Source organism: Gavia stellata, chromosome 12 (genome assembly GCF_030936135.1).
Source record: "Gavia stellata isolate bGavSte3 chromosome 12, bGavSte3.hap2, whole genome shotgun sequence".
In the NCBI taxonomy this organism is placed as follows: domain Eukaryota; kingdom Metazoa; phylum Chordata; class Aves; order Gaviiformes; family Gaviidae; genus Gavia; species Gavia stellata.
In genome coordinates, this window is record NC_082605.1 from 20772739 (window position 1) to 20916917 (window position 144179).

The 144179-nt window shown below is 48.0% G+C and overlaps 1 protein-coding gene across 3 annotated transcripts; it reads right to left on the minus strand.

The window, feature by feature from the left end:
• Positions 1–58441: 58441 nt before the first annotated feature.
• Positions 58442–100241, minus strand: RYBP (RING1 and YY1 binding protein). Of its 3 annotated transcripts, XM_059823312.1 has the most exons (6): positions 100191–100241; positions 99137–99266; positions 91900–91919; positions 85417–85439; positions 63293–63494; positions 58442–58871 (listed from the first exon to the last, which is right to left on the minus strand). In XM_059823312.1, exons 1-6 carry the CDS (start codon positions 100220–100222, stop codon positions 58619–58621), a joined length of 660 nt encoding a protein of 219 aa, XP_059679295.1. In that variant the 5' UTR covers positions 100223–100241; the 3' UTR covers positions 58442–58618. The 3 variants fall into 3 exon arrangements, with proteins under 3 accessions (XP_059679295.1, XP_059679294.1, XP_059679296.1); XM_059823311.1 differs by lacking the exons at positions 85417–85439; positions 91900–91919 and adding an exon at positions 63080–63178 and having other exon boundaries at positions 63293–63469; positions 99141–99266; XM_059823313.1 differs by lacking the exons at positions 85417–85439; positions 91900–91919 and having other exon boundaries at positions 63293–63469; positions 99141–99266.
• Positions 100242–144179: the final 43938 nt, after the last annotated feature.

A 144179-nucleotide genomic window follows, 5' to 3' on the forward strand; every position in this document is an offset into this window, starting at 1 on the left:
TAAGTTCAAAATAACTACAAATAAGATAATCATTATATAGCTACAAGGAATAAAAGGATCTGTAACTTCACCTCTCTAACCTGTAATTTATTATCCAACCATAGCCTTTCTCCAAGTTCCCCCTTTAGATCTGCCAGGTGTAAGGGATGGCATGAGCCATGTATCTTCTGTTGAAAGAAGGCAATCAGGAGGGGTTAATGGAAGTTTTTGCATTCATGCAGAGCAGCTGCAGGTCGGTGTCTGCACAAGCTTGTCTCAGCCACGCTGTCCCTATCGCTCATGGCACAAAACATGCTCAGAGTGAAGGGGAAAATTAGGCAAGGCTGGGACTTTTCCCCCTGCTGTATGTTATGCTATGCACGATCAGAAAATGTACCAAAGTACACGCCTGAGCAGCCCGTTTCAGCTTTTAATGTTGCTTAATATAGACTTCTAGGGAGTATCTTCAGTTCAGACACGGCTAACTTGAGAGCACAGCATGAACACTAAACACAGACAGCTTTGAAAGCCGGCGGTACACGCAGCGAAGTGGCAGAGCCCAGACCAGCATCGGTCCCTGTCAAGCTGGAATGCTCTGCCAAGCAAATCCCTTGCCAGCCACCTCCCTCCATCCCCAAAGGGCTCCTTCCCCCTGCAAGGGGCAGGAACACACCGGGAATTACACAACATGTCCTTGCACCCGCTACACACCATACGCCCCTTTCTGCTGATTTTTCCCCCCCTCTAATCACTCAGCCAAGCACATTCTTAGGTGAGCTGTGTCCAGAAAGCAGCCAGAGGCAGCAGCAGCAGGTACACCCCTTACAGCACACCGATGGCAAATTCGGTAACGGGTGAAGGCACTAGATGTGCCCTGCATGCTGCTCTTCATACAACCAAAACACATCCTCCTGAAGAGACACCAGGAACCATCCTTTCCCAGATAGACACTAGGGCCAGAACAGATACAGATTCCTGAGATGATATCCTTGTAGATAACGGCACAGACCATACACCAAATTTCGCCTTCTTTCCTTCAGCTCAGCATAAAGAGGACCCATACAAGACACCCCACACATCCTTCCTCCCCAACAGCAGCAAGCCCACAGGGCTTCTGCCAGATTTCAGATGAAAAAGCACGTGAGCAGCATCCGTGTTTCTCACCGATAGAGCTGCGCACCCCGTCCAGGCTGACACTGGCATTGGACGTGGCTGCCGGCGAGCAGAAAGGACGCTGAGGAAGGGGGGGACTGCAAAGGGAACAGGGTACACCTGACCCTCGCGGCACAACCCAGGTGGAAATGGGCTGTTACTGTCTGTCCCAGCACACGGCAAGGATTCTCGGGGCTTTGTGAAATACAGTAACACGGGTTGTGTTGGTTACAAGTAGAGAGATGAGAAGACACTCCCAACGTGAAAGGGATGCTCAAACCAAACCTTTCCAATTTTCTTGCACAGATCAGAACCTTACCGAGCAGCAAAAAGGCAGGCAGTTTACACCAGTTTGGCCCAGCATTTTAGTTGGAGCCCCACTGGAGCTGGTATTGTTTGCTCTGTCCTGGCGCACGTTCAGACCATCCATTCACCGTCCGGCCGTGACTCACCTCCCCGGTTCTTCTCTTCCTGGAGAGTTCAAAGGAAGTTGCATCTTCCCAGGCGAATAGCACATCAAGCAGTCATTTCTATCCAGGCTTCTACTCTTATCAGTAGCCCGTTTCCTAAAAAACAAGAGAGGAGGGGAAAAAAAGGAAAAAACATCAGCAAACTACAATCTGGTTGTTCTCTGTTCGCCTTAAAATATTAACTAGACATTGACATACTGTAGTACTTGCTGCATGAAACCTGCTGCGATTGGGGATAACCGGGACATTACAAAGGGCTATGAATCAACTCAACTGCAGAGGCTTCAAGTCCTTTTCCCAGGCAAAAGTGAAATATGCCCCCTTACAACCAAGTGACAATTTCAGTATTTTTTCCAGTTATCTCCAGAACATTTATTAGATTAGGAGATTTTATTTATGGACTCTGAAACTTTGCTGTTTCCCAGTGGTGAGAGTATTATCTATTTAATGTTCCTTTTGTTCTTCTGGACATTAGCATTTATTTATTTTGATTCATTGCTGCACAGGTACCAGGCTCCAAGTATCTACAGTTTTAAATACACTCACAACACACACATCTTAGACATTTAAATTATCTTTCTTCTAGCAGCCTCCCTAGACCCTGAATACCTCCATTCCCAGGTGAAACCCAAGCATCCTAGGATCAGAACTGCTTACACATGACCACTAACACTAACCTTTCAAAAGCACTCATGCAACCCTACACAAGCATGCTTTGTAGTTCGGCGCATTGATGGGAAAAAATCAGAGCTTGTTACAACTGATTTATTTAATATAAGGCTTCATAGATAGGGCTTGTTTCTCCAGTGCCTTACACTAGGATGCTATTCACCCCCCAAATAAGCCCAGCCCATTCAAAGCTGGCCTTGCTAGCAGGGAAACTTCACCTGCTTCTCTGCCTCAGCCCATTGGCAAGGTTAAAATGTTGCCTGTGTGCCTCCAAGTGATTTAGGACTGAAAGCAGCAAATTTTTGCCTATACCCAAACCCTCCAGTTTGCATGCAAGTTTTAGATTAAATGATCTGTTTAACACTGATGCAAACCAAAACTCAAGCTGCAGGCTGGGGATCTGAACCGTACCACAGGACCCGAGCAAACAGAAAACCCACTGTGCTTCTGCCAGAAACAAAACGAGCATGGAGCAAGCTTCCAATGGAAACTGGGCATGAAGAGTGTCTCCACCCCAAAATACCAGATTTCGGCTTTTGCTGGGCTCAGATGAATGTGCAACGTAACTCTGAGCATAAGTCGCCAATCCTACAGCGCTCGGTAGCAACTTTCCTTTGAACGGGTGTGATGGGTGAACGTGCATGCCTATGTCTTATGTTTAGACTTTCTTAGGTGCCATACGTGCTACACCTCTTGTAATGTATATTTTAATTTTATGGATATTTTTAATGCCTCTCTCAATTAGAAAAAATCTGGAACCAAATAATACATGGGTAAAGGCAACATATGACATGGGATTTGCAAGTTTTGGTGGAATTTGGGTGTAAACTTTGGGGACCCTTAAAATCAAAGTTGGTTTAATTGATTAATGCAACCCATAGATTTGGAGCAGCCCTGTAAAACAGTTGGAAAAATCAATATATCAGGCTGGGTTTGAGGGTTCTTTTCCCAGCATGACTACCTGTGGTTCAACAGACGGCCATTTAGAGAAACAAGCAGGAAAATAAAGACAAGAAGAACATTTCCCCCTTCCCTCAGGCCCTGACAGCAGGGGAAAGACAATGCAAGGACAAGGATTTCCAGGAGATCAGGATGTGCTGGAGGCCCCTGGTCACCACCCACACATGGGAAGGGCGCCTTGGGAAGGCACCAGGGCACAAAAGGGCTCCCAGTGGGATGAGCCAGGAAAGGGACCCGCTGGGAAAGCACGCCGAGGGATGGCAACAAGAGCTAAGGCTGCGACAGCAGCCTCTGCCTTACACTAACAGCCTGAAGCTGTATTATCTACCAAGAATGCCACCTGGAAAACCACTAATAAGGAAATTCAGGCTATTCCCCAGCAGGGGAATTAGAGCTAATCACTGAAAGGATGCCTTCCCTGCCTGTTTCAGATTGTGAGAGCAGGCAGAAGCTACTCACTGGAAGTTTTATGTTTACCCCTGTGTTTGTCTCTGAACAGAACCTGCAGTTGCTCTGATTTCACAGAATCATTAAGGTTGGAAAAGACCTGTAAGATCATCAAGTCCAACCGTCATCCCAACACCAAGCATCACCCCACTGCACGAGGAGCTGCCGCCTTGATATCAGCCGGCAATGCCACCAGGACTGCAGTCGCAAGGAACTAACCACGAGCAATCAGGACACTAAAGGAGCTGAGTATTACAGCAGAGGCACATTAAACCTTAGCACTTGGTAGCCATCATCCTGCTTCACAGACAAAACACATCTCCTGCTTTTCAGGCTTTCTGTAAGAGCTCTTGCTATCGCCGCCAGCACACCGGGCACGCAGCAGGGCATCCACTATAAACAAAATCATCCTTAGCTGTGATGATACCAGCTCTGCCTTTGTTGACTCCAAATTCTGCTTTTGAAGCCAGTAAGGAAAGAAAACATGAAGATACAATCCCTGGCTGCTGCTCTACAACCATCCTTTTTTCCCCAGCTTATCTCATTTCCCATATGTAAAGAACTACAGGCAAAACATCTCTGAAAGCAAACAGACATGAGAACATGCTGCATCCCCTCAAAATCAGTGGCCAGCGCAGGCAGTTTTTGTTCAGGCAGCAGCAAGTTTTTAATCTGTGCAAAACCTAGAGCAGGAGGGCTGGGGACCACTTCTAGTACTAAGGATCAGGAGGATCTGCTGAGAAGCTTTAGCTCTGCCATGACTGGTGATGGCTTTGAGATAGGTGCACAGACCAAGTCCAGTCCTGGAAAGCACTGATGGTCCTTAAGCATCTCCTGAGCAGGAACCTCACCACCATCTTTCTAACAAAGCCACAGAATGGGCATAAAATCCTTCACTTGGAAAAGGAGGAAAAAAGATCCCCCAATACAAACACAAAAGATCTGCTTTTGAACCTGTTTAAAAGAGGAGTAGCTTCTACAACATAAATAACATGGCTTTAGATGGAGAGTGAGTATGGAAGGATGGGACTGAGGTTGTCGGAGATGCAGGTGGTGAAGGAGAGTGACTGGCAATGAGCTATTCTCCATGTTCAACATTTCTCCAATCATTTTCATATTAGCATATCTCTAAGTGCATATAATTTTCACATCAAAGAGTAATTTTTTAGGTATTTAAAAAAACAACAAAAAACTCTAGGAATGAAGTCGAGAATAATTTCTTTGCTGAAGTCTTTCAAGCAGCTCCTCTCTATGGCATGACAGAAAAATTACAGAGGAGACAAGCGTTTAGAAAACTCTTCCCTGGAATTCAGATTATTCTTCAAGCCTACGGTAAAAAACAGTTCAGCCAAACGATGACAGAAAATGTAAAGAAAGCCCAGGGAGCACCAACCTCCCAGTGTCTTAACTGAGGAGCAACCCACATCCTCTGCCCCTTGCTTAGGGGCTGAAGTAATCAGTGCTTAGGAGCTTGTGGTGGGGAGGGAAAACTGGCAACAAGTCTGAGCCCTTCTCGTCTCCCACCAGTCCTTCCCAGCCAGGGTAGTCCCTGTGCAACAGCCGGGAGCATCTCTCGCCCTTTCCCTCTACACTGCCCATCCTCTGCTCTGCTTTCTACAAAGCCCTTTTACCCCTCTGGGTCTGGATGAGAGCAGCATGGACAAGTGCCAGGCACTTCTCTCCAGCCCTAACCGGGTCCTTGCAGGGGCCCATTTACTCCTCCCCTGCCTCTTGAAGCAGCTCTTGAGGCTGGACGTTGGTGCTCTGTTCCAGCAATCGCAGGAACCAGGCTCAGGCAGGAGCTCTCCTTTAATGAGATTTTATTAAAAGACTCTGTTACAAATAGCCACTTAAGCAAGTGAACCTTTGGAGCCTTTAGTCCATGATGTCAGTACTGTGGCTGGATGTTTCCCGGGAGTATTAAACCTGATGGTAATGTAGGGCTGTTCTATATGACAGCTATAAAACTGCTAAGCATACCAGGCAGGAGGCCAGCGGGGCTTTTTGTTGCCTATCAGGGCTTGGCTAAAGGTCTCCTGCAACAAGGCAGCAGGAAACAGGGTGCTAGGCAGGGATTCAGCTCTCCCTCACCTCCCTTGCAAGGCTGGAAAATCCCCCGAGGCTGGAAAAATCCACACAGCAAAGGCTAAGCAGCAAAGCCTTCACATCCGTACCACGTCTCCTTTGCTTAGGGAAATTATCCATTGTGGTACCCAGAGTGTGGGGCTCCAGCTGGAACAAGGAGAGGCCCCCAAAGCAGCACTGCATCACCACCCACAAGCTACACCCCACCCCACCTCTCCCTCCACATCCTGACTTGCAGCCGCAGTCAATGCTACAGGAATACCCAACATCCATCCTAAACTGAGTGGGTTTATTGACACATCCAGTCGCAGCGTTTACACAAGCCTGACTTTTGGGTCTGCCCTCCCCTGCTCTCGGGGAGCAGGTCTGCCTCCCTGCCCTCTCCGCACACACAATCCCGGGGTTACACGTGTCCGCCGGCAGCTGCCTGCCCGCAGAGAACCTGCTTGTTTGCAAATCACACCCAAGATACACGAGGAATGCAAACCATGTTTGCCAAAGGTAACTGATACCAAAACTAACAGTAAAACTGGTTCAACCCACCTGTCAGCTGGGGAGTGATACACAGAGGGCATAATAATACGCATTAATCACCTTATAATCCGCAGCTTTCCACCAATAGGTGGCACCAGCAATTTTTGGATACGCTACAACATGGTACTTCTGTTCCCCTGCCACAAGGCATCCAGCCCATCAGCGTTGCGCAAAAGATGGATGGACCATCTATGGCAAGGGCAGCATCCAGCCCCTCTCTTTTTTGTTTGAGTTAAGGAAAGGTTAAAACTCCTGCAAGCCAATTCTTCCTTCCCCAAACTTATTTTCAGGGGTCAATCTAACTTAAGCGAGTCTTTCAGGGAACATGAGTCTGGAAGTTAGGTGCAAATAGATCAGAAAAATTTGTTTAAAATGGAAGCACAGACTGAGCCTCCATAGAAGGCAAACAGCTAGTGTACAATTTAACACAGCAAAAGCCAAAGCTTCTTGTAACTGCATCTGGCCACTCATGTGAAAACATCTAAGGTACAGTCCACCACAGTTTAAATACATGTGGTATAAATATGTTACCTTGACTAGAGCATCCTACAGAAGAAGACATCAAACCACACACGCGCCCGAGACACACATGCTCAATCCCCGTGCGCGCAATAAGGGAGAAGCAACCCCAGCCAGGTCGAACCGAGCCTGCGGCCGGCACAGCTCCACAGGGAAAGCCTCCCGGAGCCGAGGCAAGGCTGGAAATAGCCTGACAAGCAAACTCCCATCAGTTGTCCCACACCCACTACAGGTGCATGGCACTAAGGGCTTCAGCTTCAACTCCATGCAGCTGAATTGAGCCTGTATAAATTATTAAAGAATCTGCAGAACATTACACAGTTCATGTAGTTAATGATTATAGTTCAGCGTCTAGGTCAGATATAATTAGATGTTACATTAAAATAGCTTCACAGAGCCATTTATTCTGATTTAATTACTTAAAATGATAGTATAATGAGCAGTGCTTTCAAAGAAAAAAAGAAGTCTTTTAATGAGCTCATTTTAAGTTAATATAAGGCAAATTAATCATTTAACAAAATGCGGTAAAAAGACAAGTTCATATTTTAAAGTGTGTTGTGCATGTGTCAAGGGGGTTAGTTTATAGCCATGCTGGGAGAGATACACAAATGAGTGGCTCTTGAAACAACACCACATCCCAAATACTATACATCTGGAACATCTTTAAACCATGTTTCTTTCCTTCCCCAGATATACCTGCTATGTTAAAGCCTTTTGAAATACAACCTGAGCAGCAGATTTATGACCATCAAACTGTATCTTTATTCCAATGCAAAACAGAGCACTAGCTGTGCAAAGCAGTTACCCAGAGTAGGTGAGCTTGTGACAAAGGGTTAATTGTGAGTTGGTTCATTAATTTGCTGGCTCAGAAAATTAGCTTTCACTTGTTTGTTTGCTCAAGGAGTGATAAGCCCATTCCCTCGCTAGCTCATCTATTTTCTTCCCTTTGCATTGTTTTAGAGATTTTAATCCTTTCCAATTTTTGTAATCAGTCATTTTGGTCTTTTAGCAGGAGCATTTCCAAGCAAGCAGCAATTACTGGAGTGAATGCAAGCAACCCTCTGCAGGGAAGGCAGCAGGCTCTGGTTCATAACCCTGCCAGGAACCACGTCCCTCCTCTCGCAGCCCAGCACAGCAGCTTTCACAGGAGCCAAGCAGGGGTGTCCCTTTCAGAGCCAGAGCCACCCCATTTCTGCTGCAAACAGGACACCCTACACTTGCACAGGCATTGGAATAAACATCTATATCAGGTTAAAAAGCAAGTCAAAATATACTGAGCTGCTCCCAGGTCATCTCCCAGCCACCGCTGCTCACCATCTTCTAACCTCACCAAGCTAGAAATGAAAAGCTTAGAGGTATTTGTGAAGGGGGTAAAGGGAATCCTACTCCCAACCCATATTTTTTTCTCTGTATAAAGGAGGAAAGAGCAACTACACAAACCTCTCTCAATAAAAGACTTGCAAACATTTCCCTAGCGTTACCTGCAATATGAGGGGTCTTTCAGCTCAGGCATCACCCAGATACCTTGAGGAGAGAGTAGAGGCTGACTACAGAGCAGCAACCACACTGCTCCCACTAGCAGCATAAATAGGGGCTACATATTTCTTTCTTAACGCGTGGTCTCTGTTCCCAATTAGGTCAAGCCAATGGCTTTCAGCTGCCGCGCTTCCTCGGCAGCAGATACAGGAGCAGGAGTTTGGTGCTATGACAACACTGTGGGTGTCATCCATCTCACAGGTGGTACGGGCAGCCTTCGGGTGCACCCACCGTGACCTTCCCATCCCCTCCCTCCCAATTACTTGGGTTTAGGTAGATGGGGACTGGGATATTGCTCTCCCTTGTCTTTTTTTCTTTTTTCTTTTTTTTTTCTTCTTTTTCACTGCCCTACCCACTGAGCTTTACAAAAGCAAAGCCACCCTGGCCATTTGCCCGCATACGTTCAGCAGCAGCGGACCAAAGCAGGATGCACGCAGCCGAACGCAGCCTCAAACACCACTCACTGCCGCTAACCTTTTCTCATCTGAAACCTGGATTTCGGAGAAAAACACAACATCTCTGAGCCTCAAGGCCCCAGCGCAAGGCTCGTGTCATGCAGTCATTAATAAGGCTTTCCAGACAAATCTGACTGGAGAGATAATAGACTTAAACAATTAGGGGAAAAAAAAAAATTCTGTGATGGAATATTTTTCTCGGCTTATTTGAATTATTTTCTAAATGTAGATCATTTTATATGATGCAGGCAGCAGTGTTCCACAGCTAATCAGGCCATATGTTTTCACATTTCAAAAAGAAAACTAATTAAAAAGAAATGAAAAAGAAAAAAAAAAAGAAGGTTTGTAAGGAGGACTGGTAGGTTTGGGTCAGAGAGGAGCGGTGAAGGAATCCTTCAGGAATGTATACATTCGCTCGGCTCGGCTCTGCATTTTGTTTTCAGAATTGTTTCTGGCAGAAACCTAAAGAAAAATATGAACCAGATGTACAAGGAAATAGTTTCTTCATCAGAAAGAGAAGAATAGCTCTCTGTCTGCCAAGAGATTTTTAGCTTTTACGTTTTACCAAGGTGATGTTAAAATACCCTCCAATGCTGGCTTCTCCTCCAGCAGCGCTGGGGGCAGCCCGGCCACGGGGAGAGCATCTCGGGGCAGGGGGATGCCCAAGGAGAGCGATCGCTCATGAGGGACCTCTGCATCACCCGGGTGCCTTCAGGTCTGGAGCGAGCGATGGCAGGCCCTTGCCGTGCCAGCACAGCCCATCTGCCGGCAGAGACCCCGCGGTCCTGGCGCTGCCGAGCCTGTGCTGCCGGGCGGGCAGCCAGGGTGCCGGGCAGGGTACCTGGCAGGCAGCTGCAGCGGTTGCGTTAGGGTTTTTCCAACTGCTCCCTATGATTTAACACGCCGGGGGCTCAATCCTGAGCCATGGCCTCACGGCGCTGGGTGCTGTGCAGAGCCCAGTTTCCCTAAAGGCTTTAGGGACCGACCAGCCGGGGACGCCCCACGGGTCCGGCGGGCAGAGGGACCCCCAGCCCGGCGCTGCCCACACGCTGCAGCGATGGGTCTGTTGGGGAGAGGGTAGGCGGCTTGGCAGGGGACTACGGCAAGCTCTCCCCTGCCTAGGGCAGCCCGGCGGGACGCAGGGAAGAGCAGGTTGGAAAGTCTCATTCGAGAGCAGCCCTTGGCAGAAGGGAGGTGGGAAGAGCCCAGGAGCACCCTATCCGCTCCTCTGCAGAAGGGATGGGTGCTTTAACCGATTTCTCCTTCATTGCCCCTTTCTCTTTAATTTGCCACATGAAGCAAATCCCCTCCAACGAGAGGGCACCCCTCCTTTCTCCTCTGCTCCAGGGCTGCCGGCGCTGCCCGTGCTGGCATCAGGCGGGGTGACAGCTGCTCCCCCAGCCCTGCCACGGCCCCGCAGGGGGAATCGCCCCACTCTGCTGGGGCTCCCCAAGCCCACCTCCCTGGGCGTCCACGCCACGTAGGGTGGAAACATGAACAGCATCTCTGCTGACAGAGATCTTCCCCCATAGCTATGCTGGAAGACACGGGAAAGTACACGGAAACGAGCCAGCGGCTTCATCACAGCATCTTAACGGAGAATGAGGAGGGCAGGAACAAGAGAGCAAGTGGTGGGGAGAAAGAAAAAAAAAAAATTATTCCCTCTGCTCCAAAATACTGACTTCTGACAAAACTAGCCACAGGTAAGAGAGCAGGTACTTCAGTGCTGAAGTGCCTCTGTGCCTCATCCCGGGGCTGTGGCTGTGCCCGAATCCCTGCTGCCCTCCCAGGCTGGGTGCTCGGTGTCCCTGGGGCGCCGCGGCGTTCCGCTGGGAGAAAGGGGCCGCAGCAGGTCACCTGCCTGTGGACACCCCGCGGTCCCACACTGTCACCCATGGGTGCTGCAGGGGCGCAGCCACCTCTCCACCCTGGCAGGGCTCCCAGGGGCATTCCCAGCACAGCCAGCGAGGTCAGCGGCTTGGGAGGGGAGTTCAAGTGGAAGTTAATTAGGACGGGAAGAGAGCAAGAGAGAGCGACCAGGGAACTTTAATCTCATTAAACACACCTTGAGGCTTAAATAGTCCTACCTGCTTATTAGTGATTTTGCCAAGAGGAGTCTCTTTCTCACCCTTAGCCTCGCTCCAGCCTCCCTGCACTGCGAATGGACTTCACGGGGGCTTGTCCTTCTCTGCTTCAGGCAGGTCAGAAACCTCTCTGATCCCTCCTATGGGCTGGATTTGAAAGGGAAAAAAAAAAGTTGTCATGAGCACTGTTCTATTGAAACCAGCTTGTTTTTGTGGAACCGCATCAGCTCCGATGAGTAGGCTTTCTGATGAGGATCTCCAGCGGCAGCGGTGGGTGGTGGGTGTTCCATAGGTGTTTGTTATCCTGAGTGGATGAATTTCTGTCTCTCAACAGTTTTTAATTCAAAAAAAAAAAGTTTCCCAAGGTTTCGTAATTAAAGGTAAGGAAACCCAAGGCCTCACTACAGTAGTATTACAGTATCTTTGTTTTCTGGCCAGCTCTACTTAAAAACAAACAAATGCTGCAAGCTCTGAAGTTGGCTCAGCAAATTGGCTTAGTCCTCACAAGTCGAAGCACTAGCTAATGCTAAAAGCAAGAAGTTCAATTTTCTGCACTGAAAAAAGACAGTTTCATCTGTTTGAATGCCAGCAGCATCAGCTTCCCAGGTCTATCACAACTCCCCATAAATTTAAAAAGCTCAGCTGTATTTCATGAAGCATCTAAAGCAGCCGAGATTTCACATGGGACACCCAGAAGAGAAGTTTAACAGCGCATGTTTCATGGTGATTGGCAAATTATCAGGTCATTGCTCCAACTTCCACAAACATCATCAGCCAACAGCAATAAAAATACAGGTTTTGGTCTCAGGAGCCTTCAAACTATTTTCCAGAGTTCGACTTCATGACAAGATGCTCACTACGACACTACAGAAGCACTGAGCTGCTTAATTAGAATAACACAGATGCAGTTGAGCTTTTAAGTCAATCAGAACAATAAATATAGAACCACCAGATTTTTGCAAGAATTACTCAAACTTTTTGCTTTCTTTGTGTTTTGAGTGCAATTTTTCTCTTTTGTCAGTAAGTAACCCTGAAGAATCACATTTCTTCTTAGGCAGAGTGGCATCGCTATAGATGGCCGCTCTTCGACTTACCTGGGATTTGTTTTATTCAGCTGTCTCAGTACTAGGAAAAAACTCCAGCATACACACTTCTTTGAGCTCCCCCATCTGATAAGGGAGCCGGCATACCTACAGGGTGGATATCTCCAACCTCAACATTTCCCTGACAACGATATCAAGAAAAAAACTCCAGGGGTTTTGTTAATAGAGAGGAACTTCAAACATCCTTTATTGCCGGATTTAAGCAGGCTGTAATACTATAGGGTTGATTTTTCTCTTGCTGGCAAGAACAGATACCAACGAGTTGTTTCCTGAAACACTCACAACTGCTGCTGATGCTTTTTTTTTTTTTCCTTCCTCGCTTGAAAAACTTCAAGTTTCTCAGAATAACCAGGCACCAGGCACTCCCACCCATCTCTCCCCCAGCTTTGGCGAGGCTGCTGCCTGCACTGGAGGCGATGGGGCACACACCTGGTCCTGGGGATGCTGGGGCTCACCCTGCCCTGCCCGTCTGCACCCGCCCAGCCAGCGACGGGCGGTGTTTTGCCCCAAAAGGTACAGCTTGGTGGAGCCCATCTGCTAGAGGAGCCTTCGGATGGAGAGCATCCTCCTTTCCCCACTCAGAGGTTTGTACCCGTCTCATGCACTCCCGGCCTTAACCAGGGCTCTGCCCTGCCTGCTCCTGCCCTGCTGCCCGCGCTGCCTTGCCCTCCTGGGGCCGAGCGGTGCTGCCAAGGGGATAAGGGCTTGCCATTAGGCACTGCAATTCCCCGCTCGCACGGGCTGGCAGGAAATCACCGCTTAGCCAGGGAGGAAAATAACATCTTATTTACTGTCTCTCCCGGGACTTGTCTGAGGTCTGAGCAAGTGCTGGCTCACAGGCTGCGGAGGGAGAGGTGCCGAGATGCAAAACCCAGCCACGAGCATCATCACGCGCTCCTCACCTCGGCTTTGCCAGAGCCAGGCTCTGGTATCCGTACCAGCACCGGTACCTGCACCAGCACCCGTACCCACACCAGCATCAGCCGTCCCTCCTGGCTGTCCCCAAGGGCAGGCTGGTAGGGACCTCCTGCCTCTGGTCACTGCAGGCAGACGACGGCAGTTTGCTGCGAGCAGCGGGTGACTGTCCCTCCGCGGGCAGCAAGCATGGGGCTGGCGTAGCGAACGCGCTTGGGGAGCTGGGGCACGCTGGCCGGGGGTGGCGGGGGCAGGCGAGGCACCTCCACAGGCTTCTGCCCCGCGGTGCTGGTGAGAGAGCCAGGAGTTTTAAAAAAGGACCCTGCCTCCCCATTTCACTTTCCTGCTGAAAACATCTGGTCTACTTGGCACCTATGCTGCAGCAAATATAGCAGAGCATCTTGCTCACGGGCACAGTGCCACCGCGACAGATGGGTACGAGCACAGGCAGCCAAGAGACCTTGTATCAGCATCAAGTGTGTTTGCTAAGGGCAGGATTCGCAGCCAGAAATGTCAAAATGGCTGAGTTCCCATGCCTATAGATACCAGGGAGGCGAGACTGTGCTGAACCAGCTCTGGGCAGGATTAACTTTGAAATGGGGCTAAAAAAGCTAATTTCTGCGGCAACGGAGCATAAGTTTCTGGTCGCGTGGAGCTGGATTAGCTTCTGGCTCGGGCATGCTCCTGCTGCCTCATCCCGCTTCCAGGCGAGAGAGCCCACAGATCATCCTGGAGCTGGCAGGGCACCAGCAAGGCGAGAAACCCATAATCCCACAGCCAGGAGGGACACGGGCAACAAATCTATCTTTGCAAAATGGGTTAGGAGACCTGCTCTCGCTTAATCTCAGGTCAGATCGACTGGCACGGGGACGTGCCAGCACGTCTCTGCCGCACACACTCTGGCAGCCCCAGGCAGAGCTACGGCTGCCTTCAGCGGGACGACCACTGCCTTCGTTTTCCATCAGGGAGAGGGCAAAGGACTAATTGCGCTAATTAACGTTGCCCTGATTTTGCAGCCATTTCAGGGGCTAGGCAGAGCGCTGAGCCTCGTGGCAGGTCGGGAAGCGGGGAGGGAGCGGGGAGGAGCAGATCTGCAGCAGGTGAGGTGTGGGGTGGGCTCCCCAGCCCTGCCCGCGGGTCACCCCGGGTGCCACGCATCCTCGGGGCTGCCACTGGGACCTGGCCACCGCAGTGCCAGCAGCGACGGGCGCGTGGCCGAGCATCCTCCATCCCCGCGGCCACTGCCGCCCAGGGGCTCCCCCTGCACCGCAGGGGCTCGGCCGGGGGCACCCCGCCAGCCGCCGTGACCCGTCCTCCATCGGCATTAGGCGAGGGAATGGAGCAGCGCGGGGGCGAAGAAAGAGCGAGCTGCCCGTGCCACGCACCCCGCCGCGCACAGCCTGCCCTCCGCCGCCCGGCTCCTTGTCTCCGCCGGCTGTAATGAACCCTCTCTGACAAGTGATTGACTCGGCCATTATATTCCTGGGTGATCAGAGAAACAAACACACTCCATATAAAAATCTCAGCTTTCTAATCCCGAAGGCGCTTCCTGTGGGAAAACTTGGCCGGTTGCTTGGAGCGGGACGGAGCGGCATGGGACAAGCTATTCAGAGAGGCTGGGGAGAAATTAGGAACAGGGCAGTGATGTTTTCTCTCCCCAGGCTGTTATAGCCCTCCTTGCTCTTTCTTCAGCTGGTACTTTAAGAAAAAAAAGAAAGACAACACACACCCTGAATGGGAAAGGAAGGAGAGTTGGCAGGAGCCAGCACGTCTGCACTTGTTTTGAATTTTTATAGTTATTAAAATACTCTGGAAGTCTCTTGCATTCCAGCAGCCTTTGGAACAACACTGAAATAAGTTACATACTGGGAAATGCTCAATTTCCAGCAGCTCCGGACAAACGCATCTCCTGAGGGGACCAGCAAGGGTGGGCACAGGAGTAAGTCATCTGTGCTTAACACCAGCTGTGAAATGTCCATATTCTCCAGTCTCAGCCTTTCTTACAGAGGCAGGAGTCAGCCTCAAGCTGGCCTCAAGTCTAAGCACGAGGGTGCTGGGACCAGGATGTTTAAAGATAATTTTTTTATTTTTTTTTTTAAAGATTTAACTTTGCATATGTGCGAAATGTTCCACGTGAACGGCTGCCCTTTCCTCCTCTTCCACAGGCTGGGCAAGTTGCATCTTCCCCGGTGTGAGCAGCTCTTCCAGACACAAACCCCAGTGCCTGTCCCGTGGCAGGAGAGTTCGGGGAGGCACGGCTGCGCCAGGCGGGTGGAGAGGAGGGCGCTTGGAAGAGGAGGGCATTTTGGAAGAGGAGGGCTCTGCTGAGCCTCATCCAGACTCCGCTGGAGTCAGCAGGAGCCTTTCCACGTCATGACAAAGCCCAAACCCCATTGAAGCTGATGGGAGTCTTTCTTTTGGGTTTTATAGGGTCTTTTGGTCCCAGCCAAGCTGTTTCACTAAACCTAAACCAGGCGTGGTACTGGTGCCTATCGCTGCTCTCTGCCAGCCTTCCTAAAACACTTCAGCCTCCACTGCCTCATCGTCCTCTCCCTTTACAACCGGGGGCTGGCAGAATATGAAAAAAAAAAAAAAGCTATTACTTTAATGCAGGATATTAAACCTCCAGGTTCTGAGCTTGCAGTGAGAAGGAGGATTTATGGTCTCTTGCAGTTGCCTTCCTGATTCCTAAGAGGCAGCTACATCTGCAAGGGAGACAGCCCTATTTTAAATGTGGGGTACCCAGCACTGCAGGGACCACCCTGCTACTAGACCCCATTTCTAGCCAGGGGCAAGCAGCCAGCTAATAGGCATTTGGTTCAGACCCACGAAGCATCCACCACCTCCAGTAGCTCTGACAACCTCCAGCAAACAGCTGATCTATGAAAGATCATAAAGAAAGTAGTGAAGTACTAAAAGACCACCAAAAAGAGAAGAGCTGGACACTGCTGGCAGTGCCCTGACCCTCTCAGCTGGTGCCAAGAAATAGCCCAGACCACAGCAAACCTTGGTGAGGAAAGCAAACGCTGCCCAGACGGCCCAGTTTTGGAAAAAAAGTGCCACCAGCTTCCTAATCTGCCTATAAGCCCCTGAGCCCGACACCTCGGAGACACAGGAGACATCTTTAATAGATCAGGAGCAAACACGCTGCCCAGCCCCGGTCTTTAGCTACTGTCAGTCTCCAATGCTTTAGGGAAAAGCAGAGCAAAATCTTTCTAAACTAAAAGCTAAGGGAGGAAAAAATACATCTATCCTTTCTTCAGGTCAGCAGCAAAGGATGCAAACCCCCAAATGCAAACGCAGTGCAAACCGTCAGCCCTCCAACCCCTTTCAAATCCCCCCCAAAGACGTTTCAAAGAACCCGCTGCCCGAGGACTCCCTGTGCCACTGCCGGGGGTGGTGGTGGGCGTCACACGTCCTCAGCCTTCCCCCTCGCAGGAGAGGACCCGGTGGAGCGCAGCCACATCCAGCACCGCTGCCAACGGCACAGCCTCGGGTGGGCTTTGCTCACCGGTCGCAGCAACCCATGCGAGCAAGCGTGGGGTCTTCCTTGGGTGGAAGTAAGGGGACACCCCAGGGCTCCTCGGTTCATCTCCTGTCCTCCAGAAATTCTTTCTACGCTCACCCACTGGTGTTGCCTTTGCACTGAACCCATTTCCAGGTAAGAGAGAGGTTTGGGTATGGATTTGAGAGCTCAGCTAGCAGTATCTCCAGCCACCAGTGCTAGAGGGGCAAAAATTGTACCTCCTCATGCCTCTCTGTGCTGGATGTGGGGATGGTATGTCTACTGTACGTCCATCAAGTACACCAAAGGAAAGCCGTGGAAAGGTCACAGCTTCCTTAGTCCTTTCCACAAAATGCATGGCCTTCTATCAGCATCCCTCTTCGGAGGCTGAACTCTGCATTGGAAGGGGGTAGGGAGAGGAAATCTGCTTGTGTTTTAAATATAGGAGATCTAGAGTGGGGCTTTTAGACAAAAATGCTTTTCTCCTTCCCCTTCCCCATCAGAAAAGGGTTTGGCTAAAAGCCAGCCAGTTCAGGAACAAGGAGAGCTCTGCTAGCTCCCTCCCTGCAGTGATGCTCCCCGAGCCCGTCCTCCCTGCCAGGGTGCAGGCTGCTCCCTTCACCCCCCAAGCACTCAAGCCTCAGACCTCCAAAATATGGTGATGTTTTCACCTCCAGCAGCTTGGAAGCCGCCCGGCCCTGCAGCCAGCGGCACGGATCGCTGCCGGCTGGAGCGGGCAGAGCCAAGGCTGGCATCGGCGCCGGAGGAGTTGGCTCTGGCCGCTGCCTGCAGCAGCACGAGGGGTGAGCAGGGCTGGCTGGGACATAGAAACATTTCTTTTCAGTTATGCTGAATGGGACTGGTGGGTGGCCGAGCTTGACATCAAAGCAATGCAACGATGTGCAATCCACTGTGACAATAACCCCACCCCCCAAAAAAAAAGTTATTTAGGAAGAAATCCAAAGTGGACCCGAGGGAAGGAGTGAAGGCACAAGCGAGAAAAAGGAAATAAAATAGCAGGAACTCGCTTAGGCAGCTGAGGAGAGAACGGGGGGGGAAAGGTCTGTGCCAATACTGAATGAGGAAGGAATATTTTGCACAGGAACAGTGTAAAACTGTCCATACCTGAGCAATACAGTTGCTCAAGACCCTCTGATTTGCCACAGGCACATTTTAAAAAAATGCATCTGCTATCTGGAACGTAAATCCAATGCTGATTTTAAAAGCACCTGGCAGCTTTGGAGAGACGGCTGAGAGCAAACAAAAGAGCCCGGCTGCAGGTACAAGGGGAAATGCACCTTTCGCCTTTGGTATCGGGGAATAATGTAGGCCTGCAGGTCCAGATAACTGAATTTCCTAAATACACACAGCTGGTTTATATACACCCTGCAGCTCCAGCTGACTACCAAAACACACTGTGAATATCATGAAGTGTTATGGAGTACAGAAAGCATGTACCCAATAACCATGTCCTACAACGAGGACACAGACATCCTTTATCCCCCTGCAATTACTTTCACACAGCTCTGTCTTATTCAGCAGCTCTGTAGTCTCCAGACTTTGGAAATTTACCTCTTACATTTACTTTTTTCTTTTTTTCAATTGTGAGTATTACAGCTTCTGAGATAAAAAGAGGCTGGGAAAAAAGAGAACTCTTTACCTGGGAGGAATGAACAAGAGGAATAAGAGGGCACAAAAAACCCAGAGTTTCTCCACATACCTTCTTTGCATCCTTTATTTTCCCTGAGATGCAATGAAAGTGGTAAACCAAAAAAACCTGGTCCAGGACATACTTCCACAAAGCATCAAAAAAAATCTGTGGTGCTCGTGGACCCAGCAAATTAGGAGCATCCAGCAAAGAGCTAGAATCTATTGTTGATTACTAGAATAGACCCAAACATGCTACTGTTGAAAAATTAAAGAGAGAGAGAGACTTGGAAGTGGCTATAATCCCTCCAGCTGGGTGGAGAAAGAATCTAGCTCAGGTTCTTTCTGGTGCTAATAATTAGAAGGACTTTTGAGGCCTGAGGGGGAGATGAGGTTGTTTATAGTTTTGCCTTTATCAAATAAATTAAGGTCTATCTGAAGCCAGCAGAGATTTCTCAGGAGGGGCATGTCTCCTGCTGCACACGTTCTCTGTGCTGTCCGCCACAGCAAGAGTACCCTTAGGTTGGTACAGAAAACGGCTTTGAAAGGATAAAAAATGGGAAACAGACTGATTCAGCCCAAGCAAAAAGATCAATATCTGTATAAGAGCACCCAAAGCCTATACCAAAGCCATGTCTTCAAATGAGAGGGAGACTGGAGCATCGTTCCTGGGTCTGCAATGGGACCTCACCACGGATGGAATAATAGCAGTGTCTCCAGTCTGCTAACAGCCTTTCCAAGCTGGAAAGAGGGAGAGGTGGAAAGTGCATTGCCTATTTTAATTCTTCCCCCCCGGTTATGGAGGTTTGTACTGTTTTGTCCTAAGTGACGCAATATGGGACTTTGATAAGACAGGCCCTAGGTGAGCTGTTCCCTGAAGATGACGGTTAATGCCATTTGAAGGGCTGCCTGAAAAGGGTGCTTCTGGAAAAGCTCTCTCCAGCTAACCTCTCCTCCAATTTAGTACTTTACTTCTGAAATTTTGAAGCCAATTTTCTTTTTACTGAAGCTTTACTGAAAGGAGAAAATTATTTATAATGGCAGTTGTTACTCTGGGAAGAGGCAAGCGAAGCTCTTAGGACTTTTGCCCTGAACCTCGTGTCACTGTTTTGCACTGCAACAGAGACACGCTCACAGTTTTTACTCCAGTGGCCCGTTTATTCCGCCCAAATTAACACAAAACCTTATTACAGCAAGGGTCTTCCCTGCCCATAGCATGGAGACTGGTCACCTTGACAAGCAGGAGGCTCATGGGAGGGTCTCACACAGCTCCGGATGGTCTACAAACATCAGGTCTGTGACCGAGCCCAGGGTGGCCCTTGAGAGCAGGCATCTGTCAGCCCCAATCCCTTTGGGTCTTGCCTTCTTGTTAGCGCAAGACCCTGCTGTAGCTCTGCCACGTTCCCTGAGACGGGGCACTTCTCCTGCTGGGTGCCAGGCAGGGTCCTGCTCCATCCTACAGCCCAGGCACCTAACACAGGCGGTAGCAGAGCGAGTGCCTTTGCGGCTCTGGACCCCAGGCTGTCCAAAGTGACTCATTTAATCCATTATCAGCTTCTGAAATGAAGGCATTTGGGGATGGGAGCAGCTGAGAGCAGGAGAACTCTCATCCCTCGTGTGTGGGGAGGTGGCAAATGCTCCTGGGTTCACCCAGCTGAAGTGCCTGAACCTCTGGAGGTGTAAAGTGAGTGTACAAACATTTCAGCTACTGTACAAAGTCGGATTATTTTTTTTAAATAGCTCTGTCTGAGCACTGCCTGAGTCCCGAGGGGGGTGACCAGGACTTGAGCATCCATCTTCTCTCTCGGTCGTCACACGCAGCTGCACAAGACCCCTAGCAGAGTGCCGACTGTTAGCAAACAGCGGGGCCGGAGCTCTTTGGGAGAGTCTCTAGGGAGAGACGGGAAGCGTGACTCTTACAATGGAAAAATAGACAGTAAGGAACCTGAAACGGTAATATTTTTAACTTCTGACTTTCAAGACAACCTGGTTATTTTATAAGCTGAGAACTGACAGTCAGCTGAATATTATTTGGGTCGACTTAAATATATAGGTGAAAAAAACCCCAGCGACTCAGGAGAGGGGTCTGAGAAGGGAGAGGCACAGAGGTGGGAAACGACTTATTGCTTCGCAATAAAGCTTTTAAAGAAAAGAGAAAGGGGTGGGGGGAGAAGGAAAGAAAAGAGCAGCAGGAGGCCATCTAACAAAGCAGATTCTACCCAAATTGCCAGCGAGAGGCCCACAAGTCAGCGGGGGGCTCACGATGGGGGAAAAAAAGCTCCAGCAGCCCTGAGGACGTTGTGAGAGCTGCAGAAAGACGCTTGCAAAGTGGGAACGGCCTGCCCTACCGCTGGGCTCCTTTCTTCCTTTCCTCAGCTCTGCAAATCACTATCTAGATGGTATTTTGCAAAGGCGGCCCTGGCCCGACGGGTTGGGCTGCCGCTGTCCCGGGCAGCTGGTGTCCTACGGGGTCTGCATCCCCTTCTGCTCCCAAATAACTCCGGGGCAGCTGCACTTCCAGTTGCCCTCTGCGGTTTTCCCTTTGGACCAGGTGATACTGAGCAAATCCTCGGGGCAGAGGCAGTATCTTGTCTGAGCACCACATCCATTTTGTGAATAAGACTTTAACTAAGGCGACGAGCAAGCGCGCCTTGAAAAATCCCACAAGTTGCTCCTCACGCAGCGCAAACCAGCTGTTTGCTCCAAAGCTCACTCCATAACCTGCTGCATCCTCTGCGCTTGCAGACAGCACGCGGCTATTGCTGTAACAGATCTATTACTTTACAAACGTGTCAAAAAAATAACTTGTCCCTTTGTTGAGCAGTGCCTCAATTTACCAGCCCGTCAAAACGGGCAGTAGAAGCTGACCTATAAATTCCTGTTTCTTGTTGGCGGCTGAAAATCACTGTGAAACAACGCCGAGCGCTCGGCGCGATCGGAAGCCGCATCGCCCACAAAAGAGAGCTCCCGGCCAGGACCAGCCTCCACGGGGCAATGCCGCGAGGGGAGACTTTGAAGTCGTGTCCATTCTTCTCTTTCAAGGAGCGATTTATAGCAGGGCTTGCTTCCAGGAGATTGATGGACAAAAGGGCTGGATCAGCTACTGTATAGTCAGGGGGTGAAAGCCTGGATCCATCAAGGTCAGTGGCAAAACTCTCATTGACTTCAATGGGGGCAGGAATTCAGCCCCGCTCTGTGCTTCGCTGGATGCACTTTCACATGAAAATCTTGTATCACAGCGAGACAGCTGTTAACTTCAGCTTCTCCTTCAACACGTACCACGGTGACCCATTAAATGAGGGCTTCAACTAATCTGTGCTTGGAGTCCACGCACACATGTGCACACATAAACACATACGCCCTTTTCCAAAGGATTTTAAATCTTGCGGAGTTGCAGGAAAATGCAGTACATGAAAGGAAAAGAGCATAAATTATCCCAGCCTTGGGGCAGCAGCAACTTGCCTTCCTGCCAACGAGCTCTGTAGGTTTTATGTGTTAGTTTACTCTGGTGATTAATAAAACATTTGGTAATTAATGGGACTTGTCAACCTCTGCATCGAGAAGAGCGCACGTCTCCTGGAAAACAGCGGCAATATTCTCAATTATACGGCTGGTGCTGGAGCGGGAGCTCAGGACTTTGTGCAAGGCGCTGCACACACGTCGCCAAAGGAGGATGACCCTCACGTTTTACGTCACCGATACGAGACATGGAGAGCACCAGACGCTGATGTGAAGCTAAGCCAGGCGAGGTTTAAACAAGCTGCTGTGGCTACTAGAAGCAGTTGGTGACAGGACAGAGGTGGCTCAGCCCAGGCTGGCACGGCGGGACGGCAGCTGTCACCCAGCCCTGGGAGCCGTCCCCGTGCCAAGGGCCGAGCAGTGAAACCCCAAATTAACGGGGACTTTGCTGGAGAAGTACCTGCTTGCAGTGCTATCCGCCTGCACTTTTTTATTGACCATATGTTTTCCAGCTACGCTTCCCCCGTGCAAGCATTCATCAGCCCCGCGCTTATCTGCATCCCGGCCCATGCTGACTTGGCATTTTTAAGATGTCAGTGGAAGAAACATCACACACATGTGCTTTAGCACCATTGTATGACAGAAGCTCGAGGTCCACAAACGCACTCCCTCCTTCCCCTGCTCTTATTATGCATTTTACCGCATAAGCAGTTTTGCACTTAAATTTTCCTTCACGAACGCTTCTTTTTGAGCTAATCTTAATACTCTGGAGAGATGCAAGTCAGGCAGCATGGGAGAATGAAATTTTCTACTTTCAGAGGAGATAGCGTGTTCCACACCAGCAGGCATGCTCGTTAGATGCCCCTGTGATAATTGCCACAGAAAAGCCTCCTGGAGATAGCCTGCAGAGCAGTAAGCACTTTTTTCTCTTGCTGTCCCACTAAGCCCGTGCCGAGGGAGGAGGTAACTCTCCTTCGTGGTTCCCACCCTCTCTGAGCCATCCCTGCGTGGGCAGAAACCTCGAGTTCAGGTTTTACAGGACGCCCAGGGCAGCAGCGAGAGCAGCTCCAGCGCATGGAAGCGGGTCCAGTTCCCCGCCGGCGGGGGGGGGCAAGAAGCCAGTGAAGAAGAAACACATTGAATTTTAAAGACACGCAGGGCTCCCTGGACCCCTCAAGCTGGACCCTGCGGCGGTGCTTTCTGGCCATGCCAAATCAATGGTCTGACCCCCCTCTCCTGCAGGGCACCTGCACCCCCTTGGCACCCCAAAAACTGGTCAAGCTGTGCCCGCTGGCAGCAAAGCCCATTTCAGATGGCTTCAGAGGCTGGAGAGGCTTTGAAAATTAATTTACGGGCTCTGAAGTTTCTCAGCACTTATTGTAGGGCTAAATCAAACAAGGGGACTGGATAACATGGCTATGGCTTTTCAGACAGGGCTTCATCAAATGTGCAGCCTGTAAAAAGGAAAGGTCTGGGCAAATAGTCTTGCTAGTTCTGGAATAAAGCACACTCCATCCAGGTTTGAGTTCAAATTACGTTTTCTAATGTACCACCAGAGATTTTTGCTCTGTTGTTACTGTGCAAAAGGATTTGTAATGGAATGGAGATTTAATCTATTATTGATTATTGCGTTATTAAAAAAATAAAAATAAAATTAAGTCAGTCTCTTTGAAGAACGAGGTAATATATTTTAAGAAACTCTTAAGTTTCATAGGAACTCTTAAAAAAGTCTTTATTGCTGTTCCCTTTCCCCAATACAAATCTCATTGCCAGAGACAAAGTTCTACTCTTGTGCTGTTTTATATCTCATTGCTTTATTGTGTCACTGTCCACTATAGCCACCGCAATCAGACTGTCCCCTGGTCTCACCTACTTTTTCTCCCTTTGTCACTTGTCAGCACTCCCTTGCTCTTGCATCTGTCTGGGGCCACATCTTTCTGTTCATCAATTATACTCTAACTTCAGCTACCACCTGGGGTTCCCTCTATCCTGCTTTCCATCTAAAAAAACCAAATACATACATATATAGATAAATAACTCTGTACTTTTATTATAAACTATCGGATTAAACACTCTAGTTTGGAGACATTTAAAATTCTTCAGGGCAAGGGCTTTATGTCACATACCGCGGTGTTATGTAGCGTTTTAGTGCTTCAGAATTGCAAAATGGTGAAGACAAGAGGTTGGAAAACCAAACCAAGCCAGCTCTGATGCAATTTTGTAGGCAGGCAGAGGGATGGAAAGAAGGCGTCGGAGCAAGATAACATCTGCCCACAGATACCTGCAGAAGGGAATCTGCATGCTGGAAGGAGGGAGCCTCTCTGCGCAGCGGGGGCCAGGGGCTTCCTAAAATGGGCTGTGCGTGGAAAGCGTCAGGTCCACCGTGCGTGGCCGTGCAGGGCCAGGGATGCTCGGCTCAGCTCAGCGCCGCAGCCACCCGCCCAGCGGTCCCCCACCAGCCAGGTTGCGTGTTGCTCACATTTTATGGAATGCATTTTTACAAGCAACCTGATATTAAACCCAGGGTTTTTTGGTAAAATGTGTGTATTAGGGTTCACATCATAAAAAATGCACAGGATATGCAACACAGTCAAGCTAACAGTGTTGGAACCTTACCTTTTGGTATCCTTTATATTTTGTTATTTTAACTGCAAATCTAAGTCTACTTAAAAATCTAAGCGCTACTTTAACAGAGGTTTTAATTTGCATCTTGTACAATTAGGCTGCTCAACAGTTGTTTGGGGTAAGGGTGCATTGGAGATCAAAGCCTTGCAGCTACATTTTCCCTCATCACCTGGAGGACCACAAACAAAACTATGCAGATGTAGATTAGTTTACAGAAACCTCATTTAAGGTGAAAAATCCTGTTAGCTATAATCACTAGATTCTTAACAGATGTCGTGCTGGAGCCAGCAGCTCCACGCTATGGCATCTACTGTGGAAGAACAGTATTTAGTCACCAGATATTTCTTTCATTGCACACTAAGATGCTTGAACCCCAAGGAAAAAAAAAAAAAGAAATAATTTCATTTATAACACATTTAAAAGCAGCCTTGAACCTGGAGCTGTTACAAACAGGCTTGTCACAAAAGCGTCTTAACTACAGAGCTTTCAAACACCTCCCTGTCTCCCCACGGGCTGAGAAGCCCCATCCAGGCTGGGGAAGCTGGAGTGGAACCACTGTCACAGCAATAATGTCACCTCCCTTTGACCACGCAGCCAGAGGGCTGTCCGGAGGAGCGAGCCGCAGAGCAGGGACGGGCAGAAGCACAGGCACAGCTCTCGACAAGGTGCAACTTTTGTATTCCAGTGTGCCGGCTGCGACTGAACGCTGGTTGCAGCTCCTGCAAATGCTGGAAGGGAGCAATGGAGATGCCTGTGATTCCAGAGTAATAATTGGTCTGAAGATGTTGATTAAAAAAAAATAAATTAATTGACCCAGTTTTTGACCAGATTTTAATGTCAAAGGCCAGCTTTGAGAAGGGACGCATTTCAGCCGTTCTGTCAGCTGGAGAAAAGTCAAAACACACCAGAATTACGATTTTTGTGGTGGGGCCACGCTTTCCCCCTCACTCCAAACAACACAGAGACTTTAGAAATAAAGAAACTCCCAAATGCTGCAGATGCAAAAATACTCCTGAGGAGCACGTCCTTAGCTCCGAAACACAGCGTGCTCGAGCTGGGCACCTCTGCAAATCCTTGCCTTATGGATGCACCAGTATGCCATGTGCCATCCATCAGTGGCTGCACCCTTGCCCGCTCCCTCTTGCTCTGCACGGTGCAGCCCCTCGGGTGCCCTGCACCATCCCCACAGCCGAATTCCCAAGCTGCCCTCGCTGCAGAGCCGCGCTCCATCCTGCGGGCACGGCGTTGAGACGCGGGGCCCCTCCTATGCTCGGCGGCCGATAAGCAGCGCTCACTTTTAAGATCTCATAAATCACAGTGTCAGGCAGCTTTTACAGTCTAATTGAGCCCAGAGTCCTTCAATAATAAGCCCTTGAGAAGTGGGGGCAAGAAAGCATTTCATAAACCCGAGCTCAGCAGGATTTTTACCCTTGCCAAATACTGCTACCCCCAAGGCGCTTTTTGTTGAGCACACCCAGCAAAACAGCAACCACGGGCCAGCAGTGATTAAGTGTCAGGTAAGTGTGTCAGGTAACTACATGCAAAGAAAACAATGCTCACCCTTAGTGAGAAAATAAGTCACCCAAAGGCCAGAGAGATTAGGCAAATGCTGCTCTGGATGTCTTCTCAACTCTCATGTCTCCGGTTTGTGGAAATGAAACATTACAGCCTGTTAACTCCCCAAAGCCTGGAACAAGACGGGATCTTATCCCTCGAAAAGGGATTTGACAAGAGGAAGATTACAAGACTAGAGCTACCTGATCTGAGTTTGAACTCTGCCTTGAGGGTGGTTGGACTAGGTGACCTCCAGGAGATCTCCTCCACACTCCGTTCTGGTGAGATTCCATGGGAAGGGAAAAAATCTTCACCTGACCGTGCTCGCCTGCAGCCACATACCCACTCCCAGCCAGACTTGAAGCAATGAGCTCAACAGATAGACTACCCCCTGTGTCCCTGGGCGAGTCAGCCACAGGAATGACTGCTAACATTCAGGGAGAAATGACCTCCTTGTCTTCTCTTCCAGCCAAGCCCAGCTTCACCTCCCATCCGTCAGAAGTCATCACGTTTATCCAGATTACCTTGCTCCCAGGTACGCTCATTAAGCTCGTTACTTAGCCAGATAAGGAAGATTGAACTCCTTCAGTTTTCACAGACTTCAAATCAGCTCTGGTAGTTCTGTACACTTTTAAGCGTAAGTAACTTCCATTTTAAAATCACAAACACTGAAGCTCCACAATTAATAATTGATCGACAAAACCCAGCAGCAATAACCTCTCAGCACCTTCCAAAGAGATCTCAGTACACACTCACACCTTGGCAAAGGCAGATCCCAGCACAGAGACCGCAGTCCTGGATGATCCTGAATTGCTTGCACGGATCAGGATGGGCATCGCTGTAAATTTAAGGACCCTTTATAAGGGCCTTCAAGAACTTATATTTAGAGCAAAAAGAGGTGGGGGAAGAAGACAAGCTGAATGAACAGAGCAATTGTTTGCAAGCACGTAAGTGTTAAAGTAAGTAAGCAATCAGAGGTGCTAGGTGTAAAATGAACCACACCTTTAAATACTCAATCAGTTAATTGTTAACATTTGCTTCAAGCAGTCTGTTAATTAGTCTATGAATGGCTTCTTTCATCATCTTTTTTAAAGGTTTTCTCAATTCCAGCATCGTAATTATTTGCCTTCATATTGAATCATCTCAGCGTAGACAGACTAAAAGCTTTCCTAAGTAGCAAGTTTTTTTCCTTTTCCTCCTCTTCTTCTGCAGCATATAGGCTTTTTGTCCTTCATTGTTCCTTCTCCAAGAGTGAATGCTTACTGGAACTGCGCTGCGAGTTTTAGACAGGAATTTAGGAAATTCAGAATTACTGGGACACTGGTATATAAGCATGGATACATGAAATAGGAAAGGATTTCTTCTATCTCGTGTATACACATTTGGAGGTAAATTTCTTTCATATTTGACAATTTGCCTTTGCAAAGCAGCAGCATTCCTGCAGATGGAGGAGACTGCTGCAAAGATGTACTGAAACCGGACAGTCCAGAAAGCAAGGGCATGGGAATATCTTGGATGCATTGGAAAACGTCACTCATACCCTGATCATTCTTTCCTTGACATCAGCTCAGCACCAGAAGGCAACACAAGCATTCAGGCTCCGCAATTAAATCGCTCTCCCTCCTCTTGCTGAAAGGGCTTACGGGCTGTAACAGGTATGTCAGATTGCCGAGGGCTGAGCTAGCCCCGTGCCAGCGCCCCAAGACGCTTTACACGGGCTTGTGCTAGACTCCCCACAATCACATCCTTCCATTGGCGTCGGTGAACCCAGGACAGCGCGAGTGAGAGGAGCCTCCGGCCAAACCTCTCCAAACCCACCGAGCGCTGGCTGGGAAGGAACGCTCGAGTCAGCAGATCTGCTCCCTTTCCAGGGAGACCAACCTTATAAGTTCGTGCACATCGGGGAGCGATAACATCGATGCCTCTTCTGAGACAGATTTAAGGTTGGCGTTGGGCCCAGGGATTTTGCAATTCACGTCTATTCTGTAAAAAGTACTGCCCTGAAATAAGTTCCCTCAATAGATACTTACATTTTCCTTTTATTCCAGCGTTAGGTACGAATACTTTGCAAGGAATACGTCCCCCTCTCTGCTTCCTACCGTCCCTCCTCCTTCCTGCCTGCTCAGTCCCCACATTACTCAGAGCCCTGGGTAAAGCTCTTTTCCATGCTAAATATGCATCCAACCACTGTTAATGAGCTTTGGCCAGCTCGCAAGGAGTTTTGACAGGCCTGTTGAACCCGTGCCAAGCAGAGATGAATGTTTGGCTTGGACCAGCACAATGCTCTGTTTGTCTCATTGTTGCATTGGAAGTGTTAGCAAACTAATGTGACAGGATGGAGACGCATACAACTGAAAAATGACTGAAAATATAATTCCATGTCAGCAGTGACTCCTGAAGGATTATTTGTCTCCAGTGACTTTCAGGGAACTTTTCTTTACGGGCTCAATATAAAGACAGGTCTGTGTGCCCGGGGAAAGCGATCAATTAGTTTTAAACCCAGATGTAAGGAGCTGCACTCTGCTCTCGCTTCCTAAGATTTACTTCTAAATCAACCAGGCACTCTACCACAATCTTATTTTTTTTTCCTTTCCAAAAACCATGCATTTGGCTGCTTGCACAGGACTGTAAGAGCCTGAAATCTGCTCTGCTCCCTGGTATGTGGATGGGCTCCAGCAAAGCCCGTAACGGGGACCCTCCGAGTCTGCCGGTGCAGGAACTGCCAGACGAGAGCAAATGATGTTCAACCCTGACCAGTACCAGCACTTCAAGAGCAGAGCGATGGACTATGCACCATGGACCGTTCCAGAATTAGGCAGAGTATAAGGAGTGAAGAACGATCTTTACCACATACCTTTTCGCTTTCTGGCACTCTGCTGTGTAGAGACCTGTGGAGCTGGAGACTATCTAAACCATCATGTTTAATAGCCCTTTTGGGATCCAGCTCCTCACGGGTCTTCTGGGGTCTTTTTGCTTGTTTGTTAGTTTTGGATCTGATCTTCATTTTTGTCTCTGCAGCATCATTTTTCCCTTTACATCAGATGATGGATTTTATCTTTAAAAAAGCAGAGTTATAGTCAGCCTCATGTTGTTCTTTCCCAACAGAAAGGCAGGGTCACCCAGGAATCCGTTTAAACTCACCTCCCGATGTTTGTCCTCTCCAGACAGGGAGGAGTGAGCTTCCCAAGCACCTTTGGTGCTGGGCTTGCGTGTTTATTTGCAGGTTGGTCTTTTGGTTAGAGAATAGACATAGGAGTCTGTTGACCGAGATTCAAACATCATCTCAGCTGCATATGTCCAGCAGCTTCACCCACTTACAAGACACACTTTGCTTTTGATATACAATAAAATGAATTTTCTTATGTGCTTGCATTAAGAATATTTGCAGAATTGTTACCTTAGTGACAGGGTCCCAATTCCCCACTTAGAAAACATTTCTCCCATTCTTCGGGCTATCAGGTTTTGATTTATATGATAATAAGGCAACCTGTTAGATTTTCAAAAGGTGTTCAGACCTCTAGATATGAAAGTATTAATTTAGTGAGACTTACAAAAGGTACCCAACTCCTACTGAAAGTCAGGAGGAGCTGAGAATGTCACTTAGGCTTTTCTGCAAACCCTACTAAATGCTTATCTATCACTTTCAAGTCTTATAAACCTTTGTAAATCTGGACCATGACTGTAAACAATATTGTTTATGTGCGATAAAGGTGGATACCACCCCCAGAATTACAAACTGCATACGTACCTACTTACCTAAAGGAATACTCAGCTTCACTATACATTTTATAGTTTGTTTCTTTCATTTTTATAGCTAGCATTGCACTGATAAATATAGCTGTTTAGCCAAAGTCAATGTACTGGAGGCAGAAAGAGATAAACCATGAACATTTATTTGGATTCCTGGTGCAATAGCATATATGCTAAAGTTTGTTACAAAAATCATGTAAAATAGTCTCTGTAGCATAAGGCTGGCTTTGCAAATCCTTTTAATTATATCCATATTTTCATACATTGTTTGTACGTCAGAAAGAGACGAGCTGGTGCTACACATGTCCAGTTTGTTGGGGTTTCATTCAGTTCTTCAAATCACAGAGAGATTTTTCAAAAACTTGAGTCTTCTTATCTTGTCACAAGCTATTATTTTTTTAATGCACATGACAGTTTAGTAGCAACAGAAAGTATAAATATATATTTCACTCTTAGGAGAATTGCTAGGATCCTTGTCTAAAGCTCTCAAAGGGACTGATCGGGTCGGCAAGTTGTCATTCGGAAAATTCCATGCACAGATGTTATCGGGTGCAGCTCTTTGGGGATGATGACTTGGTTGCTGCACGTTCTGCTCATGCAGGGACTAACACAAAGGGGATCTGCTATAACCCCACCAGAAAAGACTGCAAACTTAGAAAAAGATTTCATGAAAAGTCTTGTTTCCATTTTGTAAACCTCTGGTCCACTTCTGTGGAGCTTTTCCGTGCTCTCCTAATGAAAACTGGTTCCCAGGAGCCACGTATTGCTTCTGAAAGCTGGGGCTTTGGTAAGCACAGGAAAAAATTGATATTGCATAAAAAAAGATAGTGATGGAAAATTTTAACAACGCTGATTGTTTAGGCTTTCTTCCCCTTTTCAAAATGAAACACTTTTTAAATCAAACCTTTTTTTCACTGGGAGCTTTGTGAGCACGTTTTTTCACCTGGTTCCAATCTAGACACTGTTGCAACACAAACGAAGAGCGAGAGCATCCAGCGAGGGAGTGGGCGAGAGTGCGCTTCCAGCACAGCAACCTTGTGCTTTCTGAATTCCCCCCCAAATCCTGTGACTTATCACAAAGGAGCACAGAATAAATACAACTCAATACACAACATAAACCCTCCAAGGCACGGAGCAGCTTGGAGGGGTGGTAGCGAAAGACCTTCCCTCCAGACTGGTGGTTTGGTGGCTGGAAGGCACCGAAACCTCTTTCTCCCTGCTGATGGCTTAACAGACTGACACCAAACAAGATGGCAATGGAGGTCCAGCCCCTGCTGAAGAAATGGTTCCTTCAGAAGCAGCCCAGCAAAATGTCATTGAAGCAAAGGACTGGGAGGGCTCAGGAGGGGTGAAGAGCACCACCAATACCCCTGAACCATCAGAGGACTTGTTGAAATGTGCAGGTGATCCAGCAAGAAGGACTGTAGTGAAAGCTCTAGAGAAGAGCAAACCAACCGACCATCCATGGAGCAATGCTGCCCAGCCCGACCCGGGATGGGGATGGGGCTCTCCTTGCCCATCTCGCTGCACCCACAGAGCTCCATGCCCCGATTGCCACGTGCCTGCCTCGCTGCACCCCCTCTGCAGCTCTTCAAAAGGAGGGGGCATGAAAACTAACCCCAAAAGTCAAATACCTATCAATGGTACAAACCCCAACCCCCTCCTGGAACAGCTCATGACCAGGAGAAGCCTGAATCCATGGAGGGAAGGAGCAAAGTTTAGATAAACCAGGTCCCTCTCTCCCTCCAATCCACTCTGAATCCCAGCACTTAGGACACAAGACACCATTCCTGCACGTCTCTGCGGTCTTCTCCACTCCGTCTTGAAACAATTTCAGCCTTGAACAGATTTGTTAAACAGTGCAATATGAAGATCAAGGAATAAAGATGAGGAAAGACGGAATTAGATTAACGCTGTAGATAGCTTTTGACTATAACTAATGCCAAATAGTCAGAGGGCAACATGTCAACAATTTAATAGGGCACAATGTAAAATAATGTTTTCAAAACAAGCACTTCATTGGATGCTTCCCCTTTGAATCAGATAAAGCGTATCACTACACAGAGATTTGCTTTGATCTGTTCTGCAGCAGAAGGTCAAGGGTGTCTAAAGCAGCTATTGAGCTTGTGAGTAATAGAATTAAACGGCTCAGATCACTTGATACGTCTCTGAGCTCTCGGCATCCTCCAGATGTGGGGCCGGCCCCTGGGGTGGGGAGCCGAGCCCCGTGCCCCCAGCTGGCAGCTGAATTGGGTGCTGGCTCTGAGCCCGAGCTGCTCGTGCCACCCCCAGAGCTCCCACGGGAGTAGCCTCTGCTGCCCGTGGAGGCAGAGGTTGGCATCACAGTCACGCGCGAGTGGCAGCTCAGGGACAGTGCTGTCTGGCAGAGAGACCAACCCCAGCTCACCTATACACTCCCATCAGTTTAAGTTAAATAGCAGGGAGGTGTACGAACCCAGGACAAGGTCTCCCGGGGCTGGGGAGGGATCTGAAAGTCAGGATTTCTGCACGTGCATTTGTGCAGAAAGCATCCCTATTTCTAGGAAGCCGAGGCAGCACCTACCTTCGTAAAGGATTTGCCCTGCACAGATTAATTCACAGTAGCTGTAGGCATAACTAGATATTTACGAAACCTGATTATTGTAAGGGTGATTTAAGCCCAAAGCCATTTTCCACCCATGCTAAAGGTAACAAGCCCAAACTCTGCCATGCCTTTTGCTGCTTCTTGCAGACAAGACGGGGGCTGCACACAGGATTTCACATTCGCTGACCTGTCTTTCTGTGGCCAGCAATGGGGAAAACACAGCAGCCCGTGCCGTATGGTATAAGGGGGAGCGTGGTGCCGCGGGGAGGGTGCAGCCGGGAGCCCGACCCTCGCGCACAGCACAGACGGGCAGGGCTGTGGCAGGCAGCGCTCCCGTGGGCTCGCCTGAAAAGAGCCAGGCCACAGCAGATCTCCTGTTCCTATGCCCCTTGCAGAGAGCACGGTGCCAGGAGCCAGTTTTACCTGCTCCCTTATTCCAGTGGGCAAGGAAGGTGCTTGTGGGGTACAGCTCTCCCCCCCGCTGCAAAAGGAAAGACGAGGTGGGGGATGTGGGCAAATAATAGGGGGAAAGATTAAAACAGAGCATCAGATGCGTTTCTTACGGCCGCAGTACACAGCACCGCAGCATGCCATGGTATTTTGCTGCCTGTCTCTGCTCTCCCAACTGTAACATTTAAGTAGAGGATTGGCCCGTCCAGTGCACTCCTGGTAAAAGGAGGTGCCACACAAAACACCTCCAGAAGGTCCAGCCACAGATGATGCCATCTCCCAACCCAGGAGACGATGGCATCAGGCTTGCTCTTGGTAGGGACACTGTGCACTAGTCCCAGCACTCTCCCAAAGCATAGGTACAGATTTTAAGAGCAAGATCAGGTTAAGACCCTTTGCAAGCACCACCTGCATGAGCAGGCAGAGCCACGCAGGAGTGCTGCGAGAAGCCCCGTGCACCTCAGCCTCCGCGCTGCCGGGGCTGCAGCAGCTGCCGGAGCTGCGCGGGGGCCTCGGAGGACTGCCGCGAATGAAGGCAATAATAGGACTCGTTTATCTTCAGGATGTCACCCTGATAGCGCGCTGCTGGCACGACACCAGCACACACTGGGTAGCTGCTGTACTCACTGGCTGGTATCCGATGGGAAAGGGCAGGCAGCACTGGGTCCCTCTGCACATTTCCCTGTGGATCAGATGGCTTTTGAAGAATTATAACCTTACCCCATTTCAAAATGTGGGGAGCTTTTTGTTAGTTTCTTTTTTTATGCTTTTATGCTCCTGAAGGGAGAAGCAAGCTCTATGCAGTGCCAGCACAGCGCAGTTAAGGGGTACACACTTCATCCAGCTCAGCCAGGCATTTCTTAGCGTTCAATTTACCTCGGACATGAGGAGTTCACCATTTCTGCTGGCATTCAGGCTTGCTCTCCCATCACCCACTCGTCTTTCCCTCCCAAATCACCCGACAGTTGTCCTAAATTGTCTGCCCGCTTCAGCCAGTGCCCCTGCAGCCCTTCGGTGCCCAACAGAGGCTTCTCCCAGGAACGAGCTGTCCCACACCTCCCCAGCACCCGGCCACCAAAAACTCCCGGGCTTTGCCAGGCGTTTGCCCAAATTCCCTCTTTGCACGTGGGAGTGCCCGGCCCGTCGGAGCCACGGCTGGGATGAACCTTCGCTCACTTGTGATGCTCCTCTCGAGGCGACAGGTTTTGCGTCTGTTAATCAGCTCCGCTTTCTCCAGCGGGCGCCGAGGAGCAGTTTGCTTTCGCAGGCTGTCACGTCTCAATTAGCTCTGTACCTTTGGCGGGGAAGCGTGTGACAAGGGGCCACGGGGTCTCCACAGCTTTGTAGCTTTAGCATGAAGAGGTAAATACATCTGCAACGCCCAGTGGTGCTTAGAGCTGCCCCTTCCCTGCAGGGGACCAGCCCCAGGCCAAGGAGCAGTGGGTGCCACAAGGACCATCGAGATAAAGGCAGAGGCCTCTCCTCATCCTGACTACCCGAACAGAAAGGCAATTTGACAGAGGCAACGCTCAGCAGAGACCTGCCCAAACCACGTCTAACGATAGTCCTTAATTGCAGCCCTGTTAATAAGCTGAGCACAGGCAGGTCTAAACCTTGCTCCACCACAGATTTTAGTGCTTTCTGCAGAGCTGCCTGACAAAAGAGCCTCTGCCCTGGAGACCAGCGGTTAAAAGAAAAGCAAATACCGAGAGGACCTATAAATTCATCACCTCCCGCTGCTGGAGCGGCCCCGATTGCTCGTCCAGCAGCAGCTTGGTCCAGCTCAGCTCATCCCTCTTGCAGCCCAGCAACCCCAACCTACCTGCCTCTCATACTGCTGAACCCCTCCGTGCCTCCCTCTCCATCACCAGTAACGGGCTCCTACCATGACCCCAAGAGCTCAGACGGCCCCACAGCGCTGACCCTAAAGCCAGGGGCAGAAAACGGGCAGGCAGAGCCAGAGGAAAGCCACGGGCTGCATGCCGCAAGGTGAGCTCAGGGAAGGAGATCAAATTCAGCTCTAACTCATCCGGGATAAATTTGCCATCTTCAGAGTGGGGCTTGTCGGGAGCGTGCCAGCTATATGCAGCTCTGGGTTAATGGGGACGGTTTGATTGCTGTGCCGATCTGCGTTCAGCAGCCCAACGTCTCCCAGGAGGGAGCACCCAAGCTGGGGCTTCACCCTTCACCTGCTTCCAGCATGGTACCCATGGGTTTTGGAGCTGTGGCTGTGAGGGTGGGACTAGGCTGATCACTAATTCATAGAATCATAGCATCGTTTAGGTTGGAAAAGACCTTTAAGATCATCAAGTCCAACCGTAAACCTAACACTGCCAAGTCCACCACTAAACCATGTCCCTAAGTGCCTCATCCACAGGTCTATTATTACTATTACATGGCTATTACTATAGCTTGTAATCAGTGAGAGGCATGGCTAAGGGTTCTCTACTCAGAAAGCTCCAACTAGCTGTCCTGACATTTGATGCCAATTACTGAAACGCATGCGCTAGAAATAGCTATAATTGTTAAGGCAGGTCAGCAAATGTTAACAATGCTGAAATTTGGACAAAAAAGGAAATGAAAGTTGGTGAAAATACAATTTTTCCTCTCACTCTAATAGTTGGATACAACTAGGCGTTATTTATGGCTGTTTTTTTCTATTACAGATGCTGAGGAACAAATGAATTTCCACTCTGACATATGTGCTCTGCAGAGGGGGGAACAAATGGAAGCACTCCGGCTCTGCTTTCCTCTCCGCCACAGCAGCAGGGCTGCTGTGAAAGGCAGTGCTGGGTCTCCTCGCCAGGGCCTCGATGGTCGCTCTCCCATGTGCTCCTTACCTGCTTCTCCTCACTATGGTAATGCCCAAAAATATTGAAAGGAGGTAGGTAAAAAAAGCCATCCAGAGAAACTTCATCTGAGCTGTATAGCAAAATTCCTGAAGTATAGATGTAAACTTTTACCGTTTTACCTCACTGCCTCAATTTCCCCTCTTATACAAGAAGAGGACCATTTTTATCTAGCCCCCAGTTGGGTGCCACCTTCAACAAGGACAACACACCCCATCATTAATTCAGGGAGAATCTAGTTTTCTGGGTGACAGCCCATTGCTTTTACAGAAGGACAGACCGAGAGTCACAAGGGCACGAAACACTCGCGCTCTCTGCTAGCTGTTAATGAGTAAAAGCTATTTTCTTCCTCCATGGCCTTTCCCTCCCAGCAGTTTTGGCTCAGCCATCCCATCGGCGGCACCGCTGGCGGAGGGAGGAGGATGCTTGCTCTGCACGCATGCACCCCTGAGTCCTCGGACATCGAGGTGGGAAGGACCCTGGGTTGGGGGCGAGCTCTGTTGGCACCATTGCTGATTTGCTACTCGTCTTATTTAAATTATTTATTTCAAGAGAATTGCCAGAAGGCACCTGAGCTTGCAACACTGGAAATAACTAAAGACCCAAACATGGGCATACTCGCCTGGCCCCATCGGCTCAGCAGCAAACCCTGGGTAGGGGGGACTGCTCAAACCTTGCCAGACCTGCAACCCCGGCACAGGACTCCCATGGGGTGACCCCCGGTGGGGCACGACCCTGCCCACCACCACCTCCCACGGGGCTTTCGGCAGCAGTGGCTCCCCATCACCCCAGCAAGGGCCACCTCCGGAGCCACCGGCGCAGCCACAGGGCCGTTTCCAGAGCTAAGCCTCATCTCATCCACCTTTGATCAGCCTTGCTCACCGGGGCGGTGCAGGGTCAGTCCCGAGCAGGCAGGTCTGGCTTTTCCCAGCTGCACTGGGGCTCTCGCATCTTGCAGCTTCCCAGGCTCTGGGCTGGCTTCGTACCTTTGTTCTTGCAGCTGAGGTTTCCCTCCCCATCTCCCCTGGCCCGCTGTGCGCAGCGTTTGATTTGTGATGGTTTAATAGGAGATCTCTGAGCACGGCTCGTCCTCCCTCGGCAGCGGTTTCCTCTAGCAATTCACAACTGGAGCCGCACAAACCCTGCGAGTCCGGTTTATTCCAGCATCGGTAAGTCGTTTGGGTCAGTCCCGTCTCATGACCGTTGCGTTTCACCCTAAAAGCCAAATGCAGAGGACACAAGTGAAGGGAAAGGGAGGACAACATGCTGCCCTTCCCCACCCCTCCCCCCCGTCTCCCTGCCCAGCAAAAAGGGAGATTCATCCTACCGACTCCTCAGCATTTGACATGGAAGCGCATGTGTGGTGTAGGGGTCACTTGTAGGGTTTTCAGGAATCGTATAACAGTTAAGCTTTCGACGCGCAGTGTTTGGTGCAGGTGGTTTGGAAAGGTGGAAGTTGGGCAGCTCGACATGCCGAGTGTGCCCACCGGCAGCGTCGGGCTTGGCTCTGCGGCATCGGGGAGGAACCGTCTCCGGTTTTGGCAGGAGCCCGAGCTAGGTGGGTTGCGGGGTGGAGTGGGATGTGTGTGTGTGTGAAGCACCAGGCTGAGCCCGCTTTCTGTGAGGTGTCTGGTGGAGATGCCACATCTTGCATCCCATGTGCTGCCACAGACCAGGTAGGGCAGGACCAAGCCAGCACCCACGGCCAGCCCGAGCCCGCGAGGACGGGACGGGTCCCATCCCCACCCACCTCACCCCGAGGTGCGTGGTGCAAGGGAAAACAGCCAGGGCGGCTTTTTTCCTCCCACAAACCAGCCAAGAAGCAGATGGAGGGGAAAATCCCTCCTCTCAATTCCTGCTAGACTAACATTTTACCTGCAAAATTGAGGTAGGAGGCTTTCAAATGACTTGTAGGTGGATCTGGTTCGAGAAACAGTTCTGTTTTACAACAAGTCTTTGCTGTTTGAAGGAGGTGGGCGTAACAGCAAACAAGGGAACGGTTAACTGCAGCCTTGGGTTTGTGCTTGCTTTCCCCAGGCTGCTGAAATGTAGGGATTCAGGGGTCGCAGTCCCAAATTTGCCATTAAAGCAAATGCCCATTTCATCCATTTCGAGGGTGGGTTTCTCTTTAAAGCTTTCATCCTGGCAGAGATATTTGAAGAGCTAAAAATAGGCAGCAAAGTCACGTGAAAACCTCCGGATGTGAGAAATCACATAAAAGATACGAGCGTGAGTCCCTGTTTCCTTGGAAATAATAGTAGTAGTAATTCTTGAACGTGAGGTTGTAATGGTGAGATCTGAAACCGGCCCGTTGTTCTCTGAAATCCTCTGTGAGCAGCCAGGGCAGGGTAAAACACACGTGCCAAGAGAATAAACTGCCCCGGTGCACAGCACTGCGTGAGAAAAGCCCTCCCTTGCAGAGCTCCGGAGAACAAGCCGGTGCCAGAGGTTTCCACCTGTGCAGGATCGGACCCGGAGCCGCTGCTCGGAGGGGACGGGAGAGCTCAGGCAGAGGGGATGGCACAAAGCTCCCCAAGACCTCCGGCACTGGCTGGTGAAATTTTGGTTGAAGGTTTCAGTTTGGGATGAGCCCAAAGGAAACCCCTCAGTCACTGCACCCCGAAACTTTGGGTCTGGATTTCGATTCAGATCTGCAGCGGGTGCTGGGTGGGAGGGCTGGCTCCAGACCTGGGACTTGGACACCCCCGGGGAGGCTGCAGATTGGGAGCCAAGTCTACGGCACGAGCCCGTCCCTGGTGGGAGTCGGTGAGCTCAATGGCAGCAGTAAAGGACCGTCAGCCACCCACACGGAAATTGCCTGTATTTAAATTTTAACATGCCCAGCCTGAGCACTTGAAGGCACTGAAGACACTTAACTGCAGCCGATCCCCGCGGACCTGGGCAATGCTGAACATCGTTAAGAGCAACACGGTGACCTGCAGGATGAGGCAGCCGCACGGGGTGCGGGCACCGAGCCGCCCTTCAGCCGCAGGAGCTGCCACGCATGGTACGGCAGTGCCACGACAGCGCCACGACAGCAAACTACAGCTCTGGGTCCTGCACCCATCCGTGCATCACGCTCCGTTTTCCATTCCTGCATTGCCAGCTTGAGCTGCACTCTACCTCCTATAAATCCTTTCTAAATGAGCATCAGCATTTAATTTATTTCCAAAAGAATTACTGCTTATTCTGGATAGATTTTGCATGGGAAGCACGGATGAAGACCAGTATACAGATCCTGAAGCCAAATGCTCACCAGTTAGTAAATGCCAGTATTAAGGTTTCATAACCTATCCTGACAAGTCAAAGCTTTGTAGTAAAAGACAGTGGTACTCCAACTTTCCACTGAAACAGTTCCCAATGCCAGGCATGCTCTTGGGCATCACTGTTAGTCACCTAGAGACATAAGAGCAGATATGGCTAAAATCCTTTCACTGCTCTGATTGCAAAAAAGTTTACTGGCAGTGAAAAACTGCCAAATTTTTCAAATTTTTGGGATGGAAATTCCGCTCCCCTAGACTAGAGGAATGTCACCCTTGTCCTTGCTCCTCCTCTCCTTTCCTGTTGCTGCCATCACAACCATCATCACATTTTCCTATCCCTTTTACCAGAAAACAAGGATGCAAGCAAGAGGAGCAGAGGAGGGACCAGCTGTGCGCAGCACTATGGGTTGCATGTGAGGCCCCATATCCTCACGACTGTGGATCCATCATTTCCAAGTTTCAGCTGGGATGCAGGAGACCAGACACCCTCACCTACAGCCCAGGCTATTCCTTTGAACCCTCAGCTGCAGCCTGGGCAAGTGGTACCCAGCACTGAGCAGGGCTGGCAGACAGGGTGCTGCAGAGCCCACTCACCTGAATTTTATACCCAGGCTCATCATAAAGACCTCAAAATCTGCCACAAGCATGGATTTTGCTGAAATAATCATCGTGCCTGATGCTCCGGCAGTCCACCACAGCCTGTCTGTTGCTCCGTTTGCCAGATGCCTACATGAGGTTTTGTTCTGGATGACCAGAAACCGAATTAGGCTGCATCCAAAGAGACGGCGCAACGTTGCTAGGCAATTACGTCTGGCTGAAAGAAGCTGACAGTCACAGCGAGTTACTGATCTGTGCAGGATGCGGCGATAAGGTTATCTAATTCTGCATATGTGGCTTGTACACATTTGTGCTAAATATGACTGCAGCCTCTCAGGTCAAGAGGACTTCAGCTCAACTTTGAAGCTGACCGAGCTCGGGAGCAGGGTGGGATGGACGTGCTGGCAGGGCCATCGAGCAGTGCCTGCAAGGAAAAACAAGTTATGGGACAACAGAGGATCCAAAATCAGATCCCACTCCTAAGTTTAACAAAAAAAAAAAAAAACAATGACCCTCCATCTTTGATGTAAGGTGAGTTGCTTTTCTCGCAGGGAAAATTGCTTTTCCTCCCCCCAAGGCAGTGTTATTTGAACAAAATCTTTGTTTTACCCAACCGCAGATACCGCCCGTGACCCGAGATGGGCTGTTGTGACGCCTTTCCCCAAACGGACGGTCATCCTCACCTGGCCGCACCAGCACTGCATCTCACGGCAGCATGGCAGGACGGTCACCGTCCCTGTCCCCGCACTTACTGGGAGAAGTTAATTAGCACTTACTCATTAGGGCTGGTGCCAGAGGCCTTTGCAGGGAAATGAGAGCAGCTGCCGGAGTGGTCAGGGCTGGAAGGGGAGAAAGCAGGAGGGGACCAAGCCAGGAGGATTCCAGCTGGGGTTCGGGGAGCACTCCTTGGAATTTTACCTTTGGCTAATAAAACGAGACTATCCGAAAAATTGAACTTCGAGGCTTTGACAAACATGTTTGCTTTAGATCAGGCTGGCGGGGGACTGCACGAAATGTCACTTTTGAATCCAGCTGGTACCAGACACAGAAACGAAGCAGAAGTAAGAGGGCTCTTAAGGCAGAGAGGTGGATAAAGGACATTAAAATGAACACCTTGGCAAGCCGCGATGCACCAAAGCCTGAAGCACGTACTTACCTGCAGGCGTGCAAGCTGTCCTGGTGTCGGTACTGGTGTTTTTGATCCCCCCAGGGACTGCGGAGACATTGATTCAACAGGTCCCTCCCGGGCTGGGCTGGGGAAGGCGAGCGGCCGGCGGTGGCCATGGCACTGCAGCCTCAGCTCCGAAACCATGCACCGATCGTTGTGGCAAAGGCAAATCAAGTCCTAATTCATTGCATCTCACTGTACGGGGCACATCCAGTTTCCTCAGAGACCCCAGCTGAGAGGGCAGGAAAATATGTATGTTCACATATATATTTTAAACAACGTACCTCCTTTCATGTACTTTTTGGGTGGAGAAATTTTGACACCAATGCCTGGGAGGAGAGGATGCAAAGCACTGCCTTAACACCATCTGAAAAGCTAAAACGTCTTCCTTTGCCAAGACAGCGTAAGAGCAAGCTCTCAAGCTTCCCACCAGCGAGCAAGCGTGCCCGCGCGGCACTCGAGCGTTGGGGGTTGCTGCTCAGCACCTCGCTTTCTGCTCCAAACCTCAGGCTGAACAACGGGGGCCTCCAACTGCTGAGGAAGCAGGAATGTGCTGCTCGCTGCCTTGCAGGATCTTGGCTTATAATAGCAATTGGCGCAGAGTCATCCTTATCAGCTAGCACATTAATCTTAATTAACAGATCGACAGCAACAGTTCCTCCCTGCAGCTCCCCTGAGCATTCGCAGCCTTTGCTGCGCCACTGCTCCAGCATCAGCGCCGTTCCCGCCGTGGGGAAGGCGGCCAAATCCTGCACAAAACTGGGGCGGCTCCGCTGACTCCCACCCTCCAGCCGCTCTCCCGGGAGGCCCCGCTGTACCCCACCGAGCACCCAGAAGCGTGTCCCCTCGTAGCCAGGACCAAGAACATCCCCTCCATCCCAGGGTCCTGGGTTTGGCTGTGATGTAGCACCCCACCATTCCCAAGCTCCCCATCTCCTTTGTCCAGGGACAGATCCCGGAGAGGAAGGGTTTCCTTCCTGCATGTTTGCATGTTTCTAGAAAGGAGAATTTAAAAAAAAAAAAAAAAAAGGCAAAACCAAACCAGATGATCTATGAAATGTGGTAAGATTGCTCAAAATCAACCCGAACGGCAGGGCCCCTCTCGCCTTCTGCTCCATGCTGCTGTCAGGGCTGGAAAATCAGTGCTGACTGTCCCGGGATCAATTCACACCCTTGTGCCTAGAGCTGATCTGCTCTTCATGCACGACTAGCGCTAACAGCTGAGAGCTCCAGCGAGCAGGGACCCCACGCTGCTGCCTGACATGGGCTTGTACGGGACCAGGGACGCCACGTCCCTGCCACCAGCTGGGGTCAGGGGACACGTGTGGACCCCTGGATTGGGGCCATGGGGCAAAACAGCTCCAAGCAAGCCAACGTCCAAATGGGCAAAGGCTCTAACTGCGTGCATATGAGTACAGAGAAGCAACGAAATGGCTGAGGCCCCATCGCGGGTGAGAAAAGTAAGAATCCCTGGCTGCTGCAGTGTGAATTTAGGGCACAGTCATTCCTGCCAGGTAATTAAAGGGCACGGGGACATCATCCACTGCACCTTGTCTGAGGACTGCCCAGGTCAGATGCAAAGCCAGGACAGCTCAGACCTGGCAGAGCTCAGAGAAGAATGTCAATTTTCCTAGGAAAAAAAAAAGAAAAAAAAAAAAAAACAACACCAAACCATCATAACCCCATTCCTTTGTCCAGCTTAGCAAATCCCACCGGCTCTGCCCGGCCTGGAGCCACGCACGCCACAGCTGAAGGAAGCGGTAGAGCAGCACATTTCCCAGAGCAGCAGGAAAACTTCCCCCCGTTTAGCCGAGGCTGGGCCCCAGCCGCCTGGGGTCGGGCAGAGGGGGATGCTGGCACGCACAGCTGCAGCAGCGACCCCGGAGGACCGGCATCACGACTGTAGCCATCAGCATACTGCAGTTCCCTGAATAAACATTGTTAATTCCCTAATGAAGGCATCCCTGGGATGGCATGTGGCCCCTCCGCAGCCCTCACCCCCCTCCCTTCAGACGTGACCGCACTAACCCCCTTGCATGAAGCCGCAGCCGGGATTAGGGATGCATTACTTACCGAGGGCACCCAGGAGGGCTCGGTTTGCCTCCTTGCTTCTTGGCACGGGGCTGGAGCCAAAGGTGGGGTGTCAGAAGGACACCCCACGTAACCAGCCGGGTTTGCTGGCAACACCAGAGGGTTAGGTAGGGCCGTGGGGACAGGCAGAGGAGGCAGTTTTGTCGGAGGGTAGCTCAGACCTTGCCATATTGCTTTCAACTCCTCATTATTCCCCTTTTCCTCTTGGCAGCCCAAGGCGGGGCTGGGAAAGCGGAGCCAGGAGCGCGCTGGAAGAATCGCTTTATGGCATGTTACTTCGGCTCAACACTCAAAACGCAGCCAGAAGGTACAACCCAGGGACGGAGGCTCCAGACCTGCAACGGGGTCCGTGCGGGTTAGGAGAGGATGAGTCGGGGGGGTAAATTGGAGGCTTAGACCCGAGATTAAGTCACAGCATCTTAACGAGCTGGCACAGATGAGCAGCGGTGCGGAGCCCCCTCTGCCCTGTGCAAACCAGCGGTGACGGGCAGCGATGCCCTCCTGCATCCCGGTGCCAGGCTGGGAGCACAGCCCGGACTCCCTCCTGCACCCAAGTCCTTGAACAAGGAAGGCTTTTTAGTTCACCTTACACCAATTGTTTTACTAAACAAACACGCATTAACCCTTTAAGACAATTTTGCAACCAAACAAGAATTTCATTTTTTTTAAAGCCGTAATGTCACAGCACAGCTTAAGGTCCAAGTATTTTAAAAATATGAACCTGAAGTTCAACTTCTCCGTTTGCGCAGACGCTACCAGAAAAGCAGCCTGGTTTTCACAAGTTCCTTTCAAGGGGTGCTCAGCATTTGCAGAAGTTAGACCACCACGTAAGGGCAAAGAGGTTAGCTCCAGGAATTGACTTCTAAAAGCACTGACCTAAGTGTTTTTCCAACATAGAGGGGGGAAAAAACCCCCCATCTCAGCTGAAATACCAAGGCTTTAAAAATTAGTTGCTGTTCATGTGCAGTAGCTCTTGTTATTAAAAACACCATAAAAGTTTTACTGTGCTGACTTAGGGTGCACGTAAAGAACCTAGCTTGTCTTGACAGACCATAAAGGAACTTTTATGACCTATTGGGTCAATGATTTGCGAAGAAGGATTTACACTGCCGTCCAGGGCTGGGATGCACTGCTGGAGGAGGAACGCGCCAAAATGGCGTGCAAGCCTGCGAGGTGGAGCTGCTGTGGTCTGGCTGGGTAAACAACGTGTATCTCCGGCATGACTCCGTGTAGCAGCGTACCTGCTTGTTACACAGATTGTGTTAACTCAGAAGGCCACGGGACTATGTGCTGAGTGGATTTAACTGATTGACCTTTGTTATTTTGTGGTCACAAGCAGAGCTTTAGAAGAAAAAAAAAAAACTTACCCGTGCATCAGTTCAGTTCTCCCCCAGGACTAAAGCTTTGGAAACCCAGGCTGAATCCCCAGTGTTGCAATTGCTTTATCTTCTATTGCAAGATGTTGGGAAAACATCAGCTTCACTGGTCCAAGGTTCAGTCTCAACTCACTCCTGGAGTAACTCAAGCAAGAGGAGGATCTGAACTCAGTGAAATAATATCATCTTGGCATGATGCTGCCAGGTCTGTTCAGGACAGATGAGATGGTGCAAAGGAAAGCCCCGACATGACAGCAACCTTGTATTAGCCTCAGGGCTCATTTACCTTTATAAAGCACCAGCATCCATGGACATGCACAAGGGCAGAGCATTGCAGCTACAAGCAAAGTGCTAGTGAAATCCAAATATGCAGTTCACCTCCAGCCTTAGAGACTGGCGAGAGGGACCTGGCCCACCTACAAGTGACCAAAGCTGTCCGGGAAAAAGGGACTAAACCCCCAGTGCCACCCTCCTGGGGCAGCCCAGCCAGCCGCACAGCCGCTGCCCTCCCTAGCTAGCACAGCTCATGTCACCCTGGTCCTTTCCGGGGCTTTTGGCTGACCCCCAGGCCAGGCTGAGCTGCTCAAATTCATTGCTGGTGTTGGAGCCGTCCCCAGGGCTGGGCAGCAACTGGGACAGTAACCCAGAGCACTCGACCCACTCCCTGCCCCGGACTGTCCGGCATGGAGGGCACGCTCGGCTGGTGCCAGCGATCCCCCAGCCCAGCCAAGGAGGGAGCGGGACGATGCCCGGTAGATGCAGACCCCCGGGGAGCTGTGCTCCAGAGCCCGGCGCCTGCGGGAGGGAAACGGCAGCCGGGAAAGATCAAACGCTTCAAACGTTTCTCTCCTGAGCGCCAGCGTGGGCTGAAAGGAAAACTAGTAAGTCTTTTAAGTGCCAGAGGCTGGAGGGCTCTTCCAGCCAGGCTCTCGCAGCCGGTGGTGCTGCTCCCCAGGGCGATGTCCGGAGGGTCTCCGAGGGATGAGGAGCTCCTTCGGCCTCGGCTCACCTGGGTGTTCACGCTGCCAAGGCAATGCTCGTGCAGGTCAAACACATGAAGCTGACCGGGACCCTTCAAGCCTCCCCAAGGAACAGCACCCACTCTTCCTCCTCCAGCTCCCGGCTCCGTCCGCAGGGTCAGCATCACGGCCATCGAGGTGGCTGCACACCGCAGACTTGCTTCCCCAAAACCCTTTTTCCTTCGGCGCTCGACATCCAGATGGATTGAAGCAGATTCGCTGCACACGTGGCAACCAAATGAAATGGTTTCTTTGGCAACAATAATGAAAGCTCGGGAAAAATTTTGCTTTCTGTCTCATGCGACTTCAGCAGCCCAGGTAACGCAGACCGGGAAGCAGAGAAACTGCAAACATCTGACTCGAATTACTGCCTCTGATAGGAATCAGACATGTACTCCGGCATGTCTGCTGCATGTTTATTTATTTATTCGGGGGCTGATTGATTTAAAGACTCCCTATTGCCCAAGCAGCAGCACAGCACAATAATTCACTTGATCTCTGATTTGTATTTCATGTTCAAGTGAAGCAGGATGCTTCTGCCCAGCACACAACTAAGCTGTATGTGCCAATACCGTGCTCGGCAGCTTCAGAGAACCTGTGCACGTACAGAAGCGAAAGCTGAGGCTGCAGAAGAGAGGAAGCACAAGATAAAAGCCCTGTTAAGCATCCAAACCTGCATGGCCAGGTTCACAAATGGAAACGGGGACTCACGGATCCCAGTCCCTATTTGCCCCCTCGCACGACGCTCAGTCCCTGGCTGCGTTTTCCAGCCAGGGTCCATCCCGTCTCACCTCCCCTCGCCCCATGGCTCCAACAGCAATCCAGGGGTCAGTGATGTCCAGCCCTGAGCTCTCCAGCCTTTTTGAGGCGTTATGCTGGAAAGCTTCGAGCCTTTTGCAGCTCAGCAGGAGAGAGCACAAGGGCTAAGGCATCCCCCACGACACCCACGCTTCTGGCCCTGGTGGGCCAGAGATTTCCTATTTGACCTTACGCCAACTACCCCGGCAGCTCTGGCTGCAGCGGGTGAGGTAATTGCACCTAATTAAGTCCCTCTGCGCTTCTGTCTCCCATATGGGGAAAGGATCAAAGTGCTCCCCACCGTACTGCAAAGGCGAGCGGGGCCCCAGGAAGGGTGAGATGAGAGGGGTCTCCTGGGCTGGGGGGGTGGGTCAACCAGAGACCCCCCACTTTCCCCCTGCCAGCATCGCCCTTCCCCTCAGAGACGTCCCCGGGTACTTGTGGCTCCAAGCAGAGAGGCAGGAGCCTGTGAACCCCGTGGGAGAAAGGGCCAGCAGTGACCCACCCCATGTCCCATCACCCACAGGGTGCCAGGGGCTGCAGGCACCTCTGGGTGCTCTGCTACCACACTCGTGGCAGCAAAAATAGAGATAAGCTACTTCAGATGTTTCTCTCTCCTTTTTACAGGAATTGTTACCCGTAACAAAGTTAAGACCTGCTATTCTCTGCTCTGCTTCCCACTTGGAAATACCTTCTAGAATTTAAGGAGGATAAAAATAGCGGCATTCAACGGGAATAGGAGCGAGCTCTTCAGAAGGTGCTGGAGCCCAAGCCCTTAGCCGCCGTGAACAGCGCTGCCAGTTGATCTCCTTCAAAGTGTTGTTGAATGAGGTCTTAGCCTCATAATTTAAGGGGATGAAGTACTTCCTAAGGTTGTGAAGATTTTGGCTTTCCAGATCTATTATTTTACATGAACTTCTCCTGGACAACCTAATTAGACGAGGGGGCAAGGGCTGTTCCCTCCTTCCCCCATTATCCAGGGCCCTTTCTCCCCCCGTAAGAGATTTTATTTGTGCTGCACAAAAGATTTATCAACTGCCTTTATAGCCCTCCCTGCACTAAATCACACTCCTAATGGATAGCCTGAGGTAAGAGCACCACTGTTTATTTTATTTTTTTTTAATCCATTGAATAGCAGAGTTACATGCACACAGATCTGGCAGGCTGAGCTCTGCCTCCCCCTCCTCTCCGCACAGCACAGTTTTAAGACTGGCCAAAATCACAAGACGCAGCTTGTGAAAGCCTCAGCAGGAGCATCCCAAGGTCCAAACACTCATGACAACCTGGGAATGGCTGGGGCGGAGAGACAGCCTCTCCTGCTCACCCTCTGCTTTGGGGGGGAATTCACAGTGGTGTCACCAGCTCCGGGCTCCCAAGTCTCTGTCCCCGCAGGAACAGATGACCTCCGTCTTTGCCAGTGACTTGGAAATCATCCAAATGCAGAGGTTAAGTTAAAAAATCCCCACCATTTCACCCAGTCCAGATGTTAAAAGCATTGTTGTTAGTGCCAGATAAAGGTGAGAAAAAACTCACTTAAACCCAGTGATATTTGAGATCCACTCCACCATCCCAGCTTTCAGGAACGCCAACACCCTTCTGGCAAACCCAACTTGCAGGAGAACCCGTTAAGCACCAGAAGAGTCATTAATTCGCTACAAATAAGCTGTTAATCTGCTGTTGGGAAAACATCTCCCGCTGCCCAGCAGGGCAAGGCACAGACCCCCTTCTCACATGGAGAGGTAACTCCTAACCGTGCGTAAAATACTTGTGTAAAATAACAGTAGTCAACACATCGGCAAGAATAACTCAAGTGGCTCATTACAGGCTCCTCCTTGAGACTAGGGCTGACGGTGTTCTCAGGGTCTAAGGGCTGCATGTCCTGCTCCTTCCAACTCAGTCTTCTCAGCCAGTGTATGGATTTGGGATGGAAAGGGACCGCTCGCCCGCAGTCCTTCAAATAAAAAGCTTTTCTCCACTGGTTACAGCTGTCTGGCTGACAGGCAGAGCACAGTGAGCCCACTACACCCAGCTCAGGGGATCCACCATCTCTACAAGAGTGCATATTGGCTCGTCACCGCTCTCATCTCCATCCGTGCACGCTGCCCAGCCAGTCCTGAACCCCCCGCTTTGCACCGGGCACATCAGGTACCGCAGCCCGCTCATCCCCCAGCCGCTGCCAGGCAGGGGAATCGCAGAGTCACCTCCCAGTTGTTCTAACTCATCACCTTTAACTCAATCTTTTGATTGATGAAGCCTTTTGGCATATAAATCTGTGGGATTTATAACTTTTCACAGAAGGAAAATGGTAACTGTCATCTCTAATAGGACTTGCAAGAGGATAGATGGGCCTAGAAGGGCCCTAAAGCATAGCTGGCCACAGACTGACAGGGGTTGGAGGGGACCTCTGGGGATCACCCAGTCCAACCCCCCCAGAGCAGGGTCATCCAGAGCAGGGTGCACAGGGATGTGTCCAGGCGAGTTCTGAACATCTCCAGAGAAGACGACTCCACAGCCTCTCTGGGCAGCCTGTTCTGTGCTCTGCCACCCTCAAAGGAAAGAAGTTCCTCCTCATGCTTAGGTGGAACTTCCTATGGCCAAGTTTGTGCCCGTCACCTCTTGTCCTGTCACAGGGCACCGCCGAAAAAAGCCTGGCCCCATCCTCCTGGCACCCACCCCTTCAGTACTGATAAGCATCGATAAGATCCCCCCTCAGTCTTCTCTTCTCCGGACTAAAAAGACCCCGGTCCCTCAGCCTGTCCTCACAAGAAGGATGTTCCAGTCCCCGAACCATCTTCGTAGCCCTTTGCTGTCCCCTCCCCAGCAGCTCCCTGTCCTTCTGCAACCGGGGAGCCCAGAACTGGGCACAGCACTCCAGATGCGCCTCACCAGGGCAGAGTGGAGGGGGAGGATAACCCCCCTCGCCCTGCTCGCCCCACTCTTCTCGATGCACCCCAGGATGCCATCGGCCTCTGGGTCCCAAGGGCACATTGCTGGCTCATGGCTGTCCTGTTGTCCACCAGCACTCCCAGACCCCTTTCCCCAGAGCTGCTCTCCAGCAGCTCAGCCCCTCACCTGTGCTGATGCATGGGGTTATTCCACCTCAGGTGCAGTACCCTATGCTTGCTGTTGTTGAATTTCGTAAGGTTCCTCTCTGCCCAACTCTTCAGCCTGTCCAGGTCACGCTGAATGACAGCACAGCCTTCTGCTGTGTCCACCACTCCTCCCAGTTTTGTGTCACCAGCAAACTTGCTGAGGGCACACCCCATCCCTTCATCCAGGTCATCGACGAATGTATTGAACAGGACTGGACCCAGTCCTGACCCCTGGGGAACACCCCTTGTTACAGACCTCCAACTAGACTCTGTGCCACTAATCACAACCCTCTGAGCTCTGTCCATCAGCCACTCTTCAATCCACCCCGCTGTCTGTCCATCTAACCCACACTTCCTAAGCGTGCCGAGGAGGGTGATGTGGGAGGCGGTGTCGAAAGCCTTGCTGAAGTCAAGCTGCTGGTCCTGCTCAGTCTGACAAACCAATGCAGAAAACAAGCGTAAAGGTTGGCAAATCTGTTGGCGAGGGGTGGCCGGCGGGGCCATCTCCCCAAGCCTGCTCCGCGATTGCTGGAGCAACGCGGCAGCATGGAGCCGCTGAATTCAGGCTCCTCTCCTGCTGCTTCAGCCCTGCTCGTGCTGCAAAGGCCCGGGGGACGGCAGACCCTCCCGGGAGCAGGGGAAGGGGGAGGCAGCCAACAGACAGCAGCAGGGGCTGAGTCAGAGCCACCAGCCTGCACGCAATTCCCAGACCCAGCACCCCCGGCAGCCTCGCTGCACCCCCGCCTCTCCCACCCCCCCCCGGCTTTCTCCCCCTCTCGAGTGTCATCACAATTCGGAAGCGTTTGCAATCAGGGAGGTTTCCCATCACTCATTTTTCCCCGTGCCATTGTACTGCAGTGACTCCCAATTAGATCACTGTCAGAGGCTGTCACACACCCATCACACCCCGCGCTGCCGCAACAATTCAACCCCCCAGGAACCACCACGTTCCTTTTCCAGGGAGCGTTTCTGCAACTCCAGTCCACATATTCCTTCCTTAACTTCAGACCAACAAAACTTCAGTTGAATAAGGAGAACAATAGGAGCAGCTAAACACATTTCCATCCCCTCCGTCTCCTGGTAGCAAGCACAAATCCTGGGCTTGCAGGGACGCTGCCAGGCTTTTCACGGGCTCTCTGCTATCAGCCTTGTTCATGTCTGAATGCGGCCCTAAACCCTGGCAAAAGCCTCAACCTTTCACAAAGGCTGCACAGAGAGATTTGGAGATTGCAGCAGATTCTCATAGTCTCCTTGCTAGGAACGAGGAATGGGAACATGTGCATGTGAGAAATGTTGAAAGATGCAAGTTGCTTGCTCCTGGGCTTCCCCCGGCAGCGGGACAGCTTCTCCATCCAGGCTCCATCAGCCTTTTCCAACAGCCATTGGAAGGCTCGAGGCTGACGGACATCTCTTCAAATCTGGGAAAAAAATGTGGTTGTATAAATAAATTCACCCTCCCAGGGAGTAGCATCAGCCTCGAGCCCTAACTAGGTTCCCCCTGCTGCTCCATAATTTTGTGTTTCTTGGATCAGAAAGAAATTCATTTAATGGAAAACTACGGTTTCTCTGCCCTTTCTTCATCTTATTTTTACCAACCCCATTGGGAAGTAAAGCATATGAACAGAGAGAGACAGCCTGCTTGCTGCGGAAGTCAATTTGCAGAGTAAGACAGTAATAACCACCTAAAAGGGGTGGGAGGGACTGTTGGCCCTATTTATACTTGGCTGACGCTGGTGATTCCTCGAGAGTCAACAAGACAGTAAACTCCTGTTAGAGACAGCTTTTGACAAGTCATGCTTTTCAACTTCACTACGTCTTTAGCCCGTCACATAGAATATCTCTACAACCTATATAAAATCTAACATATATATACATACGTGTAAGAGAAGTACTAATTTCTGGGTAAAGGCAGAACTAAAACCTCAGTGGCTCTCCTGCTTCTCTACACTACTCTGAGCTTTAATCCCTCCCAAAATACACATACACACACAGAAAGCTCCTCCTGCCAGCCCCACGCCAAACCTCCCAGGCAACACGAATCACACCGCCCCGACAGCACAGCGTGAGGAGGAACAAAAATCGGCTTTAGTCATTCCCATTCTTCTTACCTGGGCAACCACGTGCTGTTTCCGCAGCATGCCAGCTTCCTCCTGCTCACAGGGAGATTTTGTACTCATATTCAGCTCTCAAACTTGTTTATTCCAACTCTTGAGAGCTTAAACACTTCAGACCTCCTCCCTCCAGCTCCGGCCAGCTCCAGTAGCTGTGGCCAATTAATACTTCCTAAAAGCTTTTGATGTGCTGTTATCAAGTGTGTATTACACTGGGAATTTCACGGTATTTAAGCGAAGGCTATCGGCGTTACAGGCTTTGAACGGCTCTGCCTCACCTGCTCGGAGGAGGAAGGGAGGATTGCCAAAGCGGGGGAGGCAGAGCGATGGGGATTCTCACGCCGTAACTTCCTAGTAGTTACTGTGCAGTTTTAAGTCCTTCTCAGAGTGGTTTTGGAGAAGAGGTGATGTGTGTGCTGGAACAGCCCCTCAAGTATGTCAGAAGAGTTTTGACAACTCCAAATGCTGAAAAAAAGTTGGAAAAAATGAGAAATGTTAGAAAGTCATGAAATCTTCAGGATCCTGGATATAAAGAATAGTCATGGTGGAGAGCCATTTCTCTCTCTTCTTTTTTTTTTGGTATGGAGACATAGAGGAGAACAAAGAAGTATTTATTTCTTGATTCCTCATCTAGGAAGCATAACTGGCTCGTGCCTCCCGTGTTTCCTGCACAGCCAGGGCTGCCAGATCATTTACTGCTCTGCGAAGAGCAGTCCCTGTTTGAGGAGCAACAGGGGACTTCAGGCAAGTGCTGCGAGATTTGCAGCACAGGATGGCCTGGCTGCAGGAAGACACTATTTTCTAGCTTCAATGTTAGTATTAGATGAAGACCAGAGTTAGGTCGCGAGTGCTCTTCGCCGTTGCAAACTTCCATGCTATGCCATAGGAGAGTTTTGCGAGTGGGATAATTGCGCTGGTGTGGCTTTGATTAGGAATTTCTGAAACAGCCTTTTGATGTTATTGCTGATTTCTGCGTGCAGCTTCTGTTTTGCAGAGATACCTAAATCAGCAATAAGAAAATAATGTAGAAGTTTCCAATGTCTTCCTATTAGACGGGTTCAGTCGGGATCAGCACCAGCCTCAACCCTGTCTAGAAAAGGGCTCTGTACAAATCCCAACAATCAGCCATCGTAAGGTGGAAAACAGCAAACGAGCCTCACTGCACCGACCAACAGCAAAAGACAAGCATGGCATGCATGTAAATATTCCAGAAAGAAACAGCCGAGAAAAAGAAAGACAGAAAGACCCGACATTCCCCTGTCCTTGTTGCAACTACAAAAGCCATGAAGGAATCGAGGTGTTGCAAATTGCAGCCCTTCTCCCTCTTCCTTCCAGATCCTGCTGGTTTTCCACACGCGATCAGGACACACTGGCTCCCAGTCCTCCCTTGGAAAGGCTTTGAGCCGCACTCAGGCTCCGTGCTCCAGAGCCTGCACAGCCACAGCGTCCATCCCACAAAACCCAGACTGCCGGGGAGCACCGGGAGGGGATTTAAGAAAACAGCAAATAAATGCATTAAATGCAATCTTTACCACGCTTGTGTACTTGATTTCTTTTTTGGGGGGTGAAGGGAAAGAAGCACAGGAAAGAGGAAGAAAAAAAGGTCTGCAAAACAAGGATTTATGTGGGGAAACCTATATATGCGGGTTTTTTAGGGGTTTTGGTGGGGGGCTATTTGGGGGGGTAGTTTTTCAGATTGTGAATCACAAGTGAAGTTTCACAGCTCTGCCCTCCTTAAAACATCATAGACTCGAGTTTACCTTTAAACAACGAAATAAATGGGGCTGAAGCAGTCCATCCAACCTGCTGCAAGGCAAGACGCTTGCCTGAAGCCAAACATTTGCACCCCGGAGGAACCCACACTCAAAACCACAAGCACAGCGGCGCATCGTCTTCGTACCCCTCTCCTACGGTAAGCAGCACCCCATTTTCCAGCCAGGTTTTTGGGGGTTGGGGTTTTTCTTTTCGGTCATGCGAACAAGGAAAGACGGGCAGTAGCTCTGCAATCGCAAATGCAATTTCTTCTCCATGTAGCTGCCTCCATGAGATGCGAAGGAGTTTGCCCGCCGTCGGGATCCAAACACAAGCCCTGTCTCAGGGCGCTTTGCTGACTCAGCACGGCACTCGGCAGTCTCATTCCTCGTAGGATACAGCTGGACCAGCACGGCTGTTTGTCACATCCATCGTGTCTTTTGCAGACAACTTTTCGCTTTGGCCCCTGGAAACTCCCATTGTGACTTAAATGCAGTAAAAACGCTGCCGGGCACATACAGGTAATCGCTGTGAGGGCTGCGCGTCTGGCGGGCAAGGAACAGGCACAGTCCCGCCCGGGGTTCCTAAAGCTCCTTCCAGACTGCTGGGTGTTAGCGTCTTCTCCTTTTAATTGCCCCCAAACTGCTGTGTGAAGGAGGTATGTTCAGATTTAAATAAAAATAGTTTAAAAAATTAGCTGACACATGAGCCTTATAGAGGAGAGGGGTTTTTTTTCCTCTCTCCCAGTTACGTGACTGGGTGCTGATTTTTATAACACCTCCAAGTCTTAAAACAATTGACTGTTTGGCCCAGAAATAAGTTTACAAAACCCTAAGGCACCATGAGCCAAATTTTCTCATCCCCAGCTCCTTCTGTACTCCCTGTAGGTCCCAAACCCAAGCCATTCAATACAACATGCAAGTCCAGTACATACCTTCAAAGCAGCCTCAGGTGCCCTTATCCCTGCAGCCTTCATCCTCCTTCCCCCACGGTGGGGCCGACTCCGCAGCTCCGGCACCGAACGTGGCTCTCGGCTCACACGGCTCCACGGCAAGGGATTTCCAGGAGACCAGTCGGACCAAAATCCCGATGAAGTGGTGAGCGGGCAGGCTCGGCAGGTATCAGTGCTGCCACGGAAATCGTTTGCTGGCTCCATTCAAACCTCCACCTGGTGATGAAGTAGGTGGATGCTGATGAAGATGAAGCCCGTCTCCTCCACTTCCCGCAGTTCTTGCTGCTTTTCCCGGGCAGCTGCTTTGGCATCTTCGGCTGGTTGCAGGTTGAGGATGGAGACTGTACACTCTTCAAGGCCAGGACTGTTTCTCTACACACTCGTCCGGCATGCCAAGCACGTGCTTTTTGGGTCTGTAGAACAACCACTACCTTTCCTGTTTCTTCTTATTCTTGGCACAAAGGATTTTGAATCATTTCCAACTGAGGTTAAAAGCATTTAAAAGTCTTGTTTGCAAAGCATTTTTTTTTAAAGCGACCTCTAGTCATAACACACACTTCCCCCAGCATACACAAAAATATCCAAACGGCTTTTAGTTTAGGAACTGTTCTCATATTCCTGAGAAAAAGCTCTAGAGCAAGATTTTTTTTTTTTTTCCCCTTTGCAGTTTACCTATTGCTTGGTTTTCAAATTCCAACTTCATATTTGAACAGTTACATCACATGTCTCCTGTCTTGGGTGTGGGGGAGAATATGAACTGGGAAGAGCACAGTAATTCACATCACCTTGTTTCTTAGGCAGAGGACCAAAATACCGCTTGCAAAATACCAGTGTTTTTACGCTACAAAAATACAATTAGGCTGTCAATTAAATTTTATTAATTTTACTCGTGGGAGTTTGGTAGCACAAGACAGCTGAAGGAGCTCCCAAGGGCTCTCACTAAAACCCTTTGCACTAAGCCTTGCCGTTTCTGCAGCTACAGAAAGGGAGAAAAAGATTATTTCGAAGTACCAGAACCCAAATTCTGCAGACACACGCGCCACAAACTTTCCGTATGTCGTTAATCCCAGGGAACAAACCGGATTTACTCACTTGACCAAGGTTTTCTATGTGCATACCCATGTGTTTGCAGAAGTGGGGTGCTCGAGCGGCGGCTCGCGGACAATACGTACAGACTGACAAACTGCTTCAACAACAGGACTCTCTGCTTTTTCTGAGTACTGGCATCTCCCAAAAAAGAGAGCTTTCAGATTTAATTAAATTTTACTATTTTATTTGTGAAAAAACTACAAGCAGAATTCATAAATAGACATTTCTATTTAAAGCAGGAAAATGATAAAGTGGCTTCTAATAACAGTCGTGCACATGCCAGTAACAGGAATATATTAACATCTTTTATTTGCTAGACAAAGAGCAGTGTCCAATATAAATTTCCCGAAAACATTTAAGACCTGTGAATTTCTGACCAGTTCACAAAACCACCATTGACACTTTAGCATGAAGATTAAAACAAACCTAACAGGACTGTCAGCTCTAAAGACTTTACAGAGCGGAAAAACTTTCAAAAGCGTTATACAAGCTGTCTTTCTGGGCAAATGAAAAATATAGCTCGTATAATACATTAACATAAAAATCCACAAGATAAGATTATGTTTTGACATACTTAAACAAGCATTCTATATTTGTCTCCAACAAACAAAGCTAAGGAAATAATGTAACCATCTTTACACAGTAAATTAAGGTTACAAGTCATACACAAGAACAGAACTGCTTGCGCATTAAAAACTGTTCAGCTCCATTGTCATACTCTAAATGTTGGCTCTTAAAACCATTCGGTTACATACAAGCAAAGGTTATTATATAGTCAGCAATTAATAAATTTTCAATAATTTAAGTTTATGGTAGAGCTTAAAAAAGTAGACTGAGAATGATCTTGGTAAGGCAGGTGAAAACATCTCAGTGGAAATAAACTCACGGAAGCTGCTGCCAAATTTTCGATCTGTCCAATTTGAAACAAGCAAAGTGTTCCACTTAAAATAAATAGCCTGGTGGTGTAAAACGCTGTCATTTCTCCTTTGCAGAACTACGTCAAACTGAGCAAGTCAGGCAAGCTGTGTTGGTGTCTGTGTGTGTGTCTGTGTAAGAGTTGAAACTTTGCGAATGTAACACTGTGCTTTACTTACCTGCTTTCTGTGCCACTGAACACCACGAATCTGGTCCTTCCCCTACACTAGTGTTTTGGTTGGTTTGGTTCTAAAACACGCTCCCCACCAAGAGCGGGATAGCCCACGGACACAGCGCGGAGGGAATCCCACCCGTGGATGCGCGCCATGGGGATGCTGACTTCAGAAATTAAGTGTAAAAGCAAGCGCTACCCTTCAAATCCACATCACAACAGCTACGGATGAGGCCGGGAAGGTTCAATGCTTAGCTAGCAATTTCTACTAAATGCAGAATTACAGGTCACTTGTTCCAAAGAAATTTTCCCACTTATTTGTAGCAAGCTACTTTATTGAGGAGGCACGCCCACAGAGACAGATGTTACCGACTTTACCAGTAGCCATGAGTAGCTGGTTGCGGCGTTAAAGCTTTTTCAACTGATCTACAGGTCCATTTTCACTTGAAAAAGAAGCAATTTCCTGGTACACACAAAGCTTTTTTTTTTTTTTTTTTTTGCACAAATTCCCAGATTCAACGAAGAAGGCGAGCGCACGGTTTGACTTGAAGCACCAGAATTAGCCCCGCTGAAGCCAGAGGGACTCGCCGCTCACTCACACTCTTCGCTGGATCACGGCCGAGATGCACGCAAGCCTAATTGATAATGGATCATTTATAAAGCAGTGCAAAATATACAAGTTCAGGGGCATCTTCAAAAAATCTCTCTTAAAAAATTATTCCAATACATTTCAGTAAAATAAATAAATATGGCTGACCAGTTTACCCTCCCTGAGACCCTTAAAGGAATAGTAAAAACTGGAAAAGGAATGTCTTTGCAATATCCCACTAATGTTAAAATGTGGATTGAGAAATTCATAGTATTTAAAACTATGTATAATAAATTGTCTTGATGCTCATAGGAAGCATCTGGTTTCCTTTGGTTCTTTAATAAATACTTTAAAAATGCTTAAAAAGGGTAAAGACAGCCTATATTGTGAATATAAGCAGAATTAAGTCAGGGTGCCCATATTACGTATTCAGAATAAAACCACTGCTGCAAAGGCACTGCCGCTGCACGCACATTCGAGCAGGGGTTGTAGCGGATCCCTTACTCACACACTTCTGTCACCAGTGTGAAAGGAACCTATGTCTGCTACTCAAAACCACACAGATTTTAAAAGAAATCTTAAATCGGTTGCCTCCACAAAGAGAAATTACTCTTGCTAACGAAATAATTCACAATATAACAAGCTGGCACAAAGTTGTCAAAATGTGGCCCTCTTTCATCATGCCCAAAAGTTATGCATTTGATGTCAAATGAAGCCACAGCCTCTGCGCCTGAAATTACTGCAAAGCACCCTGGGGCCACTAAATAAAGATGAAAAGCCAAAGAGGTTTGGGTTTGGTTTTGTTTTTTAAAAAGTTTGTTTCACCTCTTCAGCCTAGTGTTTTAGCAGGATAATGCACGGAAGGTAAACTGTAAAGCAACACTAACAGGCCAGGAAAAGAAATTAGTCTGAATAGCTTTAGAGCAAGAATGAAGGAGACGCGGGTCATGAGCATGAGCCACACGTGTTGCTCACTTGCCAGCACGAAAGCTTTTCCCTGCTTTTGCTCCCACAGCAGGAGACCCAGAAGCGTCCAAATTGCTGACAAGCCCAACGTCATCACTGGAAGAGATGCTGTTTGGAAACCACTCTTGGAATACGGATGGACTTCAAGGAGAAGACCCACCCCAACAGCACGGGCGGGACAGACGGAAGGGGGCTGACGCCGACCGACCCACATGCTGCCGGCTGGAACGAGCACCAGCTTGCTCCTTCAACCCACAATCGCTCCCAGCCCTACGGTTCCCTGCTGCCTTCCAACCCAAAACAAACCTCTCCAGTTCTAAAGTTACCTCTGTCACTGACGCAGGTGGACGAAATTCACTAAATCTAAGAACACCAAACATCTGTGGGATTGGCTATGCATGACACAGCGATGCTCACATTACCAATACACAAATTCGTGGCATGCCAACACCAGTCTGGTTGTGAAGGCTTACGCTCCAGCTGGGCACGAGCTTGCAAATCGTCATCTGAGTTACCCTAGTGGAAATAGAAGCGACCTGGAGCAATCTTTTCTCATTTCAGATCCCAAGCTATAAAAATCAAAACCGTGTGTCCAGTACATTTTAGCCATTGCTTAGGGAAGAAACGGGGAGGGAACAATAGAGAGAATGGGTCCCATCCAGGTTCAAACCTTCAGGAACACTTTTCACCTAAGACCAGTTCCATTTCAGTTTCAGTACTTTCACAGAAGGGGACTGTTCCAGATCTTGAACTGTTCAATTTTTTTTTTTTTTCACTTCACAGTGTTTCAAGCACCAGCGTTTCCATGTATTGGTTTCAAATAACCCTTTATATATATTTATTTATATATATATTTATATATAATTTATATCAAAACTGATAGTACACAGTATAACTGGAAGAAGAACTGAACTTAAAAAGGATATGTTGAAAGAGGATGGAGTTTGTGAATGCAATAAATAAAGCCCCCTTCCCTCCCCACCCACTCCCTACCCCAAAACAAAAAGTTGTAATGTTCATGGAAAATTGTGCACAGCAGATATTATAAAAAAGTAGATTCAGGAGCACATCCAATTATAAATGATTGTTAGGAAAATCATATAAAACAATGGAATACATAAAAGTGTCAAGAGTAATCGTAAGGGTGAGAAATTCCTTGATGGCCAGATGCCCACGGCAAGCAGAAATTATCCTGGTTGCATCAGTAAGAGGTCGATGTCCGAGAAAGCGTGTGTTCAAGCACAGAAGAGGCTCTCCAGGATTTGAACAGCATGGGCAGGTGGAGTGTTTGAATTTCATACCCTGATTCATAGTTTCCACAACTCCATGTGCAATTTTCAGAAAGATTCGTCGTTGACTGCCGACATGTCCCCCTTTGGCGTGGAGGAACGGGACGAGCCCTTGTCTGTGCTCTCAGAGCCCGAGCTGCTCTGATTCTGTTGTTCTGATCCTGCACTGGAGGTCACTGTAGAAGACGACGTGGAAGAGGAGCGAGTCTTTTCTTTAAAGTCTGTGATAATTACTGTGACATTTCCCACTGTGACTGCCAGCTGCTGCGCGGTACTTCTGTCCACATTTTTCAGTCTAGGTCTAAAATAAATGAGAAAACATTTATAAAACCGAAAGAAATAAACGAGAAAGGAAAGGTTTATTAGAGAAGGCATTCGACAACAAACTCAGTGTGACCTGTCCTCGGCTCGCCTGTGCAGATGGCAATAACTGGGAGGAGAACCTAGGCAGCAGGTAAGCGCTGCACAGCGGAGGACGAGGGTTTGACCTTCTGCTCTCTGCGACAGCCCAGGCTGCGAGGGCTGCAGCAGCATGCTCAGCCCCAGAGGAAAGACCTGTCTCGCAGAGCTCTGCAAAGGGTGTCTGCTGTAGACTTATCCCTGATCCAACTCCGCCAGAAAGGAAGATGCTACAGCAGAGCCAAGCGGACAGGAGCCAGACAGACCGAAGGATCTCCTCCCCAAGGGGCAGATGAAAGAGTTCTCTTATCTAAATTCACCATCTCATCATGTGCCCTGATGTTATGAGACAAGGCTGTGACTCTGCAATACAAAGCCACATGAAAGCATTTGACCACGGCTCTTTCATTCCCATATTGGAACTCTGCAGCTGCAAACAACACAGGCACTGGGACAACTTGGCTTCTCTTTCAACTGCTTTGAGCTTATACAAATCAGATGCCCAATCAGCCTATGTATAAAATCGCTCAAAATGTTCCCTCTGGAACCGAGGCTACTGTAAATAAAATCCAGAACGTACAATGGTATTCCTTGCAGCTAGCACGTTTGGTTAGGGGGAAGGGGAAAAAAAAAAAAGGAAAAAAAAATCAAAAGCACCAGAAAAGAACACACTGGTATTTATAGCTCAGGATTATCTCAGTAATTTGCATGCTGTGCTATCATTCAATTAGTAATGTAGCTAATAAGGGTCTAGACTCTAGGAAGCTGACATTCATGCACATTTCAGGGGCTGGTCCAAAGCTCTGATACAAACAACCTTGGACACTCGTCCAGCTACCAGCAAATTCCATGTCAGCTGCAGCAACTGCTGCAATTTACAGCTTTTGCTCATAATTAAGGGTCAGGCTTAAGCAGCGGAATATTCCCAACAGGGAAATAAAAAGGGAGAGTCTTTATACATCAGTGAAAAGTAGCTTGCTGAGAACTGCCTTATTCCAAGGGATGGAGGGAAAGTTAGTTTACTTTGGGATCAAGCTCCTGCTTTTAAACCAATCTGCCTTTCCTCCTCCTCGTCTGCAGCACACTAGGCTAATACAGCCAAAACAAAAAAAAGAGGAAATTAAGCTGACTTTGTATTTGCCATGCCTACTCAATAGCTTGCAGTGGTAAGTTAACAAGGGGAAAGTCCTTAAAAAGTAGTTATCCAAGCGGCATTGTAGAACTAGACAGAATAAAATATTAAGGACGGATGTACAGCTTCAAAAATAGAGCAATTGTATTTCTGCAAACTTCCTTACCAAAAATGAAGTTACTGCACTAAAAATAGTGTTTTCATATCTAACCTAGGAGGCTGTTTCAATTTTTAACAAGTACCACAGGAAAAGCATTTCAAATAGAAAATACAATTAAAATACTACTGTGCTGGGACAACCGTCAGTAAAACCTCCTACTTGAAACAGCCCCGTCCTTTGGTGACCACCTTTCCAAACCCGGAGCTCTGCTTAGTGAATTCCCGCAGCAGTGACACACACGCCCACATGTACGCGTTGTACATACGCGCTTGCAGGAGTTGGCAAACTCAACACGTAACCACAGGCTAGATTAAGTGATGTCACCTTGTTTGTGGGTAACAAGAAAGGCCAGCTAGCTCAGCAAGTTTCAGGGTTTCCGTCGGCTTTCAGATAGCGTCTCAACAGATGAAGGCTGCCCCCAAAGCATCGGCAGCAAACTCAGCAGCAAGCGTTCCCGGAAGCGTAGTACGTGTACGTATTTTCCTCCCTAAACCCCGAGTTCCTCTAGGAAACCCAGTTCTTCCTGTAATTTGCCTGGGTCATTTGTTTGCTCAGAAACAGCCAAAAAAACCGCTGGCCCGGACAGCAGAACAAACCTTACTGCCTCCACCTTTCTACAGGGTTGAACATGCACTCCTGCTATTGCTTGTCAAAAGCCAGCATTGATAGTCATATTCAGGGAAAAAAAGGGGAAAAAAAGAAAGAAAAAAAGGAGTTCATATGGGCTAAGCTGCATTAAGGTTGGCCCAGAAAAGCTCCCACTGCTACACAGGCAGCCTTTGAGATAAGCAATGCATCAAGTGCCTGAATGAACCTACCCATGCATCTTCACATGCCATGATGAAGTAACATGAAGGGCTGAGAAGCAGGGCTGAGGTGCAAGATTTCACAACAGTCCCACTCACAAACATATTCTCAATGTCAGTTTTAGAACTGAGCCCTCCAACCATTTCTGTGGGATGTTTTAGGGGTCTCCCCTGTGCAAACAGCTGACGAAGCACAGATGAAAACCTCCAGATAATCTCCCCAGCACACGCATACAACTTTTGCTTCCTATAGAAGGCAAAGGGATTGGCCCATTCATGTTATTTTTCAGAATTAAACACCCTGATGCTTCATGTTTATAGCTAAAAAGGTTTATGGCCAAATAAGAAATGTGTATCAAAACAATCAATCTGAAAGTGCACAGGAAAGCATGGAATAAACCAAGACATTTTGTCAGAAACACACATGGTATCCAAGAAGTTCAAACAGGATTTCTTAAAAATCCAGAGATCCTTAAAAGACAATTTACAAAACAACAGTTAAGCAATCTGAGCATGAAAAAAACCTGAACAGATTAACTTGTGACTCAAAATTAGAGCCTTTAAAACGACTCTTGACAACACTCCTGAGGGCAGTGAATTGCAAGAAAAGTTCCACTAAACTAAACACTTAAAAAGACAGTTTAAGAACTGAAGGAGATGATCTATCCCTTAAAAATATCCAGCTAGACCTGATACTATTAAGGATTAATTAGGAATGACAAAAGCTTGCCACAAAATATGGACTAAAAGACTCTGCAGTAGACAGAGTGACTCCTTCAAGGAGTAAAAACAATTATTTGATGTAATCTATCCATTTAATATTATGTCATTAGTCAAGTGCATCAAGTCTCCTGCAACCTAAGTATCAAAACAAGTACCATTTCAAGAAGAACAGGACAAAAAACCCCCAAACATTGCAATAAAGCTATATTTCTCTAATCAAATCAGGAATGGACACTTCGATCTCTGGGGGCTGAGGAAGAGTTAACAGCAGTCCTGCAAACAGCTCAGTCTTCTAGCACAGCAAATCTCACACTGCCCTCACTACACTCACGTGAGTTACTGTGTAAAGGATATTCACTCTTAAAGATTTTCATGCTATTATTTAAAAATTTCCAAGACAACAGTTTTCTGCAGAGTCATGTCTTGCCAATCTTAATGCTAACAGCAGCGCAAACCGTATTTCCCATGTGCTTTACAACTGTTTGCAGCTAACTAATATTGCTTCAGTTCACGTGGCTTCACTATAAAATAACTATTACAGAACATTTTTTGAAAGAGATGCAATTCTTATGTAGCCCACATAGGCAAAGCGCCTGGTTGAACTTTGCCTCTTGTAGCTCTGTAAGTTCAATAATACAAAAACTGTACTTTGATGACAAATTTTTGATTTAAGAAATAGAGTGCAAGGCACCACTTAAAGAAGCATGGAGTAACGTTATAGGCAAGACTAGGAATAAACCTCTCTCCATAGACAGCTACTCATTTGAAAATTAGACAAGTATGAAACCAACCATTCATGCTTTTTGTTGATAGCAAGATTCTAACAGCTCTGTTCATGCAGTCTTTTAATTCCCGTATACTCGGAAAATTATCTTGACAATTACAGTGACTGAATTACGGGTAAGAAAGTAAAAAAGTAACCTTTGTTACTGCTACCAAATGATAAGAATCTGACAAAGACCATTACAATTGCTAGTTAATCCCCTCTGCCATGTTTTACAGCCAAAAGCATTACTATCCAATTGACAATACCATTATTTTAGCAGAGAAACGAAAACTGAGTGGACACCAGAACAAATATTTCCAATGCCTGAATCTGTCCTCACCAGCAGAGTGTTTGAGTGCTTGTACATGGAGAAGGCTCCTAGCCACTGATGGTCTTGCCATACTAACACTGACAGACCCTGTGGGTTAGACATTACTCTGTCTCTGTTCATCCATCAAAAAAAAGCGACTGCTGTTTAACACAGTTCTCAAATACCGAGAGCTTAACTTTAGTATAACGTTACCTTGAAGTGTGATTTGAGTCGCTGGTCTTTGTTGTAGTATTCCCAGACTGTATACTGTTGGCTTCACTAGGAGGATCTTTCACAATATCTGACTTTGGTCTGTAAGAATCGGAGGGAAGAGGGAGAGTATGATGTGAGACTAACCGCACAATTCATCAGTGCACAGTGCTACTGAAATCACTCCACATTTAATAGTGCATCCTTCAAACTTACTTAGTCTTCTTGTTAGTGTTCTTCTTTGTAACACTTGGGCTAATTTCCTTCTCTTTGTCAGGTTTTTCTTTGTCTTGTTTTTCCACTTTCTCCTTCTTCTCCTTCTTCGGCGGTGGTGGTGTTGCATATTGCTGGGCAACTTGTTGTGCCACCAACTGAGAGTTTATTCTAGGTTTTCTATAACGACAATAAAAAGAGAGATCTATAGTCAATTTTACACAGTAAAAATGACTTCGCCAAAAGCACTATGAAGATTTGTTTCAGCAACCACGGAAGAATACTCCACTTATAAAGAACCAAATGGATGTCCTTATTTAATGTGAACTACTACTGCTGCTACCAAACAAGATAGAAATTTTAAAATTAATAAATACTCCAAATTGCTGTTTCATCAGTTTTTAGCCTCATCTAACATTCTTAAGTATAATGCTCCCTTTCTTCCATCCATGTCATGGAAATCACAGCCAATTTTTCGGGGGACAATAGTGAAAAAGCAGCTTTCAAGAAGTTGCCAGCCACGCAGTGTGGCTACACTTTAAGAGAAGGAACAGAGTGAGAGATAAAAATAAGTTTCCTGATAAATATCATCTCCTTCATATTTTTCAATTTAATTTTTCAAATGAGCTTCTGGTTCCCTGACGCAGTAAACCTTGCACAAATAACAAAGAACAAGAGAAGGTACTGAAATGACTTTGTCCCACGGCCCGGGAGCGAAGCTCACTGGCAGGAGCACAGAAGACAAGCGGGCATTCACGCGTCCACGGGGGAACGGCTGTGCCAGCCTCCGACACACTGCCTTCACACAATTGTCTGCAGTCCCCAATGGTGCTCAGACAAAATACACAAGCAAACTGTCTTCCAAAGACTATTTCCATTTCAGATCATGAAAGTTATTAAAAAAAGTATATATATAGCTTCGTACGTAAACCATACCTTGGTTACTGATCCTCGGATAGTCTCACAGAAATTTGTACCTTGCTCTCTTCTGCATTCCTCATCCAAACTCTCATCTCCTCTCAGCTTAACAACTCAAAACCTCTCCCTCCTGACCTGGCATATCACAAAGCAGTTTATACTCTGACTACTCATGATCGATTCTGCCCCTTCAACATGCCAGAAAGATCTATGCTCCTTAGCTTGGGGTGGGAAAGAAAACCAGGTTATCAACTCCATTAGTCTTCCATTGTGAGCTGAATACTAATTGCAACAGTTGCTCATGCTTGTCCATACACATTATATTGGTCATAAATACGATTCAAATTTTCTACATAGATCAGGCTAAAATAGATTGTCAATGAAAGTAGTACACAAGTATCATTAAGTCTACAACTGGAACATGGGAACCCAAGGGTTTCTGCTGCGGAGCTCTGTACCTGCACCCAGTTTTTACTACAAACATCTAAAGAGACTTTCCTAAGAAGCTACTTAGTGGTTTCATGTGTTTTAAAACAAATAAACATACAAAACACTACTTGCTTATATGCAACATCTGCATTTAGAGATGATACATACACATAATGGAACACTCAGAAAAGTTCTACTCCCTGTCACAGAAAAATCCAAGTATCTAATAAGCCTCTCTTGGTGCTGGTTTTCCGTATAATGGTACCAAGATGCTCTTACTGAAGCCAGATACACCCACATGTTTCATTTCACTACCACAGCTTATTATAAAGTCTATGCAACAGGTTGTAATCAGGCCCCTGACCCGCCTCAACACCACTGGCATTTGGAATTTTCACCCAACACAGAAACTATATAACTCATTTTATGCCACAATCTGCATACGTTTCTGAGCAAACAAAGATGATCTAGGCTTCAGCCTTAAATAACTATGATGCTGAAATGTTCTGCAGATCAGATCAAGCAGCTACCTGTTCCACAGAACAGTGAAGACATTTAGCATCCTCGCCTGTAAAACGCCATATACAGCAATTTCTGTCTGTATGACTGAGAATAAACATGTAAGAAAAAGTGTTTTGGTTACATGGAAAAGATTTTTCAGATTGATGCAACCACACTAAAAGCTGACAACACTAGCTTGTGTCAAGCAACCTGCTAACCACCTACTTAAAAAAAAAAAAAGATAAAGTGTCAAGAAATCTTCAAAGAGAGGGCAGATACTATCTCCCTACATGATTAACCTCACTGCTTGAAGCTGCCACTTCTGCCCAGACTTACAGTTATTTGCTGTTTACACAACCAGCAAAGTCACAAACCCAAACGATTCATGGGAAATCCCAATTCAAGAGTTTGAGAGCACCTTCAAAGTTTTTCTACTTTGCACAACCCTAATGTGCCTGCTTGTGATGTTATTTCCAAGCCTTACGTCCAACCTCCGCAGCTACTGAGCTGCTGTTCCTCTTGCAGGAGTGCTGCACTGTTTGAATGAAGATACAAATTTTAAAATGGAAACTTCAACTAAACTAAAAAAAAAAAAAAAAACCATAAATAAGTTACCTGCATTTCCCTAGAGAAGGCTGGAATCCAAAAAAGAACAACCTTAAAGTGCTTCTGCAAAGACACTTCGCCCCGTATACTCCCACTCCTTATCTGTGCCTGTGACAGCACACTACATTTATTAAGCTTTATCATTTTCTGGCCAGCCACTGACATAACTAGCACAACCTCTCCAAAACCCATATTTGCATATTCCTTCTTACACGCCACGATGGCTCGCTGGTAAGGGCAAACCCAAAGCTGAAAGCGAAGAGAGCAGGCAGCAACGTGCGCAGGAAGGGGACCTGCGGGAAGGGTGGCCAGCCCTGCTGACGGCGTCTCTCCTGCCACGCCGAGGAAGGGAACGGAAAGCTGATGAGACTCTGGTAAACACCGAGCATGTTTCAAGATCTGCTGTACTACTAGAACAGATTTTAATTTTTTTTAAATAAAGCAAATAACCCAATAGCTTTCCAATTCCTAATTTGGCCATTTCACTCACACTAGCAGCAAGCTTTGGAAGGTTAAAAAAGAGGTAAAATAAGCAACTGGTATACTAATAGTAACAATAATAGGAGTAATAAAATCCTTCAAATAAGGCCCACACTGCCACTACAGCCAGGATACATTGGTTACAAGCCCTTTACAAAAAAGCCAAGCAAAGCAAGTAGAGCAGTGCATTTTTAACCACAGCAAACTATAACCATAGTAACCACAATCAAGTAAAGTAGCTGCAATATCCAAAACTTGCTCCAAGCTTCCCTGCCTACAAAAAACACACTTCAAGGGCTAATGCTGATGACCTAATCTAGCACCTCTTGCATAGACCATCCCTCCAGACACCGTTCCTGCCTCTAGAGCCATCTGTGCCCTATCCTAGTCACGCTGTTTGTCAAAGCAGCCACCCTCTTCATGAGTGTTGTGAATTCTTCCCCAGCTGTGGCAGCAGGTAGTTTGCATTGCCTTCTAGAAATAAGGAGAAGTATAAATTCAGTAATACTTTACCATGGATAGTGGTTGTCTTCCCTTTCAGAATTTGCACAGGGAAGGGAAAAAAACATCAACGGAGAGAAACAACCCTCATTCCCACTTGGGCTACAACTATTTAACGTGTTCCAGCTTCTACTGCAGAATTTGTATTTGTACGAACAGAAGGATCCCTTTCTTCTTTTTCTGTTTTTGAACACTATCATGTGTCCAAGTCTCCCTGCCCCTAATTTTGTTCCAGCTAGCCTTTTTTTTTTTGGCAATCTCCAAAGGGAATGTTTCAACCCAAATATGCAAATATTTAATATATCATTTGAGGAGAATATCCTGAACAGAACCTTGTAGCCCCTTCCAAAATTTTGTAGGAATAAACAGCCCCAGAAACAAGTATGAACCATTTTTACCTCCAAAATCTGCTCATCGTCTTACTTTCTGTAACATTAAACAATTAATATAAATAAAAGAGTACATCTAAGTCACAAAATCAAACCTCAACTTGGCCTCTTCCAAGCTTTCTAACCAGGACTCACACTTAAGGAACTGTTTTGTCATTTAGTAGAAGGTTTAAACTAACAATGTTACACACAAACCACACCTAGCAAATCTCAACTTCCAAAAAATTATTTGAAGAGATGCAATACTTAGTATTACATTTGGTTCTTGAACTCTTAAGCTGGTATCAAATGCTGAGCCATGGTGCTCTGCTGCTTCTTGCAGGCTACTCGGTCTTCCTCACGAGAGGAAGAAGATGCGCGTTTTCCCTACCCATTCCCCGGCCCGTGCTGGGTCCCCTCTGTCACCAACAGTGCCCAACGTCTGCTACAAGAGACTCTACTTGATTCCCCCCACCTGTGTCCCTACAAATCAAAATGTGCTATTACACCTTGGTGGCCACCATTACCTACATCTACTCTGCGCCTAGTATCAGGTGAGTGCTTTCAAAAACAGAGAAGCCAGTTATGATGCAATAACACATGCCAGCAGATAATGCCAGCAGATGAACATTATAAGAACAAATTTTCAATGCAAGTATTGAAAGAGGTACATTTCCTTCTACCTGAACATCAAGATAAGTTATGCTTTGCTTGAACAATATTCCCCTAATTTAAGCAACAGCCTGGGTAAAGACTCAACCATCAAGATCCAACACTGACGTGACAAATAAATGAACATTATCCTTTTTTTTTCCAACATAAAGAGGATTGTCTTCTCCCCCTCTAAAACTAAGAGCAATTAAACCAAATTAAACCATGCTTTCAGAGTTATGTTCAGCCTAATAAATTGTTTCACATTAGTTAAACTGCAGTTTACATCACAGGAGCAGATATTTGCAGAACAATTCATGATCTTTGCAGCAAGGACATACTGATGCATCAAAAAGCTGAAGTATGTTTGTCTATTCTGAGCATGGTTTTGGCACATAGGTCTTTACCATCAACTATTGTAAACGATGCACACAAATACTCTTTACTACCTTTTAGTAACAGACCTGCACAGAAATATTATGCCTGCAAATACTATACCGTCAGAATATCATATGAAGTGACACTGGGATGTCTGGCTCATGGGAAGTGGAATAAATGCAAGACCTTTCCTGAAGGGCTCACTGCCTATGTTACTGTGCTCTTGAAATAAAAAGATTAATTAAAAAACCACCCCCAAAACAACTGTACTTTTAAGGTTGTGGCAAGCATCTCACAGAAGAAAATGCAAGTAGTGAAACACTGCATCTCAAAGCCTCCCTTTAAAGCCTGTCTCGGGACCACATCCAGAGCACCGACGCCCAGGAATTCTGCTGCTCCACTCCTAACCCCTGCAACTGGGCTTAGGAGTAGAGCAGCACAAATCACTGCACATCCAACACATGGTAGTTACTCGGACCTGGATTTCAACAGGGATATTGGAGGATAAGCTGGACCATATTTTTCGTGTGACCCTAATTTCTATATCTGTTTGGGATTTCTTTGGTCCTGCTGCCTTGAGAAAAGGCAAGCCGCCCACCTCCTGCAGACACTGCGGAGTGGAGACAGTGGCTGGCTTTACACCCACCGCAACACACAGAGACCTTGAGGGACTCCAGCAATCCCCAGAAATGTGGATCTAATTACAATTGCTCTTACTTTCCTACAACTATGTTATCAGAAGAATGAAAGTGGCATCAAGTGGGATTTCAGAGTCAAAAGCCTCATGTAACATGAAGTACCAAGGATTTGGATAATTTCATGCTGTTCTGGCTTTGATGCAAGCGGCGATACCGGCAGACCTCTAAACGGCTCACCGTTTCCTTGAGAAAATGTGTTTCATACGCTGTGCAGTGTGAAGTACATGATTATTTTAATAATCCTAGTCACACATGAATATATCTTTGCTCAAAGAAAAACAAGAAAACAAGACTAAAAGTATGTATGTGAGTGTTTATAAAACAGTTAGTGCCAGAACAATAATACAATAAGCATACTTCTGAGCGATACTGTAAAGCAAGGTTAGAAACTAACCCATGAACACAAAGAAAAAATTAACTTCTCCTTAAAAAGAATTTTACCTCCAGAAGAACCAAAGCTTTGGTGAAATTAAGCCATAAACATGACAGGGTGAGCACTCATTCTTGCATGCATATTTTCCAGCTCATTTGTGATGACCACACGGTCCTTTTTAACGACAGGAAAAAGGATGAATGGACAAATTGTCCTCAGTGTACCACTGCACAGCAGTATGGAAGCTGTATACATTTGTCTGAGAAGTTCTCCATGTAATACAAGACCACAAGGCAATGATAAAACCAGTAAAAGACGACTAGAAGAACAAACAGCAAGAAATGTGTGACTGAGCATTGTTTTGTTGAAAGAACAGAATTTTCCTTTAACACTGACATGCTAATGCTGTGTTTTTATTTAGATTAAAAATAAAGAAGTTAATCTAAGGAACATCCACTTCTGGGCTGCAGGTGTTGGTTTTTCACAGCGTCGCCAGCAGGACAGGGTTATCTTTCAGCTGAAGAAAACAGCATTCGCTACTAACCTTGCACAGAAGGGCACAGCAACGTGTTTGGGAGACTCGCAGCGTTAAGGCTGAACATTTTGGAAAAATCGTGAAATAACAGCAGCTTCACACAAACAAAACAATTGTTCGCCACAAAATAAACTATGTACATTTAAAAATGTACAGCCACCTCCAGAAAGCCACCAACGAAGAGTTCAACGTCCTCCTTGACCATCCAGCCTGCTATCTCCCATCTCCTTGTAAGAGCCAGGAATAAGCAACGCAGAGATAAAGGAGTCTCAGCTTTGCGATAACTGTTCCTGGCCACGACAACAAACCTTGAGCTGTTCATGTTTCAGAAGAAGAGTATTTTAAACTTTACGTTTGTCCACCAGAAGTTTTTAGACTTCAGGTCATTTCTCACAGTTTGAACACTTCCCACAGTACTGATGTTTTTAAACTTCAAAAACTTCAAAATTATTAGCAGTACTTTAGTGGTCTCACAAAGCTGCCAGCTCACTGCCTTTTACAGTGAAAACCTGCTTTTCTTCAATTTTTCCCCCCCTTTTTTTAATCAAATTAAGAATGGGAAAGTTATTAAATGAAATGCAAGCTGCCACCTCCATTTACACAACATGACAGGCATTACTGTTTGCTGAAAAGCAGCTCATCACTGCCTATTTGCCACTATATGGTAGAGCTAAGGCTCTTTGAATGATGCCTGTAAAAAGAATACTCAATTCCTAACTGTTACAGGAGCCTTAGCATTGCTTATTTTTAATTATTTGGGCATATTTACAAATCCAAATGTATAAAACAAAGAGTTTTATCCCCAGCATTGCCACTGCAGAGATTCTGCAGAGCACATTTCTGATTTTTTTTTTTTTAGTGAAAATACACTAAAAATCGCAAATCCACTACTAAGCAAGTTCCAGAACTGATCTATGAAACTATTTCGTATGACTGCTCAATAGCATAGCGTAATAGGTTTTTCAATACTTTCACAGTTCTTTTTTAATATACATTATTTCATATAATCCCATTACAAAACAGCCTAAAGTCAGGGCCGTAGAATGTTTTTGGAAGCAGTTTGACCAGAATTTTGCCATGCTGAAGCTGCAAGTAGTCACATAAGTTCTCAAAACACCCATTCTAATACAGTACAGAACTGAAAACTGCAAATAACATTTCTTGTAATTGGTCACATAGGCACTACCACAAAACCAAACGTGAAAGCAAATCGGGACCATTAATTTCATACCAAATTAAATAAAAAACACCTTAAATGGTGCTCCTTGCACAGCCGGACTTAAGACCTGGTGGGCTGCCAGCAAGAAAAGAGCCCCAAGCCAGGGAACGGGGCAATGTGGGGATTTGTTGGAAAATTTTCAGTGGAGAAGCGCCACTGTTTGCATTTTTACAAGTATATAGAACTTGCACACACACCCCCACCCCACCAAAGGATAAATCACAGGCTGGGCTTTCTGGTTAAAAGGTACCAAGCCAGAGACTGATCATAAACCTGGGTCTTCTCCACCCAGTCTCACAGGCTCTGCTTACCTTACTGTCCTAGGCCTTTCTGCTTCTCCACCACACATCCTTATAAAAATAATTCAAAAAAAGATGTCTAACATTGTATGGCACACATATTTTGGACTACAGGTTTATTCTGATATGCCTCTGTAGAGCCATGCGGTTCATAATACCAAGTAGGGTAAGACTAGCAAGTAAAAGCTCCTGTACACTCTGGAGAACAAAGAGCCATCCGTACAAGGTCTCCTGCAAAACAGCCCTTCTCAAGAGCAACAGCTCTCACCTTTTGCAGCTATTTAATTTGAAATCACAAGACAGCAAAAGGAAGAGTTAAACACAAGTTGTTCTTCAGGCCTCTTTGATACCAGAGCATGGAGGAAAAATAGTGGTGGTAGTGAGTAACAATGCTGAGTTATCAGTTATTGGAAGGGAGCTTGAGGTTTCCTTATCCACTAATACCGTAAAATTTAACTTACTATGTCTGCAGAAGACAAAACAAAAGTCATGCTGAAGTTTTGAAAGAAATACTGCTCTGTTTCTCCTTTTAGATTAAGAGCCTGCCCGGAAGCTCACGCGGTGCTGGCAGTCTCGCCCATCCTCTCATCTGTAGTACCTATCTAAACCGTAACAGGAGATAAGTTCATATCTAATCTGCAGCAGCTAACGAGTGCCAGCAGAAGCCCCGAGGCTATCCAGCAGATGCTCACCCTGCAGTTGCTTTCTCTGCCTAGTCCGAATCCCTGGCAGAGACCCGCTCCCATGATGGCGACTGCTCCCGGCTGGTCTCAGCTCCATCCCTGGAGCTACAGGTGGAGGCTGCAGCCCCAAGCCACTTCTAAATAAATATAAAATGAGTAAAGAATTGGCAAAACACCAATTTTGCCACATTTTAAGCACATATTGTCTTGTTTGATGGGGAGGCAGAACTGTCCAGATGATCACAACATTGTTATGCTTACAAACATTATAAAGCTACTTCCAATTCATGACTGTATATAAAATCTAAGACAAGAGTACATAGCCCGAATTACAGCTTTTCCACTATTTTACATAAAAAATAATTTTCTACTAAGATTTTTTTAATGGCCCATTTAAAAAAACAATCAGAAATTAAGGAAAAAAAGAGCACAATACATCTCTCCTGCTTGAAACAAAATTTGAAATATTTAATAGATTAAAATAGCATCAATTCCCAATAGCAACATCACCCTAAATTCCAGTTGAACAAGAACTTTACAACTCCCCTTCTCGCTTTCTGCCCAAGCATTTGCTTACCACCAGTAGTAGTTAGGTTCACAGCTAAGCATTCTGAAAAAAACACTGCCTCCTATTCATTTGTAGGGAAGAAGTTCTACAGCAGTAGAAAACCTGTGCTAATATATACAAAATCCACAACCGAGTGTTTACGAAATGAGATGCAACCGTAAATTTAAAGATCACACTAAGCCTGGAATTGAAAAGATGGCCTTGAGATTACTAAATCATTTTTCTTAGGCATGTGAATTTCTTGGGTTACCAATAATTTTAGTCATATTTTGCAAGTGCTGCACAAGCTTCCTTTCTAGGAACTTATTGCAACTGCCCTCATCATGCCATTGACCCATTCACTGATCCACTCGGAGCTTCGGGTTAATCCATTACTGAAAGTTCAAATCAGTACTTCAGCAGGTTGTACGCTGAAATGGTAAAATGTGTTGTGCAGCTGCTTCTGGTGTTTTCATCTACAGACACACCATACTGCAAAATGGCAAAATACCAAACGTTCCATGATTTACAAAGACTTACAAAATCATTTGGGAAAATTCACTGATCTCAGCACAAAATTTACTTGCCTACTACCACCAGAACGATGATAAAACTAAGGCGATTTTACTTGCTTGTCAAAAATAAGCTGCTCTTGCTAGCAAAAACTTGAAAACAGTTCATAAAGCTGGCAGCAACCAAGATGTGTATAATAAAATACTCAGATTTACAAGAAAATGAATTACTTAAGTACTTCTTCCTATTTGACTGTTTATTAAGCTATGTATAATCCTGAGGAAAGCAAGTAGGCTCAAAACTTCCTGTTGAGTAACAAGGTGCCGTTGACAGCGTAAGGGTATAAATGACTCTGATGAAAATTTAATGTATAGATTACCCAAAACAACTGCTTATGGCTACTGTGTTATAAATTAAAATAATTAAAATATGAGGAAAAGAATAGTTTTAGCAACTCTAACTAAGTGAAAAACTAGGAATACCAGACTCGATATTACAAAAGTGCTTTATCACTGCTGCCAATACACATATTTCCATTTCAGACCCAGAAATCTTGAGTAGTAACGGAAATTGCCACGTATACACCATCCTTTAATCCAGCTTGCCATGTCCCATCCAAGAGCACCTGCCTCCACGTTTTGGGACACTTAAGTTTCACGCCTCAAAAGTCACAGCAGGAGAGAGACCAAACTTGGAAAACAAGCAAGAAAAAGGAGAGATGCTGATAAAACGAGCTCCCTACCAAAAAAAGAGACGCCAGTTAAATTGTGAAGTTAATCCCCTCCCCCAAGTTTGTACAAAACTAAAAAGTATAATACATTTCCAAAAGCATCCTTCTTAAAAGCATGCTAATAGGTAAGCTCAAAGGAAACCCCATACTTTTCTCTTATAGAAGGATGAGTTAAAAGAGCATTCTCTCTTTTAACATGCTCAAGCATCTCCAAATTTGAGTACGTATCGACATACAATGCCTAATAACGTGGCATTGTATATAGTACCATTCCCCAAAGAGGCCTGTCAATCTTTTAAGAGAAAACTTAGTATGGTCTAATCTATGTCTGCAAATAATCAACATTTAAATAACAGTCTAAACCACCACCTGTTGTACAGCTAGAGTTGAATGAGATCTTAAGATTTGGAAGCTGCACACCAGTTATCACTGGTCCAGAATTTGTTTTGACAACGTATTTCCAACATCCATAACTTTTATTAGCAAATGGAAGGTAAATTTTAACTTTGAAACAAGGTCAATTTCTGTAAACTTGGAGACTGAAATTTTAAAACTTAGAGCCTAAGTTTTAAAATCAGCTCTGATGTAGAGAGATCAAGAGTTATTTTTTGCAATCACTGTCTATCCTTTCAAATACTGTCTTAAGATCAGTACTGACAGGACTTAAACAGCCTACAAACCTGTGAGTGATGGTCACTAGCAAGAACTACATAAAGGGGTTTCCAGTCACTTAAGCATAATGCTTAAATTTGCATTAATACTTACTCCTTGAGAAATGCAGATAACGCAGATACCCAACCTGCATATAGAGAGGCACGACAGCTTTGCTTAAAAACAACGGAAGAAATTTCCGAGTAACTCTTTTGCGGAGCTCCCTGGCAATGCAGGGATGTGCTAGTTTATCACAGTAAAATTTCACTGTGCTTGCATGACACTGGAACGCTGTACACTTAGGAAAAAAAGATTTCTTGATCATCTACCAGGCTAAGTTCATGCAGAAGCAAAATGAGAAACTACCAATTCTACAACAGATACTGAATAGTCTCAATAGGCCCTAGATCTCTAGGGATGCCATAAAAAAAAGGCCAATTGAGCAAGGCAGTAATTTTAATTCAGCTACATCAGAAGCTGCAGGCTTTACCTAAAAGACAGAAATTGAGTTTTTCCAGAAAAACCTCCTTTTTATTAAAAAAAATCCCCAAAAACCAAAACACATCTATGATAGGATTTCCTTTGATACGAAAGCAACATTTCAAGAGTCCTTGAACAACGAGGAACGTAGCTTTGCCAACAAAGCTCCAGCCTGCGGCAGCTATGCAATTTAAGAGACACACCAGGGCTGCTGCAACGTGGAGCAGACCCTGCTCCGCTGCTCCCCAGCGCTGCCCGGGAAGCCACCACAGCACCAGGCAGCAGCACGGGGAGCTGGCACCCGCTGGGACCAGTAAGTGGTACCTCACCTTCGTACCTCTGTCCCAGTGCAATCTGCGGTGAAATAGTCACTTTCAATGGTTTAGGAGGAAACCTTACTGTTCAGGAAATCAACTTGCTTTCCCAAACACAAGAATAAAAGACACTGAAGGACAATGAGGCAGGCAGATGTGTTTTTGAAAGGCCACCACATGCTCAGAGGAGCTTTTTTTCTCCAACGTGTCCTCTGAACACAATCTGAGAATGGAACACTGATGTACAAGTGACATTTCAGGGTGTCCAGCTCCATCCAGGCGGCACAATGCACCCCAATCCTGCATACACTGCAGCCCAGGAAAGCTGGAGGAGAAGTCAGGCACTGGGCTGCCATCCATAGCTGCTGTTCAAGCACTGTGGGAAGATGACAGCCCAAGAGCACAGAAACTTTTGCTTTCAGAATTATTACTCCTGGGCATGAGGAACTGACCCAGATGGTTTCAAAATTTGCCAGGAAACAATATTACAATTCAGACGCTCTTCCTCTCCCTAACTAGAAAGGCTTAGAAGAAACCTATTTAGTAAACAGTTGGTTCCCTACTTGGAGTACCAGCACGAGTTACCTACATGTGCCTAGCACGTTGTAGGATAGCGAAACTCAACCGCCTTTATAAACAAAACTAACAGAGCGCACCATCCTACGTAACAAAAAGTCAGGAGTAATTAATTGAAACAACAGAAACCTCTCCTAGTCCTCTGCAAGCCAACTTCTGATCTGCATACCACAACGATAACTACTTGTCCAAACAAAACTATCATTTCTCAAGAAAGTTCTCAGTTAAGGTGATCTTGAACCTAAAATGCTCATTTTATTGTATTCTTGAGTGTCCTACCACTGTTATCATCCTGATGACTACTATTTCGCGGCTTTGCGTATGCTCACATGGCTTGCATTTATTTGTACCACACCAACAACCAAAATCCTGAACTGCCATCATTCTGGTACAAGCCCCAGGGAGGAAAAGCAAGCAAATTCAGTTAAAAGTTCTTTTTTCTTTTTCCTTAATTCTTCAAAACAATTCTAGTGCTCCATCCTAAAGAAGTGGTTAGTCTCACTGAAAACTACCAGTTACACTGCAAACCTGTGCCAGCTGCAAATCACTCCAACTGCCCTGGCACCATCATTTAAAGTCATTTTCCATTTAAAGAGTCTCACATCACCGCCAGCACAGCCTTTCATTACCCATCCCACTTAATACCCACAATCTCTCCACAACTCACTCGCTCGGTCTCCACTGACCAAGCGGCACACGGAGACCGATGTGTGGATTATTGGGATTCCTAATGCCTTTTCTCCCTGCTGGCTGAGCGCTTGGCAGCCTGCCTGACCTGCAACACGTGTGGGTTTGTCAGCCTAATGCACTATGTCATCTGGAGAGTCTCGGGACAAAGCGGGACCCAACGGTGTCCGCATAGCAACGGCCGACGGCTCCCAAAACTTCCAGATACTACGCTTTCCAGCACTGGTGGAGAAAAAGATAGAGGTTGCTTGCCTTCCGAGAGGCAAATATGCAAGGTAAGAGCAACAGCGCTCAGCACGATCCTTTAACGGAACGCTGGAGAGTCAACACAGGGCTTTCCCATACGAAATATCCGTCCTCACTTGATTGTTATCTTGCAATGACTCAAAATCTGCACATAAAGATTCTGGATTTGAGTAACTTTTTTTTTTTTTTCCACATAACCCACCTTCTGTTAACTAAATAATGACAGTGAAAATTCAGAGATACGGGCTCAAAAGTGAGTTGTGACCAAGTCAGTTGTCACCCACCAGTTTAAGAGATCGCTATTAAACTGTACCTATGCCCAGCACTTAGTCAGGGCTGAAAGAAATGAGGCTTGGGTATTTTTCTGTATAAAAGATATACTGAGATATTTTCAAGTGTGAGGCAATACATCACCCCTGTAAATACCGCTGTAAATTCTTACAGGACAAATATACAAAAGGAAATACCATACAACATGCAAATATCAAATAAATGCAAATTTAACATCATGCCTAACTAAAAAGCGTAATGAAAGTGAAACTGGTTTGTAGATGAATGAAACACAGAAGCCGGCAGAGATCTTACTTGGAAATGGAAGAAAAGAATACACAAAATACAGCTGAAATTTCACTTCCTCTGTCCAACAAAATACAACAGAAAGCTCAAGCACTGCACATGGCACATCCTCCACAACCTCCTCAGCCACCACATGCTGTCCATACACACCAAGATTTTCTACTTTGTATCTGATGTCAGAGTACGGATTTTTTTGTGAACTATCAGAGAGCAGACAGAGATAAAGATTACCAACTATGTAACTAAATACAGGGATTTTTAGACAACATATTATAAACCTATTTTTCTGCTAATAAACACATGCTAATTACTTTGTAATAGCAAACACAGTAACAGAACAACTAAAAGAAAGTCCTGAAAAGCACTACTACGCAGTCCAACTGCGTTGAGTTTGGTTCTGGTTCAAGTGTATCATCCAGCGCTCTGCATCACAACATTCAGGCACCTCAGTCTTGGGTGTATTTGTCAAGACGCCCCTGGGTTAGGTTTATTTCCATTTAACTATGGGGAAACTGTGACAAACAGCAACTTGCTTCCTTGAGGATGACTACAGCAGAAGAAAATAAATTAAGGTTTTCTGAGCCCCAGGACTGCACCACACTGGCGATACACATCTATCAGATTAGAGAAATTACTGGCTTCTAGAGATTTGCAAAAATGACTCAGTGAGATTCTGCTATTTTATGTTGCTTCCTCCTCTAATTTCTTCCTGGATTTGTGCAGCTAATTGCTTATCACCAGAATTTCCAAGTTAAAGCAAGCTAAAAACAGAACCTTGTTTTTACACAAACGCATTACAGAAAGCGGCAGGGACTGAGTTGAGCAACCACTTCCTAAGGAGCTCATACCCTTGCTCTGCACCAAAACTGGGGAGTAAAAGGAGCAAAAGCTTTTGGGGCTAGCATAACTTTGTGAGCAATTACACACATATAAACCATCTAGCGTAAAAAACTAGAAAACATTTGCTCATCATCATCTCTTTCCATGATCTCTTGGGTCACTTGCAGCAGCAGCAAGTGCCAGGAATCAAACCTATGCAGAACTTCCCCATCCGCCTGCACTGGCCACGTGAGACAGCCCTGCCTCACTCCCCGTGGGAACCCCACTCCTGCCACCGGCTTTTCAAACCCACCTATTCCCCCTCGCCAGCTCTCAACGCAGCCACAAAGCCAGCGCACAAAGCCAGCGGGGTCAACACCAGTGCAGCAGCAGCTCTGGCGCTCGCAGCAAACACCAGCGAGGAAGGTCATGAGCGCTGAAACCCCAGCACAAGTATTTGCAGCCCGACCTGGAACCCCTAAAGTCTATTTAACATCTTTAAAAGACTGAGTGGCAACTTAGAAAAACATGTAGGCTTAAGCTCACTACCCGAAAATGGTCACTTCTGCTAGAAAACCTGGGGGTACGCAAGGTAGGAAAGGTTGAAGCAACCACCTTAATGCTGCAATAACACAACTGCTCACTTTTCAAATAAGTTTCCTCAGAAGAAACTGAAAGCAATCAAATAACACAGAAAAACACATGGAAATTATCATTATGGCATAAAAACAAAAGCAGAAAAGCTTTTATGTGCCTCCTTTTAACAAAAGAAAGTCTAATTTTGAAACAACTGCTTCACAGACTCAAGCCCACGCCCCGAGGCAGGGGCTAGGTTTGGTTTTGTTTCTGTTTATTTCACAGTTTCCCTGTTTATTCAGCTTCTTTCCTCTCCCAGTGGCAGCCAGGGCAGCACAGGGCAAGTGGCTTCATCCAAAACCAACAAGCAGTCCTGGCCCCCGACAGGCGCTCCACGCTGCTCTTCGAAACACAGGTAGCTATGTTCTTCTGAACTTAGAAGAAGCTTCAAGTCTTTTCTAAAGGAAAAGGTAGCAAATCACCTCAGAGCTTGCTTGAAAAAAAAAAATCCTATTTTTTTTCCCAAGCGTCATATTAAGCTGAAAGAAGGTAGTGAAGGTGAAGAGGGAAAAAACCAACAAGTTATACAGTCTAAGCTCGATGTAACTTAAATGCTACTTACACAACTTTTAAAAAAACACCAGCACGAGTTGGAAAAGAAGTCTCTGCTCCTTCCTTAGAGGCTGCAGACATTTCCCAGAGATGCTGGTATGGTCACCAAATGCTTGGGAAGCGTCCGACTTCTCTGCTGACGAACAAACGCACTTAGGTGCCGTTTCAGACGATCCATCCTCCACTGAAGTTCAACCTCAGCGATACCAATCCCACCAACTTCAAGTGAACGACTTTTGCCTTACAGGGGCAAAGGACCAACTTACTGAGGGATCAGGGCTGAAGGAAGAGTAACAACATGAACCTTTTAAACACACATTTGTAGCAGGAAACCCGGATACTGAACATCCTTTGCAAACAAGTATGCTCATTTTGACATCAACGATAGAGCTCTTCTACAGGAACTTCCATGGAAAGCCAGCGTTTTGACAGAGCACAAGTCTTGCTTTACTTCCTTTGGGAACAGCATACTTGCATTAAATGTAAATCTAGGTCTACAGTTCTCCTAATATCACGTACACCTAGCCAGCAAAAAAAGAAACATGATTGCAATGTATATAGAGCGCTGTGCTACTTGCGATACTCTAACGTGGCTAACAGCAGCAGTGCTGGGATCTAACACACCTGACATCAGGACAGGATTTCAAAGCCCCACGCTGACCACAGGAGAGCCCGTGTGAATGTGTGCTCCCACCGGTGCTAGCGGTGGTGGCCGTAGCCAGAGTACAGGTGAGAAGTCACAGCGGCTGGCCGAGCACATCCGACACTCTCAGCAGGCTGTAGCGCGCGTTCATGGTTGTGTTTTACGCAGCAAAATAAAGCAGTAATTGTCACATGGGGCAAAAAGAGCAGCAACGACTTGATGGTTGGGGATGCGGCATGGACTGAAATGGGGAATCACAGTGCCAGGAGAGCATACGGATCCTGCGCCGCTCTATCTTCAGCATTGTCAGGAATTGTTCTACAGCCACACATGCATTTGCTGTGTGGATACACCTTCAGCCTCAACAGTGCTCTTCTGTCACCACACGGCACCAACAGTCACCCTGTTCCTCTTAAGTAAAGATCTTCACAGTACCAGCTAAAACAAGTTTCACCAAAACAGACACAGATGCCAGTCAAAGTATTCGATAAAAGAAGGTGTTTCTCAGAAAAGTGGATTTCTAAATTAAACAGATGTTGTCTCTCAAAGGCTACCATTTCAATAACTGACATGTAGTGACATAAAATACCTGAAAATAAGCTTATAAAACGAACCTTGAATCATCAAGTCTAATGAAGCTGGCCTGTTAACGAGCAGCAGAGAAAGCATGCCCACGCACAGTGCCCGCTGCAAAAGCAGGAGCCAGGCCTTTCACAAATTATTTCTTCACTGCTTCAAAAACAAATAAAACCACCACAGCAGCTTCACAGGCACGCTCATCCGCCGCTTTTATAAGACAGGTTCCAGCAACAAAATCCTCTTTCATATTTCTTTTTTTTCTACCACCAAGAATTTTGGGTCATTTATTCTCCTCTGGTCCTCTCACAGGAGAAAAATCACTCACATAACATGGAGTCTAAGGGGTTTTTTTTCCAGAATTTTACAGACAGGTGAAGCAAAGTTCCTCATGCAGTTAAACTATTTCAATGGTATACGCGCACACCCTGCACACCATACACAGGCACACAGACAACTTGCCTGGATTACAAGTGTTCAGTGATGAGTAAACCTTTTGGATGCTGCAATACCTACAACTGCATTTTACAGAAAGCAGCAGCAACAGCAGTACTAGGGTCGTGATGTTTTTTTCAACAATTTCTACGGGAAGGTATAAGCTTAGTCTAAACCAGCCCCATGTAGTTAAAAACCTGACCTTTAGACTTGCAAGCCTGCTTTCAGGGCAACCACGCAAAACTGGACAAGTTATTCTAAATACTTCATACATTATTGCAATCACGGCATCTCTCACATTCTTTCAACCTGGATATTTTTACATCAGCTGGACTGATTTTCGTACTCGTCTAAACTTCCCCCCTTTTCACAACTCTCCAGAGCAGCCTGCCCATCACACAGGCCTGAGTGGGAAAGGATCATCCCTGACACCTTGGGACAGAGGCGATGGAAGACGACTGGTAGGCAGACGCCCCTGGAAAAGTGAGAGACAGTGAAAAAGTCCATGAATAACTAACACCTGCCTACACGCTGAAGTACACTAATTATAGAGAGTAATTGAATGACTGCTTTCCTTACTCAGGGAGGTGCAGATAAGAGGTATGGGTCTTCTCATACCTCAGATGCAAGTTTAAAACACTCTCAGTTGGCAGCAACACACAGAAAAAAGTCACCGGCTGTGACAATTAACAGCTTCATTTTAAGTCTCTTTTGTTCAAGTGACTAACTATTCTACTCAGACATACTACATGAAACAACCCTTTCTCAGCTAAACAGATATATTCAAGGCACGCAGCTAGAACCTGAATGTAAAACCTCTATGGCCGCCAACGCTGGGAAGCAGCCACACTGTATTTTAACGGGGTAGAGTCCGAGCCTCGCCAGTCCTGCCTGCACGCACAGAAGGTGCAAAGGGGATGAGGACTCCAGCGTCCTCCTACAACGCCAGCAATACTCCACTGTATCAACTGCTGCTTTTTTAAAACCAGCTTCTCAGGGAAACTCAAAAACAAGACCATGCACCAGCCTGCAGAGGAAAAGGAGAGATGTCTATAAAATGAGTTATTTCAGGACATGTAGAGACATGTGAAAAAGGACCTAGAACTTAGTGTAAGCAGTAAATCCTTACACGAGATGTCGTAAAGTAAGGTATGGATAGATTTCACGTAAGATGTTGTTTACTAGGAAAATTCCTGGAAAAATATATTTCAATTCAATAGACCTATGTTGATTTTATCCGTAACACAGTCTGTCCACTCAATCACCATTTCTCAGATTCAGATGCACGGTGGGAATTGAATTTCTTTGTGGAAACAGGTGTGAACGTTTGCTGCAACTGCTTTCAGTTCTGCCTTACCTCTGTAATAAACAGAATACAGCCTTCAATTAAAACCTCTCTTCATTAAAACATCTCAGATGTGGGATTTATTTTCTGCCACTTGCTCCCTGAATTTTAAAAAAAAAATTTACACTTTTTTCTATAATACACTTTACACAGTGGCTGAAAAGAGACTGCTTGCATAACAAGTATTATGCAATTTCCCAAATAAATAATACCCTTGTAGAGGGGAAGATTACAGAGTCCCGAAGATTTTCAAGGCTGCAGATTTGACTTCAAAAGCAAAGAGTCTGTAAAAACCATGTGCCAAATCTTCCTGAAAATTATTGATACCGCCTCAGCACCCGAAGATCCCATCAGGAACAGTGCCCCACTGTGTATTAACAAAGGACAACCTGGCAAAATACAAAATTTACCATCACAGTACTGTCTCTCAAGAATGTAAAGAGCTTGACACCAGCTTTAAAAAACCCAGCATGGATGCAGCTACCCTTATAAAGCTGTGCTTTGGTTTGAATAGCTTCTTCTAGTCCTAAGATGGTTTTATTAAATAGTAATAATAATTAGAAAAAAGACCAAACCCCCCCCCAAAATGCAACTTTATTAGCAATCTTCAGCCCAGAGTACTTTGCCAGCGCAAATATAGCAGTAGAGCATCTCAAGTTGAAAACCTACCCTAAGAAAAAAGCCCACCAAAATACCATGCAATTGAGTGATCATCATGGATTTGTTTAAAAAGCGAACAGCCCTCACACTGTAAACAAGTATGTACTTCAAATTACAAAGGGTCCAAGTAACTCATGGAGAGCAAGTAAAAAATGAAGTCCAAGTGACAGCACAGAGAAAAATAAAAGAGCAAGGGATTTGGCAAACAGACCTCAGTGCCCACCAGTCCTCTACCTTGAAATTTTAACAAATAACTTTCACAGACCTGAAAAAAATTTTGCTTCTCCGTAATTTTTTGTTGCTTTTATGATTCAGCCTTTCCCTTCCACTGGTGTTTCTCTAATCTCCACTCAGCCCCCAGCACACAGCGCTGACGGCCCCAGCGTGCTCCAGTTCTCAAGAGCCAACACTGACACCGACCCTGTTCTGGGAGAGGATAGTCCACGTGCACCAAGCCCCGCTCCAGCCACTGTACTGGCCAGGAATCTCAAACCCCCACCCAGTGCACAACTGCAGCCTTGCATTTGCACTGGAAATAGGCTGAAAGTGAAAAAGTGATTCAGTAAGTAAAAGAAGCCCATATTACTTTAAATTTATTTTCATTGAAAATTGAAGAGGTCCATTGCAAGTTTCAGATCTCGGAGTCCTGGGAGATTTTCACCAACAACTTCAGCTGGGTATCAGGGAGAAGAGAAGAGGGACATCAAGTTTTGCAAAGGCAGCATCCATCCTGCCAGAAACTACAGACATAAAATTACACTGTCACAACTGAGCTAATCAGCCACATTACAAACATAAGCTGCATTTATCTCCTCAGAACAGCAGACTTTTCTCTTAATTATCCAAGGTCAACAGCAGTGAATATTGAGCAAACTGACACACGGGGAGGCAGTGAAGATACAAAACTGGAGGGCAGGCAGCCTTACATTTGCTTAGCAGTAGTATCACATTTTAATATAAAGTTGCTCTTTTTAGATGTGAGAATTACTTTCTAATTAATCACCAATCAATATATTTAATAAGGTACTTTTTTAGAAACAGAAATACCAAGTTCTGTACCAGCATAATTCTCCTTTTTTCATGTAATCATAGAATCATTTAGGTTGGAAAAGACCTTTAAGATCATAGAGTCCAACTGTAAACCTAACACTGCCAAGTCCACCACTAAACCATGTCCCTAAGTGCCACATCTACATGTCAACTAAGAGGAAAAAATATTTTCAGATGTTGGAGTGTAAGGGTTTAAGACAACTAAAGCATCCAGTCAGACAAGGGAATCATAATTACATTACTTTTTAATCAAACTCACCCAGAATTAGAGCGACACCTCAGAATTTTGATCCCCATCTCCGCGTGCTTAAGATACTCACAGAAGTTAAACAAACAACTTGAAAGCATTACACCTCCAGTTCAATACCTACAAGACGGGAGGTCTCAGGCACACAGTCTCATCTGCTGCCTTGCTGAAATACACAGCTTTTCCAGACAGGTTCAAGCTTGTCACAAAACAGAAACTACTTTGGAAATCAATAACCATTTTGGTTTCCCTAAAAACACAAGTGGTAAAGGGCTGACAGAGTTTTACTAGTACTGTATAACAGAAAGGTATTGCGCAATTTCCCTGAAATTTCTATTAAAAAGCACAACAACAAAAATGCTTATTATTTTCATGAGCTGAAGAGTTATTTCATGTAGCATCCATAGTTACACAGCAATCGAAGATTTCTGGAATCCCAGAAGCAAAGAATAGCCCCAACAAGCCTAAGGTGAGCAGGGTTCTTGGTTTGACCAGGTCCTGATGAGAAAGACAGAGAAAAAGAAGGGAAGGGGAAAGGCACAGAAAGGTGCTTCCATACGTCGTGTGATGGAACCTACACAACAGCAACAAACCTGCCCTAACAATAAGGGTCCTGTGAAGGAAAGCATCATCCTTTAAATGCACAGTGGTCTTTATGCGACGCAGGGATTGCATGGGGCTGTATTTCTTTCCAAGTTACATTCTAGTTTCCTAAGCTTGTTGGTGACATTATATAACTATTAATTATACTGCTGTTTGGCATGCCTTTAGCTGCAATGATTCAAACTGCTTCCAGTAGCTCACTAATCCAAAGTACAATCCTCCTGACAGCAACTGACAGATTCGGAATATTCAGTTCTAGCTGAACGGAAGAAAAATCAAAACCCTCATCTGTCCACTGAAAAAACAGCCAATATTCCTGCTGACCAGACTCACAGCTCAGTCAGGGGCTGGGACACGCTGCGAATGGGACTCCAAGCCTTGCATTAACGCGCTAAGTAGCCCTCTCCACCAACAAATAACAGGCGAGGAGCAGCTCAGACCTACAGTGGTAACACACAGAATGTGGGTGAAATACAGAGAAATTAAGAGCAGCAGGCCAGGAGAGGCAGTGAGCTGCTGGGATCAGCACCCCGAGGCAATGCCATCTTGGGCATTTTCCACCCTTCACAAGCTCCCCTGGGAAGGCAGCAGCACAGCCAGACCCCGCTGGGTGCCTGCTCCACTACTCCAAAAGGCAATCCCCGAAAGGATGGCCATGCTCACACCCCAAAGCCGAGCATCCACCCACTCAAGACCAGCCGGGCAGCTCCAACAAGCAGCTGGAGTCAAGCTGTGCTAACACAGCAAAGGAAGATTCCAAAGACCATCTTGAACTTGTATGAAAAACAGAAAATTGGGTCTCTCTTGCATCTTCGTTATCGCAGGCACTGAAAGGTTTCAACCATCAGCTACCAGACCCAGCAGACCCTCTCCTCGGACGCGTGCTCTGCCTTCACCCTTCCCATCCACTCTAACAGCATGAATCTTCCTTGCAAGCTCCAATACAATTCTACATGCATTATTTATCCTCCTGCTAAGTCATGCAGTGGGATAATTACTTAACTATTGTAATGATATTTTGAAATGGCTGTACTCTATTATTCTACTTGATTTTCATGGGATTGCTTTTGCTGCATGTTTTGAGCACAAGAGCATATTTTCCTGGAGTATAAAAAGCGAAGTTTTACATTCATTTTAAGCCTATGAGCTGGATGTCAAAAGTGCATACGTAGGAGAATATCACTGTATTTTTAATGAAAACAATGTTGATATATTACTCAGATTTTTGCCATCTCTGCTAACAACCACTGAAGACATATTTTTTCATACATCTAACGAAATGTAAAAATAGTTATTAAGTAACTATTTGCGTTAATCACAAAGTTTTTTCCTTCCAATAGGATGTCATTTTCCTTGTAAGACTCCTCCTTGTAAGACTTCAGTTACAATAATTACTAAACATTTGAAAGGTGAGAGATGTGCAACATTTTTATTCACAAACTAAAAGCTTAAGTCAAAACACATTTGCATGTCTTGCTTAACACCACATTAAATTTTACTAAGATAAACACTCAGCTTAGGACTTAGAGAATTGTTACAGTAAAACATTAAATAAAATCAGTCCTTTCCGTATACTCAACATGATATAAGCTACACAGCAGAGGAGCCCAATTAAACAATTATTTATGTCTCCCTACCCCTAGGATATTCTTCAGGCTATGCATGATTCAAGACGTGCTTGCAGAAGTTTTGTGAAGTGATGAATAGGATTTCAAAAAACACAATAGTCCCAGTAGTTCAAAACTGGTAAGAAAACTTCTTCTGCCTCGAGCCAGAAATTCTTCTAGGAGGAGCCTTACTTTAAAAGCTGCTAATGATAATACTCTGAACTAGAGCAGGGAGGAAAAGCAGCATGCCACTGATAATTGACCCATCTTACCTACTAATAATCTGCTGGCTATATGAGCAAACGCATGGATACAACTCCATGGGGAAGGAATATAACTTTTTTGATCCAAGTGAGCACACAGTGTACAAATATTCTAATCCTCATATTACCTAACATCAAAACCAAGATTTTTATACAGTTGGCAGTAGAAAGAATAAACTTTAGACAGATGAGACATATCAAGAACTATGGCTTCACAGAATTTGGTGAATATATTGGACTTTCTGGGTATTTTGCTTGTTTCTGCTTAAAAACAAGAAAATGTTTGGTCACCGTCTATGGCACTTTAAAAAAAACAGATCCAAAGTTTTACCAGTCTCAGCCGCTGTTCAAACTTTAGAGGCTCCAGGACGACTGAGAGAAACGAGCCATCTGAGAAGTTGTCTGCTTACATGGACACAGACCAAGTTCTCCCCCTGAGACTTGTTTAGGGCTTTATACAACTCATTTCTCAATTCTTTTTTATCTATTAAAAAAAACACCCTGGAAAAAATAGTCTTGGAACAATGCAAGATCACAAAAGATAACCATGTTAAGTTTCACGTCAACTTATACCCTTTCTTAATGCATCGGTCTCAGAGACCTGATCCAGCCCTTGCAGCTGACAACAAAGTGCTGCACTGACTTCCGCAGCCTCTGGACATGATTCAGAAAACCAATGCAAAGAGCAAAAGGTTACATTCTCCACAAGCATCAACTACCTGTCAGACCAAGACAGATTTGCAAATGCTAGCACACTCAAAAAAAAAAGCAACCAACCGTTATTAAGCTAATTTCTTAGCACGACATCCATATTCCCACACCCATGACTAAGTAAACCTGTTCCTTACGCTATATGCCTTCATGTAAAAAAAAATACCACTAATAATTGTTTTTAAAAGCCTTCACAAGCAAGCGTAGTACATAGCTATACAATTTCATAGCTTTGAATTCAGAGTGCCAGTGGGAAAGTCAGTCTGGCTTGCGATGCAAAACAAAAAAAAAGGGCAAAAGGGGAAAAACTAAAGAGATGGAAATAAAACCAAACTACTGCTAGGTGTTATCCCTCACTCTCCCTGCACATTAGGAAAAACCCTGAGAACTGGCACAGAACTGCAACAGGTACCTTATTACGGACCTTTTCCCATTACTTGCTTGACATGCCCAGCCATTGGCAGAAGTAATGCCTCTTCCAGGCACAAGCGGTGAGACTGTCCTCACATTTTACAGCTTTATAAATGCATACGCTGAACATGAAGGTGTGATTTCCCATGCATTTACAGAGTATGTATGTGGCATACGGGCATGATGTTCTACCGCCCTGTTCATTGTTGATTTTTGTATCAATTGGTTAATTTGTAGTTGGAAAAAAATGTCATCCTCTTCATACAGACAGTGAAGTTTTTGTTTATTATGAAGTTTCACTATCACTTCTTTGAATGCTGGTTGAATAGTAGCGACTCTCAGGACAGCAGCGTAAATTCCCAGTACATGCTTGTACATTCCCAGACGATGCAACCTAGGAGTCTAAACAAACCCTTCATAGGTCTAAACTTCTGAATGCAAAGGTGTGGTCCCAGCTTGCAGAGGTGCTGCGAAACTGTAACTGTCAATAAGTCACTTAATGAACCTCAAAGTTTCAGTCTGAGCTCTGGCATTACAGACCGTCCCTGTGGATAGCCCCACAGCCCCACGGATGCTAATAACACTAGTCTCGGATGCATTAGATCCTTTTGACCTCAGAAGTTAAGCAACTTACAACTAACTTGAGTCACATCCGGTAATAAGTACTTCTAATTAATAACTCTTAATTGCTGCCAGAGTACTGTATTCCCACACCCATGATTATGCGTGTTCCTTATTCTGCTAACCCACATGTAAAATTGTGCAACTCTAACAATCCCATGCCTTTAGTACCCATACAGCACACAGCTGTGCCATTCCACTGATGCATTAGGAGCGAAGACATCGCCGTACATGACAGTGAAATGAAGTGCACAAAGTCTACCCACCACGCTGTTCCAGCAGTTGTTTCATCATTTGCTTTCTTGCTGCCCTTGCTCTTATTTTTAAACGATTATCTATACAGTTCAGAGAAAGGAAGATAAACACTGTTTTTTAAGTCTGATTTCACATGCAGTTTTTGAGAAGACATTTCAGGATTCTGAAGTGTTTTCCAAAAATTAACTTAACCTCCTATAAGCCATACGTGGTAGGGATTTCTTAGTACATTCGCCTTACAGACAGGTAAACCTATGCATGCATTACCTAATTGTTCAGAGTCACAGAGAGCTAAAAAGGCTGGGGGCGGGGGGGAGGGTGAAGCCCCCACAACAAGCAGTGCCCCGGGTGCCACCTCCCCGCTCACAGTGCTGGTGGGTACACAGAAACACCCGCCAGCCATCCGGAATAACACTTTTCTGCCAACATATATAGTTTCATTGTGTGTCACAGGGGAATTAATCACGTCTGGACACTGAGATACTGCTTATACATGGTTTGCAGCCCTGGATGATGCCTACCACCTGGAGCACACCAAGCTACCTCGAAGCTAACTCGTTACTGTCACCGCACAACAGCGCGCCACCCAGCCGTCCCTCGGACAAGCCACCTGCCGTCGCTACCGTGTGCTTTGTCTTTTGCTTTGATGGAAACCCGACGCCATCAGACACTATTAAAGTAACTTCTGCAACCCACCAGCTTCACTTTCAACTCCCATCAAGACACACCGTCCTTTGGGCAGCTGCCAGTCTTTCCTACACAAGTCAAGCTACTTGTTTGTAAAATGAATAAAATGCATATAATTCCCCCAAAATAATTCACCATTTTTACAACAAGCAGTTTTAGGCGATACAGGTTTACAAATTCCTAGTATCATGCTGAACTGGAAACATTTCCTAGAGCTTATTAAATATTTTTATTAAATTGATCAACACCCATGACTGTTACAAATAACAAATGAAAACGGTTTTGTTTCTCCGTAAGGCACCTGTAATAACTGAGGAAACAGGCATCAACCAGAGCTTCCTTGCCCTATTAGCATTACAGAGGAAAGCCTCCCCTTCTGCTGCTAATGATGCGCTCTACCCTGTATCCCCAGGAGACAAATGACTGCACTGGCTGATTGACTCCATCACAGAGCCATCGTCCATCAATGTATTGCCTCTCTTATTGAGATCTCATCTGGGGAAGAGAAAGTGCTCAGTACCACTTCCGAAAAAACAGTGAAAGCACTTTCAGAATAAGAGCTCCAAGATACATAATTAGAGACAAATGTTTCAGCAGAAACACACATTTCCAACAACCTGAACATACATGCATGCTTTATCCAACCAGGACAAGTAAGACTGATGTCCTTCTGCTAATCTAGACGATTATTTATTAATTTTTTTAAAGAAAGGAATGAAACACCTACCACAGACATACATTTCTTGGTCAAATTAAAACACAGACAGTGAATACAACCATACAGATTAAAGAATGGCAACTTGAGGATCTTTAGCTAGCTGATTTGCTAAAGGGTGAATTCCAGCCTCTTTTACACAGGCTTAAATCACACTAACATTGTACTATCCCCACTGACACCTACAAGTAAAAAGTGAAAGAAAATACAAATCCTTCCATGTGTTTATTTAGCGCACAGATAATAAAATTTTTAAAGGGGAGTAATCCTATTCAATTAAGAACAACGCCTTTAATTCCAAAAACGCTGCACATTCAGGAGCGGGACCAGGGCACAGAGGGTAACCCACGCTCAACGCTCATCAGGCAGCAACATCACTGAAGCCACCAAATCCTAGTACTTCTACATCCTCCATCCACCTCCGTGATTCGACCATGTTCAGTTGCACATGAATTACCCGGACATAGTTCCGCCTGCACAAAAATAATTTAGTTCAGGAAAAATATTTCCGATGATCAGTCTCACGTCTGTCTACTCAACAATATAAATCTGAAGAAGGCAGCTTTATCTCAGGCGAGATTTTGTCTCACTTAGCACCTCTGCATGTCACAAGCAATCCATCATAACTCTAAATCCCAGAGAACAATCTGCTTGAGAAAACAAGTCTAAACATTTATTCCTTGTTTACCCCTAAACAGAATCCAAAACTGACTTGTTTTGCATCCATTTTATTTAAAGACAACCAATCTGATAAAATCCTCAAACTAAAGTTTCTAGAACTCCAGAACATATTCCCACGTAAGTTGTAAATATAGTTTCTTCAAGTCTGCACCTCCTTATAGCAACTAACATAAAGCATACACTGTGCTTACTTAAACATGGAACATTTCAGCTCTCCACAAATTGCCATAAAATACATGCTTCAATATGTTTATCAGTCAGAAGGTTAAAATCAATTTGACTATTAAGAGACTTCTGTTTCTGCAGTAAAGAACTTAATTAGAAATTTTTAGTATTTTGATTCTCGTAGCATAGGGGGTTACTCCACAGTCCCAGGCCAGTGTCTCAAATAAGACCACGTACAGTTCAAAATGAGGTCTCCTGGTTTCACGATCCATACTTAGATCCCTACAACCCCTTTTTCCAATGCATTTCCAGCATTATTTAACAGGAGATTGGCTGTGGGTTTACTTTTAACTTTCACAAACGCAGGCAGCACTTCAACAATAAAATACTATCAAAACAATGCCCAGTTTTAGCCAGTTAGTTTTGTTTTTACTATGAAGGAGTTGAGAGTTGCCTGACTCTGAAGACACCAAGTTACTCAACAGTCAAACAAAACCCACCAGGCCAGCAAGGAGAAGTGATGCTTTTCCCTCTCACTTATATTCGAGCCAGTTAGAATTACGATCTTTCCCCTGTTTAATAGGCAGTGAATTTGTTGATGTACCAATTAGCACTCTGCTACAAAGAACATGCTCCTAATTAATAGCTGGCTTATGGGAAGAGCTATGTTAAGGATTTGGTCATACCTCCAGATGTACCAAAAAAGTGTGAAAGGAGCTCTGGTTGATGTAAAGAAAATCTGTCTGCACAAAGAGACAATCAATGTATTTAGCATGCATCAGCTGTAAAAGGAACTTATATAAATGTAGTGGAGGCATTTCCACATTACTTCTGTCGTATTGTGTAATGCTGGACATCTGCTTAGGGTAGCATGTACAGGTTACTCAGTATTTGTGGTCTGCTTTTTTACCACGTCCTTAATAAACATGAAGTGGCAATAGCGATAATTTGTCCTTACCTGTCTGAAACACGAGTACTTTAAATAAATCCTCACAAACCCTTCTGTAAGACCCCTTCCCTCTGGAAATGCCCAGATTTCTCCTTTTACCTTGTGAAGAAAGAGAACAGATCTAAGAGAGATGTGAAGTACAGCTGCAAGACACAGCCACAGAGAGAGTTTGTATGAATCTTATTTCAGGTCAGAGCTATGTGTTATGAAACTCCAGCGCACCTTGCAAGTGACCTACATTGCGGGACTGAAACCCACTAACCTACAGAACCACCTGAAATCCCACAAAATAGGTCAGCGGGTTTCTTCGTAAGAAGAATTACGCAGACAAGGAGAGACAGACGTAATATAGGATAAGCAGAGCGCATCCTTCGCCTAATGTAGGAGCATCCTTCACCTAACACAGGAACACTCTGCAAGCCGTATCTCTCACCCTGTTGCCATATTCCTGCACACCGGCAGGACTTCCCAGAAGCACTGTGAACTTCTGTGTTTCACCAAGGGACCCTGGAAGGAGCTGTCTGGTCGTTCAAGCCTGATGGAGCAGGAAGAAAAGGAGCAGCACCGCAGCAAGGAACAGTAAGCCTACCAACAGCAAAGCTGTTTAATTCACATTGCTAACGCAAAGCAGGTCTCACAGCAGCTGGAATACAAGTGACACCTGATTCACGATCAGCCTGGAGTTAACGGCAGGAGTACCCAGGCTATAGCACAAAAGCTGGATGTGGCCAGCCAAAATAACCCATCCAGCCCACAGCACATTACCTGCCAACCTTCAATCCTCATTGGTCTTGGGTCCCATGCGTTGCTTTCAGGGACCTAACAGTTCAGCCAAAACAGAGCCCCGCAGTACTACGAGCTGCTGGGGAACACTAACACGCAGCACAGGACAGTCAGCCAAGATCCCGCAAGAGCCGAGGGTGGCCGCAAAGAACCACACTTCGTACCCACCACCTCCCTCCTCTCAGCTATTGCGCCGGTCAACACTGCAAAAACACTCTTCTATTTCCAGTTCATAAAAGGTTCCACTTATGAGATGAACCCACATCAGTGTGCAAATACACACGCCAATCATGCAAATGCAGCAGCCCCTCCACAGCCAGCTGACGGAAACATGAAACAATCAGGGCAATTAAGAAAGGCACGCAGAGAAAGTTGCTTGGCATTCCTCTGCCTACCAGTTCCCCACAAGGACCTGCTGAGAGCGAGGGCCAGTATCCCAGTGGACGCAACGTCTGTTTACAGCAATGAAAGAAAGTTACATGCCCTCTCCTCCTACATGCACATACATACTTTGATTTACATTCCTGTCTCCCAAAAAAGCAGTCTATGGAGGAAGGGAAAAATGAATAATATCCATGCTGCATATTATCAGTGATAGATTAACACGCTCAGTGTTGCGCTTCATCTATTAGATCTTTATACAGTGTCCAACAGAAATCAGAGATCGATCTTTAAACCCTACCATCCACAATCATTTAACCTAAATGGGTAATCCACATGAAAACCGTAACACAGATTTCACTACGTTATTTAACATAAAGACTTTTTTCTCCCCTAATAAAAAAAGCACCCCAACAGGTATGGCTTCTTAATAGGATCCTATCCAAGTGGTAGAAGCAAAGTGAGTCACAGCAGCCACCACACTACCAAGGGTGTTTGTCACCTACAGCATTTCAGGCACCCAAATTTGGAAACCATAGTGAAAGGGTATTGCCAAGATGCTGCAGGTCAATACTGAGAATCCTCCCTGCTGAGAATGATTTCCCACAGCTGCTGAGACCCAAGAGAAATGCTGGGGTGATGGTAATGAGATCATTAACGCCAGAGCCAAACACAGCAAAGAGCAAATCAGGACACAATTCTTCTTGCTTTCCAACAGCCCAAGAACAAGATGCAGCTCTTATGCCAGTGTTACATTTGCACCAGGATGACAGATAATAGCTGACCTGAAGCCGAACAGCTTCATCTGCTCGGATGAAGTTTCACAGACTAACTCTATACTAGTTTAAAAAAAAAAATGTGTAGCATGAATCTGTACCACTTGTCAGTTTATAATGGATCAATACCCCAAGCCACATAGCTGAGGTATCTGGGGTCCAAACAATGTATCATCAAATCACAGCCCCAGAATTTGGGGCTTCCTGCAAACCATCAGCATTGTCTGCTTGTAAAACGCTAGGTTTGCAAAAGGCTCCTCCTGTCCTTAGCTCCCATGCCCTGGTGGGACCTAGCAAAAGTACTCCTCATCTACAAATTCCGAAAGTAACAGCTAATTACTTTTAGACAGTGCTGGTAAACAAGGTATGAGACAACAAAGGTCTGAAGAGCTCCTTGCATGTGGGCAAACATTTTGCAAATAGGTATTGTACATTCCAGCACTCAAAACTACCTAGGCAGAGTTACACTGCTCTCATCATCCATTACCACCAACAAAGCAGTCCCCGAGGGGACACATCCTCAGGATCTGGATGGCCCCATGGAGCGCTGGCATGACTCCAGGACGGTACAGGCCACACTCTGCTCCACCTGATCCAACTGCCATTTAACTTCAGGGAGCAACGGGAAAAATAGGGATGATTTAACCATAGATCTAAATGGCCATTTAGTAAAACAAATATTCCAGGAGTAAAGACACCAACGTTCCTTCCACAACAGCTTTTTCTAGACGAGTCGCATACTCCATTTTTATAGAAAATAACCCAGTTAAAGGCCAGCTATGATGCTAAATAAAACCCACCTTAACGCAGGTGAAAGCTATTTAACTTGAAAGAACTGAATGAAATCACTTTGCTTCCAACCTACACCACAGCTACAGACCAAAGCAAGCATTTTTAGAACAGTCCTGCAAATACACAGCAAATAAGCAGGGCATATATTAGTTGTACGGAGGTCAGGATCATGAGCCTGATTCCTCATTCCAGGAATAGCAGGACTATCTAGTGTCTATTCTGGTCAGCCCAGCCTGGATGCAGAACAAGAGAATACTTTTCAATAGTGACATGGACAGTAGTTTACGTCCTTCAAGGTGCTAACTTAGATCCTGCAAACATGCCAAGGAATCTTCTGGAGAACTAAAGGGGAACAAAGGCCAGTATCTATCCGAGAAGCCTGTTCCACACAAGAGAAAATTCATTTTTAAATTATGGTGAATAGTTTCAGCTCGGCCTCCTCTCAAAAAATAAGGATGGCAGAAGAGTGAAGCACTACTGACATACGCTCCTTGAGCACTCCACAATGAAATGTATGTTCAAATCACTTGAAGCAAACTCCAAACCATGCACTTTAGGCATACAGGTATTAGTAAGTATTTCTGTTGCTAAGTGCCTGCCTTGCAGAGGACATACACACTACAACTTGTTAATTTTGTACTAAAAAGTCCCATTGTTTTGTTAGTTTGCATGTCAGACATACAGTTGTTGCTCTCGCATCTTCCACTGACTTTTTTTAGTGCATTTCTCTGTAATCAAGGCACATTCATGACAGAGGATGTGAAGTTCAGAAAAGCAAAGCACTCGTCCTAACGTTAGGGAAAAATTAACATCAGAGAAGCTCCGTCACATCACACCGCTTGCCTATTCATCCAAAAGGAAAGATTCAGAAAATAGTAACTACCTCTGTGAAATCAGAAGTGAGGGGAACATGCTCCTTCCAAAGATGTCTGAAAGCAGTCTCACACAGAAACACTACACAGCTGTGCCTGAGAGGAGAGAGGAAGCTACAAGAAGAGGTGTACAGGAACACAACATGCAGAAACCATCAGAGAACCAAAGGGGAAGAGGAGCGAGAATACCATTAAGAAAAACAAATGGAAGCAGGGAGCCATCGTATACCCTCAAACAGGAACACAGAGCTCCCCATAACGGGAAATACAAGGCCAAATTCTGCCCTCACATTCCTAGGAAATCCAAAGTAAACTTTCCTTCCGCATTTGAAGAAGTAATGGGTATTTCAAGGGAACGCGTGTCCATGGAGCAAACTTCCCAGCAGAAGTTTTAATTCAAGCCTTCTCCTATATGCAGGAGCTGGTGGGGCTACACCAGAGCAAACCACCAGAAGAGCTGCAGGACACAAGTTGAAGTGGAAGCACAGTTCCCTGGAAGCGGAAGCACAGTTCCCTGCGCCGCTACACCAATACAAAAACCTCCAGGAAAGAAAAAGGTATTGTACACCCCAGCAAACATGTTACCATCGCTCACTCCCAAGCTAGCCAGTTAAATAATCATCTCACCCAACTGAACGTTGTATTGCACATAGTTTACACCATTGCCGTGATCCTCACGGAAGGAAAACCTTAGAAAAACTCAACATACTGGCCTAAATAGAGCGTAATAAAGTTTAACCATAAAATAGTAACAATAAAGTTGAGGAAAGGGAGTTAGTGACATACTGTAACAAATCCAGTATTCAAGTTAAGTACTACAGGTTTAATGTAATCTTTGCACGACATCTCCCAATTCTCTTGAGATGGATTTGACCTCATTTTTATTTAAAAGTGCAACTGAAATATTTATAAACAGCCCCTTGAAAAAGTATTCAGGTACAATTTAACTGTTTAGCATCTACAGTGATTTTGACTTGGCACGTCAACTCTAAAATTCACTGTGTTTGAAGCTCCTTTCGTGAGATCCTAGGGAAAGGGGATAGTCAGATCTGAGAAAGTAAAACTTCGAACTGCTGCCAGCCACCCCTCCCACACACCAACAGATTATATAGAGTCTGAAAAAATATACACACAGTGAGAATTAGCTAACGTCCTAACTAGTTCTCAAATCAGAGAATATTTATCAGCCAAAGTAAATTCTACAGCAAATAACTGGCTTCACAGTGGAGGGGGGGAGAAGTAGGTCATGCCAGATCGTAATAAAAAAAACTGGGCATACTGTAACTGCGCACAATAATTTGATGAAAACCAGTTGCCTCACCAGGTCTACGATGTCTGCCTTTCACTACTTTGTTGAGTTTTTTAAAAAGTGAGTTTGATAAATTTCCAGTAAGTGTTACTGAAGTAAGCCTTAACGAAGCAAGGCAGTTTTAAATGTGGAAAAGTGTCATCAACTTGCCAAACTGCAACTTAAAAGTCAAGCTCATCAGACACCTTATACTTCACATAATAAATTATCAATTATAACTCATTAAGTATCTTTACATCAGTCATTTATTTAAAAAATTCTGAAGAATTTCCCTGGCATCAACTTGTACGTCACATACTGTAACACTCAAAGCAATACCACAACAAAGAGAAGACCTGGGAGGTCAGAGTTCAACATACGACGCTCACTCACGATGTTCAATCACTCCTGCTTTCGGTTATATTTATTCATAAATGATATAAATATGCAAGACGACATGATGGTCCATTGAGTATTTTAAATACTTTCTCAAATTCTACAAACAAAAGCAATTTAAAAAGCAGCAAAAATGAATAGAAAGCTGATGAATTAAATGAATTAAAATTAGAAGCTATTCATAAGGGTCCATTAAAAGCTAAACAGAAGTACAATGTTACAGACCCGAGGATCACATCTGCAAGTAAGGCTACAGCTCTTAACCTGAAATCACCAACTGCTATCCCTCTTAAGGGCCCTTTAAGAGACAAAACATCCTACTACTTCAACAAACAGTTCAAAAATTATCGTGAAAAAAAATAGTAAGGGCACGCGAGAGAAAGCTGCTGCTCGCAAAATGAACATCAGCATGGCGGCCAAATGAAAATGATCAAGTCTGATACAAGATAAAACCCATATGGACTCCTACATCTCATTAAGGCTCTCCTCCCACAAACACCCGTGCACATGCTTGACGTGACGCTGTGAGAACTCTCGGTGACTGCAAGGCTATGCACTGTAGTAGCACAGTTACAGACCAGCCGGCTGCAGGATCAACGTGTTTCACCTGAGCCAAGAGGGAAGCCAAGGAAACAGAAACCCACAGAAATCAAGCGTGCTGTGACAGTTTAGTTGCGTGACAAAACAAGATTGAACAAAACGAGTGAAGAATCAGCTCTAGCTGCATACAGAACACTACTGTCCCGAAAGCTCGACTTTACCCAATGCTATAACTACACTATTTAAAATTGTTTTAAGTTCAACACCTCTGTATATTTTGTAAAAAGCATAGCGATACTTGTAACCAATGTGCATCATAAAACACATGGTGAAGTACTACAGCACTCTGTTGCTGTAACTCGGACAGTTTCAATGGCCCAAAAACATGCTCCCCATTAAAAATGTAGGCACTTCACATTGTTTAAAGCACAGCGCAAACAATAACCAACCAAACATGCTTTCACCTCCTTTGTCAATCAAGTCAAGACAGCCAAGTCATGCAAACAGCCTCCTGATGCGAGCATCTCAATACACTGCCTAACTAAAAGGAGGAAAATGATGCCTTTCACAATGGAAGTCTTACGGACTACATCCTTGGCAAAGCAGGGCAACAGGAACTCAAATTTAGAAGGCACAATACGAACAAAATCAGAAGTCAACATGGTAGAACAAATCAGAAAAAGAAAGAAAAAGCAGAGCACCACATGCCTGTTTTAGCACCAGCTTACATTTCCAGGACAAACTTTCTGAACCCATTAACTAGGAGAGTGCAAGTTTTGTGGGGTTTGTTTGGGTTTTTTTAATTAAATTAACTACTGTATGTCATCTTCATCATCTCATACAGACTTCCACCGTTACTCAGCGCAAGGCAACAGGAGAGACCTGACAGCTAAAGCTTTCAGAAATCCGCACCATTCCCAATACTGAGCACAAAGCTGATTCCTTTTGTATGACAACAGACACCAAGAGATCAACATCTCAGGAAGGGAGTTGTTGTTCTTGGGGCATCTTTTAGTTTTAGCCGTTTCCCTTCTCGCTCCCTAATCCTCAAGCATTTCTACTCATGTAGAAAACACAGGTAAATCTCCACCCAAACCACAGAAAACCGTCTGCCCCAAACCACAGTCAGAATGCTTCTGGCTGCCGATGGATCTCCAAGAGGTCCTCCGTACATCAGCGACAAAAAAGCACAGAACAACAAAAAGATTCAGGTCGCTGCCACATCCACAGAACATGTCTTCCAGCTCTAATTAAGCGCTTGAAAGAGAATTTTTAAAATCCACAAGCTTTTGAACGGGGACGGAAGGGACTGCATCGGGGGGGGGGGGAACGGGACTGCAACCAGCCGATATCCAGGCGAGAAGGGAAAAAAAATCAACAAGTCGGCACAGCCCAGCGCGGAGCAAAAGCCGCGTTGAACGGTGCGGACGTACCTTGTGGAGGTGCCTTTCCTGACATCGCAGATGCTGCATTTGAAGGCTTCGGCGCTGTTCCTGAAGGTGCACACGCTACAATCCCAAAAGCCTTCGTCGGCTGCAGGTTTGGCTTGCCTTTTCGGCCTTGAGGAGGGGGAGGGAGAGGGGAAGCGTGTGTGTGTGTACGTGTGTGTTTGGGGAGGAGGAGAGAGGCGGCGGGAGGAGGAGGGAGAGGAGGAGAGAAAGAAAACACACACATGAGAAACCATGTTACAGAGCCCCGAAACCCAGCGCCTGCTCTCACCGCCGCTCTCCCCCCGCGCCCGGGAACAGCCGACAAACACCTACCGGGGCCGGCGCCCGGAGAGGTGCGGTGCGGCGCCGCGCTCCGCCCCCGGCCCCGCGCCGCGGGAGGGCCCAGCCGGGCCGGGCCGGGCCGAGCCCAGCCGGGCCGGGCCGGCCGCCTCCCCCGGCGCCCCCCGCACCGCGGCGGGGGCCGCCCCCCTCCCTCGGAGGGAGGGTGGGAGAGTTTGAAGGCTGGGAGGCGCGTTCCCTCCTCCACCTTGTTAAACCTCCCTTTGTCTGGGAGCAGCGAGTGCGCGGAGCGGGAGTGCGAGCGAGCGGAGCCGCCATGGCTGCTCTCACACCAGACCAGCCCTGGCACCGGCGGCAGGCAGAGAGACACCGGCACTCCGCCTTCTCCCGCTGCCCTTCCACGCTCCCTCCATCTTAGGAGCCTCCCTCCCTCCCTCCCCGCCCGCAGCCCCCCCGCCCCGGCCCCCCGCGTACCTGGCGGGGCGGCGCGGGCACGCCGCCCCCCTCCCCGCGCGCTCCCTCCATCTTAGGAGCCCCTCGCCGCCGCGCCCCCCCCTTCCCCCGCGGCGGAGCACACGCACGCAACTACCAGCCAGGGGCCTACCCACCGCCATCCCCTCCCGCCGCGCCAGCGCCGAGCCGGGCCCGCCGCCGCCGGCGGGGCAGGGGCGGGCAGGGGCGGCCGCCGCCGCGCTCCCTCCATCTTAGGTGCCTCTCCTCGCCCGCCCCCGCGCCCCCCGCGCCCCCGCTCACCTGGTCGGGCTCTTCTTGTCGCCCATGACCATGGATCGGGGCCGCCCCTGCCCTGCGCACAAAGAAAGAGGCGAGGGGGAGGGGAGGGGGACGGGGCTGCCTCCGTCCAGCAGGCTCCGGCTGCTCCTCACCCCCGCGCCGCCGCTCCTGCCGCTGCCAGGCTCCGCTCCAGACTAGCAGCGCAGCGCAGCCCGGCGCCCTCCCTCCTCCTCCTCTCCTCCTCCCTCCTCTCCCTCCCCGCGCCGCGCCGCTCCGGCGGGCGGAGCTCGCCGCCGCGCCGCGGCCAATGGGGGCGGCCCCGCCGCCAGCCCTGGCGGGGAGGAGAGCGGGGAGCGCCCCCCGCGCCGACGGGTCCCGCCCCCGCCGCGCCGCGGCCCCCCCCCCCCCCCCCCCCCCCGCCGCCCCCGGCCGGGAGCCCCTTCGGGCCGCCTCCCTCCCCTCAGCGCCGCGGGCGCTGGCCTCGCACCGGGACCCCGCCGCGGCGGGAGGGCGGGCTCCTCTCAGCCGGCGGTGGCGGGTGGCCCCTTCCTTTCCCGTCCCTTCCCCCTCAGAGGGCTCGTCGCCTGCCCGGCCCCGGGGGAGCGGGGCTGAGGCCGGCGGCGCCCCCGCCGGGGCCTGCTGCGGGCGGGAGCCCGTGAGGGCAGAGCGCGGCCGTGCGGCCCCGTCTTGCCCGCGGGGCGGGAGCAGGCTCCGCGCGGCGGGAGGGGCGGCAGGTACCGGCGGCAGTCAGCGGGGGCCGGGGGACGCGTAGGCCCGCTGCCTGAGGGGAAGGGCAGCCGAACCGCGCCTCGCCCCGCCGGGCGGCTGCGCCGGAGGTTACCCCGTAGGGTTGGGCAGGCGGGAGCAAACTGCTGCTCCGTGCCCTTTCCTCGGGCACGGGCTCCCTGTGCCCTCACTAATACGCGGCTGCTACCTTTATGAATTTCCTTTCCGCCTTGGGTCGGGTCGCTAGTCCACACAGAGCCGAAGGCGTTTCGACAGCGCCGCTGTAGTCTTCCAGAAATGTTCCCATCAATGCCTCAATGATCTATCAACTCCACCAAAAGTGCGAGCTCTGGTTCTGCAAAACTCCCAAGGTGGCAAAAAATGGCATTTCCCAAAAAGCGGAGGCCCGCTCCCTCCCCTTCAAGCCTGCGGAAACGCTGGGGTGCCGAGGGCAAGCCCTTGCCATCTTTGCTGAGCCGCTTTTCACGCGGGGCCGGTTCCTCAGCAGTGGCTTCAAGAGGAGATGGGGGCAACGAACAGCTCGGGAAGGGCAGGGGTAAGGAGCGACAAATAAAGAGAAAAGTTGCTTCAGCCACTCCTAGCTGCACAAGTGCAAGCCTTGCGGGGCAGACATTTTTTTCACCGTGCTTTCCCAGTTTCTCAGTGGTGACTAAGCCAAGCTAACAGCTCCCACCAGTGAAGAGCAAACTTCATCCCCGGGCAAGAAACAGCGCAGACAGGAGGGATGTCCGTGGGCTGCACAGGGCTGTGCCCAGGGAGCGGGGCTGCAGGGTGAGGGTGAAGGCAGTCTGAACAAAGTTAACCTATGGCTGAATACAAGAAAAAAATAAAGGCAATTGCTACTTAAAAAGCAAACCAATGTAAGTGGCTTAAGGCAGGACACGCTCCTACCACGACAGGAGGAAAGCATAACCGTGTCCTGCGCTTTAAAGCTTTAGTGATCTGGACTCACTCACAAGCCACAGAGGTTTTTTCCCCTCCACCAATGCCCATTTTAACAGTCAAATCATGCTGACAGAGCTGCATGTAATCCACTTACTCTACCCAGCCCCCCCAGCCCCCCACAGGTAATTTAACCCTTGCTGGAAACTCTGCCAACTGATTTAACTGCGGTTTGTACAGACGAAGACTTCCAATGACTTTTTTCTACGCCACACAAGTTCCCGAACAATACAGCGAGAAGCAGGCATACTCCAAGGGCAGAGTTAAGGTTGTGCGATTATCACATGTAGGAAGTGTCATTTTCCCATTGCATCTGCTGTTTTCCAAACATTTTTGCTCTTTTAGATTACAGCAGTAACGTTTGCTTCAGGAATCTGTGTGGGAACAGTAACTCGGCAGTGCTCACGGGGTCTGGTAAGCGCAAAGTCCTGGTGTGCAATCGCTACCAGAACTTCATGGCAATGTTGTTTATGGAGTCAACAAGAAGACCCTGTTTGGGGCCAAGGTCAGTGAAGAACCTGAGAAGAAGCACAGAAAGACAGAAAGCGCTGAAATTTTGACTCGGGGAGATCAAGGCACGGTCTGACTCCCGTTTTCTGCCGCACCTGCTTCCCTGAGCTCCCTATTGCGTGTTAAGCAGAGCGACAGCCACTACAGGCACAGAGTAAGTTATTGTGGAAACACTAAGGAGCTATGGCCCATTTTTAGAAACCCATTTATGTCCTCAAAAACATTTCAGGGTTGCTGTTTTCTTTTCATAGCAAAAGTTGTTTTCTTTCCAAAAACCTACTACATCCTTTATTATCAATTCCCCTGGAAACCTTCCTTCCTCAGCAAATAACGCTTTCGAAGTCACGTGTTAAAAGCTTGGCAACCCAAGTATAGTGCGACTTCATTCAATCACGTACATGCAACGGGAAGTGATCATTCCCAGTTTGTTAAACACTCTTTAAGCCGCAGTTGGGTGTCTCTACCTTCACAGACGGTGCCTGGAGGAGCGTCGCGGCCACCGGTGGGCTCACGCATTGATCCAGCCGGAGCTTTTGGGATGCTGCATCCTGCGTGCAGCGCTTCCCTGTTGACCCCTCCAGACACCGACACACCAAGACAGGAACCACTGGCAGAAATCAGGGCTGAAAATACAGTCAAACTAAATGACAGCTGCCTTGGTGGGGTATTTCTTTCACACCATGCTGTTAGCAGAGTGAGTTATCCTGCCGGCCTCAAAATTCACTGAGGTGGTGTGGGCAGTGCACCCCACTGAACATTTGGGGATTTTTAATGGAGTCTGGGCTCTCGTGTGCTCACAAGGCAGCCTTGGACAAGCCATTTAGCACTTCTTCTCATTAACTCCAGCAGTCTGGAGTTGAAAAGTGAAAGGAGTACATTTCTAGGCTCACACGCGAGTCTATGGCACGTTTTCAATCCAAACTCATTCCAGCTAAATGTTTTGGACTCCACAGTGCTGTTCAGTTGGTGGTAAATCCACCTGAAGAAATTCCCATCCTTGCCTGCAGAGATCCCGCTTCTTCAGCAGTGCCAACTGTGTGCAACTCCTTGCTGGAGAGCTCTCTCAACTGCAAGAGGATCCTGTTAACCCACTTCTTTCCACCTCTCCCCTTCCCTCACCATGTGTATTTTTAACAACAGAAACCTTGCAAAGAGACACTGGTTGCAGATGCTTCCAGGGCATGACGAGAGACACGGCACAGGGGAAGGCACGCTCACAGCAGCTGGGAGAGCAAGGCATGACGGTTGGACTCGATGATCTTAAGGGTCTTTTCCAATCTAGATCATTCTATGAACCTCTCAGGCCAACCTGGCTGCCACAGACTATGCTGGGAGCTCATAGGTGACTGGCTTTGTCCAGCAAAGCTTTGGCTGCACATCAGCACATCCTTCGTGTCGGGTACAGAGATGTTGGGATAAGACAGACGGAGCATGGTTGCCCCTCTGCACTGGCTCAGCATCCCCATCCCCTTTGCCCAAACCATCCCTCACCCCAGTAGCGCCACAGCTGCTCCTGCTTCTTTGCTTCAGCCCCAAAAACAGGCGACGGTCCAAACCGGCGGTCCGTACCCTCCATGGAGCAACTGGCCAGTGATGCTCAGAGGCACACCCCCCAAGCCAAGCACGCTGCTAATAGCCTCTTCAGCACGGTGAGACCTCCGAAACCTGGGGTGCCGAGAGCGCAGGGATAATTCCTTGCACCTGGACCTTTGGTATAAACAGATTTAAAAATAAACCGGGACACTACGTGCACAGCCAAAGTCAGTATTTGTGCATACGATTCAATGCCAAATATAAATATTAACTTGAGCTTCTCAGCCCCGTTGGTCACTGTGGTAAATACGCATTTTTGTAATTTTGCATCAGATGTGAGTAACTTCTCAGAAGTGACTGCTGTCCTGAACAGCCTGAAGTCTAACCACTGCTAAATGACTTTTCTGTGGATTTAATAAGGAATTTGTTACACGGGAGTTGGAATCAGGCTCAGGACACAGGTCTCTCTATTAGTTTAGCCAGAGCTAAAAGGATCAGAAGTGATGCTGCTGCTCTCTGGGGCAGGGAAGTTGCGTATCACCACACCATTAGCACTTTTAGTAGAAGTGGGTGGAAAGGGAAATTAGCAATTGAGGGCAGAAATGGTGAACCAGCTACACTAGAGCGCCTTAACAGCCAGCATTCATTTCACTATGTCCTGCTGAAGGGGATTAAATGTGTTTGGCCTCCCCAGGTTTCCAGGATGAGGAGAAGACATCAAGAAGTGGAAGAAAAAGAGGCTGTGTGAAAGCCGGCGGACTTCACACAAAGTAGCATAATGTTTGCCGTACCATGAGAGCATCCTTGGCAAGGGAAGCAGGAGCCTATGCTCAGAAGCCTGGAAGTCTTCACCACAAAACAAAACACCAAACCAGAAAGCATGCTTTGGCCAGAGACACTGGTGGCCAACTAACCGCACCCTCTCTTGCTTTCAAAGCACAGCCTTAACTGCCATCGGCTTCAGGTGCCGATGCCAGTGAGAAGTCAGGAGGAAACTGCTCCTGGAAGTCTCACTTAGCACTTGACAGCATCTTTAAAAACGTGACCCAGGCTGAGTTTTGTAAGCTTTTGGGGAAAAGCGTTGTGCTAGGGATTGTGTAAACACAGAACTGGCTGATGAATGGCCCTGGTGCACCACAGAGATTTATGCATGCTCCGGCAAAACATACTGAATTAACAAGCGTCTCGGATTAATACAGGGACACTAAGAGACCTCACTGATAATTGTGGGAGAGAAACAAATGATAAGAAAGTTACCACACAGTGTGCCATTTTCCAGACTTCTGTAAAGATTCGGATGGACGTGCAGATATTTTTGGCTGAACTGGGAGCACAGGCATGGCAGTGTAGGCAAGGGATGAAGCAAGGAGAGCCATGGGGCTGGAGGAAGATCATTGGTAGAGTTTCTCAAAAAAACTGCCTTGGGATGAACATTACTTGATATTTTCCTTAGGACCCCATTAGGAAAAGAAGGGATTGTGCTAATAAGCTGAAGATGAGAAGCAGAATGTCAAACTGGAAGAAGAGAATAACTTTGAGAGAGAGCAAAACAGAAATAGGATTAAATACAGTGTTACTGACTTAGGCAGCTGGAAGCTCGTAGTAAAACTTTCTGACTTAGAGCAGAAGCTCGTCAGTTTGGCGCACAGGAGGGAGAGGACCTGTCTCAGATGTTTGTGTGCCACTGGGGTGACTTAGCTCCTGAAAACGCCAGTGTCAAGCAAAGGGTATCAGAAGAAGTACCAACACATAGAGACAGGGGAGCATATAACGGCACTGTACAGTGCACAGGCAAGATCTTGTTGCAATTACCATTCTCCAGACAATCCTCCAGTTGAAGAAAAAATGCATTCAAGCTGGGACAAGCATAGAGAAGAGTTTCTAGGATAGTCAGAGGAATGGAAAGACTATTTTATGAAAGAAGTCTCTACAAACTCAGCTTGCTCAGCCTAGGGAAACAAAGGCTGGGAGGGCATATGACCGCTCTTTAAAAAATACACTGGGGAAGGAGGCAACACATCGCAGCAATAAAAGAGCTAGCAGACAAGAAAGAAGAGCACAACTGATCTATGCTGGACATGTTGGCTGGAAACTAGACATCTGTTTCTAACCTTCAGAGGAGCAAGGAACGGAAATGGCCTCGCAATGGGAGGAGTAAAGGCAGTCAATGTAAAGATGGACCTTGATGGCTTACAGAAGGAATCGCACAGCGGAGCAGCTCACGCGGTCCCTCCAGCCCCTGTGATCCCGCTGAGGTCAGACCCTACTGCTGTCATCAGAGTCCTGACTCTCCCTCCTCACCCACCCACACCAAATAAATAATCTCGTCTGACTTGTTTTCAGCCAACAGATCTCAGTAGATACTCTCTCAAAGGAAGGGGAGAGGTACAAGGAGAAGAAAACTCTTCATCCAGCTTTTGTACCTAGAAATGGATTTCTCAAACACCCAGGGATTTCCAATTTGCTTCTAAATTTGGTATGTGCATTTTTCCTCCCAGAAAACTTAAAACTTCCTCTATTCAGCAAAATAAGGGTATTTTTAAAGTTTCCTTTCTTTCTTTTCTTTTCTTTTAATATAATCTATTTATAGATAGTCTTTCATGGGTTCTTCGGAAAACAGTTTTAGAACTGAATTAGCAAGTGATCAAATGCTGACTATCAGGAACTTCAAACAGCAAGCCAAAAACTTTCTATCAGAAACAGCCTGCCAAAGAACAACGTAGTAGAAAAAAGATCTGAAAGATGAGGAGCAATGTGCAAGTAACAGCCAGTGCCAAGAGTCTCCAGGGTCTGCAAACCCTTAAAATGCCAGACAGACAGGAGTAGAAAACAGCCTGAAAAGGTGGACAGGCATAAAAAAAACTCTGTGTGCAACAGCGTTAAATATAAAACTCGGCTGAGTAGAAAAGAAAGCCAACAAAAACTAAAGGCTCTAACTAAGCATCCTGCACGCTGTATTCTACAGATAGCAAAGGCTGTGCAATTTAAATCTGTAATCCCTTCCCAAGCAAAGAGGCTTTTGCAATAGCACAATCTGGATGTCACCAGCATATGAATAGGCATCTTGGGACTGCTCTGGAGAGCAGAGGTCAAAGTTTAGTGATGTATGTAGTTGTCTCCCTAATGGGTCTTATTGATTATTATCCATAGAAACAAGCAACGTCTCCAAATATGCCTCCCCCTTGGTGCTAGATGCTGGCAACCAAGAAAAAGCACCTTGATTTTCTAGCTCCACACAATTTGTAGAACACTGAAGCCTGCCACGAAGAAAGACACAAAGTTGCTGAATAGACTAATGAAACACGGCAAGTGGAAAATGGTAAATAGATCTGTGTGACATCTGCATAGAAATGATACGTGGGAGCACAGTGTCAAAAAATAGTATCTAATAAAATACAAAAAAAAAAAATTTAGGATAACATGGTGGGGGGGAGGAGGGGGAAGAGGAAGGGAAACCAGCAAGTCAACATTGCAATTCAATCACCTAAGTAAATTATGTGTTGTGGAAGGGGCTGAAAAGCCCCAGTACAGATAGAGCCAAATTCACACTTGTCCATACGCAGCACGGTATCTTAAATATTGCAGTAGAATTGTTGTACCTGTGATACAAAATGGTGGTAATAAGTTGAGATCTTCACGGCACAGGCACAATTCTGTTGTGGAAACTTCAGTGGGAGAGCAAAAATAGAAAAAGCACCAGAAGGACTGGACTGAAAGTACCAATGCTATTTTTTACTATTCTAGTGAGCGCTGCCGTGGCAGCCAGCTGGCACGGTCGTGTGAGCAGAGCCATCTCAGGTAGGGCACTGGGAACCCCCGTGGGGGGAGACTAAGCTGATAGATAAGCAAGGGTAAGGGTGATTATCAGATCTCTTCAAACTTCCTGAGTTTGCAAGATAGAGCCAGAGAAAGCAGGCTCATTCTCAAGACTTTGGTACTTCCACTTCTGGCTGCTGCTAGAAATTGGAAGTGGGAAAAAAAACCCAACCTAACCCTGTCTACAATATTTCAGAATCTCAGAAGAAATCCCATTTGGGTTCAGGCTTAGGAACCGTCTCAGGTGGCAGGGAGGGCCTGGCTCTCTCTGGAGATGTTTGCCCACCTCCATAAGGAGACACAAGGCTGTTAAAGCAGGCCCTGCTGATGCACTGCTTGACATCTGGCTGTCTGCTCTCTCCATCCTCATCCTCACCCATCTCACAGCTGGCAGGCTGAAAAGGGGCAGAGGAGGTTGGCAGTGCCACTGGGCTCCCCTGGGCAGCCAGGGACCCAACACTGGTCAGCGATAGCCATTTCCCACCGGTGCCAGACACCAGTTCCTGGGCTATTCCTTGCACACCCACCCTGGCACGCAGACATATGGGACATGGAAGAGCCTCCCTGCAAGAGCTCTGTGCACACCCTCCTGCTGCCTCGTAGTGAGTCCTCCATGCAGGGCAGGGATGAAGTGAGGCTTTCTGCCCATCAGAGGACCACGTAGGTGACTCCTGCTCCTGGCTCGGTGGGATGTGCAGCTTGCTAGCACATGCTATATAAACCTAGTTATCTACCTGCACGTCCTCACACTGAAAAAGATGGGTCTGCACACCTGAAAAAGAAGAAAAACTTGTGAGCATAAAGCAAAGTATAGACTATGCCATCAATATTGAGACCATAGCATAAAACAGATCAGCAGTAACTGCATTTATGCCGGTGGAACTGTAAAAACATGATCCCAGAACTTGCCAGGGAAGTTGTTATTCAATACACAGCTAAGTCATAGAACAACAAGCCTGCACACTCAGTTTTCTTACAGGTACAGCAAATTTGGCTTGCTCTGGGGTGTGTGAAGGGACCAGCTCCAGGCAATCAGAGATGCTGTGCTCTGTGCAGCTGGCATTAGGATCACCAGCATCTGGCGGGAGTGCAGCTACGCAGGACTCGCCAAAATGACAACAACAAAAAAGCCTCTTTTCTTGTAAAGTACAGCTGAATTCCCTTCCTCCCATTCCCTTAACCGATGTCAGAAAAAGCATGAATTGCTGCAGCTCTGAGCTTGACTTGCAGCTTTCACGCTTGCTGCAGAGCTGGCCTCGTGTTTCTGAACCCAGTTCTGGAAGGTGTTTCTTTTTGAAAAGCAAAATATAAGAGAAAGGGGAAAAAAAATCCTTAAACACTTAATAGTAAATTCCTTCAAAAGAAAACTTGCTTCAAGCCAAAAAAACATTTGCCAAGTTTCAAGTAAATGTGAATTTTCACGATGCTGTAATAAACACCTCAATATGGGGGTTTCAGAATGGGAATGCTGAGACAACTTTGCTCCAAGCAGTTCAAAAAAATACATATAATATATAACTTCTTTTTTTTTAAAGAAAAATCAAACTACCCCAAGGAGACATTTTATGGTGCTTCAGTTTTATATATATTAAAAAAAAAAAAAACCAACAAACCAAAACACAGAGAAAGCAAAATGAAAAGCCATGGATTCATCTGTTGCCCATCATCCCAGTCGTGGAGGAGGATGTAGGCAGGAGCAGGACTCTCTCCCCAGAACCAGATCACAGGTCTGGATGCTATTGCAGCAGATTAACCTAGGAGCACTACGGGAAAGAAATGTTTCCAGGAGAGAGAAGTGGTCTACCACAGAAATGCTCTTGCAGAACCTACCTGGCCATTTTATCTTCTCTAGAGTCCAGCCAGGGTTCCCGTGGGCTCTGCGACACACAGTGCTGATTTCTGAGCCCAACGCCTCCTTCTCCGAGCACCGCACCAAGTGATGCTGGCCACGGCTGTAGGTGTCGGAGGGGCTCCAACGAGGTTCTCCAGCAACGGATAGCGATGGCGTGAGCCATCAAACATTCCTAGGACTGGAAGCATCTAAATTCTTGACTGCTCAGATGTGAATGGCTTTTCCTGTGCTTAGGCTGGTGCGTGAAGTGGGATCCCAAGAAAGCAGAGCTCTGGGTGCGAAGCGTGAGCACATTGATCTTTTCTCAGGGCCAAGTCTGGCTGCCTGCTTTGCAGACAGCTGCCGATTTGTTTTGGAATGTACAAAAATGCCCTTAAATCCAATTTAGGCATTAAGGAAAAAAACCCCATGAGTGCCGTATGGTAGCTTTGCAGCCCCAAAGGCATCTAGAGCTCCTGAGGGGACAGCAGTGCTGCCGTCACCCGTCCAAAACTAGTGTTGTGGTGCTGCCAGCTACAGCACCCTGCAGAGACAAGCGGTGGGACCGTGCTGCCAGGGGGACCGATGGCCTTAGGCTGGTTTTAATTCTGGCCAGCTCCCTCACGCTGTCGCACATAGGATGGATCGGGAAAGCTGCAGCAAGAGAGCACCCACATTTCTGCAGGGGAAGAGACCACATTTGGGACTGCAGCCATGAGTTAGCTAAACTTGTCCAAATAAAGGGGGGGAAAAAAAAAGCTACTTAGGCTGTTTCCCCAGCCTCAAAGCAATATGTTTCCCTAGGATCAATTCAAACATAACAGGTTGCTGTGTTCAGAGCTAAAATTAATCTTAGACCAGAAGAATGAATAAAAGAATGAAGAGCTTGCTGCATTCATTGCTAAAAAATTAATCTTGTGCCGAGAACTTCCTTTTCTACTTTCCAACTGGCCACCTTGCTTTCATTCAAGGAAAGCCTGAGTGAAAATGTAAAACCGTTTCCAGGTGGTTTTGGTTAAAGCAAACAAAGAGTCTTGAATTGTGACAGTGCCTGGTTTCAGGCATGGCAGAAGGTGGAGGGTTAGCCAGAAAGAGAGAACCGCTGCTGCTGAGATACAGCCACTGGCCTAATTAGGTGGAATAGCTATTAGCAATTCCACCTAATTAGATAATTAGATTAATTATCTAATTAACTGAGATTGTTGTTAGACAAAGGCAGGTAGAGCCTCAGAGGTGATAAGGAAGATATCAGGGCAAGGTTACTCTGTGATTTATATTGATTTCTTTCTTTAACAGTTCAAGAACTCCCCTGGTTCCCACATTTATTTACCCTAGTCTCGCTCCTCCAGGGTTGCTTTAAAGTGATTAAAGCAAGGAAGAGGGGGGCTGGTTTTTTAGAAATAGAGAAAAAAAAAAGAAAATTTCACTGCAAGTTCCCCCCATGCTATTGAAAAGTCAGGACTCGGTGGAGGGGAGCAACCAGACTGGGCAGAGGGATGCCTTGCGGACAAGGATCGCCTGCATCCCCCCACTTCGTGTGCTTGGATTTTGCTACACACCCTCCCCGCAGACCTTTTTGGCTACCCAGCTTCTTTGTCTTTAGGGAGAGAGATGACATGTGAACTCATGATGCACCAACACCGAACAGTAGCTGTGGTGCTGGCAGATTTTTCTCCATCGCTTGGTCTTTGCTTGCAGTGCTGGTGGGAACCACAAGCCAATTAAGGAGGCCTCATTGCAGTAGATGTGGCGTAAAAGTAGCATTAGAGCATCCTGCTCCAGAGACTCGGCAGTCCTAAATACCCAAGGGCTAGTGCAAGGCAGGTTTGCAAGTTTAATAAGCTAAGTCCTCCTCGCTCAGGCGTGAAGCTAATATTATGCCAGGCGGGCCCGGGTGGAGGAGGCGCAGCCGGAGCCTCTGGCTTCCACAATTTCAGCCGCCTGCTTTGAATTTCACCACGATGGAGTCAGGCCCACACTGGAGCCCAGATTTCGGGAGGCGCAGGAGGGCGTGCAACCAGATCGACCCTGCCCTTCCCATCCTACATCTATTGTTAGATGCATCAAGGAATTTGACCCACTTTGGGAGTTTCTGGTGGTTTTTCACATTCCATTTGTCCTTTCTGACTAACGTTTCATGCTCGTGTGTCACAGCCCTGGCTCTGTTCCCTGTGGTGGATGTTCAGATTGCCAGAAAAAGATCCAGCTGCTGTATCCCACTGTGTTTAGAGCTTCTAAGCTCTGAGCGGATCCAAGATGCTACCCACACTGGGTTTTGAGGTGTCCTCTCCACGTGCCAGCTCTACCTAGCATCCTCCCTTCTCACCGAGCTTCCTTCCTGCAGCTGGCCGGTTGAATTTGGACTTTACAGGCGTTGCACACTCGCTCACACCAAATACACAAGCTTTGCAGACTACAATGTAATTTTTGCAGAGGCCCATAACAAGTGCAATCACAGATGGGTTCTTCCCTGAGTTTTGGAGCTCAGCTGGTCTCTGCTCATGCCACAGAGCACAACAACATTTAGAGATCTGGTGAGCAGGATGTCCTTAGTGCAGGGCCAGCTCTCTTGCTCATCTCCCCATAGGAATCCTCACAAATCAGCCGTATGGCAGAAGAAAATGGTTTACACACCTTGTGAAGAGCTCAAAGGTGACTTATGGTTTATCTTCTCTAGCTTTGGTTGGTCCCACAGCTAAACCAGCCCCTTCCCACTACGAATGCCTCACTATCGCTTCCCCTAACTTCTCCTGTGCATCTCTGAGGTTTCTCTTTCGTACACCCTCATAACACTCGACTTCTTCGTTTAGCCTTAATACCTGTGTATAATAATAGCTTAATAACTTTATAATAGCTTCAGCCTGTCTCCTGGGAGGTACAGAAATAAACCTGTCTTTCCTAGTTGCAGAGACTACATTAACAGATCCATTATTGGTCAAATCAGAATCATTAAAATTCTTAGCACCCATTGCCCCTGCTCTGGTGAGTGTGCCTTGGCATCCTTTTCAGCAAGATGCTCCACCCAGGCCTTAGCAGCATCTCATGGAAGAGCTGCAGAGTATAAACATCACGCCTTGGGTACCGCTCGGGGCTGGACAGGCTGTGACCCGCCAGGCACAGAGCATCGGGCTCCCACTCTCCTGCCTGCACCCCCCATGCCCCAGAGGGGCATGATCACGGCCGCGATCTCAGGCAGAACTTGCTCTTTCCTAACAAAACATTTATGTCTCCACGGGAGCTAAAGGGTTGCAAGCGCAGACCAGCCACATCGCTGCAAGCAGCCGTCCATCTGTTAAGAGTATTGGAGCAAGCGACTTTCAAAGCCAAGACACTTTTTCGCAGAGTTTTTCCACTGTGGAGAATATCACAAAACCTTCTATTTTGTTGTGTCATAATACTGGTAACTAAGAGAGATTTTTATCATTATTTTCAACAAACTCTGAAACCCATCCCAGGCCTCAGGGAGGGAGCTCTCTTCAACCAGCCGCAGGACGTGCTGCCTGGGGAGGAGAAGACCGGTCCCCAGCAGCCCCAGAGAGTCGCCTCGCATCTCAAAAACTTCCCCCAATGGTTTTGGCCTCCTTGGAAATCTGTCACCAGTGCACCGAGGCTGTCCCCCATTAGCCAGCAGGACAGAGGGAGAAGACAGGCCAAGAGGAATGCATTTAAGTCATGCCCAGCAGCAGACTTTTAATCCCTATCACAAAATCTGGCTGTTCTGCTACTGTTTTCATCCGGTTCAACAAGTTTGTAGGAATCGGACTGCAAGAAATCAAATGACTTAACTTAAAGCTGGAGGCTGATCACAGAATCTAGCAGCATTATTGTGCTGATCGCATTTGGTGCTGAAGGGCCTGAGTGGGCAATTATTTCATTTTCGGGGCTTGAAAATCAAGCAGCGCATCTCGCTGCAGCCCCAGAGTTCAAACCCCGGAGGACAGTAAATCAGGGAATGGTGCACAGGCAGCGCATTGACACTCCTCGGCATAAATATCAATTTTCACACTGTGGTCAGGTTCTGTAAGTGTGGGGAATTGGTGTGGCAACGGGATTTTAACAAGGTCTGGTTGCGGTTAATCCCTTTCTAGGCAGTTCTTCTAAATGACTCTATTCCTTGTGATCACTTAGTAATTATGAGACTAAACCAAACTGTAAGGTCCTGCAATGAACAGTTGCATGAAACTATCCAAGTCTGAAGAACAAAGTTACTCGCTGGGAATTATTAAAACAGCACAAAAGCATGGAACTTACCTGAAATGGAAGGTATATTGGAATGGGTAAGAAATACCATATTGCAGTTAACGCAATGCAGGACAGAGTCTACCTGTGAAAGAACATCGCACTACCGGAGCAAAACCCATGGCCGAGCCTGGCCGCTGCGGTGCAGCTTGTGCTGGGCTGCTCCCGGGCACGCTGCCGTTTGACGGGGGACATCCATCCAGGCGGGGGGAGGTAGGAAGCAGCAGCAGCTCCGACAGGGTGAGATAAAGCAGAAGTCTGCAAATAAACTGAAATCCATCACTCAAGTTCCTGCTCTTATATCATCCATCCTCTTGCTTTTACCCCTGCGACAGAGAAGGTTCCCTGCCCAGAAGGCAGCCGGGCCGCTGCCAGAGTAGGCTGCAAAGAGGGAGACAGAGTTTGCTTTGCAGGGGAAGCAAATGCCTTCCTCCAGCCGATCTCCATCGCTCTTTATCTGCCCACAGCTGCTCACAATCTGGCCCTGCAGATAAGGAAGGCAGCGCTCCCCATCCTTCCCGTTCCTCCAGCCGGTGAGGTCTGGCAGCTCCATGTTTTCTGGAGCTGGGGACAGCAGCGCTGTGTGGCAGATGAGCGCGTGGCCAAGTGCCATGCCTTTGGCCCCAAGGTGCCATGGTGTGGCAGCCGGCCACGGGGACGGAGGGCACAGCACAGCATGGCAGCACAGGCACGGGGGCGCAGCTCACATCTGCTCCAACCCTGCGGCCCTCCCCACACTCCGGGAGGGTGGCAAGGACAGCGGCTGGTCTGGATCCCTCTGCTCCCTTCCAGATCCATCCCTCCTCTCCATCCTTTTTGCTATCCCCTCCCTGGCTGTAGCAGTATCTCAGTACCCTCCTTTCTTCCAGCTTAGCAGTACGGCTCTGTCAAGTGCATCCACTGTAAAAGGGCCAAATTCATCCCAGGTGTCCACACAGAGGCTTAACCAGAGGGACGCTTGGGATGGATTTAGCCCATTACACAGCGTGTTAATCATATTACTGCAGAAACCTGACGCAGCTCCCAAAGCGCAAGCTGACGAATCCTCCCGGAGCCCGGCGGGCCTCAGAGCCTCGTTCCAGCGTGCCAGAGGTTCTTTTATTCATTAATCATATTTGCTTAATAACCTTGTATCTCTCCAGCGGAGGGAACTGCCAGGCTCACATAAGGTAATTGTGGGATGAGCTGGAAGTACTGGCATTTTCAGCCGGTGCGTGTGGCACAGCTCCGTGGTAATTTCCTTCCCCATCCTCAGCGGCAAGGGCATGGGGAGGGGCACGAAGCCCTGCGGATGCTAGGTGCCCTTCTGACAGTGCTTCTCCCTCAATCTGGCAGCAAAGTTTATGACAGTGAATTTATGATGCTCTGGGTCTGAGCTGCCTCTTGATTGACAAGCCCACACGCCGCAGCAGCATGTTTAGTGCAGGTAATTACTGATGATGTCAAGGAAAAAATTGCAGAGAAGATCCTGTACGCAGCCTGTTAATTGTACCTGTTCCTCTCGCTAAAAGTTTTGATAGGTGTAATCCATCAAATATGCTTTATGCAACTTTGCAGCGGTTGACTAAAGGCCAATTTTATTGCTTTAGAAATCAATGGGAGCCGCACTGTGGGGAGCAGAAGATCCCGCTGGCGTTTCCCATCTCCTGTATCAGCACCCGCTGTGCAAGAGGAAGGTGCTGATTCCAGAGCCTGCTTCTCTCAGCTGCTCGCTCACTCTGTGCGGTGTCTGCTGTCGCTGTCCCAGGAGCATTTTTTGCTCTCGTACACTATTAAAGCCTCTGAGATTAGCGCTCGTGTTGTTACAGCATGGGGTCTCACTTTGTAGCTGAGGTTCAGGAACTTCCCTTTGATTAGGCTCGTTGAGAATCAAGGTTTTTAAATACCCTGTGATTATATCACTGAAAATCTCTAACTGGCACATTTTCCAAACTCCCTGCTGTTTGTGTGATGTTTATCAATAGCGCGGGGTTCTCCACCCCCCAGTACACCCATTTCCGTACAACATCACTTGGGTGTCAGTCCCAGAGCAAGGCAGAGTGACACCCCACTACAATCCCCAATGCCTTTTTTCCCTGCTGTTGATCAGGGAAGGGATTCCCAGCTGGCAAATACTGTGGACAGAGCATGGAAGAAGTTATATTTGATTGCACATTCCCATTCAGTATTGTCCACCTAACCCACGATTCGCACCCCAGCAGATGATGCACCATTTCTTGGAGGGCCGGGGGCTCGAGGGGCCGGGCAGCGCCCGCGGGGACGCAGGGAGCATCTGGTGGCTGTTGTTTCCTCTCTCTTCCTCCTCCCAGGCGAGGAGCGGTTTCGCATCAGCAGCCTCATGGATGCAGTTAAACTGCAGCCTGGGACGGTTTTAAATCAACCCCAGATGGGCCATCTCCTTCCAGGGGGTGGTAAACCTGCTTCAAGTCCCACCGACCTCAGAGGCGCGGGGTGAGGCCCCTCAGACTGGCAAGATGCAGCTTTTACCTGGCATCCTGCGTGCTGCAAGCCCTGCAGACTACTTGCTAATCCTCCCGAGATGGATGATGAACTGCATTCATTTCCAGTTTACAGATGGAAAAATGAGAGAGGACAGACACCTAGGGACACCCAGGGACCACACGTGAGGGGTGCTACTCAGGGGACAGGAAAACGCTCCTCCGCTCCTCCTCCTTGGCTCATCCCACCGGAGCAGCACATCCCGCTCCGACGCAAAGCAGAAATGACGCTGATGGAGTACGACGGGAATGTCAATGCTGTTCCCATCAATGGCATACGGAGACCAGGGAAGGCATATGTGTCTGGAGCTGTGTCACTCTTCTTTCTGGAATGCACTACCCGAGTCCCCATTCTGGAAACAGAAAATCAGGGACCTGCTGGCACATACGTATGGTGGGGAAGAACTTAGGAAATTCAATTGAAATGCTTTTAAAAAGCAAAGGGAAAGCAGACACCCTCCCAAGACAAGGAGACTAGAAAGTGCCTCGGCTATTGGGAACAGCTATAAATACAGGCAGGCTGGTTCTGGCAGAGTCATGATATCGTTTAATAACATTGCTGGAAGGCTAATTGCGTAGTTTAAAAGCAAACTTAATAAGTAGTAACTATGAAAATGTTAGTTCTGAAGTTACAGCATTATAAGAAAGCAGACTAGTCTATGCTGTATGTTAATGCCTGAATCAATGTATTAGAGCAATAATCTGCACTTGGTCTAGCTGTATAAACCTGCTCAATATTTCAGCAGCGAGATATTTTTGCCATGGTTCTCACAGAGAAAAATACACTCATTTATTTCCCCGAAATAGCATATTATGATGGATGCAACTGCCAAGCTATAGCTAATGGATGTAACATGATGGAAAACATCATTATTTAGGTGTGGGAAATTGTTCTTTAGGAATCCAGTGTCTGTAGCAAACCTGCACTCCTTGAACCTCAATTCCACAACGCGTTTCAGATGTGGATTTTAAGTGACTGTTTCTAATTATTGTATCACAGAGCCCTGTCAAAATACCTTTTGGTGAATGGCAATAATGTGTGCACAGGATTCTAAATCGGATCTAGAGAATGGCTTTAGAACTTGATGCCTGGCCGAGCAGCAAGAAGATGAAGGTGGAGACCAGACGCAGCACTCGTGGGTGCTGCTGGTCCTGTGCCACTCGTCCCCCCGTGCCCTCTTACAGGGAAGACACCTAGGGAAACGATGCAGCTGGCAGCGCAGATCAGGCTGGTATCGCTACATCTGCGAGAAGCTGCTCCCGAGGGCCATGCATCTCCCATCTACTGCAGCACGGGTACCCAAGGGCCACGCTGTGGGGGTGAGATGCCTGGCACCGCTAAGAGATGTTCCCAGCTGCTCGGGGAAATTGTAAGCTCCCCGGTGACACATGGCACAGGAGGAGGGCTTTTTCTGCTATTTGCCGCAGGAAAATGAAAAGGAGCGATCAAGGCAGGTGAGTGCTGGGTACAGCAGTGTGCCCAAGCAGCCCAGCTGCTGCAGAGAAAATTCATTCTTGGTTTGGGATTTCCCTTGCTACCCAGACTAATGGAGTAGGCCTGGTGTAACGCCTGCGGAGAGCCGCTCTCTGTCCGATGGGGCTCAGGAACTGGCCTGCACTGAACTTCTTTTGGCTATTTATTCACAGTCCAGCACTGACTCGCTGTAACGCCCCACCACGCCGCTCAGCCCGAGTGACACAGGCCAGAGCCCAGCAGCCCCTGTCCAAACGCACTTACTTGAAGCTTACACAGCACTCCTTTGCAGCGGCGGAAACCCCTCTCTGCTCCCCTGGCAAGGGCACGAGTATAAACATTTGCAGCTGGCTCCCGTCAGCCACAGAGGTGTGTGCTTCAGGTGTTTGATAAATGGTCCTTGCTTTCTATGAATGCTTCTGCTGTGTATCAAAAGAGGCATTAAACCTGCCTCTCCAGCCTTAGCAGGGGCACTCCTGACGGTTTCAGCTGTGCTAGAATAACACGCTTTGCGACTTCAGCGCTCATTTGTGCTCCTGGAGATGTACAAGCAACTCCCATTGAATCCGATGTGTTCAAGGGATGGGTTTCCGAGCACTTCGCAGGTGCCTTAGCCAGTTTTGAGAGGTGCACAGCACCCAAAGGCTGGGTGCTCTGGGATGCTGCCAAATCATCCCTGTGCTCAAAGAGAAAGGAAACTCCAGCTGTAGTTACGTGGGCTGAGCCCTTCTGGTCACTCAGGCTTGGCTGGCATCAGAGTGACCACCAGACCTGGCTCTTACCAATGCTGCGAGCATTGAAAGGGTACTAGCATCGCTATCTCTCATTAGCTGATTGAGAAATTAATGATAATCAACTTGTACAAAACCTCCAACTCTGGCAGTCGTGTGAGTGTCACTGCCATGTATACAGTCCTCTCTTGCTTCTCCAAATTGCCCCGAAAAGCCTGGTCCATGCATAGCTTCAATGACCACAGTGCAAAAGAAATAAAGCAGTAAATAATTATTATTTTAGAATCCCAATTCTTAGATCACTATCACTATTTCTAGCACCCACTATATGTTTTTAAGCATTTGGAACAGTCCTGACTGTTAGAGGAAAATATACCATGCTGGATCCAACAGCCTGAAAAAAGGGAGGCTGCTGCAGCTCCGTGCCCTCAGCAGGCACAGGCACAGTACACAGTACCTATATATATACATATGTACACGGCTGGCCCCACAGACCACACACAGGCACTCAGGGCACCCACACAAATGGAGCCAGCACCAATGGCCTCATCCTGCTTCCCTCTCTGGCTGGACAGGGTGGAAATCCACTAGTGAGAATAGATGTGTACAGGGTGGGTCGTGGACACCTTCTCCTGCCAGCAGCAAATCCAGTCCCCCAGGCAAACCTCGCCACGGAAGCTGTCACGCTGGGAGCCGGCCGAATGCGAGGGCTCAGCCAGCTCGCAAGCCACCGCGCATGGCCTCTCAAGTTATCCTCGTTAGAGCCGGTACCTGTTGCAGAGCCAGGCTGGAAAGGGAATTGCATTAAGCTGTTTAACGAGGAGAGCAAAGCTGCCAGGAGGAGGAAAGCTGTGCCGCAGCCGCCGCCACCCACCGAGCAGGGAAAGAGGCCCCAGAGGCAGCGCTCTCAGCCCAGCCACCTCCCATGGGTGCAGCACCCATGCAGAACCAGCCTCTGCTGCCTGCACCCCGGAGAGGAAACGGCCCTTGTAGAGGGGGGTCCCCGCACCAAAGGAATGGGGACACTCCCTCCAAGCAGTGGGCAGTGCCCGGGTCGGGGCATTGTTCCTGCCACACTTTTTGCCGGCCGGCATGCATGGCGAGGGCCTGCCTGCCCAGGCTGCTGAGCAGCTGCTGGGGGGGGTGTTTGGCTTTTTTTTTTATTCTCTCTCTTAGCTGGGAGCTTATTGTGCCTTTCCAACAGCAAACGGGTGACCCAGGTGATAATTCAGCTGCCACTCGGCCTGGCACCGGCACAACTTGGACACGTTTCAGACACCTGGCATCACGCAAGGAGGGAGGGAGACAAAGGGGATCGATACCCTCTGCCCCAAAGGCAAACAAACTGCATCGATTAACTCCAGTGGCCATGGAGACTTGCAGGAATGATCTGGGTTTCAGCAGGTCTCATGGAGACAAACTCCTCCATGTGTTTCTCTCCTTTAGGGAGGTGGTTTGGCATCCCCCTGTGCCTCCTTCCCCAAGGAGAGCCGTGGGGTGAGCCCCTGTTTGCTCCATCTCTCAGATGTCCGAGGCCAAACCCTCCAGGAGCACACACAGGGGCAAGAGGACTCAGAAACCTGCCAGCCCCCCTGGGATCACTCCTCGGAGGAGACAAACTTGAAGTATAAAACACGTTTCTTTGCTGCAACCTGAATATGAACAATGCAATTACAAGGTTTGGAGACAGGTGTGTGGAGAGAGAAGCAATCAGTGCCTGTAGCTGTCAACGCTTCATTTCAGCTCCAAAACATCCTCTGTTTGAAGAGGCTGAGCGGCTGCTGGGATGCACGCACAGCTCCCATGGCTGCAGTCCGGGACCGCAGGCTGGGTCCTGATTTCGTAGAAATGGGTCTTGGTCTGGAGGTCCTTACACGCACATTCTCCTCCCAGGGTTCAGCTCAGGCTCAGACTTTCCCCTCCACCCTCCCCTTTCCCCCAGCCCCTCCCAGCATTTCCTGCAATTCATGACTCCATGCTTGACGGAGGTCAGGATTTAACACTTTTCTCTAAACTGGTCACCCTGAACTGAAGTCCCCTCTAAATTTTGGAGGTGCTGGCATGCTTCTGGCATGGCTCGGTGGGACCACCCTGGCCAAGCAATGAGCAAAACTCCGCAAACCCTGTCTCAGAGCTTGCCTGTAAACAGGTCACAGCCCCCTGCGAGGGGGATACCGCTTTGTAGGACAGAATCCCACCCTCGCCAGAATCAATGTTTGCACTGAGCCTGCGTGTGATACAGCTGCATAAAATGACAAGCAACCCTTATACAGAAACACCATGCAGGTAAGGCACCGCTCTCTCTGGGCGCGCTTCAAATGGTGCTGGGCGGCAGGTTTGGAGAAGAGGGTGGCTGCTAACCGTGGCTCCCAGGGGCCGGATCCGGGCCGGCAGTGCCGCTGGCAGCCCACTGCCATTCTCTCGGGGTCCCGTGGGCTTTCCTGCAGAGCCGTTGTGCTCCCACTGCCTTTCCCTCTCCTCTTCCTTCACCCTTACACTGTACTTCTGGCTGCCCAGCTTGATACTCAGTCAGCAAGGACATAAGCCACTGATAAAAGGAGAGAGGCTTTTATTTATTATTCAGCCATCTCCAGGGTTTTGGTGCCACAATGCATTACCCTACTTCCCATATACATTATTTATTTCCTGGTTCAACACAGGTAAAGCTAAAGTGAATGTGAAAGATGTTTGAAGCCCATACAAAAAAGACTAATCCAGCCCAGCTTCCCCAAGCTGAAATCCCTTCCCTGCTCAAAACCCAGACTAAAGATGAAATCCTGCTCTTGTTGAAGTCAAAGAGAGTTTTTAATAACGGATTTCAAGGGCTCAAAGTCTTAACAGATGTCTGAAGGAGGAGTGGTCCTGGATGCAGACGTCCCCTCCCAAGCAGCCCAAAGCGGTTCTGCCCAACCACCCATCCATTTTGGGGCAGGGCCGCCCTCACCGCCTCCAAGACAAACGATTACACACTCTGAGGCAGCAGTGATACCAGTGTCACGAAACCAAAACATCTTGGGATCTTGCTGCTACTTTTTTTTTTTTTTTTTTGGCATTGAGCGTTCGAAGGGAAGCAAATTCAGGAACCGGAGATGTTCCCAAGCCTTTGGGTCACAGCCTTACTGCCATCTGCAAAGGAAGCAATCTAATTTCACCTCAACCCCAGTGAATCCCAGGCCAGCGCCAGTGGCCGTCCCCGCAGGAAGGCAGCGTGTGCCAAGCGGCCGCCACGTTCCCGGGTCCCCGGGCTGGCCGGGACAGGCATCGGCTCTGGCCATTAGTGCTGAGTTCCTGCGGACATCATTTCTTTAGAGAACAACGGGATTTCTTTGGATAGCAACAGGATTTCTTTGGATAAGCTGTGTTTCCAGGAAGGAGGGAGAGGAATTTGATCCTCCACACCTCGGTCCCAAGAGGGGAGTGAAAAAAGATCAGCTGAGATTATTCAGGCATTTACGTTTTGATGAAAGCCGGCACTCAGAGGAAATGCTCCTTCTTCTGTCGACCCTGCTGCAAAGGATTGACAAAGTCAGACAGGGTGGGCTTGCAACACCCAACCTTCAAAAATGTGCTTTGCCACCCCTAGACGTACAGGCAGGGATGTTGGAGGGGAGCTCCTCCGCACAGGGACAGGCTGGCTTCCCTCCTCGCCTTCTCCCACCCCTTCCCGTCCCACCAGGCCCTGGCACCCTGATGGGTAATTAGCAGAGCAAGCGCTATTAATGCGCAGCCGTTTAGAGAACACTTAGCATTCCCCGTCCTCCTCCTGGGAGGTAAATGAGCCCCTTACCTGGGCCTGGGGCTTGTCCCATGTGGTGGGGTCTCCCTGGGCAATGTCCCATCCATGGAGGGCTCTGGGACCCCACCTCCCCATGCCTCTTCCACACCTCACCCTGTCCCTGTCCCCTCCTCCTCGCTCCAGGACTGGCTTTTGAATTCAGCCTTTGGCTTTTGAATTCAGCCTTCAGCTTTTGAATTCAGCCTTCAGCTTTTTAACCCAGGCTTCAGCTTTGCCCAGGGCCAGCAGGATCTGGGGAGATGGCCCACAGCTCCTTGCACTGGGCGTGAGCATCACGGGACCCCCCAGTCCCCTCCCGCCGGGGCCAGCTCGGAGGAGAGGTGCCCCTCACGCGGGCAGGGTGCTGCCGGTGCCCAGCGTCAGGCAGGGCTCAGCCACCAGCTCCCAAACCCCATGTCCCCCTCGACGCCTCTGCGGCTGCTCGGCTGGGGCTGGCTGCAGAAGCGTGGTCAAGGACGGAGATTTGCTGGGCCCCTGCGGCCCCCACCCCTCCTTGCGGGAGGATTGGCCATGGCTCTGCAGGAGCGGGGTCAGGAGGGGATGCTCCCCCTGTCCCTGTCACCCGCTTGGCCTGTGACAAGGCATCGCCATGCCAAGACCAGTGGCCCTCCCTCCAGCCAGCTCCTGGGGGCTGAAACCCTCCTCAGATATGCAAGATCTCCCAGCCATGAGTGTTGATACAATGATTACCGTGTTTGTTATGTTAAATACCACTATTTAAACAAGCACTGCCCTTAAGCATGGTGTTTGGGAGCCCATGTCAATATTAGCTTGTGAGCAGCAGCGAGCAGATAAGCTGGAGCGGGTGAGGATGTCCTCTCCCATGTGCTGCGCAAGTAATGCCTTTGCCTTAACTTTCAAACCTTCTTTGATCACTTCCCACAATTGTCTTGTCGTCAGAAAAGGAATGTGGCTCTTTATAAATAACATTTGCTTCGATGTAATATCTCTATTCTGCTAATAAAATGGCCTTGATTCAGCCCAGCCCCGAGTAAAGCCCATAAATATTGTTTTTCCCTTCTTAAGAGCATGCTTAAGTCTCTCTGATAGCAAGGGAAGGTGAGCACATGCTGCGACGCTTCGCTGAATGTGGGGAGGATTCATCACACGCTGCAATTCAACTGTGCACTTAAGTGATTTGCTGAACTGGAGCATTAAATGGGAAGCAGTGATTTCTTTTAACTGCCTATAAATACCATAACTTCTTCTCATAGCTGGAGCTATTTTTTAATGACTGGTGCTTAGCTACATTGAAGTTTAAAACCCCGTGGAAAAAAAAAGCCCTACTTCAGCACATGGCTAACACAAAAGCAACATTTCTTGTCCATATGGAGAACATATTGGCTGAACTCAGCTACGAAGCGACCTTTATCTTCGCTTGTGAGATGAGACCAATTAAGTCGGTGGTGGCAGTGCTGCCGGTGAGTTATTGCTCTCCTTCCTCGGGCAGATAAAGGTCAGGCGAGAGGCAGGCGGTGCGATGCTCGCTGCGCGGCGGCTGGCTCTGCTACCTGTTGCCCTGCGGATGCCCACGGGCTGCTGCTCTTTGCATGGCCCAGAGGGGAATTTGCAGCTAATAGGGAGATTTTGGACACCCCTACCTCAAGTGGGATTCTGAGGAGAGGGTCTTCAGATGCATATGTATACACAGACATATATACATATATATATATATACACACCCCGTGGCACTGTGCATGGCGGAGCTCCAGACTGTGCAGCCTGAACCGAACCCCTTCTGCAGCCCCGGGGGTTTCTCCCCCCACTGCCAGCCCCATCCCACCGTGGGGCACGGCTGGGGACTGCAGGGCACGTGGTGGCCTTCGAGCCGTATATCACCGCAGCCGGGTATCACAGTCGGGGCGCAGGGCAGCCGCCTCCTCCCGGGGATGAATTACAGAGCAATAAACCACGCTCGACTCAGCAGGAGGGTTTTATGCCCACTATCAATCAGAAGACACAAACAGCTCTGTTCCCAGCAGGACTGGCAGAAAGCGAGGCAGAAATGGGGGCATGGGGATCCTGGGGATTTATGGGGGTTCCCAGCCAGGGTGGGAGAGCTAGGCAACTCGGCACCCCCGGCCCCGGTGCCCCCGCAGTGTAAAGCATTGCATCGCCAGGGATGTGGTAGCATCTCCCTCATTACCCATCCAGCCTCTCTTGGTGCCTGGGAAGGGATCAGGCGGAGGCGATGGCAGTGGCCGTGGTGTCCCGGCTGCCTCAGGTCTTATTTGAGCCACTCACATTTAATCTGAAGAAGCGCCGACAAGCCCGGCAGCTCCCAGGCTATATGTATATGTGTATATGTATATATACTCCTGGAGTTTGTGCCCACGCACCCGATGCTTCTCGGTTCAAAAATTTGAATCACAGAGTAAAAACGCAAACCTGCCCCGAGGAGCCGGGGAGGTTTTGGGGTCCGGGTCCAGGGGTGGCCGGGGTGGAGGCTGGCAGCAGCCTGCCCGCAGCAGAGGCCTTGAAGGCGCAGCTTTGCCGGCAGATACCTGGCTCCCTGCTCATCCATTTGATCTCTAATTGATAAAAGAGCATCATGTGAAAAAAAACCCCAAACATCCTCCTTGTAGAGATTTTGGAGGGAGGGAGCTGAAGATGTGTGCTTGGGGCTTGCAAACCCTACAGTGGTAGTTAGATACCTACATGCCTTGCTAAATATGGCCCTAAACATCTGCTTTCCCATTACTTACTATCAGGAGAAAGAGCAAAATCCAAGCTAGCACATCCAAATGACTGTATCCTGAGCACAAACATCTGGACAGAGGGAATATCTCTCACCTGATACCTGCTCTCTGGTGAATTTGCATTTTCCTATAGGCTTGTGTCACCGGCGGAGGGGAGTTGCTTTCCGAAGCATCCTCAGCAGCACGCTGCCAGCTCTCTGGGGCAGTCAGCTACAAAGCAGCCTTCTTGTCAAGACCTTAACCAAGATGAAAAGGCAATAAAACTACAGACCCCGGCTCATTCTTCACGAGAAGAGCCCAGATTCGAGCAGCAGAAAGACTGCAAACCTGTTTTGCTGTGGTGCAAAGGGTAAAACGAGCTACAGCAGTGCAGAGTCACATCTGAACCTCGAAAGCCCTCGGGATGTCCCCCCCTACATTTCTTTGGGCAGAAAAGCTGCCTCGCACCCCCAGGCAAGCAGCAGACCATTCCCTCTCATCCCGTAGCCCAGCTGGATGTCCAAGCCATCCTCCCGGCCGGAGCCCGCTCCCCCTCCATCAGCAGCACGAGCCTCACTCATCTCCATGGGATCCCAACATGCACTTTTTTTCTGCAGGAGATACTTCAAGGACAGGAATAATATGGGATAACGACACAACAAAGTGCCATTCATGTATTTATGTACAGCCTTCTCCCTGGCTCCAGTTAGCTTCTATAAAGCCATCAGTTTTAACGAGCGTTTTGTTGTTACCCTAACGTCGCAGGGTCTTGTATCTTTTCCTTGCTCTGCTATGAAAGTTTTCCTTGCTGCTGTATAGATATTTTTCTAAGCTAAAAATAGGATTATCTTTTTACCAATCAAGTCTGTCTGGGATTATGTATTCCAAGAGCATGATATAGAGACGTGGAATAAAGGTTTAATGAATCACAAAATTGAATTCTTAAGGGGCTGGCAGCATTTTTCTGAATAAAACAACAACTTAATGTCCTACGTGTTGTACTTTACGAACTGGGACCTAAACTTATCTTGTACAAAGGAAATTACAGAGGCAATCATGGGAGGTCTTTTATTAGTATTTCTTCTCTCCCTGGCACAGAGTAGAATATGAATTGATTGTCAGAGATTTTTTAAGTGCCTTTGATTGAAGAGATGATCTCTGATAAGCTGCTGGAGGAAAATAGAAGCCAACAGCTGCTCCATTTAACATCAGTTAGCCTCCAGTTCTGGCGGTTTGCTAAATAACTATTTTACATTCATAAACACATCTCTGTGTCACAGCCACGCTTGCACACACCTCCCCGTTTCTGCGGAGCGCCGTCTGATGCCAGCTATTCAGTGATGCTCTAGGAGAAGTTAAGTTGTGATGCTGAAAACATACGCAGGTCCTTCCCCATCTTACCAGCCTGGACGCTGGCAGTTTTAAATAGCCCAGCAGTTTCTGACGGTGCTATATCCCTTCTTAAAGTGCGGGAGAGGTCATCATCCGTGTTTTAGAGCCAAGGAGAGAAAAGAAGTCATTTCTTGTCCATGGCATTGTGTCTAGCAGACAATTAAGACATAAATACCGAACCTTCACCGTTAATAAATTTTGAGGGGGTTGCTGATGCCCGGATAGCTCTGCCAGTACACCAAGTCATTGCCAGACCCATTTCGTAACTCTGGTACCTGCTTATTGCCATAAACCACCTTTGCCCACACCACACAAATTGTCTTTATTTTAACGCCGTCGCTGCCCATTTGCTTCCCAGGCTGTGCAAGGGCCCACGGCCCTGAGGTGCCCGGCCCCAGCGGGAGGGGAAATCCAGCTCCGTGCCCGGCTTTTGCCTCCCCAGCCTGCCAAATCGGGACAGATGTGGGCACGAGCAGCCCCAACATGTGGATGGGTGCCGGGGGGAGAGGCAGCACGAGTCTCCGTTGCTGGTGCCGCTGGGGCCGAGGAGCCCCGGCCAGAGTCTGCTCCCCACAGCGAGCATTCCCCAGGGAGACCCTTTCCTGCTGCCATCTCCAGGGCGCTGCAGCTATAAAATGCATCTAAATGACCTCCACATCCTCAAACAGTGCCGAATGCATGGGTGTACACCTGCGATGCCTACCTTTGCATGCAAGAGTAGCCCTACATGAGCACTGCTATAGGATAAAAAGCCCCCGTGCCCCTCAGCCGGTGCTTTCCAGCGGTGGGTCGCAGGCGTATCCCCAGCCCAATCCCCTGACATACAGCCGCCACGTGCACAAGGTCACCCCACAGATGCGGGAGCGGGTCCGGAGCGGTGGCCCAGGGCTGCCCCGTGCTCCCCCCTCGCCCGGCTGCGAAGAGCGGAATTTATGTTCCACAGCTCTGCTGCGAGCAGTGCCCCGAGGCACCAAAAATGAATCCCTCCGTACAGTTTTATTACTCGGTTCAAGGTGCAGTCAAAAGATGTCCAACGCGGCTGTGCTTTCCTCCTCCTCCCTCCCTCCTTGTAAAGGAGAGGAGGAAAATCAAGTTGCTGGCTGCCATCCGCACCTTCCCTGCCCTGGGCGCTCCCGCGCCAGAGCCGGCAGCCCTCCCGCACGTGTTGCAGCCTGGTTTGTTGGCAGCCTACATTTGATGCTATCCTGGAAAGGCTCTGAGAAGCTCACAGGCTCTGCGTTTAGCGCCAGCAAAGCCTTTTCCAAAGGAAACGCTTACAGGGTTATGCAAGAACAAAGCTAAAAGGGCTTGTAATTGTTTAGAGTTGGGCAGGGGCTAAATTAGCCAAGCAGAGTCATTACCCGCTTCAGATCTTTACTGTAAGGCGGTGAGAGGATGCAGATCTCCTCGAGCTACGAAGCCGACCAGTTTGGAAGCTTTATTTAGCCCAGGAAACCTTCGGTCTCCCAAAGCAAGAGCAGCTGCAAACCACAGGCCCCGCGGAGCGGCCACCTTTGCCCTGCTGTAGCAGAGAGGAGGAGCTGATGCTAAGCAGCTAAAACTTGTTCCAAACCGCCCTGACCTGGCCTGGCCATGTTTTGCAGAGAGTTTTGTGCCCTCTGATCCCTCTCGCAGCCGACCGACCTCGCTGGGGCGGAGGGGAGTGGAGCCACTGGTAAAGTTTGGGGTGCAGCAGCCCCGGGAGCGACTTTGCAGGCTGCATCCCTCCTCTCGCCCCGGATTGCTGCGGCTTAAAGGACCGGTGAGAAGAAACAGCGGCGTTCGGCTATCGCTCCTGATGAAGCACTCGGCGAGGCAGAACCGACTTCTTCCTTCTGCCACAGAGGTCTTTCTGCTGGAAAACATCCCCTGGACTATGCCTGGGATTGAGGGATCAGAGCTGGCCACATAAAGACGCCAGCTTGGGTCTGCGTCAGAGCATCACGATCAGACACTGCTGGGAGCGTGGCTGTCAGGGGAAACCACCTCCTGCCCGAGGGAGCAGCACGGAGGAGAGTCGGACCCAACTGCTGAGCTCCCCAAGCAGGAGCAGCCGCAGCAGGGACGGGCAGGGGTTTCCAGCATGTTCGGGCAGGACTCAGAACAAGGGCGAGGCAGGAGCGGGGACGGGACTGTCCACTGAGGTCAGGTCTGCTCTTACCGTGTCTTTCTGGCAGGCAGGGAGAGGAGCTGTATTTGTACCATGGCTAAGCGTGAGCTGATTGCAGAGATGGAGGGGAAACTGAGGCAGCACTTTCTGCAACGCAAATGGCTCTCAAGGTGCTGGAGGAGCATCGCTTTGGTGCCGTGGCGAAGACATGCATTTGCCTCTGTGACAGCCCCAGGGAATGAACCTGCCCGTTGCTAGAGGCCAGCCCTGCGGCTCGGGGAGGCACCGCGCCAGGGCCCGGGGTGCCGGCACGGTGGCTGTGGGACACCCTCCCCACTCTGCCAGCAGCCCCAACGTTGGAGATACAACTCTCCTGCGGTCTCTGAAACGCAGGAACAAACCCGGCAGAATTTGGTTTCGAGACACATTTTCAGCATAATTGATATCATAAATATTAAACCAAACCCTTCCGTGCCCCGCCACGCTGGGAGCGCTGCCTGCAAGACGCGCATGTGGAAGCGCGGGCTGAATTTCTGAGCGCTGTAGTTATAGCAACAGGCGCTGTCGTTTGTCGGCAGCAGTTATGCAACTCTGCGCTGCACCTTGAAAAGTGCAACTCACTGCATAAAGCCTCCGAGCAGCCACGGCGACAAAAAACCCACGGGCATGGGTGAAGGGGGTGGCTCTCAGGCGTGGCACAATCCCCTTGCTGCAGCACGCCTGCCTCGGGTGCCCTGGGAGCTCCCCAGCCACCTTCACACCGTCACCCGTGGGCACAGACCCATAAAAAAGCAAGCCCCGTGTGCCTCCTCTGCTTGCACAGCCCCCAAAGTGTTCAATCGATGTTACGCAGAAACAACACGGACGCCTGCTGCTGCCCGTGGAAGTAAAGATCTCTTTAGTACCCAGCGTGCGCGGTGTCAGCAAGGCACACCGGTGTCTTTAAATGACACTTTGCTCATTTTCTCTTCTTCACGACATGCAGCCAGGCTAAAGAGCAGTTCTCATGCCTGCAACTCAGACGCCCTGCTAGAAAATCCATAGTCATTTGGCGGTATTCTGGCACTTGGCTCGCTGCATTGCAATGCCTTGGGAGGAGCAGCTCTGATTTGCCAGTCTCCAGAGTAAGCTAAAACCAGTAAGGGTCAGACTGGCCTTGGGCAGATACTCTCGGGCCATTTCAGCAGCACAGCCTGATAAATCCATCTGAAACTTTCAGGAGCCTCATTTTGTGCCCGTCCAAGGGACTGCCCCAGCCCAGGGAGCAGGCTGGGAAGGTCCCCGGGGTTCCCCATGGCAGTGCAGCTGCATCCTCGCTGCTGGCCGCCTCCTTATCGTAAAAGTCCTGAAAAACGGTGTGCACACCTCGCATCAACATCGCTAGGACCCTGACAGGTTTATGTGTCGGATTTATATGAAATACATCCCCACCTACATCAGCAACAGGTCCTCCAGCTGGCCCCAATGTGGAGCGTGGATACTTCGAGCATCTGCGGCAGGAGAGCGGGCAGAGAGCTCCCCGGGGCCGGACCCCGCGCACACAGACCTGTCCCCGGGCTGCTCCAGCAAGACTACGAGGTGTGAAGGGTAGGTACCAGCTTATTTACCATAGCTTAGCTCATTTACCTAGAGAAACGGAGAGAACAGGAATTACAGAATTCAGCGCTAGAAGCAGGATCGCTGCTTCAGGGCTGGGAACCGACCCCGGATTTCTGAGTCGGCACCGGACCAGGCTAAAGCAATGTGTTTCTGATCACCGGCTTGACCAGGGAGCAATGAAAGGTGGGCATGCCAAGCACCAGCTATGGTTTAAAACAATCAGAAAGCCTAAAATAGATTTGAGTAACTTTGAACCGCAAAAACAAAAGCCGATGGCATCTTTGTTTAATGAAGAACAGAAATGGCTCTTTTCTGTGAATTAAGGACAGCACCAGCAGGGCTGGATTTCAGCAGGTTTCAAAGGGCAGCAGACATATTATTTTTAAATGATTAAACAAAATGTAATAGCCCGACCTCAGGAATACAATCGTCTGCTTTCAATGCACTCCGGTTTCTTTAATTCTTCTCCATCAGCGCAGATATATGAACTGCCACAAATCCCTGCCACCTCCCCATCTGCGTGCGTTACAGCCTGAAGCACAGGACCTGCTCTGGGTTACAGCCTGACTGGGAAGCAAATCCCTCCCCGAGAGCAGGAGGGGAAGGACATGACTCTTTCCCCTGAGTGCTGTCTGTGATAAGAGGAGAATTAAGACCTCCAATCTATTTCTAATGGAGAGGTTACAAGAGGGCATTTTGGAAGCAATTGAAAGGTTGGTAAAGGAGCTCGGCCAGGAAATGTATGGAGTCTCATTACCTTTTATCTTCCAAGTGCATAAAGTTTGCAGAATCTCTGTTTAGGTTAGCAGGAAACCTCTGCAAGAATTATATATGCTGCCCGCATGCTTATCAAGGGAGAAAGAGCTGTGCTCTATCAGCCAGCTGTGGGGCTTGGCGCAGATAAAGATATCCCCCTGCCCAGCAGTGACTTGGGATAAATCATCCTGTCCTCGCGCTGCCATTACGCCTAACCTCTGCTTGGCCCCTTCCGATCGTCACACAATTTAGCTGCAAGAGCCAAGACGAAGGAGCGTGGCTGGGTCTTTTTTAAGCGTCCTAGCACTCTCCCCGCAATGTCGGAAAGAAGAGAGTGCTTAATTTACAGTTCGGCTATAAATGCCTTGTTCTAGATAGCCTATCGGGACCGGAGCTTAAATACCCACCAAGCTGGCCCAGCGTTTGGATCCGGTTGGTTTTTAGGCTGGATCCCACGGCTGGAGGCTGAGGAGCGGCTGGGGACCAGGCGCCAGCTGGGCAATACCCCTTTTCTGCAGAGAGCCATCACCAGCTTCACAGGTGTCACCGTCCCTTTGTGCCTTCAACCCCGGCCGCCTGTCAGGTCCCACGGGAGGCCAGCGCGTGCTGCTGCCCCGCCGCACCACCCGACACAAACCCCACAGAAACGGCTGACTCCGTGACATGCATTTCCCCTCGGAGACTTCCAACAGCCCCGGACCCTCCGTGGGACACAGAAAACCACGCGGGCCAAAGCTCAGGTCTGCCTTATTGTTATTGCAAAGAGGGTTTGATACGGCTCAAAGCACGTTAGCGTTGCCAGCGGGGTTGGGATTGCAGTCTGCGGGGATGTAGCACATGGGCGGACCGGCCGGGCTGCTGTCAGAGCTTCGCGTGGGTGACCTCCCCGCTAGCGCTTAGGGACCGTCACAGCCGTCAAGGCAGCCCAGAGATGTCCTCAGGTGCAAGGACTTGGTGCAAATTTCAGGTTATGCATAAAAAGAGAGACAGCCGCTGCCTGCAGCGCTTGCAAGTCCAGAGCGTGGGCAGTGGATGGTGCTAAGGGGACTTACAGCTGCCACGGCCACCCAGGGAAATCTGTCCCTTCCGATTGATTCAGCAATGAGTACGAGGCACACGATATCCAAGAGACTGCAAATGGAGCTGGCTGGGAATAGATACGCAGTGTAAGGCCTGTGATATTTGCTGTCGGCCAATGCTACCAAGTCATGAAAAGTAGTGATGCATATCACCAAAATCCCAGAAGACTCATTGTTTTATGTAAGCACCATATATAGACCCAGAAAATAAAACTGCATGTGTGAAAGAGAACAAATTAAAATTCAATTTCATCTATACCAAATAGATGCTATCATCAGTGGGAGGATGTTAGAGATATATTGGTACTCGCATAATTCCTTGGTGAACTTTTATGGGCCAATTGATAAAAAATATTCTCATGAGAGCAATGCACATTATTTCTAGAGCTTCAGTATTTTACTAGCGAGTCAGTGCGGAGATGTGTGATTTACACAAAGAACACAGAGGGCTACCTCAACATGGGTAGCACAAGCATGAGTGCTCCGTGGGGAATTCTCCCCTGGAATCAATGTACAATGTCTCTGTTTGGCCTGCGGAGAGATGACAATCTACGCCAAGATTTACATGGATCTCTCCTGTTAGAAAAGTAGCAGACGCTTTTAACAGCAACATTCCCAAGCAGGACAAAATCCAGTGCAATGAAAAAATAAAATCCAGAGCAGTCCTGCATCTTCGCTTACTATTGTCTTAAACACCTTCAGCAGAGCGGAGCAATTTCCTCCAGCTCTCCACGCGTTCACAAAACCGAACATGAAACGCTAGATAAAATATATACATCTGTGTCTTCTTTCCAGATACGTGGCTCTGGGTCGAATTCTTGCAGACAAACTGCTCCGATAAGGCCAGTGCTGTTTGCTAACCGTGATGTCCGTCCTTGCACAGCGCAGAGCGATGGCTAGCCGGTCCATGCTGCATGCGGGGACAGTCACATACAAGGTTCCTGACACCTGAGGATCTCAAAGCACTTTCTGAATAGCAGTGAAGTGCCAGCTCCTTGCCCTGGTGTGACTGTAGCTCTCATGGAAATCAATCACAAAGGTTCCTCATGTGACAAGGATTGCACCTCGACTCCCGTGTTCAGTTTTGGGCCCCTGACTACCAGAAGGACATTGAGGTGCTGGAGCGTGTCCAGAGAAGGGCGACGGAGCTGGTGAGGGGTCTGGAGCACAAGTCTGATGAGGAGCGGCTGAGGGAGCTGGGGGTGTTCAGTCTGGAGAAGAGGAGGCTGAGGGGAGACCTCATCGCTCTCTACAACTGCCTGAAAGGGGGTTGTGGGGAGGTGGGTGTTGGTCTCTTCTCCCAAGTGACAAGTGATAGGACAAGAGGAAATGGCCTCAAGTTGCGCCAGGGGAGGTTTAGGCTGGATATTAGGAAAGATGTCTTTCCTGAGAGAGTGGTGGAGCACTGGAAGAGGCTGCCCAGGGAGGTGGTGGAGTCACCATCCCTGGAGGTGTTCAAGGACGTGTGGACGTGGCACTGCGGGACATGGTTTAGTGGGCATGGTGGGGTTGGGTTGATGGTTGGACTTGATGATCTTACAGGTCTTTTCCAACCTTAGTGATTCTGTGATTCTGTGATGCTGGTTCAGATGCCCCATAGATCATCGGTCAGGATTTGCTTATGGAAAACAGATGGAATTTGAGCTGTTTAAAATGAGAATTACATTCTCTATTTTGGTCTTGTGGAGTTCAGGGGTAAAAATTTCAGCTGAGAAGACTCTGGCTCTGGCTGTTGCAGGCTGAGGTGGCATGCAGAGCTCACAAGTGACGCTCGTGCAGCCGAAAGATGCGGTCGCTGCTCTGCAGCACCTCCAGCGCACTTGCTGTGTGTGCAATGCCCTTACTTCTTACTTCTGTGCTCTCAAGGGACTGAAAATTTAAATAAAAGAAAATGAACATCAAACATCAGCTTTCTGAGCTCGCCTGCCAGGTGCGGTTTCTGATTTCTTTGAATTCACAAGTCCTGTCTGTGTGGAAGAGGGCTCATTTAGTTAATCGGTGTCGTTTACATAGAAAAGAACATTCAAAACCAAACCTGAAGCAGCACAGGAAATTTACCCCGAAACTTGGAAATCAGGTGCTTAAGTGATAACAGCATTTTTGCATTTTACTACACCCATGCCGCCTGCCCCCGCTCTGGTGACTCAGGCAAAGCACGGAGGCCCACAACTCCAAGGATGCTTTTCGATGCGATTCACCCCGCCATTGACGCAGCAGGAGCAGCCGAGCTCAAGCTCTTCACTTCGGGCACAAAGAGGTCTGCGGGCAGAACCTCTCACCCCTGCGATTGGGAAGGAGATAAGTCACTCGGCTCTTCGTACAGTGAAGGTTGCGAGGGGAGGGTTGTGTCCGGAAATATTTACTGGGGCTCAACATTCACCTGATTATTTTTCAATTTATCCATCTTTGCATTAACCTGTATCACAGCTCAGCTAAATTTCTTTTATAAATTTATAATAAAATATTCCAAGATGGTTAAAAGACAAACCTGGAGTTTTTATTTCTTCCTGCCCAAGAACAGAGAAGTATGAGTTTCATGGCCTGCAGGAGGAGGCCAGTTGTGACGGCATGTCTAAGCCGTGCATTGCAAGTGCATTGCGAACACCCACCACCGTGGTCACGCTCTCATCAGCCCGGCACGGATCCTGACAGCTTCGCTCCAGCGGGACAGAGGCACCCGGCCAGTGGTGCCGTGAGAAAAAGGATCAGGATGAGTCTCTAAGGAAAAAAAACTGCTGAACATTATGACTTTGTTGCTTCTAACCGGCACGGTACTAGTCACCGTAATCAGCTTTACTGCGTTTTAGCCTATTCAGCAGTTTTGTCTCCACTCATCTGTCTGTACTAACATATGTAACTATTTTATTAAAATCTAATCCAACTACAGAATAAATAAAAATCCAGTAGTAATACCAAGGTCTAATTAAAGACAAAAACCGGTTGCTGTCTTTCTAGATTAAACTGTCTTCATTTTACTTCCCAAATTTGTACCCATGTAAATCAGCCCATCAGGCTTTTTTAGGCATGTAAACGACTCCGAGGGAGGGATGGGGGCCCCAGCAAGACACAACCCCCCGGGCGATACGACCCGAGCGCGGCTCAGGCAGATTCAGGTAAACAAGGATTTGATTTTGCTGATTGCATCTTGGGTTGCGTGGATCACATCTTACTTTCCAAAAGGCATTTCCCACGGCTGCTGATGACCTTACCCTTTTGCTTCATACTGGTCAGCAGCGTTTTCACCATGAGGGTTGATCCACCAATGATTTTGGGTATTTCTTGGCTGTTTTCCATGGCAGGAATAGCTGCTACATCCCTCAGTCACAGATACCAAATTTAGCATCTCGTGGGAGGCAGCGCCGGTTATAGCTTGCAGGACTTGCTCAGGGACTGCAGCTTTAGCAGACCCTATTGCGCTCTCCTAAAGTGCATATTTTGCCTCTGCATGGCGATAGATCCGAATGTTTGCGATCTGATACCATTTGGGTCCATCAGATCTCAACGAATTTTCAGGTCCACGCACGAAGGTCGTACCAGGCGGAGCAGACGTCGAGGACTTCCAGGCTGACCGTTCGGTTTGAAATCAAACGCCATTGCTGAAATCAGACGCTCATATTCTCTTCTCCGACTTCCCATTCACAGAATCACAGAATCACTAAGGTTGGAAAAGACCTGTAAGATCATCAAGTCCAACCTTAGTTGGACCTTAGTTGGTCCAACTTTAAACGGCCAAAGTAGCTTCTCAGAGTGCCAAAACAAACCCAAACTGTGAGAAGACACAAGGATGCTTCAGCTCTCCGCAGCGCTCTTAATGGTAACTGCACCAAATGGATTTGCACCGGTTGCCCCCAACACGATGTGCCCGTGCTGGGTGATTCCTCCAGCTTCTCAAACAACAACAAACACACGTAAAAACGTGTCCCAGTCAATAATTTATTATACTGAGATGGCAGCATAATTAAGTTACCAGAGGGCTTTGGGCAAATATCTGGTAGCATAAGGTGCTACGTGCTTTTGGCACGAGGTTTATTTAAACACATTGGATCAATTTGAATCAATCTGACATGTACACACTTCAGGGCATGGCTAGTTTCAAATCAATTAAACTCCTTATGACTTTATGATTAGAAACCTGAGGTTATAAAACATTAATATAAAATCACAGTTTGTAAAGTGAAAAATAAAATCCCACTGTAATGTTTCATGAAGATCACAGGAATCGTTATGTAAGCTTCATTAAACAAACAAGGTAAGGGTAATTAGGCTGTAAATTGAGTACAGTAGTTAAAAAAAAGAGAAACTATAATTAGGAGGTGATGGCCACTTAACCAAAAATAAGGAAGCATGGATAACTAGTTGCTTTCTGCGCGATTTCAAATAAAACCCCAATTGATTGCTTCGTGAGATGGTGTGTCCTAACAAAACCTTCAACCATAGAAGTCGGTTGTAGCAAATGGCTGCAGGACAAGCGAGGCGAAGAAATTGATTTGCAATTTGCCTGGAAAGAGAAAAAAACACGCCGAGCAACAAGGTACATACAGGTCTTGCACAAAATAGTGAATAAAATTCTAAATTGTATCATAGCTACAAGTCGTGCTGTAAAGGTACGATTCAGCAGAGCACCTGAGCAGTGCTCGGGCACTTCCCTATGTGGTGAACGTATACGCAGGGGAGCACCTGGAAGGGCCGGTGTAAGTCCCACCGGCGTGGACAGGACTGAAACGTGCACTTCAGTGCCCGGCTGATGAGAAATGAGTTTAAGGTGGGGGCTTGAGAGCACTTCTAGGGGAAGGTCTGCCAGTAGATTTTACCTTCTTGCCTATTTCATGTAGGAATTGCCAAATTCCCAAGGGAACTAAATCCTCCCAATGAACATTCAATCTGCAGAAGGAGCATGATGATCTTGCTTCTTCTCTGGCTTGGCAAAAATTACCCGAACAGATCAAAATCATCCCCAGCACAACTGCATTTCTTGGGTAGATCCAGGCCAACACGCCTTTTCAAATGCTGTGAAAGATCCTATAAATGCTCGTCCTTCAGAAATACGGATAACAATTTTGCGCGTGGTTTTAGCTGACCTACCCAAAAAATACACGTTAACACAACAAAGTGTCCAGTACTTTTAAAAAATGCTGCGGATGGGAAAATACAAGGGGTTCCAGCAGTTCCCTCTCTTACACGCAGGGCACCAATCGCTTCCTACAGCACTGACGCGCGCGCCGAAGGGCAGGGTCCAAAGTCCACTAAGTTAGCAGAAAAACTCATCAGCTTCAGCGGACTTTGCACCGGGGCCGGCACACGCAGGAAAACTCCTTTGCTCTTTGTTTTAACGCGATGGAAACCCAGGATAGACACACAGAGCTTTTGTAGCGCAACCTTTGCTCACATCCAAATGGATGTTGGGTTGGAGATCTGGAGGGTCTGAAGAAAAAAAATGTAAAGCGTAAACTGGGACAAGAAGGAATCATAACTGATGCTGAACAGAGGAAAGCCCTTCCGGCAGACCCCGCTGCGCAGGCAGGGGCTGGCAGGGGCACGGACAGCCTCCGGGCTGGTCGGACTTCAGCCTACATCGGGTATCCCCCTCCGTAGTAGACCTGCCGCAGGAAACCCAGGCAGAACCGCATGCCCGGTCTGCCCAGTCGAACAAGAGGCAATCCCCTCGCAGCGCAGCCCGGCTGGGAAACGCCGGGCGTTTTCACGCAGCCCAGCTCCCGCGTCCTCCTCTCCCCATCCTCCTCCTCCCCGGAGAGCCCCCGCCGCCCGGCCCGGGCTCGCACAACCCCGCGTGGGATGCCTGTCTGTCTGTCGCCAGATGGTTTCACTTCACACATAATGGCATCCAGCCCCCTCCTTCCCTCTCCTCCGAGCCTGCCGGTGCGGCCGGGAGCTGCTGCACCGGCTTGGCCATCAGCACCCCACGGTTGCTGGCCGGAGGGGGTCTGCAGCAAACACAGGACCTGTTTCAAAGCCAAGCAGCCGTCTGGGTGAGGCGAGCCGTCCAAACCCCATAACGACATCCCCACAGCTCAGAAAACAAGGTATCAAGACTCTCGTGAGGCTTGAAATAAAACCCAAATCTGGATCGCTTCAGCCTTACGCTGCCACTTTGAACTTTTTGGCAACTGGTCCGAAGCCTTTGAAGCTGTATCGCGGTCCCACCTCCCTCCCAGTTCAAACACGGCGCGGCCGGCGTGCCTCCATCAGCTGGCCAGCACATTGGCGGCAGCACACGGGCGGGCGACTGCGGGATGGGTGGCCGGGGCACCGCGGCAGAGCCGCCGGCACACCGGCAGCATCTGAGTCCAGCCACAGTGCCCTCAGCCAGTGTCTCAAGGGAGATTCATGGGGAAGGCTCCAGCTGGGAAGGTTATTGCAGGGAATTAATAAGCAGAAAGAAAGGATAAGCCTTTGCGGTGAGCCGGCAGGCCGCCAGGATCAGACCCTAAAGGTTGAGGTATCTTAGTCAGGTCCCCAAAATCATGACCCTGGTTTAGAGCACGGGGAAGTTTAACTCATGCCCGAGGCTGGGCTGCTGCCCCGCTGGGTTTTGGTTTGGTTTTCAAGGGTGGGATGAATCACTTTTCCATGCTTTCCCCCCTGCCTGGAAAGGTGAGAAACTCAGCTAAAACCGAGAGAAACCCCAGAAGTCGGCGATATTTCCCGCGGCTTCGCTGCAGACGCCAGAAACCGCTCAACCCCTGGGGAAAGGGCTGCGCGTGGGTGCAAATGCAAAGGAGAAAAACTGGTTTGTCAGAAAAGCGGTGGGGACGCGGTGGCCGGGTGATGCCATCCAGCCCTCGCCACCTCCCCGCAGAGCATGGGGTGACTTCTGTCTCGAATGGGACTTGGAGGGCTCCCAGGGCCCCCCCGACCTGGCTGTGCCGCCACAGGGGTCTCGAGGGGGGAGCGGGACGGGAGGGGGAGATGGCGAGGGAGGTTTTACGAGCTGGTGTACGTCAACTCGCCTGGCGGGGAGCCAGCACGACGCTCCTGCATTTACTAGGGGACCTGCTGGCTTACCAGGAAATTACACAACAGTTAAATACTTTATACATTGAACTAGTTTATTAAGGAGTTGCTCGAGATTCTTTAGAGAGGGACTGTTCTGGAAATTACAGTGCTGTGAGCAGGAGCCGGCCCCACGATGCGGCACGGCTCGGTGTCACGCTGCGTGGCTTGGTGGCACGGTGCCATGGCGTCGCTGCTTGTGGGGAACAGGAGCACAGCGTGCAGAGAAAAGAGCCATAAAACAGGAGAACTCTCCCAGGAGCCTGCAAACGAATGTAAAAGAACAAATCCCAACAGGCAGGCGTGAGCAGGGCTGCAGCTACAGCTGCACACCAGCGAAGTCACGGCTGCAGCACGGGCTGGCAAACCCACATGGGTTTTCAGTCTGTGAGTGTGGGCACCGCTGGACAAAAACCATGGCAGGATAAATCCCGCAGGGAATAAATGCTTGTCCCGTGCCTGGGCCAGGCTGGGAAAGGACACATCCCCACCGGGGCTGCCTGTGCCGGCACCCCTGCCCCACCGTGCCCTCCCGAGATGGGAGCAGACCCCAGCGCTGCTTCTCAGGTCAGCTCTGATTTTCCATGGAAGCAAACCCAGCTGTGACTCAGTCTGGCCTCACGCACCAGGAAGGATCTCAAGGCATCTCAAATGCCAGCACAGCAATTAATGAGGAATAGTCCCTGCCAGGTAAGGAGTGACTCAGGCGCATACTCCAGGCTAGCCGGTGCCAAAGCCAACACAGATAAATGACAAACAGCAAACCTTGAGACTAGAAATAAAACAATGTGCTGAGTGGAAAGGTCATGATAGGGACTGACCAGAAAAGTCACCGAGGCTGTTGTAGATAAGCAAAGAAAGGAGGAAAAAAAATGCCCATACTTTGTTATGGCAGTGGGAGGCAGCGAAGGAATCACAGAATCATTAAGGTTGGAAAAGACCTGTAAGATCATCAAGTCCAACCATCACCCCAACCCCACCATGCCCACTAAACCATGTCCCACAATGCCACGTCCACACGTTCCTTGAACCCCTCCAGTGATGGTGACTCCCCCACCTCCCTGGGCAGCCTGTCTGACACCCTCCCAGCAACGTGCTGGTGGCAGAGGGACTTGGCAGAGGGACACGGCCATGGCCAGGGGGTTGCACGCTCATTCCTACAACCCACCCAGCCCCAGGGAGCACCCAGGCTTTGTTCGGTGGCCTCAGGCACAGCAGCAATCATCTGCAGGGACAAGGAGGGGAGGGTGACTGTTTCTGACTTGGAAATTGGGGAGCCTATAACTGCCAGGATGGCTCCGACCTGTGAGCTCCCCAAAGGACTGCGTTAAAATTGTCTCTACCAACACAAAACAAAAAGGTTGCCCATGGCAGGAGGGCATTGCAGCCATTATCGGAGTAAGGGCGACCGTTCTGCACGTCCCAATGAGGAGCGGCAGAAAATGAGTTTTCCGTGGCAGGCATAACTGTCAGCACAGCGTTTGCATTGCATCGATTATCTCTGGAGAAAATGGGGACAGCAACTGTATTGACCTTTACAGGGAAAGCACCAAGTATCTGCAGGCTTTCCTCTGCAGAGCAGGAGTGCGCTGCTTGCCTGTTGCCATAAAAAAAAAGGTGCCTCGCTACCCCCTGCCTCGAGGGCACAGGAATCACGTCCTTCCAGTACCGGTATGCCCGTGGCTTTCCCAGAAATCACTACGGAGCTGCACAAGGCCTTCCCCCAGCACCTGGTCTCCTACGCTTTCACTCCTTCGCCTTTTGACTTTGAAGGCAAGGTCGTGGAAGATACTCGTGGAGCTCAACAGCTCTGCCCTCAGCCACCTCTAATCCTGGACAACCCAGGCACGCACGGTCCAGCGGGCAGTAGATCATGTAGAACTGCTGGAGTGTCACCAGCGAGGATGTGGCAAGCGGCAGCTACGGCCACTCACCCATGAAATGTAAATTTAATGTAACTATTTGCAATGTAAAGTGCTTTGCACTTTGAAAAATATGCTATTATTTGTGCTTTTTATTGGAGAGAGGGGGGGAAAATATATTCAGAAACAGTCTCTTGTGCACGTTCACTTCTTTCTGCTTCCAGAGTTATGGAGTTTATATTGAAATTCAGCAGCTGTGGGATACGCGGACCAACAGTGCCATCACCACTAAATCATCTCTTATTTAGCTAATGCCCTTCGTCGCTCGTGCTCTCCTGCAAAAACTACATATAGCATGGAAAATGACCTGCCAGGCTTACAGCACACTGGTCAAAAAAAATCCTCCTTCATTCAGTTCCTCAAAAATGCACCGTCCCAATAATACCAACAACGTGGTTATAAATATTTCAGGACTAGGCAGTTTATTCTTAGCTAATAATAATATTTTTCCAAGAGTCTTTTTTGTTTGTTTTCATTCACCTTTCCAAAAGTGTCCACCTCAAAACAGTTAAATCAATTCCGAAGGAATACATGTAAAAAAGCATTAAAGAACATCTAATCCACTACTGCTGCTATTACAACATTCTATTCTATTTAAAGTTATGATAAAGACTTCCTAACTTTCTAGTCTCACACTAGGAGCTGTCTTGTTTTAACTGTACCTCTGTAGGCATTAAGAAAGCAAGAAAAAAAAAGACTCGCAAATAGAAACATTTCAATTATTTCAGAATTATGTGGGGCTTTTGCCATCTCCTGACTTTCAAATTCATCTTTGTCCCGCTTTCAGGTCAACATCATAAATTATGAGTTTCGCAGCCAAGGAATTGGAGCCACTGGTAACTCAGAAATTAATAGATTGGGGGGGAAGCAGTTGCGAAAAACCGGTTATTGTTAGAAGTAATGCAAAGAAACTTCTTTATAAACGTTACTCTCGATCCACAGACTTATGAGGAAACGCCTCCAGTAAATGCCTGCAAAAGATGGTTTAAGCAGAGCTCTCACATCACATTGCTATGGGCCGTTAATGCTTGTGCCGTCGATTAGTTGAGTGCAGGAGAGAAGTGGTAACTTCTTTGCTCCTCTAAATCACTCACAAACATCTGGCCACCTCCGTGGTCTTCCATGAAAAGGAAGGACTCGAGGCTGGCACGGGGTAGCTGACCTGCTCTGAAATGCTAACGTACGCCCATGGTGGGTGGTAGAGCTTCAGCCAGAAGAACTGGGCACATCCATCCCACCTCATGTAGGCAACGTGACATCCCTTGTTTCTGCTTAGATTTAACAGGTTAACTATTGCGAGCTAGTTACATCTTTACAAATCCCCCCCAAGAAAGAATATACTTTTGCCAGTGAAGCCAAATTATGAAAGACCATGTGGCGTGACCTACCAGACGGTGCGACCGCTTGCTGATTTCTTGCCTTTCTTTGGTTCAAAATAGATTAGCTGTTTGTATTGTATTTTTTTTAAACTGCAGGTCAAAGACTTGTTTTGTTCCAGAAAATGCGAGTGGCTGCCTGGCCAGGCTTAAACTGGTGACAAGTTTAGTCAATGGAAGTGATAAGCGACTTAACAGCCTCAGATACTTGGTAAGGAATGTCACCGCGCCAGACCTTAATCTTTCACTAAAAATCGGGCGTGTTAAACACTGTAGCAGAGTATCTGGTATCCCGGTATGAGAGCGGACGCACTTCATCTCAGGGTGACACCGTCCCTCATCAGAAAGTGTGGCAGGCGACTGCAAGGGACATTCATCAAGAAGCCCTGCAGAGACACCCCACAGCCCCCGTCCCTCACCCAGGTGAGCTGGAGGGGTGACCTACTGGGATCGATGTGTGGATACAGAAAGATGAAGATCAATGATGGTGAACAAGATTTTCATCATTCAGTGAGACAACAAGAGGCAGAGATAAATACTTCTGTAGGCTGCAAGGCTGGTAGGAGTGGTCTTACCTCGCGGTTCATTAAGTTTCCAGAAAGCTTCATCTGCTGTCGTCAAGTGCTACGCTAACAGGACTGGGTGGTTTTCCAGTGACTTGACTCCAGGAGACATAGCAAAACTTTTATCGAGCACTTCTTTAAGCCACAGCCTTAGTGATGACTAACAAAAAACTGGGAAAAGAAAGAAATATGGGTCAATAAAAGCTATAAGGGTGGTTCTGTCATCAATTTGCCGCACCACGAAGGACAGACAGCAGTAGGAAGGCAGGCGACCTGGAGCAGAGGCGTCCCAAAGCCTTATTGCAAGATCCACGATGCTTCTAGCATGGGAAAGCAAGCACACACAGCGCTGCGTGCAGCAGAGAATTATTATGGAAGACTTGACCATTTTCTAACTTACATCAGTGTAAATCAGGAGTCCCCATGCAGTTACTAAGGTAAAGCCTAAAGTAACAACTATGCAACAGAAATATCCATCCCAAAAAGTCAGATTGTGCTGAACTCACCCCAAGTGTGAGGACATCAGCCCCAGGTCCCCTCCCGGGATGCAGAGAGGAGACATTTGCATCTGCCGGGGGCTGAGGCAGAGCAGGCTGGGCTCGGGGAGACCCTGCTCACGGGCGTACCTGCGCCCGCTCCACTAAGCCAGCCATAAATCTCACCCACTAATCTTCACTCCCCCAATATAGCCCCAGTGCCTTCCAGCAGACCCGTCGTGTGCAGGGACTGGAGGGTTCGGACATCACCAGCGCTCATGTAAGAACTTGCAAGCATCCACGGCAGCTGTCCCCGAGGAGGACCGCGGGCAGTCGGCACCGACCGGGCCAGGCTCGGCCTCGGCTCCCCTTGCCCCACCGACACAGCTGCCGGGAGACCTGGGGCCGCTGGTGTCCCATCGCATCCATCACCGCCTTCGCAAGCTTCTGCCGCTTTTATGCGCGGCTTTCCTTCTCATTTAGCATACACAGGGAAACGGGTTAAAACCTAAAGCCATTTATAATAATTATTCTGAAGGTTGTCTACAGATAAAGTAGAAAATAACACTGGATTTGAAAAAAAAAATCCCTTTTAGCTTTAATAAAAGCATTTCAAAGCACTAGAAGGTTATTTATAGGGTGTGTAAATGTAACTGGAGGGGAGGCAGAGTAACAGGAGTTCAAAGGGTGTCTGTGAAAAGAAAAAAAACCCACTGTGTTATTGACACTGCTTCCTGCTTTCTCACACTCCACAACCTTCTTAAAACAAACCAGAGGAAACAACAGCAACAAAAAGAAAAAGCTACTAAGAGCTATTTGAGATTAAATAATACTTTTTGACAGCTGGTAGGAAAAGGACTGGTCCTGCATTCATGCTTACAATAGCATGCTGCTCCGTACCCTTACTGGCATTGTGGAAGCATCCGAAAGCC

What these genes read in the sequence shown, in the direction of transcription:
- RYBP (XM_059823311.1), bottom strand. Translation starts at nt 100,222, where the DNA reads ATGGTCATGGGCGACAAGAAGAGCCCGACCAG. An exon ending in AGGAAAGGCACCTCCACAAG is followed by an intron (nt 63,470 to 99,140) that starts GTACGTCCGCAC and finishes TTGTCGTTATAG; the next exon opens with AAAACCTAGAATAAACTCTC. An exon ending in AACACTAACAAGAAGACTAA is followed by an intron (nt 63,179 to 63,292) that starts GTAAGTTTGAAG and finishes CGATTCTTACAG; the next exon opens with ACCAAAGTCAGATATTGTGA.